The sequence below is a fragment of the Dermacentor albipictus genome, chromosome 3 (assembly GCF_038994185.2).
Source record: "Dermacentor albipictus isolate Rhodes 1998 colony chromosome 3, USDA_Dalb.pri_finalv2, whole genome shotgun sequence".
Lineage (NCBI taxonomy): Eukaryota > Metazoa > Arthropoda > Arachnida > Ixodida > Ixodidae > Dermacentor > Dermacentor albipictus.
In genome coordinates this window covers 118,051,676-118,181,419 of record NC_091823.1, presented here as the reverse complement: position 1 = coordinate 118,181,419, position 129,744 = coordinate 118,051,676, and the positions used below count along the sequence as shown (strand labels likewise).

Here is a 129,744-nt window from a genome sequence, read left to right as displayed (position 1 = left end):
TCACCTAGTGCTGCCGTAATGAAACCAAACTTCTGTTAACGGATTCTCTGTGACGCTTACTGGCCAATAAAGTGAAAGGTCTCAAAAATGATTTCACTCGCATACAGCTTCACGTAGATATTAAACGCCATGTGACAACGTGCACCTTGCTTATCCTCGCTGTTTAATTTTGTTGCTGTCTTGTTCTCACACTTGATAGACGGTACTTCGTGTAAGTATAGTTTCCTCGTTATCCGCGTCCTAATCCACAGTAGGGCTCCACAGAGCCATGTTGCCCGATGTTGCAGATCACCTCGCGTTGTGTGTAGGCCACAAAATTATCCGAATGCGAGGGAAACAGACCATAACTCGTAGTAATTAATAAGAAAAAAAATTCCTCAATAGATTCTGCATTCGGTGAGTCGCACATACGTCATTGAGGCCCTTCAGCGCAGGATTTCATAGTTATTTAAGAAAATTTATATTTGATTATGGCAGCATGATTAGGAAAGTATGAAAAATGAATTTTTTCATTTGCTGAAAGATATGCGAATCTCATTCTTTTTACTATTACCTGACCGTATATCGTAACTGGAAACAATTTGGAATAAAATTTCGCGTATCCTTAAGTCCCATGCGTTCTCCTGTGCTGTCGAGTAGATTACGTCGTCTTCGCTGCGGATTTCGCACGACTCTTGCGGCAGATTCCGTCCATGCTCCGTCAGCGATGTTTTAACGCGATAGCGTTAAGGAGCTCGTGTCGCAGAAAAGCCGGTGTCGTCGGCGTCGGTGTCGGCATCCGCGGCGTTGACCGTGAGAGATAAATCACGGCAGGCACTCCATAAATAAAAAGCAACTTCCAAGATGCGCTGGGTGGGAATCGAACCAGGGTCTCCGGAGTGTGAGACGGAGACGCTACCACTCAGCCACGAGTTCGATGCTTCTAAGAGGTGCAAACGCGCCTCTAGCGAATGCGGTGTTGCCTTCGAAACGAGCCGTGGAAAGTTATACTGTGGTGTATATCGGTAATTATGAACATGTAACTTACAGAAGTCGCAATTACACGAGTAGCGAAGTGCGTTTCGCTGCATTTCTTCTGCGCTTTCCGCACACACAGAGCCATCTTGCGGCAAACACAGAAGACCCCCTCCTCTCCATGTACGGCGCTGCCCCGACAGATGGCGCGCCACGCGCGCATTGGAGCTGTCGCGGCTCGGACTCTCTCCCCTGACAACGCCTTGCACCCTCTGCAGAATCAAGCGTCCTTCCTTTCTTTAGATCACTCTCTGTCTATCTCTCTGCCCGTGCCGATCACGACGTTTGGCTGGCGTGCATCATTTCCCCCTCCGGGATACCAAGTTCTTTGGTTCGCTCCGCTTGCTCAGGCGCACGTTTCGTTTTGAGTGGTGTTTTGCATAGCTGCAAACAAAAGAAAGCGCGTTCTCACAGCAGCTCCTATGTTCAAATTCGGCACTCAAGTATACAATGATTGCAAGTTCGTGTGGCCTTTTTTGAATTCTAGGACTATCTCGTAAGCGTAACTTCATACAGAAATGACACGCATAGCTTTTACACTCTTAGAACATGTTGCATACTCCCATGTAGCTTCTCATTTATGACCACAGCAAAATAACCATCTAGTGCTCACGTTGGCGTATGGTGCTTAACATTTCACAATTTAAGTTCATGTGTATATCTGCAAAGTGTACTCCCTCAATTCACTGGTCCTCTCATGTATAGATACTTACAGCTGCTAGGGCGTTCCAATACCGAACAAACTCACCTGAGCTGACGATATCTTGGCGCTAGCGGCTGACTGTTCCAAATCGCTCCGTTTAATTAAAAGGTCCTAATCAATGTCACCTGCTCCTATTCGCAAGCTTGCGCATGAAACTTTCATCTGCACTCAACTTGAATGTGGAACACATATTCGGAGTCTCCACCAGACTTACTTGATTAAGGCATTAGAATTGGTACAGAATCTGACTGCGTGATTTATAACTTCAAAAGACGATTGGCACACGAGTAACAGTTGAATTTTATGTGCTCTCAAATCCCCGGCCTTGTCAACGTACTCGCCGCAAGATTGAGAATTCTGTGTCTGTCTTCTTTTTTCACAATCTCTACTACAGTTTTCCCCAGCTGCGGAACACACTTTTTTTCCCTCCTCAGCGCATTTACCGCCAACGTTTTAACAGCTCAAGCGTACAGCGTCTTCATCGAATCACCACCGCAATTCATAAATCTTTCCTGCCCATCACAATAAAACACTGGTACGAGCAGCCACAATCAATAGTTAATCAGCGCGATGGCCCAAAATTTAGTAAATTCCTGACAGGCCATTTTCAAACCTAATCACCTTACTCACACTTCTGTCGCGTCTTGTTTTTTTCTACTTTTTTATATTTTTATTCTTTTATTTAATTTTATAGCTTTTAACCTTCATAGCCCTTTCGTACTCTCGAATACTCTGAATTGCTGCTTTTGCTCCCCCCCTTATGTAATAGCCCTAAAGGCGCCTTTAAGGGTTAATAAACTATAACGATGATGATTAGAATTGACAAGAGCAGTACGAGGCACCACAAATGCTGAAACGCTTCTCATAATATACATAATACAGACACCTTCATCGCCACCCGCCGTGGTTGCTCAGTGGCTATGGTGTTGGGCTGCTGAGCACGAGGTCGCGGGATCGAATCCCGGCCACGGCGGCCGCATTTCGATGGGGGCGAAATGCGAAAACACCCGTGTACTTAGATTTAGGTGCACGTTAAAGAACCCCAGGTGGTCAAAATTTCCGGAGTCCCCCACTACGGCGTGCCTCATAATCAGAAAGTGGTTTTGGCACGTAAAACCCCATATATTATTATTATTACCTTCATCGCCATAACTGCACGCTGCTTTAATTTTTAAAAATTCTGTTAAAGGGCACTGAGTGAGCAAACTGTTTGGTCTTTTCCTAAAAGTAGCCGTTATTTTGTATCTACTTAGTGAACTTCCTTTACTCCGGGAGCCGCGTTTCACTCAAATATCTTTTCCTGACTCTCGATGATTTTGACCACATTGGTCTGTGTGCCGGAGCTGCATTAAAGGGGTGGAGACATCAAAATTTTCGTTCATGCGTTTGTTGATTCAAACGTTGTGTCATGCTTCAGGGAGCACGATACACACAGCGGGATTCATATATATCCGATAAATAATTTAATAATAGCATTATTATACCGAGCAATTTCGGTTTCGGTTTCTGGGCTCCGGGGAATGCTATGACGTCACAGAGGAGGAAACGCAACATGGCTTGGTCACGTGGGCCACAAAAAATAGTGACGTAAAACTATGCTGCGTCGTCTGCTCGCGCATACGCGTGCTCTGCCAGCAGAGGTCAACTGGCGATTCGAAGTGCATGTCGCGATTATTATAATTATTGCGAAGAGCGACAACAACGGTAAGAAAATATTGCGGCAAGTGAGAGTCGGTGATTCATTCCGAAGCGCCGTAAGCTTTAGCTTCGAAGTGAACCGGAAAAGGCCTAGCCACGATATCGGCGGCGCCGAACGATCAGAGGCGGTGAAGCTGCCGTCGGTGCACAGAGTGACCACTCCTCGGACGCTGATTGGCCGCTTCGCCGTACGGCTGCCGCACAAATGGGTCCCGGGCCCGTGCTCTCTACGGCTAGGAAATCTCGCCGTTCGCGAGCAAAACAGCCGTCGCACGGGGGCCCGCGAACGGCAAACGGCGTGCGGCGAGTTTCCGTGCCGGTAACGTGGACGGGCCTTCACATTGAGAAAGGCCAAGCGAAGGAGAGACCGCTCCGAGCTGCCGAACTATGCGACTATGCGAGGAGAGAAGCGGACAACACGAACGCCGCATATCCTGGTCCCTTTCGGAGTCTGCCGGCTACTGTTTTACACTCAAACGTGCAAAGGGCACGGCAACTCGCCGCACGCAGTTTGCCATTCGCGGGCCGCCGTGCGGCGTTCGTGTTGTACACTTCTCTCCTCCTGTGGTGCCCGTGTCTGCACGCCTTAACCCTTCTTTGCATTAAGAAAGGATTTCTACATGCCTGTAGCTCGGTCATAGTGTAGGCTATGCTCGGTCGCTCGGCTCAGCAGGCTCCGTAATCGGCATTTCATCGCTACTCTGGCTACTCATCATACGTCACGTTTTTATGCTGGTGTGCTATGACGTCAATATTTTCGTTCCTCCTCTGTGACGTAGTAGCTGCCGCGCTAGCGATGGGTCTCGACTACGAGAAGGAGTTTTTAATGACTTTTTGGAGCTGAATTAAAATTATTTTGAAATGTTTACAGCGTCCGATACCTCGTTCTGGGTGTCCTTGGATACGGAAGCAGCCTACAAGATGCTTTTTATAGCCTCAAAATTTGGTGTCCCAACCCCTTTAAGCCTTCGAATACTTTAAGTAAAAATCGAATCCGATTGAAATATCTCGGAAACAACACTACAATTGGTAATTTCAATAAATACAAAAATTTTTCTCAACTCTAAGGGAACATGAAATACGGCTGTATGCAAATACGTTTGATAAAACTTGAAATCAGGCTTATACATGCATAAACACATGCACACAATACCGTTTACAATTAGATTTCCGAACAACCGATTGAGGAGCTTGTAAATGAAAAACTACTGTTTGTATTTTTTGAGACGCCAGGGAAACGACAACGGTGTAGCAATGAAGCAGCACGTTTCTAGTACTGTGTTTGCTGACAGAGGGAATCGTGATTCACGGGAACCGCAGATTGTTCTAAAATGATTCCGGCACGATGAGACTGCACAAATAATAAATGGGACCATATATGTATATGGGCTGCCTAAAAGCAAGGCATTCTTACTATACGACGAGAAATTATTTAGCAAAGGTTATCTGTTCCACGCGTTCGCTCAGCACTTAGTGCCTCTGAAAAAGAACTGCAGTTTCATGGAGTAGAATCATTAGAAATAGTCTCTTCCAGTGTTCTGCTTCCCTGAAGACTCCAATAAATGTTCTTATCGGTTGCATATTCAAAAGAAACGAATATTTGACATCAAATAATAACTTATCGCATCGACTACGAATTGCCACTTCTAGTTCGTACAACAAAGCAGAAAGCGTGGAAGGCATGATGAATGCACTCGCTGGAATGGCTCACATACGCTCTGTGTCACACAGGCTTAAGAAATTAGAAAGCTGATTAGAAGAAAGCATAGCATTTCTTCGGTAGTGGTAAGTCAATTGAGAAAGACATGCACAGCCGTGCATAGAAAGAAAGAACAGCGCAACAGAAGAGCTTGGAAGGGCTACGTAACGCATACTAACAGGTTTGCTGTATAGGTCGTGTCCGAGTAGTCAATAAAATTCATTATATATCTAGTTATTATTACGTAGGAGAGACGAGTTGTTGCCTTAAGACATAATGAAATCGACATGGACGATTGTTAAGTGATGAAACGCCGTCTATCCACTAGTTCCAATGTCGCACTTGCAACAGAACCCCGAATTTAAATATAATGACAGTAAATCTAGGCAAAAAAAATAGGAAGTGCGTGTTCTTGTCCAGGCGACCGATGTTGGTTTCACGTAGCAATCGCGGCAACACTGGCCTAATGGAATCTTTTATTCCTGATAAGAAATGTCACCGTTCCGGCTGAAAGTTAAAGCACCTATTGCGATAGCAGTTTATTAGACTGATATACCAAGTTAGTATAGTACTTCTATCAGCCATGTAAACTTCTAAAGATTGGATTACTAACTCAATTAATAAGCATGGTGTCCAGCACACACAGGCTAACATGAACAGATGTCACTATATGAACGTGAACACTCGTCGTTAAACCGCTTGCGCAAACAAAAACGGCTGCAGCTGCGATAGAATTGCCCGTCGTGCAGAGTCTCGCTTCAACGCTAAATTAGCGGCGAGCACGCAGCGCACAGGAAGCCACCATCCCTCGGCGCGCCGGAACTCTGCATCCGCCACACATCGCTTTGTAGATAGGGCTAAAGTAGCCGAGCTCAGGCAGGCCATGCGCAGCCGCCGCCGGTTTAAGCCGAGCCACACGGACGCGCGCAAGCTTGCGGACGCGCTGATGGATGCGCAGAGAGTCATCATCATCATCATCATCATCATCATCATCATCAGCCAGGTTACGCCCACTGCAGGACAAAGGCCTCTCCCATACTTCTCCAACAGCCCCGGTCATGTACTAATTGTGGCCATGACGTCCCTGCAAACTTCTTAATATCATCCGCCCACCTAACTTTCTGCCGCCCCCTGCTGCGCTTCCCTTCCCTTGGAATCCAGTCCGTAACCCTTAATGAGCATCGGTTATTTTCCCTTCTCATTACATGTCCTGCCCTGAGGTAGAACACCCGCCTCGCGTGCAAGAGGTCCGTGGTTCGAATCCAGGTGCCGCGCAATTTTCCACCGGACTAAAAAAAAAATCCGCGTGTGGATAAAATTGCATAAACAGGCTTGGAGTGTGGCCTGATCCCTGTTACCAGAACCGGTAACGCACTCCCTCACCAGAGCAGGATTGGCGCAGAGAGTGCAACACGGCTAATACGCGTCGACACTCTGCGCGATGTCACTGAACAGCTCCGCTCTGTTATCACGCACTTTGGGCTGCCCCGCTTCGGCGCACCTGGCTACGTAGCTACGGCGCGGTACATTCCACTCTCAGTGAAGCAAGATTTATGTCGTGCAAGAAGGGGCTTAATATTTCCTGATTGCGCTGGTCTATCAGCTCTACAATATAACAATTACGCTTATGGATGTCGAAGCATTTTGAAACGCTGTCAACAACAAAGTATAGAGTGGCGTCTTCCAAGGCGTCTATCAGTGAGCCCAGTGAGCGCCCGCACTGGCTCTCTCTGCGACGCCTTTTTGTGGATGCAAACCGCCATTCCTTGCGAGGCGTGGCACGCGCCCTGCGCGTAGACGCGAGCTTGCGCGCGTCCGCATGCGTGCGTGTGGTCTTGGCTTTGGAACGCCCCTGCCCTGCTGCGTTGCGCGCGATGGATGACAGCGCGCTTCTACCCTCGTGGGCGTCAGATCGAGCCACCCTGCTTCTCGGTTCACGTGGCCACGATGGTATGGCACTTGAACTATACACTAAACATCAAGGCGATGCTGACGGCAGTAATTTGCCTCGAGGGTCCATATAATTGCTATTGTAAATAAAAAAAAAACGCTTTCTACGGTATATATCAATATCAATGGTGATTCTACACACGTCCGTGACTCATTACCCGTGCTCGATCAAGAAATATAATGAGAGCCAACGTTTTCACAAAGACATTTGTCTTCGTCATGGCAGAGACTCTGCTTCCTTAGCGAATATTTACGCGTAACTGGCTCTTCCCCGCTCACTCTCCTCCACAATGAGAAAGCCGAAGGAGAATGAGCTGGTGCGCACAGAAGTGTGGGTGAAAGTTAAGAGTTAGAATAAAAGAGGGGAAGAAGGAAAGACAGCGGAAGGGGATATTTAGACGTTAAAGACAGACAACAGCCAGGGCACTTCTTTTAACTCGCGCAAGAAGTAGGTGCGAAAAAAAAGGCAGACGAATCTACACGTGCACGTTGGCGCTCGCATAAGCGAGCGCAGTCTTTCCGCAAAACAAGCGGTAAGAAATTGTACATTTGGACACATGCAAAACGACCCATGAAGGGACAGCAAAGAAACCAAAGCGGACAGCAAAATAATCTGAGTTGTAATCAGACGTTTTCGGAAGTAAAAATAGCCGAAAGACTAGAGATTGTAGAAAACCGAAGGACAGAAAAACGGGTATGACCACACATAAAATAAGCATAGATAAGATTAAATAAACAAGATAACATAGTAAGCTTGTAAACCACTACCTGTGAGCAGAAACAATTCAATGCGCGGATAAACAAAATTCCTCTGCCGTTTGCCCTCTCTAATAGCGTGCGATATTCGTAACAGCCGTAGCCTTGCAGGATACTGCTGTTATGCGTGCTATGTGGGAACAGGGAAAAATGGCGGCTCCCGCTCAAGCACTACCGGAGAAGGAACTACTTTCTGCCTTGTGTAGGTATATACCAACATTATCACTGCAACTACTCAAAAAGAAGGCGTTATTGTTACTGTAAAACGAATACAACATGACGGAAGTCGTCCTATGGTCCTACCGAGGAAAGTGTTCTATATTGGTGCAAACACGCGTCAGTATCTTAGGCAATATTTACGAGAAATACGCCGAAATCCCTTTTCTGGAGAAGTAATGCTATAAATATTAATGAAGATGTCAGATAAGGAGACACCTCTTTCATGACATTGACTACATGCTTAAAAGAAGTATCCCCACTGTTAGTCAGGGAACTATTACGTTTGGGTATCAACAGGAAAGGTCTCAGCAACTCATAGTTCGCAACTGAAATTATTCTGCTCATCAATGCTGGAGAATACTTGCAACAAATGAAAGATGAGTGAGAGCCCTAACGAAACTTGTCTCAGGCCTAATGTAAAGAAACCTAAGTAGATTTCACTCTATTCTAATACCGGGATAACTAAGCAAATACACGAATGAATCTCCAATAGCCTCATAAATTGGCTAGAATTCTGGCTTGGAAGTCCTTCTCTACAAGCTTCGGAAGAGTCTATTTATGCACGCCAAGGAGTCATAGGTTGCTCTTAACGTGCGAAAGAAATTGTATGGCTATATATACAGGTCGTAGTGCAGGCGCTACGAAACGTTGACTGGCAGTTTAATGTTTTCTTAAAAATGTGTACGTCCATTGCATTCATAGCAATGTCTCTGCCCTTCGTAACATATTCAGCAGAAACTTCGAGTCTAACATTAAAGCTTGAGACCAAGCTAAGTACCGCGCTAAGAGCAATGAAAAGAAGGTAACGGGCATAGCTTTAGGACAAAGTAAGACCGCGATGTGGACTCCAGAGTTAAAGGAGTACTGACACAAAAATTTGAAGTCGAGATAACTTGTGAGATCGATTTAGTGGGTCACACACACATCGTGTGTAAAATGTCAACGGCGAATATCGCTTAGAACATATTTAAAATCAATTTTAAAGTACGTGCGCGCAGCCAACCGTAAAACAGAGCACCTCGCGACATTGACATCACCCGGGTCTGTAAATAGCCAAGAAAACGCTACGTCATGTGGCTACGTCACGAATTTTTGTTGGCTGCCATGCGGCTTTACACGTGCTCGCCGTCCGCCGGCCGCAATATCCGAGTCGCTGCTCTCCAGTGGGTCAAATTGAAAGTGATTGGCCACGTCTAATACGGCGGCGACTCCCACATGCAGGAAATCGTCGCCGCTGGATGACGAAAACGAGGACGACGATGATGGCGAGGACATGGCAAACCACGTGGAGGCGTAGCAGACGACTAGCAACACGAAGCTCGCGTGCCGGCGCGCCGCGCGCTGGCTGCGCGGCAGAGCATACGTCATGGCTTTTTGCGAACGCGTGACCACTTCGTTTACACTCCCGGTGGACCGTTTCGTTGCACTCTGAAACCGAAACTTGGACTGGTCGCTACAAAAAAGACTGGAGATAATTACCTGTCGCGCTCTGAAGTAAATGAGGTCTCGTGCTGTGATTACTGGGTCATTAACTACTTATTAAAGCAGAAAAAACCACATGGATCTTTTTTGTGTCACTACTCCTTTAACAAACCTGTAGGTACTCAAGAGGAGGTAAACAGAAAGACACGTAGTTAGACAGACTATGTGTTGCATACAGCAAATAACAGTTTGTTAGAGTTGTAAAATTCTTTCCAAGAGAACGGACTGTCGACCAGAGCAGAAGACAAGTAGTACACCTGCCAATAAAATCTTGTAGGTATGGAATGGAATCAGGTAAACGAAGGAAGTGGTAAATATGTATGAATATAATAGCAATTTGCTCTATAGGTGACATGAATTTGGACGATACAGCTAGTGAATAAGATACCTATGAGTGTGTTTTAAAATTTATACCACAAGCGAGTACATCCACATTTTGGTTTAAAAAGTGCCGCTCTGCGTATGTAAACAGCTAAATATAACAAAAAAATAGGCATGAGGTTCCTTTAAGAAGAGGGACAAGCTGCGCGAAGAGTCCGAGCATTTGAGGTAACCTTATGAATAAAGCCCGGTAATCTTTATGGATAAATTTTGTGAGTCAAAACAGGACGGTAATTAGTGGTTACAATGTCCTCCTAGTGTAGCGTAAAACCTAAGCAGAGTAATAACTTTTGATAGACAGTAAGGAGGACAAAAGTGCCAAAGTGCTTTTGATTGCTTTGTGAACACAGTGCACGAGAACAGCGCTTTAGGTGTAGGATGTAGAGGTCGTTACCTCAAGCAACATTTGAGGCCTTCGATACAGCTGTAATTCCTGTTCTGTTTTGAAGTCTGTGGGCAACATATCAAACAATATCCTCCAGTGAGTTGACAATTGCGTGTTCCTCCTGCACATTAGTTCACTTATTTATAGGTACAGTAATACCTGTAATATTAACAGGTATTATACAGGGAAAGAAAACATTCAGGCATCTCTTTGAAAAAGCCTTCATTATTTAAAAGACGCATTAGTGTAAGGGTGGCTTTTGCAGCTTCGAGAGGCAGACATGCCTCACATCTCTTCTTTGATCTATAAGAAATATATTTTTTCCACGGAACATATAACCCGAAGTGGTTGGTGCAAATAAAGCGACGTTGTACAGCATTTCCACAAGCAGATTATTGTTTGGAGACAACAATCAGACATGTTGCAAGAACCGGAACTTCTAAAAAACAGTGACATCAACTTCAACACGTGCCGATTGGAAGTTTTGAAATTTCAATTTTTAGGGGAAGGTGATTGTGCAAATATGAATTTGGAAGTTTGGAACAAATAGTAATTAGTTTCGTATTGATCTTGTAGTGAGCAGCTCTGTTTAGCGTAGCATTTCTATAAAACTCCGACACAGCAGCAGTAGTTGAGAAATGTAAAAAAGGAAAAACACTGAGGAGGGGGGTGGAGGGTGCTTATTCACGCATATAGAATCACTTTACTTTAAGTGCCGTTGTTCACATTTCCAATTTGTAAATGTTCAAATACCAGCCGCAGAGAAAACAACTTTGCCGACTTTTATTAAATGTTGCAGCTTAGTCTACTTGAAGTTTCGTTATCCTCGAGAGTGCGGGCAGCGTTCAACAGCCGTCAGCCGGGAAGCCCAATGTGTTTCTACATCGTCGATATGTCACGAAGTGCGCATGTCCCGTGAGACATAGACTACGCGGTGTCTGGAGCTTGGCATGTGTTGCGAATGCTAAACCTTAGGGTTTATGCCCTACAGACAAACTTTACCATTTCCGTCCAGGTGGCACGCAGACCAACTTGGTAGGCAAGCTCAGTGTAGCCGGCCCTTCTATCAGCCTCAGTGGAGCCCATGCGTGTGATGTGAGGACCTATCACTGATCTGTAACGTACTCTGGCAAACTTCTCCTGCTTGCCTGCCGGCGGCCGCAACGCCGGTTAGCAGCAAATTTTCATCGTTGTCGTACTTGCATGTTAGGCCCGAACAGCGCTGCTTAGCACAGTGTACGCGACCGAAACTGCTGTTCAATGGGAATCAAGCGTTGGTCTATTTGCTGCTGCCCTACGGTTCTTGGAATGCCGAGAAATCACTTTGCCAAATAAAGCGAGGGCATGCAGGACTAATTAAATATGTGTCGACTGCCTTCAAGGCGGCCATTTTCTCCGATGTTACGCACGTGCATTACATATTCCAAATTGATTCGGTAAGCTTACGGCGTCCGCAATTTCTCTAGGTGCATTGTGCAATGAGGATATTTGAATAATCGTGAATGCTTAAAAGCGCGGTCAGCCAGTGCATATGAATCCTTGATCTATGATTTTACTTGGGTATATTAGTCGAGTGAATAGCATTGTCAGTCGTGTATCCATACTGTCAATCTGCTGTAGAAAGTGGCCATGCAGTTTCGGCAAGCAAGGCATTAAGTCGGGAATGGATAATTGATATTATATTTGAAAACGAGACAATAGAGCTACAAATTTTCTAAATCATAACATATTGCATTCTTAACCGCTACATCTTTCCTTAGCTTTGCTATAGGAGGGTCCATTAGCTTGATGCTATTGGAACGAAAAAGGGGTAGAACGATAAAAGTTAATCTACATGCTCTATTTCTAATACAGCAACTCCATCACCTTACCTGTACATGCCATGATTATATATTGTATCACCTTTTTTTAGCCATCCTCTCTACAGCATACCACGACAGCATACCAGTGTGACCTTGCAAGAATTATAAGCCAATTTCTAGCGGAGCTGTTGCTTTTTAGCTGTTGCCGTAAGATTTTCAAGTTACCTGTAGTTAAATACCATACTTGAAGACCCCCTACATGGCTGTTTCGTTTAAGACCATGCTCGCATGGAATGCTGTCCAGCACTTGTTAATGCAGTTTTACACAGACAGTAATCCGACGACGTCAACTTCGTCATATTGTTCCCCCTCCAACCATTTTCGATAAAGTTGATGTCAATTGCCGTTAATTTTTGCAATGGCAGTGGTATAAATTCTGTGTTTTTTCGTAGAGTGCATTTATAATGCATTGGTATTATAATATTGTAATACCAATACAGCTTAGTGCAACGTTTCGGGGTGTTAATTCAACGATGGTGCAAGATTTCATGTTTATGTGATGTGAGAGGGCCAGACAAATTAAAGAGCTCTGATTCAATTGAGACATGCCTCAATGTAACTAGTTTGTGTGCTGCCAAATAAACATTTCAGGATTAATTTTTCGTGCACGTAGTGCCTGCCTTGTTATGTAATACAACTATGCGACAAGAACTGTGCTGGGTGCCTTGTATTGCCAAGGGAAAGGACATAAAAGCTTGACAAAAAACGCCACATGCCGTCATGTCATGAAATCAAGCTCTGTAGATGATAATGCTACAGACGGCCTATTGACGCATAGATCACCTGCCCGTTCAATCTCGGATGCTTCCTTGATTTCCCTAGTCAGGTCATTGTGGTGCCTTCGACATAACGTCATTACCCGCGTCCGCTGACGTCACAGACGACGCAAGTCGGCTTCAAGCAATGACGCAGTGCCATTGCTCCTTCATCTGCTCGCTCAACTCGTCGGTGCATCCTTGTCAGCTCTCGTCTTTGACGGCAAACACGCCTTCCTGTGCCGTGACGCCGCCCGCGCTCAGCTACAACCACCATACGACGCTCCCTTCAAAGTTTTAAGGCCCGCAATGAAGCACTTCACCATTTGATCTATGGGCCAGACACGGTATTCATTGATCGTCTTAAACCAGTGCACCGGGACGACTGAAAGAAAACCCACAACCTACGACTCAATATCATAGAGTGCGCTTCTTTGTACAAGACGCCTATTTTAAGCCAACATAACCGCTGAACAACATGCAGCTTCCTCACTAGAAGAAGGGTTTTCTCATCGGACGCCTACCTTTAGGCGCAATGGCATCAGCGAAGACGACGACGATGCCAATGGTGCGTTTAGTGCGTGCATTCACTTAATTGCTATGTTTGGCTGTAACATTCCATCATGCTTTAATGACAGGCGTTTTCGTGAACCGATATATGCACTTCGAAGAACAATTTTATTGATGTATTGTGAGCGAGCGCATCACGCCATTTCTTACAATTATTTAGAGCTGTGTTGGACACTTTACACTTTTCCAGTGCACTGGCATTAGCAGCAGCAACTTACCAGTGTTGCAGGGTATGTGAGATGCATGTCTGTGGTAACCATTACTTGAGGGCTGTGGGCACGGTTTCATTGACAGGCGTGAAGGTGTCGCATGCTGGTGTCTTTACCTATGCTGTAAACTGAAAGGAATTGCTTGGAGCAGCGTCATTCTCAGCAGTCAGCTTCACAGAAATGCATTATTTTCACCGGAATTCGCACGCGTATTACAGATGCAGACGTTTATTTTCTTTTTATATGAGGCACACGAGGTATATTGTCGGAATACATCCTTTCGTTGGCCGCTTATGCTAGAGATAGGGCTGCACTCCTGGAAAGGCTGCAGCCCCGAACTTATCAGCCCCAACTTTCAAGCGGCTGACCAACAGTAAAATTCCGACCAGCTGACCAAGAAAAAAAAATTGCGGCTGGAACCATTTTATAATGAATGTCAACGTTACTGCGATTAACAGTGAAACAACGTAGGGCCACACCATATTGCCAACCTAGAAGCGCGTCGTATATTATGATAGAGTGTGTAAGCTCGACTGATCGAGGACGTAGAAAGAAACAGATGCACAGAGACAGCGTTTCAGTTTCAACGATAGAGTTTGTTTTCGCACGCCCCATGGATATATATATTTATATATACCGTACGAGCGGAAACAAACGTGACAGGAAAAAAACAACATTGAGTGGTCCATATTGATGAACCGTACACCTGTGCACGGCATGGTGAAAACATATACTGCTATGGTTACAAAGATAAACCGAGGAATCGTATCTACTTTTCACACAGCGACACTGATGGATTGGTCACGTACCTTTGTGGTAATTTTGCGATTTCATAGGCTTCCCCAATCTCCCTAGTCATCCTGCTGTGAGCCCTATACAGAATGGAGGTACTTTCAAACACGGGTTTGAAATAACAATCTCGGCAATGAATACCGAAAATGACTCGAGATTACCGTAGTGGCGTTATATCAATGCTCATTTTAATCTCTCATTGATGCATCTACCGGTTTGACCAACATACGTTCTTCCGCACGAACGTTGAATAGTATAGACAACGTTATGAGTGCATGTTACAAATTATTTGTGATGTTGGGTAGAACACGCATGCCTTTTGTTATTCTGTGTATTAACCTATTTGCATAGCTTCTGTAGACGCTCAGGGGCAGAGAAAACCACGCCCACCCACGATTTTGCTGGTATTCTTCTGAGATTATGTGAAATGTAATGAATGTAGGGTACCACAGCAACTTTCTTTGCTCTAGCAGTGGTACTGCTTCCATTTCGTACATATCAGACGTGTATGCAGCCTTTCTAGCGCTTCCCACTGGACATGCTGCATCATACCGCGGCGCCGCCACAAAGTCCACGCTTGGCACTTGTGCGAATGCACATTCAGACAAGATTGTCTGTTTATGTATGATGCTGGTCCGATTGCACTGAGCACCTGATATAGTTCACATGCTCTTGTTTGCCAATGTAGAGCGGCACATACTACGTGGAACATCGTTACCCCAGTTGGTGTCAGAGAAGTTCATTGTGGAGTGGCCCATTACCTAGTGGCACGTACCAAGTGACCCACGGAGGAAGGAAAATATAGGAGGGGGCATTACTTTACGCAGGCAGCCTTGGCAAGGGAGCGTTTCGTGAAGCCACAGTGGTGGCCCAACCCGCGACCTCTTGCGTCTTGATCACGAAGAAAGAATTTAGATTTCTTAAGACGTTTAATTCCCAGTAGCTATGCCAGTAGCTTTTATTCGGTGCGCGCTTGTTCAGCTGCCCTGCCATGACTCTGCCCGTAAAGCGGGAACACTGAAACCAACCTGGCACTTTGACCTGCAATTACATGCTGAGCCGCGACTGGCCCAGCAGAATTCGGTTTCAATCACTTTGCAGTATGCTCTCACCTCATATTTCATTGCTCCATGAAGTGACCCAAGTTTGCGTCAGATCGGTTGATTGAAGAGCAGCGCATAGCTTACGTCACAAACCCAGCGACCCAAGTTGATCCGGTGACTGGTTTCGAATCCGAGCGGGAAGCTTTTCCAAGATGGCGGAAAAACGTTTAGAGACATGGATAGACAGCGGCCGTAAAGTGCGTGAAGTAGCCTGAGAACGCTAATCGCAATGATAAATTTATTTCTAGGGTCTTACATACCGAACCCACAATCTCTCTATAAGGGACGACATAGTCCCATGAGGACTCCGCATTGATTTCGGCACCTAGGGTTCTTCAACTTGCACGACATGCATAGTACATGGGCGTTTCTGCATTTCGCGTCCATCGAAACGCGGTCATCGGCACTGGATTCGAACTCGCGACCTCATGCTTAGCTGCGCAACGCAATACCCGCTAAGCAACCACGATGGGTCCGACAAACAGTTGCATTTCAGGCGCGGCGCAGTGTCCTTCGCCATCGGCACATCCACAAACGGGCAATATCTAAACGGTGCATTGTTGTGCGCTGTATTCGAGATCGCGCTACTGTCTCCGATGGAAAGAAAACACCTAACATCAATTATGTTCATCATAATTCATCAAAAGGCAGAACAGAATGATGAGCAACCAAGCTGTAAGGCTGTATATAAAACATTTTCCTCTTGGCATTGATATTTAGTAATATAAGACATAAAAATGTGGGGTACTCACTGGGGACATTAAAAGAAAAATCTGGACTGTCGAACTAAATTCGGGAAGGTTCGCAACCCTTGTAGCGAGTGCAGTTCCATTCACCGGCCGCCACTCTGGCGCGCCCGAGCATGGTAGTAGACAACAGGAAGCCCTGCTTCCAGTCGTTACTGCGCCTGCGCAAGCATGCTTAGAGGCATGGTCACGCGGGCTTCACTGACGCTCCGCAGAACCCCCGTAGCCACGCGCTTGCACGTTTACCCTAATCCTGCTCATCGCTGTACATTTACTTTGTTCGAGGTACGTCGAACATAGCGCTAGAAATATTTTCGCAAAGTGTATCCATAGTTATATTTTGTGCTTAGGCCCCCTGCATACGTAGCTGATATAAAACATACACCTTTCTTTTTTTGGTCCGGAGGGGGAGGATGCGAGAGCAATGCTTCGTGCTCTATCTTTATTTTTGTACTATCTATGAAAATAGGTAGACTCACCGGAGAAAACAGCTATCCAGAGTATCGCCAGTACAGGAAATGGTCCCATGATAAAACGCTGATACTGCCGTCGTTCAAAGCAGCCGTATGGCTGGCTGCAGGGTTGCAGGCTTATTATTGCGCGTCCTCACCGCTGCTTTCTTCAGTGCTGTGAACTGGAAAGCCGATGCATTGTGAGGCCGCAGTTCCTAGTGGTTGGTCATCAACAAACAGGTCAAAAGGCAGGAGATTGCTGACAGGCGAGTATAGCTGTTTTTTATCACTTTTTTTTGACAGGTTCGCCCTTTTTGACTGGTTCGAATTTCCAGAATGTGTTGCGAGATTCTGGAAGTGCGAACGTTTCAACATCCTTAATTTACTACGGGCAGCAGATATGTAACAAGAATTGCACAATTGTTAGGGCTGTCATGTTTTTAAATCACATGCACTTCACCGATGGCTTGGCCGACAACGCACAATGTTTTCATTTTTTTGGGCACAACAAAGTAGTGTTGTGTGCCCGGAAGGTATGATCAGCCTACTATATTTTGCGTCGTCATTTTCCCATTGCTTCACATCGATGACGCATCGCTATATGTTGCCCAGCTGGCTTGAATTCAAAAACAACTCCATGCAATTCTCTCTCTCTCTTTTTTCATTGCTCATGAAAATTCTGTACAGATAGTTATCTCCACGTATACGTCTTTTTGTTAATGATTGCGTTCAAACTCAAAGAATGATATTATGCGCTTTTCACACTTTGAAAGCATGCAGTTACAATTATTGTCTGCAATGAAGTCATATTTCATTTCACAGCTTTAAATGTTATCAAAAGCACGATTAAAAAGAAGTCACTGCGTACGCAGCTGTACGGCACAAGCCAAGACATCAAACACGTTACCTAGGCCCAAAGGAAGTGACTGTGACATTTGTCACGTCAAAAGAAAAAGAAACAATGAAAGCGGACGAGATTTCTACCGTTATTACAATCAATCAATCAATCAATCAATCAATCAATCAATCAATCAATCAATCAATCAATCAATCAATCAATCAATCAATCAATCAATCAATCAATCAATCTTTATTTTTGACAAAAGAAATACAAGATGGGTATAAGTACACATTCGGAGGTCCCGAAGTAACAACTGTCGGGGGGACCTCCTAACAAAACATGAAAAGGGGATAGTAGGATCGTGGCAAACAGTGAGTCATGTCATATATTATACAGTTTCTAGATCGGAAATAAACGATAAGATAGAAAAAAAATCTGTTAACAATATCACAGGTATATTCACAGAGTTAAAAAGAAAAAATAATTGAAGAAATCTTAAAAATAACATGCAAGAATTAAAACGAGGATAAATGGCACGTAAAACTAACAACGAGGAGAAGTATGAATTAAGGCAAAATTTAGTAACTCGGTAATTGAAAAGTATATTGCGTAATGGTAAAGTGAACAACATACTAATTAATTCTATGTTTGTTAAATTATGCTACGCGTCAGATAAAGTGTTCATGAAATGCTCCTTCGTTCTACGTTTGAATGATAATAATGTAGATGTCTTCATGTCAGATGGTATAGAATTCCAAACAGAAACGCCTGAAAACGCGACGGTAAATTTCCCATAGTTAGTTTTTGCTTTTGGAAGAAGAAGATTGAGTTGAGCTGAAAATCTTGTGTTGTTATAATTGATGAGGCTAGAGCGACTAAAACCTGGAATATTAAACTGGGTATTTATAAGACGAAACATAAGTAGCGACAGCTTATGATTGAATAACATGCGTAAAGGTAAAACATTTAGGGAACGGAATATTGGAGCAGAGGGAGATGTATGCGATTGGAATGCAATTAATCGTAATGCCTGCTTTTGCAAAACTTCTAACTGATGAAGATGTGTGGTATATGTATTACCCCAAGATGACAGGCAGTATGAGAGATGACTGTGTATATACGCGTAATATAAAGACATGAGAATGGTTTGCTGGAAAAAAGAGCGAGATTTTATTATGATGTGAATACCAAATGAGATTTTTTGAATAAGTGATTGAATATGACACTGGAACTTTAGGTTTTCATCTAGTACAACACCAAGAAATTTAGTAGACGTGGATCTTGCAAATACATTATTATTTAGAGACACTACAATAGAATCAATGTGCAAAGATTTTGAAGAATGGAATACCATAAATGTTGTCTTAGATGGGTTAATGGTTAGCTTGTTTTTTACACACCATGAATGAACATTCGTTAGGTCAGCGTTAAGTTTATCCTGCAATGCAAATAAATTTTTATCAGATGCGAAAATGGTAGTGTCATCAGCGTAAAGAAGGCAGTGCGCATGTGTTAATATGTCTGGCAAGTCATTAATGAATATGAGAAATAAAAGTGGCCCAAGTATTGATCCCTGGGGGACACCTGTATTTACAGTTTTTGAAGAGGACAAGACACCATTAAATTCGACTATATATTGTCGGTTAATTAGGTAGTTCCGAATTATTTGTAAAGGCGGTCCAGAAATGCCATATGATTCAAGTTTACTTAAAAGAATACGATGGTTAATTGTATCAAACGCCTTCGTGAAATCAATAAAGAGAGCACCAACTAAGAGGCCTTGATCGATGGCTAATTTGACCCTCTCAGTAAATGTAATAAGCGGGGGCTCTAGCGAAATCACCAAGGAATTATATCTAATGTTGAATTCATGATTTGCACTGTTGATGAATCAATAAGATTTATACGTGACATCACTGGTTGTCCTTATGCAACAATAGCGCTCCCGGTTAACTGCGTAGGGAGGGAACAACGCCGCTGTTATGTCGGGGCCTGTTGTGGCCACGAACATAGCCACAATGAGTATGGACTGCTAATGCTAGAAGACAGCCTCAGTAGTCCTACCATGTTTGCGCTGGTATTCCATTTCTAACAAGGACAAATGTCTATGCGTAAGGTGAAACATTCTTTATGAGCGTACTGTATGCATTCTTTAATTTTCATCTGGGCAGCCATGCATCTCAGACTCTCACGACTCTCAGAGTCCCCGGCACACGCTCGATCACTCTCAGCTATTCTCTGGTGGTACTCTAGCCGTTCCTTCCGTGTTTCTAGTTGGCCCCAATACCACGTGCCGCTCCTAATTCTGCCTCAAACGCTGCTACTAAGGCAGGCGATTGTAGTGCACTATGACAACGCAATAAAAGTCGGATCACTTAAGAAAATTTGAACCGTCATTACACATGCAAATTATTTCTGACATAATGAACACGCTGCTCAAGTCAACACAAATGAGGGTCGCTCTGGCGCGTTAGCTACTTTGGCGTACACACAGTGCGGCGAAAAGCATATAGCCAGAAATTGAAGAATAAATGAAATTCATTGACGTCCTTATTTTGTTGCAGCAGTTACTGTATAAAGTTAGGATGGACTGTCTTACATTACGCGTAGTCAAGTTTATTGTTTGGTCAGGCGACTTTCTAGTTCTCGGACCAAGGCGTAGGAACGAAGGCGCACAAAAGAATAGTGCATTTCATCCGCCATTACATTCAGTAGAAATCACGGCGGATATAGCAGTTGCGTTGTCGCTCTCATCAAGGACGAAAAGAAATGACTACATTACGACCCGCGTCACTATATTGCACGTCTTTCCTTTGATGCTTTCGCCTATAAGTACAAAACTCACCGCAACTAGTGGAATCTTTTGGAATGATTGTGTCGAAATGACAGCTCTGCGGACAATCACAGAAAACAAGTTTGCCTTAGAATGCGACTGTGTTCATGTCGTTAATACTAATGCAGACTGGAAAATCAATACTAAAGATGTCTAAAACAGATTTTAGTGTTTGGCACATATTTTTACCGTGATTTCTTGTGCAGTTTAAATGTTACATGGGTAGCAAGTATACCGTTTAGAATCGCGCTTGCTTATCTCCAGTTTTTAAAATAGCACTGTGTCATAAGTAACATCTGCTTGAAATAGGCCAAAAAAGGTATTCATTAACGTTTCTGTTACATTTTTGTTGCGTGTAGACGTTGTCAACGCCAAAAGAGCACAGTGTGCACATCGAATGTGCCACAATTTTCGTCAGCTAAAATGTGAGACACCGTAACAAAAACTGCTTCTCAGCTTTCGAGCTCAATTCAAGAGAGAAAAAAATTAGAAACGGCCATAGTCACCGTGCATTATAAGCGGAAATAGATTCACACATTTATTTTGCGTTAAGCTTGCGTGGCCAACAACAGTTTCGGCGTCGCTGCGGTGCTTATCCGAAGACGGCTACACAGACTATAGTACGTAGTTCATAGGAGTAGTTCATGGAAGCACATCGCAAGGGCCTTGTCATAGTAACTAAGACGAAAGGCCGGGAGCTATAGGTGGGACCTACCGCTTAATCAAAGAATCAGAAGGGAAGCTTGGGGGGTCAGTGACACCATGACGTTGCTTGTGGTGTGTCTGATCTGCTGTGGTAAAGGAGCGCGCGAGTTGTCCGCATTCGTCACATTCACGAACACATTCTGATGAATCAGGCTGTTAGGGTAGAATTGTATCGATGGTGCAGGAAGGTTCGCGGCTTTACAGTAAGAAAAACGGAGAAAGACGAATGGTGGCTTGAGTGGCAGTATTATAGGGGAACGTGATGAATGGAAGCACGACATCCCATTTGGAATGATCGGAAGCGACGTACATGGCGAGCATGTCGCCAAGATTACGGTTGAAATGCTCCGCCAACCTCTTCGTCTGCGGATGGTATGCGCTAGTGGTCCGGTGGATAATGTGACACTCCTTGAGCAGTGACCTAACGACTTAAAGAAGAGTGCGGCCTTAGTCACTAAAAACTTCGTGAATGGCTCCGTGACGAACCACAAAATGCCGCTGTATTAATGATGCAACGTCTTCGGTAGGTGCCGATGGGAGTGCAGCGGTTTCTTCACAGCCTGTGAGGTGATCCACCGCAATAATAATTCAGTGCTTGCCAGTACCGGCGCAAGGAAGCGGACCGTAAGGTTTCGTGGTGACCTGATCAAAAGGACGGGATGGACAAGGAAGCCGCTCTAAACGTGCGGCAGAGGAAGTCGAACCAAATTTCGGAGATGGTAATCGAGCCAGCAGCGGACGTACTCACGAACAAACTTGCACATGCCAGTCCAGTAATACCGGAGCCGAAGGTGGGTGTAGGTCTTTAACATGCCACCTTACGCACATTCGGGATCAGTTTGAATCGATGCGCATAAATCAGCCCGATGAATATGAGCCATTGCTACACTCAGGGAGATAGTTCGGAGGGTAGAGGAGTTGGATCGTAAATAACAAAGGTGATATGCCTGTGATATGTTCGCCTAGAGATGTCGTCGCCGCAGAGACATCAGATTGCGTGGTCGGTGAAAGAATTCGCTGATCACTTTTCCATTTCATCGAGAGTTCAGCGTATTTCTTTCGTAATACACGGCATAATGATCGAAGTTGAGAGTCCTGTGCGCTAGCATTCGTACCGAGTTTTTTTTAAAAAGAAGGAAGACGATAGCTCAAGTACAATAAGGCACCGTAATGCAGCCGTCCAGTAGTCTATGGGCCTTTTCGGTAGTGGCCTTAGTGAAGAAGGACAGCACCTTGGTCTTTTTAGTTGATGATAGAAGGCTCAGCTTCGTCACGAAGTGGGATTGTTATCCACTCGCTGGCACGTACGACATCTTTGTTAAATTACAAAATGATCACTTCTCCTCTTTGGATAGCAGAAGCAAATGCCTACGGTATTGCGCCGCCACATCGAGGACGGTGAGGAGGCATTTTTCATGTCGCGGACGAGGAAATTGCAGGACAGCAGCAATCATACGTAGGTCTGACTGAATGCCTGCTTTGCTACCAATGTGAACAGCACCTTGATAATCTTGTCGCAAAACCGACATTTATTTGTGTTTAACTGAAAGCTTGCGTTGGTGAGACACCGGGACGCTTCCTCTAGCCGCTCTTAATTTTAATTCTATGGAGACCTCTCCAACACATACAGAAGTCAAGTTGGCCGTGTGGGTGGGAAGTATAAGCATAGTCGGAAAGCTAGCAGCTTCCCCTTCAATAACACCGTTCTCTAGTTTTCCGATCGATTGCCTCGGGACAATGTGGAGGTGTGAAAGGGTGAGGAACTTGGAAAAGCCGACGGAGCGCAGATTCGGGGAGAGTGACAACGACGGATCCACTGGGTCAGCAGGAGATTGGGAACAGCAGGGAGGGAAAGCCTCTCGCTGGAAAGAAGTAAAACTCAAGCATTCGTCTAGTTGGACGACTGTCACTAAAGTGTGACGTATGCCCACGGAGGCCGCAATATTGACACACAGGACGAGGCTGTCGTCATAGTGCGTAATAAGAAGAAACTGGCGAAATGGTGACCTTCGGAGCGTCATGATGTCAATGGGTGTCGGGAGGCGAAGCTGGAATTAATGTGTATGAAAGAGGCTCCATTTGCACATATAGGACTAGTGTCGATGGTGTGCCGGCAATTCATGACAGATGGTAGTCATCAGCGATGTCATGTCATGTTTGATGATCTCGTCACTTCACTTCACTACATTGTGTCCAATTGGTGTCCTGTTGTTGTGACTGGGTCCCACCCCTCCCCTGTCGCTTTAAGGCTGTCCAATCCATAGGGAAATGAATTTTGACTGGTGTCATTGCTCGGACACTTTCATTTACAGTTCATTGCGCGTGAACATCAATGCAAGGACTGCGTCACGTTTTATTTATGCCTGTTAGATTTATTGCTACACACACCTACTCACCCGTTAATGCTCTAGGTCTAATCGGCGTTGCTCACTACGCTCTTGTACGCTAGAAATGCAAACGCGCAATGTTTCTTCTCTGGAAGCTTTCATCTGTAGCGTGAAAAAATCTCCATTAGTCAATGCTGTTACGCCCTCGCAGTTCCCCACAGCTGGTGATATGAACAACAGACGAGGACTCTATCATTAAGAAGATCGGAATGGCGCATTTTGAACTTTATGTAGCGTCGGCGTACACTTGTTACGCCTTCCGAAGACATTATATATTGCAAGAAATGTTGCGGTAAAAAAAGGAGACCAAGATGGGAAAGATGCCTTTTCGGCAACACACTGCACTCGCCTTTGTAAGGTATGCAGGAGCTGCACTGCCAATACATTGCTCAATAGTGCGTCACTTGTGAAAAGACACCAGCACAACATCAAACACGTTTATTGCGTCGCAGCGAAAAGCCGACAGAAACTCTTTTTCCTAGTGAATCTCGCTGCGTTTTAGTGAAACAACACTTGAGGTTGTTGTGGCACGGATAAGATGCATTTCGCCTTTGATCCTGAAGACATTTTCCCAAGCACAATCCTCCCATCAGGGTACATGGTCTTTGTTCTGCGTGATAGAAAATATTCAAAATAAGTTTAAATTGAATACTACAAGGATCACTTTCTGAGATGCGCATGGAAGTCTCGCTAGTCAAGACCATACGTGCAACACCACGCCACGTTCTTTCTATGTTAGGTATGCCACGTATTGCTGCCACTGAGTGCGAAGTAACTGCGGGGTTTCTATGCATGTGTCATAAGGCGTTTGTCGGGTGACGAGCTAATATTGGATGGAAGGTATAGTTTGAAAGAAGTATAAAGACTCCTTCGACAAAGCAACGGCAAACAAAATTTAAAATATACATTATGGGGTTTTACGTGCCAAAACCACGATCTGATTATGATGCACGCCATAGTGGCGGACTACGGAAGTTTTGACCACCTGATGTTCTTTAACGTGCACCTAAGTCTATGTGCATGGGTGTTTCGCCCCCATCGAAATCCGCTCGCCGTAGCAGGGATTCAATCCCATGACCTCGTGATTAGCAGCCCAACACCATAGCCACTAAGCAATCACAATGGATGCTTTTGTAACGACAAGATGTGGCATATGTCACTTGAACAGTGAGCGCAAGCCTATAGAATAAATAGTAAAATACTACGTCATTGTGTTAAATTGGCGCACTGCAGCAGATATTTTGAATCTCTTGTTTATTACGGGCGTGTAAACTAGGCCCACATATTTTATAGAGTAATTAACCACCTAGCAAATGCCAAATTTTCTATTAAGCAGTGGACGAAATATAACCAAGACTACTAATGTTGATGGCGCACTAATTATGCCCGTGTGATAAGTTTATAATAGCTTTCTTCATAGACCGAGAAAGAGACAGTGATCTTGTGAAATGACAATACTTTTCAAGAACTGAATGCTTGATAGCAGGTCACAAGACACAACCAATAATCTATTTTGAACCTTCAATCGCGATCCTGAGTTCCTCTACGTGCAGCAGGGAGCCTCATAATAAAAGACACGGTGAGCACTGCCTTTGACGCACATGTTCGACTTCTGATAACCAGCTTCTTGTGCATCGACAGGAAACTACTGGGGCCTTGGGACCTGAAAAAACACTGAAAGCAAGCAGCTACCGCCATATACCCGCTGCCATCTACCATGAGTCACAAACCCGCTGAAATTTGCTCGGTTCTACCACCACGGCGCCTCATTTGATTGCTGATGTGATCAGGGACCACGGGAGGTGGTCCTCCCAACTTCTAAACAGTTTCAAGTGGCTCGTACGCCTCATGATTTCATAGGTAGTTTCACTGAACAGCAGCAGGCTTTAGCGCCAAATCGATGAAGACGACTCTTCAGAGCCTCACCAGCGCCAACTAGTAGTCACCATATATATATATTTAAATGAATACAGGTTCAGGAAAAAAAAGAATGAAATTAAGTTTCTTGAAGGGAAACCTTCATCTAGGGTTTTAAGTGCGGAATAACTTGAGGTTATGAGAAGGCTGTGATTTTTTTCTCTAAATGTTCTGTTTCTAAGTGTCCTCTTTGAAGATGCGAAAGGGTTTCAAGCAGCTGCAGAGGGACAGCGGGCGTAGGTCATCTACTGGTTCAAATTAACAGAAAGATGTAGCTTTGGTAAGCTCGTTTGTGTATTGGAAATAGCAAAGACCTCGTCGTCTATTAAAGGAAAAAAAAGAGGTACTAAAAGAAACTAAATACTTGTACAAAAGCAGAGAATTACACGATGCCATGAAATCACAAAAATTGCAAATTGCAATTATGTGATGGAGACCGATCGCATTACAAGCATAATTGATGTCGCCAGAAGGGACTTCGTGCTTTAGTGCACATTAAAATATGTTCACAATGATGCTTATGCGAATATTATAGCAACACAGCTTCTAGAATGCTGTCGAAAGCCATTACCAAGTCCTCGCGTTTGAAACTCATGCAACATAGCAAACGCATAGCATAAGCAAAGAATGCATGAAATGTGCACTTTTCTTTACTTTTTTCAGTAAACCTTGTCCATACAATAATTCATGTGAAACGAACACTCGTACGGGTGCGGCATTATGGCAAACAATTTATTTACATGTATAAGTGTACTGAACATTTTTAGGCTATACATGCAAACACAACAAAGTGTGGGAAAAATGGTGGCCAATGAACGAGTGAAATGAAAGTGCGTCACATGAAGCATAAGTTTAAGGAACAATTCTCATAGTAGTACTTGCCGAAATTTAAGAAACGAGGGTGCTTTCATAAATGAACAATAATGAGCAGCAGTGGATTCCTGCACTAATCAAAATCTTCTCAATTGAGGTAATCTTGCTAACTATCGCACTTGGTGAGCTATATTTGTATTTCACGTATGATTCCTATGTGTAAATGATGCGCGGGGCTTTGTGTGAGCAGAGTCACTGCCATTGGCTTAGTCTTTAATCCTTACCATGAACTCTTCGAACTACTCACGTGGATGGTAACATCTGACACTAGTAGACCCCGCCTTTCTTACGTAGTTTGCTGCATTATACTGAGCTCCGTGTTGCTTGGATAAGATCTTTTGCGTTTAGAAAACTCGTACGAGACTCGAAGCCGGTGTCTACGTAGAAATAGATGACAGACTCAGATATACGAGGAATATTCCTGAAGGTACTCCAGTTGCCAGAATATTTAGTCCTATGGAACGCACAGCCCGTTACTTATAACCACACTTTTCAGTTTAAGATGGACATAAGGCTGCCTTGCTCATGACGGAGGCAGCTGATAAAACATTTTCAGTAAAACATTTTCAGGCTTTCTAGAAAAAAAGCGCCTCGCATACCGGCCGATCTTCGTGAACTAAGCAGCGCTTCTATGCAGGGTCGGGTTCACTGACACGTGGCTCAACTGACAGCACAAGCAAACTATGATTCTTGAAAGTAAGTTGGCCACTTGGAGGGGGTTATTTATTTATTATTTCGTTCACTTACTAATGCGTTTCCTAATTTCACAATATGTATATAATTATTCGTCCTAGTCTATCCTCTCTGGAACATCATATTTCTAGGCTGACAGCAACAAAACAATATACTTGTTTTAGCAAATCTTTATCATTAGGGAATTTCATACACAAAAAAGTACGCCTTAACAGCTCTTTCCTAGTATCTATAGCTCATCCCATTGCACCTATAGAAATGAGCGTTTTAGTGTACACACAGACCTGAAAGGTTGTCGAGTTATATTGCGCTCCTTCCCGCAATGAATGTTTTGTCAAAAGTGTACTTTATGCTTCCTCCTTGCAGAGCTATCTGTTATGCTCTACTCTCCCAATCGTTTGCGTGACCGCCACTCGCACCGGTGTCCATTCCAGGAATCCCAAAGCTCTTTGTGAGTTGTCCAACAGATTGGCAGTGGCAAGTATTGCTTTTTAGACATCCCGCCAATGCTGCAGAAGAGGAGAATACTATGAGTACCTTGCTTCCGGGTTTTGTGTTTTTAAGTTTCGGAGAGTAAAAATCTGCTATTATTTTTAAGCAGGAAAGCTCTGAAGAACTCCAAATTTTTTTTTCTCTGGTAGCACAATGTTTTGTAATTCGTTTTGTAAATTTCATGAACAAACAACCCAGGCAATGCATGGTCTCCATCTGGACGCGGACGCTTTATTATCAAAGCGAAGCCACTCAGAGGAACGAATGATGACAAAGAGGGCTGCTGTCATGTTACATGTGGAGCTTATCTGTAGGAATATTTGTTGGCACACAAGAAATATTCTTAAGAAAAGCGCAGATAAACAAAAACAAGAAGGGAAACCTACTCAAAAGATCATTGTTATGTGACTCGTACTTTCTAAAACAGGGAGACTGGGGGACAGCAGACCGATTCCGCGCGCTTTGAGGATAGTCGTGCTGCTGACCGGCGATAAGCAACATAGTTAACTAGCCACGGACCTAAGGTATGAGATGGAAGGTGACGTAAGCGATATTCTGGAGCTCAATAATATAAAAATAAGTGATCAAACGTGAGAGATCGAATAAACACAACCGCAAAAGCCTCGTTGAAGGCATGCGGGTATAACGAACAACAACAACAACAACAAGAAAAAAAGAACAACAACAAGAAGAACAAAAAAAAAGAACATCACAGTTTCGCCAAAAAGACGAAGCACCGATTGCGATAGCAAATTAGTAGATAGTACGAAGTAAGAATAGTAGCTTCATCGGTGGTATCAACTTGTACACATTTGCTTACTAACGAAATTAACAATACTATATATAATGTGTAAGCGCGACTCAACGAGGACGCATAAAGAAAAAGATATACTTGTTTAGGATTTTAAATCACATTCTCTCTTTTTGTAGAGCTAATGACTGTCTATTGACTGGAGTGTTCGAGTGAAAACAATACCTTCTTGGAATAGCGACACACAAAAACAGCGTTGTCTCTGAGTGTCTGTGTCTTTCGGCGCCCTCATTCAGTCGCGCTTATACTTTCTATCATGAATTCAAACCAACTTGCCCGCCAACGTGTTTTAACTAAATTAACCAGCACAGTGTCACGCACGCACAGGTAAAGATGAGCACATCTCGCTCGATGAGCACGGAAACTCGCTGTCAAGATACTGGAGCGAGCAATAGCGGCAGCAGCAACGATAAACCAGCGGTCGTTGCTCAGTGGCTATGGTGTTAGGCTATTGAGCACGAGGTCGCAGGATCGAATCCAGGCCACGGCGGCCGCATTTCGATGGGGGCGAAAAATGCGAAAACACCCGTGTATTTAGATGTAGGTGAACGTTAAAGAACCCCAGGTGGTCGAAATTTCCGGAGTCCTCCATTACGGCGTGCCACATAATCAGAAAGTGGTTTTGGCACGTAAAACCCCATCAGCTAGCAGCGATGGAATTGACCTTCGTGTATGTTTCGTTTCGACGCAAACGAAACGTCGAAATCATCGCGCATACGAAGCTACCGGCATTACGCGCACTCTGCAAACATCGCAGATCTCCTTGAAGATAGGCCCGCGCGGGCGCGCACTATGACCGCGTCGCAGATCGCGTTCAAGGTAAGGAGTCAGAACGACCGCGCCGTAAGCAGCAACCGCCGGAGGAGAAAGCCCGCTCCCCACGTCCCTTGCCTGCCCATGTGCCTCGCGTGTGACAGGGTAGGGTGCACTACCAGCCCGCCTTTCTCGTTCGTGCACGGGAGAATGAGCCACGTTGTTCGGCTTAGCATCACACGTTTCCACTAGCACATACAGCGTACGCACAGCAGCAGCATACAGCAGCTGGTGGCAACGACTTTATTTCCCTTGGACTTTATGCAGAACCTCACGGAAACGCCGACGGCACAAATGCGCCTGGAGTGTCCACATGATTGATATCGCCATAAAAATCTTGCGCGCCGTGCTACACAAAGCCATCCACGTGTGGATTTAGAAATATAAAGGGATAAGAAGAAAGTACGCGAAGAAACGAAAAAAAGAATACACGCGAGGAGAACCACACTAAAATAATATATGAAAAAGTACCCGTGATGTTAAATAATAGAAAAGATGAAACGCAATCCAACGAGTTGAAATCTGTACAGCAAAGCTTTTTGTGAGTGCATAGAGTCCAAGCACGAGTACAGACACGCACGCACAAGAGCGGGGACACAGAAATTGGGATGGGCGAATGAATTTTTATTCTATTAACGATTAATCATTCATCACTTTAGCCTTTAGTCAAATTATCAATTCCGCTGCAGTGTTTTTTATCAAAGAACTTATTAACCGAAATTTTTGATGGACACTATTAAAAAGCTTCAAACACAGTTTACTTTTGTAAGTACATCATGAAGGAAAACCTACATCATGTGATCTAGAGGTCTATATGTGTCTCTAGCAAAATGTAGGCTATCAGTCCCGATTTTTTGGTATTTGTTTCTTAGAACTTATCAGTAGAAATTTGCTCTTTCATTAATTTTAATGGAGTATTTTTCTCCAAGGTGCCCACCGACGTAAAGAAAGATGAAATTGTTACCAATGCTGCAGCACACTGTGCCATTAGCACATCCACCGAGGCTCCTTTGCCGCGGGTACCGACATATATTTGCCGGCACGCACTGAAAGCCTTGAGTTAGACATGGTTTTGCCTGGATATACGCTGAAAAATGCAAAATGAAGAGGCTTGTCAAATGAATGAGCTCATTTAAGTATGTGTGCCTGCATGTGGGTACTCCTCCGCTTATTTGCATCATGTCAATGTAGAGTGTATTTAATGTTTATTATTCGCTTTATTACAGAATGCCGTCGGGAGGTGAACATACTCTTTTGGTACACAAAAGCCGGTCCCCGGATTTAAAGGCGAAGCAATCGGGCCCACCTCCTTTGGTGTTAATTAGGGCGCAGTTAACTAAGGTAGAGTTAATTAAGGCACTCGGACCCATGACCATTGGTGGCAGTCGAATCCACAACCTTGCGTTCTTGCATAATGTCTAAGCATAGCGTGGTGGTCTTAATGCTTTCGAATGACATTAAACAGGCATATGGAACTCCAAATCTCCCTCACGTATGCCTGGTTGTTTATCGGGATTTGTATAATACTTGTCGAAATTACACCAGCTGTAATACTTGTCACACGTTAGCTTAACTCATTCGGGTATTCAAAAGCATCACTAGGATTTGTTTGAAAATAATTTAGAATGGAACCCTACAAGCACAAATATTTGTTCGATTGGGAGGCATTTCTCTATAAGCGCAGTCTGCGATTTTTTTTTCACTTTGACCACAGTACAAAAGTGCGGAAAGCCTCCGTCACATAACAGCACTACACAGGACAGGAAATTTACAAAAATGGTGGATATAAAAAAAAGTAAGGCAAAAAAAATTCTACAGAAAAATAAATGAAGGCACCCTACACTGTGATAGCCACGTAGCAAAATAATGGGCATTCTGCTGGGGCTGCCGCAAACCCAAACCCGTGACTGCACTATCTAAAAGAGCAACCATGCAATGGTTGAATCACACAACCTGGCTCGTTTTTTTTTTACATCGAAGGCTTTCAAAATTTATCTTGCTATGTGCTCACTGTGGCTACACAACATTTGTACTGTGTGGAATAGTGCATGACATATGCAGTCCGGACAGCGCACTGCTAGGTGCAAATCTAGTGCCGTGTTTAGATTACAGAGGTTACTCGAGTTCTGAGTAAAAAGCCTGTAAGCGCGTCTCCCGGTCTGGCCCACTTGGATGTGGCCCCAAGTGAGGGTGAGCTGGTATAGAGGGCAAGTGCATCGCATATACTTGGTACTCAGCATCTTCATGCAAGGCCATCTCCGAAGGCCCTTTCGAAGCGAGGCCCTCTGCAAGGCCCATTCGAAGCGTCTATGAACGCCCGCACGTAGATAGTTGAACTTGTTTATTGCTGTAAAAACTACTTTCGTTCCGTTTTTTTTTCTACCACCTTTTGTTTCTGTGGTGTAAAGCCCCGTAAACATAGGTATCAACTATCTTCCTATTGCGTCTAGAGTTCACTCTGTCAAGCTCATTCTTGTTTCTTCAATGTTTATTATATTTTAAAGATTTTAATATTCCGACAGAGTACGTTTTGTTTCTGCGTGGAATCACACCCTACTCATCTATTTTCAATGATAACGACATCATTTGTGAGTGGAAGAATCAATGAGTGAACGAATGAATGAAGCTTTTGTTTTAGAAATTATGGCTCCAAGGCCTGTATAGGATTTTGGGATGCTGGCCGAGATTATTAGGAGGACGCAATACAGGCACTAAGTTCTAGCAAGTCAATCCGATGCGGCTGATCTCTTTGGCGAATTCGCATACTGATATTAGTATGTGAACCCACTTTCATAGCTGGTGGCACCACATGCTCCGGTAAATATATCTTTTGTATCCTGAGTAGCGGGACAATTCAAAAGAAGGTGTTTGGCTTGGTTTCTTGAGTGTGACATAGTGGGCAGGATATGCTGGGCTTTTCATGTGCGCCTATGCCTTCGTGGACATTTACAGATGTGTTGTTTAGTTTCAAACCCTGCATAGCTTCAATACAGTGAGGGTCAGTGCGAAGGCAGACGTGGCTTTTGTATGAAAAGCTAGCCGGCACTGGGATTGTTTTCCGCTAGGGGCGTTTAGGTAGTTATAAACGCGGTAACCTCAAGGGTCTCGTCTCAGGAAATCCGGCGCTGGTGTCCGACGCTGGCGCCCACGTGAGCGAAAATTTCTGCATATATTCAGGCATATGTATATGTAATGCTTTGCTACAATACATGCGGTATATAAGGGTTATAAAGTAACACCCAATTCTATCGCTTAAGTCGCTCATACCTTGCGTTACATTGTTGACAAAGTTATTCCTGGGAATTTCGAGAATTACTGCCCACAAACAGAACTCATGAAACAAAACACCGACAACAGATGCCTTTTATGGTAACTCTTCTCACACTTATATATAAAATGTGCGAAAAAAAGTTAAAGAAACCCTAAAATTGTGCATTTTTTTGGCGCGGTTGTTCACTGCCTCCGGGATCGGCCCACGCAAGTGGCCGCGTTTATACGAGAAATCTCACTATCGTGCATCGCGTTCGTCGCCAACGTCTCCCGGTAAACATTACGGTTACATTACCTGCAGTGACCGGGAAGCGTGAGAAGCAGTCGGGGTCCTTGAATGCTATCGCGTTCGAATCTTAAAAGCGAAGCTTAAGCGTTTTGCAAATTTGTGTGATCTCTTTGAGCCTTTTCTTGTTTTGGACTTTTAGTTTCCCTCCGTCTTAATTTTTGTCGCTGATACTGCTGCTATTCCTGGTAGCTGCTGCTGGCTGCTGTCTTGGCGATAATACAACAAACGCCCCTAGGTATGTATATGCAGTAGCCCTGTATATATATATATATATATATATATATATATATATATATATATATATATATATATATATATATATATATATATTGCTATGGCATGAGCCGGGCGAGGAGAAGAAGAAGAAGACGTCAGGGTGTGCATGCGTGTGCAGCCTCGGGACGCCATCTTTACTTCACCATCAATCTCGGTCCTTAAATAAAGCCTGTTTAACTTTAACCGTAACAGTTTTGTGGTGGAGGTGCTGGGTACTTCGACCAAGACGACGGAGTTGCTGCAGCAAGTACCACGCCGGAGCCGATGCCTCGCTCGACTGCCCCCAACACCACTTGAGATCCCGATGTCCCACAGCGGCGACCAACAACCTTCTCTGGCAGCTCCAGTGCGAACAACCGGCGCCTGGATGCATCAGATGGAGCCCCGCCCTTTCTCAGGAAAATTAGGTGAGGACGTGGAGGAATGGCTCACCCACTACAAGCGTGTGAGCAAGTACAACGGCTGGAACGCCACGGCTCAGCTCGACAATGTGGTTCTGTTCCTCACAGACACTGCGCTCGTGTGGTTCGAGAACCATGAAGATATCTGCACTACGTGGGACAGCTTCGTTACTCACCCTACCGAGTGCTTCGGCGATTCCACCACTAAAAGGAAGCGGGCGGAGCAGACATTGCTTCAGCGTGCTCAAGTCCCAGGTGAGACCTGTACTACGTACATTGAGGCAATCCTGAAGCTTTGCAGAACGGTCAATCCTCGAATGTCCGAAGAGGACAAGGTTGGACACCTTCTCAAAGGCATAGCCGAGGATGTGTACAATTATTTAATCGGAAAGGAGAGTCTCGCCTCGGTCGCCGACCTCATCAAGCATTGCCGCACATTTGAGGCCTTGAAGCTGCGCCGTATCACGCCTAAGTTCGGCAGGTTGACAAATGTCACAACGGTGGCAAGCGTTGAAGACAATGACAACTACAGTTTTCAATGTGACCTTGCGGCAACTATAAGGCAAATTGTCCGCGAAGAACTTGAAAGACACACCAAACGGGCGGATGTCGAACTGCTTGGCTGGGCTCCCAATCAACCTCAAGAACATGCATCTGCTGTGTCCGCATTGTCTGCCACACCAGGCGTTGCAGAGTGTCGAGTCGATCAACTGCGACAGCACCGACGTACCTTTCCCGACGACGCGATGCACGATCAACGAACTCGTCGAGCTACCACCACGAATCGGAATTCGGAAGATCGCGTTTATTATTCTCAGCGTCCCAGGGTTGACCCCGAGGTTTACAACGTCGGTCGCGCATCGCCTGTGTGTTACAGCTGTGGCGCCTCAGGACACATTGCTCGTTTTTGTCGCCGGCGCCGACAGACAACAAGATATGGCCCACCACCAACTTGGCCTAATTTTGAACGTGACAGTTATGACGACCGTTGGCCGACAGACCCTGATAGTGCAAACGCCACAGGCGCGCCACCCCGCAATACCTTCCATCAGTATAGTAGAAGGAGTGGCTCGCCAGCTTCAGACCGTAGCCTGACGCCCCCAACCAGTCGCCGACGCCGTTCACCGTCACCACGGCGACGTGCTGCGTCACCACAGCCGTCGGGAAACTAGCCGGCGCGGCCGATGGAGGTAAGGTCGCCGGACAGTCTGCGTCGCTGCGAAATACTCCTCTGCCTATTATGATGGTGAAGAACAAAGTGCGTGTGTTAATTGATAGTATACCTGCAACAGCATTAGTGGATACTGGTGCTACCGTTTCCGTCATGAGTGTGACTTTCAAGGAGAGGCTGGGTCGGAAAGTTATGTTCCCGTGGAATGATGGTGTGACGTTTCGTGGTGTCAGTGGAGAGTGCCTAGTTCCCCTTGGTATTTGTGTTGCAAGTGTTTTATTCGGAGGAGAAGATCTTAAAACAGAATTCCTCGTACTACCGCGATGCACTCATGATGTGATTCTCGGGATTGACTTTCTTCAGGATTGTGGTGCATCCGTTAACTGTGGCACAGGCGAAATTACTTTGAATAGCGCGCTTCTCGCCACCCTTGCCGACACATCCTTACCAGTGAAAAACTATTGTGTTGTTTCGAACGATTTGCTGATACCGCCTTGGTCGCTCTCCCGTATCCCTGTCAATTTCGCTGCTGCCGACCTTTCATCGTTTGACGCGCAAGTCCAGCCACTTACGTCGAGCTGCGCAAAGAAAGATGTACTTGTACCACGCTCTGTCGTGACAGTAGTGGATGGCACCTCAAATTTGTGGGCTTTCAATTGTTCTTGTGTCCCTGCCGTTCTCCCGCGTGATATGAAGCTTGCTGAATTTGACAAGATTACTTATAGCTCCATTACAGTTCTAAGCGAGGAGGAGCAGTCTCATACTAGCGATACCCAACGAAACATTTCTGAAGAGCAGATCCTACGAATGATCAACAAGGCACTGCCCTCACATGAGCGCCGCGCTCTCGCACAAGTATTGTGGGCACATCTTTCTGTGTTCGATTTCACACAAGGCGACAAGCAGGCTTCACTCCCGCGTTCTCGTGCTCGCCACAGAATTGACACCGGATCTGCGCACCCCATTCGGCAAAAGCCATACCACGTTTCTTCAACCGAGAGGACAGTTATTGCTGAACAGGTGAAAGACATGCTGCGGAATAATGTCGTTCAAGAGTCTTCTAGTCCGTGGGCAGCACCAGTGATCTTAGTAAAGAAGAAGGATGGATCGTGGCGGTTTTGCGTTGATTACAGGAAACTGAATGCGGTCACCAAAAAGGATGTGTATCCACTTCCTAGAATTGATGTCATCGATTGTTTACATTCCGCTGCCTACTTTTCATCACTGGATTTGCGATCAGGGTATTGGCAGATACCCATGCACCCAGACGATAAGGAGAAAACGGCCTTCGTGACACCAGACGGTCTTTATGAATTTAACGTTATGCCGTTCGGCCTTTGTAACGCGCCAGCAACATTCGAACGAGTCATGGATACTATCCTCCGAGGACTTAAATGGGAAATTTGTTTGTGCTACCTCGACGATGTGGTGATTTTTGGCAGCACATTGAGTGAGCATAGCAGCCGTCTCAGTCTTGTTCTGGATTGTGTCAAACAAGCCGGCTTGATCCTAAATTCCAAGAAATGTCGTTTCGGGGAAACCGAGACGTTAGTACTTGGGCATCTGGTCGACAAAAACGGTGTGAGGCCAGATCCACGGAAGATTGAGGCAGTCAGCTCCTTCGAAGCACCGAAGTCAGTGCGGGAGTTGAGAAGTTTCTTGGGCCTGTGCTCGTATTTTTGTCGCTTCGTCCCAAGATTCGCCGACGTGGTGTACCCCCTCACATGTCTTCTCCAAAAAGCCGTCCCTTTCAACTGGACATAGGCTTGCGACGACGCGTTCCGCCAGCTAAAATTTCTGCTAACGTCAGGGCTCATATTGCGTCACTTCGATGCATCCGCACCTACTGAAGTGCACGCTGATGCCAGTGGCATCGGCATCGGTGCCGTACTTGTGCAACGTCATCAAGGAGCTGAACACATTGTGGCTTATGCTAGTCGCTCTTTGACTAAGGCGGAACGCAATTACACTGTGACCGAGCAAGAATGCTTGGCAGCTGTTTTCGCTGTCCACAAATTTCGGCCCTATATCTATGGACGCCCGTTCACTGTCATTACTGACCACCACGCGTTGTGCTGGTTGGTGAATCTCCGTGACCCGAGTGGACGACTGGCACGTTGGGCTCTTCGACTGCAGGAGTACGACTTCGTTATTTCCTACAAGTCCGGGCGTCGCCACGCAGATGCGGACTGTCTCTCCCGCTTTCCTCTGACGACGACGGAGTGTGACGAAGACAATTGTGATGACTGTTTTGCTCCCATTTCTTCTACATTCCCAGATTCGATGACTTTCAAAGCAGAGCAGGAAAATGATATTAGTTTGGAACCTCTATTTGTAGCCGCATCGCGTCCTGGAGCCACCGGTCGATTTTGTGTCCGTGACGGCCTGCTTTACAAGACCAATTATGCGGTTAAAGGAGCACGCTTCCTTCTGGTGGTGCCGCAAAGTCTGCGAACGGACATACTGAGAGCTATGCACAACGATGTAACCTCTGGCCATCTAGGATTCGTAAGAACTTTGAACCGGACACAGGAGCGTTTTTACTGGCCCAAAATGCGGGCCACAGTCAAGCACTACGTCGCCAGTTGCGAACAATGTCAACGCTACAAGCGCCCTACGACCGCTCCGCCAGGTCTTCTGCAACCTCTGCCGCCACCTTGCCTGCCATTTGAACAAGTGGGTATCGATCTTCTGGGCCCATTTCCCCGATCATCTAACGACAACCGATGGGTGATCGTATGTGTCGACCATCTGACCCGTTACGCGGAAACGGCGGCCGTACCATCTTCAACAGCTGCGTCCGTTGCAACGTTTTTGCTTCGATTCATTATTCTTCGACATGGTCCCCCCCGTGTCATCATTAGCGATCGCGGTCGTCAGTTCGTTGCGGACGCCGTAGGAGAACTGCTTCGTGTCTGCAGTTCGCAGTTCCGTCATTCAACGCCTTATCACCCTCAGACAAATGGGCTCGTGGAACGTACGAACAGAACTCTAACTAACATGCTGGCCATGTACGTATCTTCCGATCACAAGGACTGGGATGACGTACTCCCCTTCATCACCTATGCTTATAATACTGCAAAGCATGAGACTACCGATTACAGTCCTTTTTATCTCCTTTACGCACGTTCACCGCTAAGCTGCATTGACACTATACTACCGTTTGACTTTCACAGCGAGTACTCTGTTGCCAAGACGCTTTGTCTTGCCGAAGAAGCCAGGCGTATCGCTCGTCTTCGCACTGTGGCATCGCAAGACCGATCGAAAGAGCGCTATGACAGCCGACACCAGTCTGTCTCGTACGCCAAAGGAGACTTTGTGTGGTTGTGGACTCTGCAACGTAAACGTGGCTTATGCGAAAAGTTTTTACCCCAGTACACGGGCCCATTCGTCATTGTAGATCGCTTGAGTGACTTGACGTACGTGGTGGCACGCTTGACGTCGGCTGGTCGTCGGTCTAGCCGGACCCAGTTAGTACATGTTGCCCGTCTTAAGCGGTTTCACCCTACGCTTTCCGAGTGATTTGGACTTGCCCAGCGGGCTTCGTCTGGCAACCGGGGATTGCTACGGCATGAGCCGGGCGAGGAGAAGAAGAAGAAGACGTCAGGGTGTGCATGCGTGCGCAGCCTCGGGACGCCATCTTTACTTCACCATCAATCTCGGTCCTTAAATGAAGCCTGTTTAACTTTAACCGTAACAATATATATATATATATATATATATATATATATATATATATATATATATATCCTGCATCTGGTCCATTGAATATGTACCCAAATAGACCCTTTGGGTCACAAAGTACATGCAACTGGGCGTGTGCCACTAGGTATATGCCCGAACAGACCACTTGGGCTGTTGGGTTTGTGCATCTGTACCACTGGGTATTTCCACCCAAAAATTCAAGGGGCACTTACGTATCCCTGTGTGGATGAATGGGAAAGCATTGCGGCCGCGTCAGCAGAAATGCGGTGACGTCCGGTAACGTTGGGTCACGTGACTTGCAGTGGACTCACGTGACTGGCGGAGTCACGTGTCTTGAGCGACCGTGTCAGGAGAAGCGTCGTGACGCGACCAACGGCGTTAGTGCCAAGCTACGCACAGTGGAAGGTCGTGGTTTCGGCTAAGCCGTAATTAGCTCTACTTTATTTAACTGCGTCTTAATTACTTTCGCCTTAAATATCACCAATGGTCGTGGGTTCGGCTCGCACCAGAGTTCGAGGGTTCGACTCCCACCCAAGGTCGTGGGTTCGAGTGCCCTAATTAACTCAATCATATTTAGCTGTGCCCAGCTAATGAACTTCACGTTTATTCACATCAAAGGTCGAGCGTTCGTAGTCTTTGAACAGCCACGAAAAGACTGAAGAGGACGACACAGTAAAAATTAGACACACAGGAACACCCCCTACGAGCGCTAACGTTTAAGGAATTTTTTTCCTATACAACAGTTCCATACGCCAGAGCACATATCACTTAGACAATCGCTATCAGCGTCTCAGAAATGCTAGCTCGTTATCGCAGAGGAAAATAGGTGTGGTTACACACGTGTGTCCAGTTCTGCTTATCTTTTCGGCTTCAATGATCTCTCAAGTTACCCTCCTTTTGCTTATTCGTATGACAACACATTTATCGAGGAAAGGCTTGCACCTTTTCATTCGCAGGAAAGGATGTGATCAGCAAGTGTTCCCCCTTGCCCGTATCTGATATTGCGAGCATGTTCCATACGGCGCCCGTTTACGCTACCGGTCTGTCCGGTATAGTGGTTTCCGCATGGCAAGGGAATCTGGTACACGACACCTTCATTGCAAGTGATGTAAGGTTTCTAATGTCTGACCATTCATCCTCGTGCTTCGTTGTTGTAAGCCTTTCCTATCTTAAATGTAGCCTTCAGCTTCGTCACTGCTTCCTAGCTGCCTGTGTAGACAGTGAGGAAAAAGCCGTGGTGGTGCAGGCTCATGATTGCTCCTATCACCTCACGTATGGCTCGAGTTGTAAATGGCAAGAGCGTTTCTGTAAGTTGTGTGTACGTACTATCGGGGACAAAGTCAATGGACCGTCCCGCACGGTCGCAGAGTGGCTGGCAGTGCTTCTTTGCGCGCTCTCGCGGTGACGCGCCTGGTCACGAGACCGGCTCAAGGCGAGCTCGCGTCCCTCATTACGTGCAAGCATGTCAATTTTACCGCGGCGAGCTGCCGCTAATCGGTCGCCGGGGCGCGCCGCTAGTCGTCGTTGCAGCACTGCCACTCTGCTTACTCCTCGTCGCATCGTCGTTCACAGGCGCCTCACGCTCGCTTGCCCTGGGACTTGCGCACGACCGTGACAACGCTCGTAGCTCGCCTTTGCCATTCTTTTGAGCGCAGCGTATCGAAAAACCACTGTAAAGAAATAAAGAATGTGGCAAAGAACAGATTGCTATGATGAGCGCCAATCTCGCGCTCATTCATTTTTTACATTCGAAGGGTCACACAACGCGGCGTAAGGTTGAACGAGCGCTGACGACTGCCTATATGTTTTGGGGATGTGCGAATTTTAAGTTCTCGAATATCAATATTCTTGCATTTGATTTTGTAAAAGATGGTTTGGTTTGTTTTAGTTTTATGGGGCTTAACGTTCCAAAAACACTCAGGCTACGAAGGACGCTGTAGTGGAAGCTCAGAATAATTTTGACGACTTGGGGTTCTTTAACGTGCAATGACAACACACAGTAGACTGTCGCCTTGAGTTCGGCTCCGTCGAAACGCGGCCGCCACGGTCGGTACCACTGAACTGCAGCGGGGGAAGGGGAACTTGATAAACTAATCAGATAGTGAATGTTGAAAATTTATTTGAAACAAAAGAAATTTCTTCTGATGTTCTCGAGTACTTTCCGATTAACTGTCGCAAAATTCTGCTACGATGTTGACCAGTTTATTGATGAATTAAAAAACAAAGAAACAAACAAACAAAAGGATCACCCACTTCGATTCCGCACAAGGCGCTTCCGAAGTACTTTAAAGCTATTGCTTATGGCGCAAAGTGATAGTAGGGAAAATGTACACACCCGAACAAATTTGATATGTTTTACTAATTGCGGCACGTGAACAACAATTAGGGTCCGTAAAATATTATGAAGGCCGTGTTAAACGGTACTATAATGTGGGGTATATTGATAGCCTGTAATCATTCTCAACCCTCACATTTGTCCTGGCGTGCCTGGTTATGCTCGAAAGAGCTAGCTGCACAACTAGACTTTGCACTACACGCCGAGAAGCTCTTCAGCGCTTAATTTCTTGCCAAATAACTTGTATCTTTTGTTGTTAGTCTCCCTAGTAATATTTAGAACTTTCTCATTACCATTAAAGAATGCTTCCTACTCACTGTCGGCACCCGGTTGGCACTTTGTAGTCACTTGAATCGAATGACATATTGGCAGTTTGTGTGGCGAAGAAACTATATGCCAAATGCATTGGAATCTAGTGAACAGCCCACAACTATGGTGTAGCCATAGTGATGCATGCCAAGTTACACCCGTCGCATATGCGAATTGCTTGGAAGTCGAGGTACCATCGCTTTTTCTTCTCACCACACACGTCTTCCATGAGCAGGCGTGAGGCGTGTTGTGGCCCCACTCGTATGCCTGAATCCCCCACGCACGTTTTACACAGCGTATGGCAGACAGTCGCGCTTGTTTCTCTTTTCCCTTTCTTGAACCGTGACTGTTAGTTATGGTGATCCAGACTGAGACAACGAAACGGTAAATTTCCCTAAAAGGGAAATTTACCGGTGCACCAAAAGAGCAAGAGGAACTGTGAACAGAATAATCAGAGCCTACACAGATGAGGAAGGCAGGCTGGGCTCGGTGACGCTCAGCGCAGCGGCCGACCACGGGCAACGACTGAGGAAGTGGACAGACTGCGGTAGTTGCTGACCCATTCCTCAACGCAAAAGAACTGAACGACATATCCAGCTTTTCTGGACACGTACGAACTAGCGTCCCAAGCGGCCCCGGCACGAAGCTAGCGCGCTTTCAAGGCAACGAGTGGGTTTTTCGCGAATAATTAAAGGTGCAGGTAGCTTATTGAAAAAAGCAGAAGACAGACATGTTCTAGAAGGCAATCCAACCGAGACAACCGCAGTGATCAGTGAACTGATCGCTGTGGAAATTTAGAATTTTGGTCACAGAGCGGCTAAAGATTCAGCAGTGAAAGCCTATGGAAGCAACAAAAATTTGTGGTAAATTTTTGCAACAATATGTGTAGATCTGATAAAACCACAGCCGTTATCGTAACATCCGCTGAAGCGTATGTAGCTTTGACACTCAGCTTTCGATTGATGCCTGTGTTGACTCTCTACACATGGTGTAACACTGTTTCCAAAAGCTATCTTTAAAACACAGTCGTGCTAATTCAAGTCGTATGAATAAAAACCCGAGCGTTTAATCGCTCGCACCTATAGTTCTGCATCATGTTGGCAACAGTTCGATGCCGTGCTGCGCGACATTTTTTTCGACGGCATGTAGGACTGAGTTCGACAGCCTCCAACCAGATGGCCGAAACACAAAACTCGATATTTCGATGGGGGCGAAATGCGAAAACATCCGTGTGCTTAGATTTAGGTGCACGTTAAAGAACCCCAGGTGGTCGAAATTTTCAGAGTCCTCCACTACGGCGTGCCTCATAATCAGTAAGTGGTTTTGGCACGTAAAATCCCATAGTTTAATTTAATTAATTTTAAAAGTCAAGATATGGTTTCGGTTTCCGTTTTTTCAGGAGTGCTCTTCAAATATTATATTTTCTATTTTTACTGCCTAAAACGTAGCAACAGGTTGCTCATTTGTTAAGTCATCGCTTTTATTATCGGATTTCATTCCTTGGACGATATGACAACAAGCATGCGCTTGTCTATGTGTTAAATTAAAAAAGAAACCATCGTGCCTTGTAGCATGGACATATCAGCAACTCTGGACATTGCACCTTCACCATACTGTGGAACTTCACGGCAATGAAAACGTGTACCTGAATGGGCAAGTTTTAGAAAATTTTCTTTTAATATATCAGCCGAGTACCAACAAGTTTCAACTGGCTGCGCCAAGAAGCTAGATCCCTTTTAACAGCATATACATTTATGACACTTAGTCGGAACATTGGCGGTGCGGTAAAGCACTGTTTTGGTCAGGGATGGGCGGTTACATCACACGGCAGGAGCAAATGGTTTTGCACCCTCTCGGCAGAGGCCGCAAATTTAAACCGTAAAGGGTTTTATTACAGCTGCCGTTCGAACGGTAATTGTAGAGCGAATGTCATTCAGTCTGTTTGTACGCGCATGTGTTTGTGAGGCAGCAGTGTCAGTACATACCCAGTGGCCCCAGCTCGTGAGAAGTTCGACCATCAGGGTGGCATAGAAGGCTTACAATAAAGTTACTTGCTGCTTGTGAAGGCAATTTTTATGAGAAAAGGAAGCAGCCCTGTTGTTCAAACACAACCAGTTCGTGCGCTCGCAATAGCCAAGTATACTTCAGAATTAGTGATTGCTGAGGAATTCTGCAAAATTATGACTAGAACCAGCGTATCTACTATTTGTGATGAGTTTCAATATTCATTTGAAGTGGCAAAGCAAAAAACAGTTCTTGAGTGTTTTCAGTTACAGCATGTACAATGAGACTATGAATTCTCTATGATTGAGCTAAAACGTGCGCTTGCGTCTTATCAGACAAAGACTGCTGCAGGTCCAAATTTCATTACATGCAGTATTATTACAAAATAAGGGACCTAATAGTCTATTGGCACTCTTGGAGTTACTCAATGACTTGTGCAAAAAGGAGCGTGTCCCTGGCTCTTGGAAAACAACACGTGGGATGTCTATAATGAAGCCTGGTAGAGCTCCTCTTTATCATCAGTCTTTTCTTCGTTTGCGCCTGACGAGGTGTTAATGGAAAGTCATGGAGAAAATGATTGACACTAGGCTGCAGTGGTGGCGTGAGCAAATAAAGCACTTCCCGATCACATGACGAGAATTCGAAGGCTGCGATGCACTCGTCGAGAGATCGGTTTTCCGGAATTCATTATATAGCTGCCAGCGTGCACGGCATCGCTGTGGCAAATGACACTAATTCACCCGCAATGAGCTGGAGATTATCTTCCTCTTGTGTTCATTTATATTCGCCAAGCAGCGGGCAATAAACGTTAGGTGAAGGCGAGTGGTTCGTCATTTGTGTCCTTACTTAATTGTTCTGTCATTCGCGCTTTTTTTACTTCGATATAGGATGTTTTGGGAGGCAAGAATGACCAGCAGAAATAATTTATACAAAATAGAATCGTAACCGAGGAAAGAAGAATGCATTCGAAAGTCGACTAAGCAATTACAAGAGGAGGACAGCTGGAGACTTCTCGAAGTGTCGGTTGTCCAATAACAAACACAAAATGTGATGATCACGTTGATGTAATTGGAACGATGGTAATGATTTTCTCGATTAACAGGGTCATGACACCAAACCGTAGAGATTTTATAATGCACTGCATGTTAAACCATGCGCATTCCACAGCTAGCTAACAAAATTCGAGCGCTATCGGTTGGGTAGAAAATCACTGATCTCTCGGGGTTTTGAAAGCTGATATCGAAGGCCATCTTCTTGCGTCTTACCAGTCATTTGATGTCATACCAAAAACATACCCGTCGAGAACTGCTTGGATATGTACTAAATCGCACAAAGTGTTCGCCGTGTATTTGAGCAGTACATGCGCTGTTAGAGTGAGTGTATGACATTTTAGGTGTGGCTGAGCAAGCAAATGCGGTGCGCGTTTTTTGCGGTGTTTCTGTTGCTCCAAGATATCTGGAATATGTGCTTGCTAATCGAACGTTTCCCTATGAGGTCGGAAAGGGGCTGGCGAAGTAACTAAAGCCACGGTCACGTATATTGGGCTTCGTTATTACATTTTGCTGCGTTCTAAAGATTCTTAGTGGTTTCCTGAGGCTCTCGGTAACGAGGTTATCACGACTTATTACCGCTTTTTAATGCTAATCAGTGTTAACAGTAACTGTTGAAGGCAGTAACGAAAACAGAACAGAATGTGCTTTGGCAATTCAGAAATGAGCACCATGGTATTCAGGAGTTTGGCTTCCTAAATAAATTTTATAGGAGTGAACACGCACATGACATTGGTAAATGCATTCAGTGGATCTAAACTGGATTGGAATAATAGTTTTCTTTATATATTACGTCGTTTTTTCACGTCCAAATAATAACGATGATAGATGGCACATACCTGGTAGGAGCGCTATGATGAATATCGCGAATAGAAGTGGCCACATGGGAGAACTAGGTTCTGCTTTAAGCTATGGTTTCTTTAGGCTGGCCGTGAGGTTCTAGCTCTATATTGGCTATTCTAAATGCGCATTTCTCATACTTTTGTTAGATGAGAACAATGAGATGCTCGATCATCGTCAAACTGTACAAACAGTGGAAATTGCCAGTTTCTTTCAATAGATAAGTGTGAACACAGGTAACATCGCATCAGCAATTTTCTCCACTGCCCATGCTATGTTGTTTTGCCATCACACGATCACTTCCCTGGTTTCCACATCTATTCCTGCAATTTTGAGTTCCCAGCTGGAATACAACGTTCCCAGCTGAACACAAAAAAACATGAGCTATTATTGTGTTTATCGAAATGCTCTGTTGCAACATCCCGGAACGTCACTTGCAAGCTTCTCTGTTGGTGCAGAAGACAAGACATTGTGTGTCTTGATGGACTGTTCGGTTTAAGGACTATAACGGTCGTGGTTCGGAGACTATGCCGTGCGTCCACTGCATTTTGGCGTACTTACCTACTGACCGGTCCGCAGTTCTGACAAATGAGTACTTTGATTTTATTACCATTTTTATTACATACGCGAAGTGAGTAGTGAAATTTACGTATTACCATGGAGCAACAACTTTTCACAAACATAATAGAAGTCAGACTTTCTGGCAACCGTCCGTTTCCAGCAGAGTTCATAATAGTTATGTCCAGCAATCGGGGCGCACCTAGTGCAATGTCACTCAGGGTCTCTTGAAGTAGCAGCAATTAAAACATTCAAAGCACACGTACACCCTGTATGGCAGAAGCTTCAAGTTTATTTTTTTCGCCACTCCAAAACACACCAAATTGGTATATAAGCGACAAGGATAGTCGGGAAAAAGCTTCATTGCGGCAGCGTGACTGCAACCACCACCCTATAAAGCATGAAGGCCGCAACTACGGTGCTGGAGATTGCAAGTAACATCTTGCAAAGAATACAAAACTACAAATTTTGCAAATGTGTTTTAAGGACTTTAATATCTCTACAATATGAAAGAACGTTACTAAGCTGTACAGTCAACCTAGTATTTTTATCATCGCCTTTCCTCATGGAGCGAGTGAAGTTTCGTGCGTCCATGTAAACCTGTTTAGTACACTGTGTAGCGAATGATGTTGCACTTGTACCAGTGGTTAGTGTAATTTGATAGACGAGAATTTTCGTTTGAAATTTGCTGAGCTTAGCATGTGCATGCGTTCTTGAATACCTGCATATCTAAAAGCTTTTAAAGCTTGGTACATATAGAACTAGACAATGCTTACTACATTTTAGTTTCTCAATCAAGTCGGACCTGTGAATTATACTGCAAACTAGCAACGGAACGCAAGTACTTCTTTTGTAAAGTTTCTGATATATCCATAATTTGTATGTTAAGTATACGTGAGAATAACCGAAATGGATGGCATCAGGAGCGGAATTTACTAATGGTAAAGCCTTGCACACCCTGTCTCTAGTACATAGACGTTCTTCGCATAAGCGTAAGCACGAGAATGCAAATAACAGAGAGCGACAGACTTAGGATAGTTGGCGAGAGAGCACCATCATTGTGTCTTTTTCACAATCCATATGAGAAACCGAAGCATTCACCCATTTGTCCATAAAATATGCTGATGCTTCTGTGTGCTCTTCGCTTGACAGCATAGTTCATTTGCTGATACTATAGTGCGTTCTTGTACGCCTACAACACCTTTTGTAGCACTAAGAACTGGCAAAGCTTAACCAGATTCCGACCATATCCATAAAGAAAAACTGATCATAATTAAAAGAAAATGAAGTGAAATGTAAAACAGAATTCAAGAAAGTCGTGATTGATTTAATTTTCCTTCACTGATGCACTTCTAGTACAACCTCATTAGAAATTTCTTTCGAAAAGAACTTGGTAAAAGGTCACCAATGAGTATATAGCAATGTGCCAGCACTGGGAATAATAAATTATGCCTTTTGTGCCAGAGAAAAGTAGCAAGAAGCATCCCTATGCAAAACCAATTTACTGCCTATAGATGTAATATGTTTCAAATGTTTTATGCGCGTAAAACAGCTCAGCGATAACACAGTGAATAGTGCGCCCACTATTTATGTTTATAGTTGACACTGGCATCTGTTGCGAAGCTATCATTGGCATTAACATGGGTATTAAGATGCTTTAATAAAAAAGTTGAACTGTTCAGGAAAATAACTATCACAAACCCTGACAAGCAAGCGGCTCCGAACATATGGAGCACGTAGTAAGAGTGCTTCAGCTCGGCACCTCTAAAAGCAAAAAAAGGGATTTTGCCTAATGGCTGCTAGGAAATACAAGATTATGCTGCCTGATGCTTGATGAGGATTAACTATATAAAATAAAATGTCTCGAGCTTTTGAACGTCTCGTTCGCACATATTAAGATGAAAACCCCATAAAATTTATATGCTCTGTAACATATGCAATTAGACATTAAAAATACAAATCAACATGGTCGTGTTTACCCGCAGATCATATCAAAGGACAAGGTTTTGTAGTGTTAGTACTCATCATATTACGTATGTCAAGATCTTACAATTACCAGTAAAACATTGCGCATATATCCTTGCCTAACAAAGAAAGAAGCAGCTTCAAAAATATTCAGCCGCCAGTGCTGAAGAAAGACTAGAAGAATGTAACAGGTGTTGACACATCAACCCATACAGTGAGTTTCTTGACAAAATTTCACATGTACGCAATAAATAAAAGTTGCGGACTATTCAGGCGATACACTCCTTAGAGAGTCATAGTCTTTTAAAGAGCACACACAAATATAGATGTGCCTTGTAACAACCCATGAGTATGCCTTGAATCTCATCCTTCATGTAGTTATTGGGCTTCCTCCACAAAAACCTATTTCAACTCAAGTCGTGATGTTTCCTATTGGTCAGTAGTCGCATCTTACTCCTTCCATTATTTGTGTAACAGGCTTCGGCACTTGTACAGGCTGATGCACCCTTGAATAAAACTTGTTTGCATTGGTGCTTCTGGTATCAGATTAGCCACATTGAATTGGATGTTAAGGCAGAAAACAACTAAGAATATTATGAAGCTAATGATTAAAATATCCTCTGTAAGCAGACAATATCGCAAGCTGTAGTTTACACGCTCTTGGCTTTATAGTGGCGAGTAGTGAAGTTGACAATGGTCACAAAAAATACAAATAACATGAATTAACACGGCAAGCTGGGCGAGTTGGTGATTGAACATGTTCCTATGGGTGGGCAGCGCAATCCAGACGAAGGACGAGAGGAAGTACACTGCACTCGTACTGTGTACTTCCTCTCGTCCTTCGTCCGGGTTGCGCTGCCCATCCATAGGAACAAATAATATGACAATAGTTGCGCGTGTTTACTTTTAGTGCCTTTCGTTGAACAGAGAAAAAACTGTGCCAGGTTCAGTATTGAATTTGCATAGTTCGTTTCGATTGTCTGCAATTTAATGTCAGAAAATAGTCGAGGGCACATGTTTCACTATTGGCTCCTTAGTATTTTGGCTAGCTGGACAAGTAGACAACCAAAGCGCACCTGGCTAAAGCACAGCGAGACACAGTTTTATGTCTGCAGCACTCATGTTGTCGCATAATACCGACTTAAAGAGGATAGAAGAGCGACCGACCGCACCTACTGTGACCAGCTGTGACCAGCTGTACGTAGGGCAAACGGGGCGGTGTATCAATCAGAGGTTAATGGAACATAAAAGGTCGTTAACCTGTGGATCGTCTTCTAATCTTTCCCTACATTGCCAAGATTGTAACTGCACGCCAGAGTTAGATGAATGCGCGATATTGTACAGGCACAAGAATGAAGGTACGCGCCCTATGGTAGAGGCATGGCATATATATAATGGTGGAAGTGCGTGCCTGAGTCAGCCTTCGATTACTTTACATAAGGAAGAGATTAAGTGCCTTAACAGCTATCTCGCACGTAGACCGGCACATGTACCCGACTGACACGTGGTGAAACCATTGCGCAGATGAGTTTTGTGTGTTATTTCTTCTTTTCGCCTCAGTGCTGCCTTCAGCGGATTCTCGGCGATCGTGTTGTGCAGTTCTCTTCTCTTGTGTCCTGTCTGGCAATTAGACAAACTTCTTTAGAGAAATTTTGCACAGAGATATTTAATGAAGATTGCAATTCTCTCCTTTCCGAACAAAACACAAAAATTAATAACGAATATTTATACACAAATTTTGCTCAATATATAAACGTCACTTTTATTTGAAATATAAAACGGACACCCAGGATAGCAAGGAACTCGTGAATTTTCTCGCATATGCACTGGGGCATATAAATAAAAAATGAGCTCTACCGTTTTTTGATTGTCTCTAGGGACATGGACGCTTTGGAGAAGTCGGGAAAGTACAGAAGTAAGCTTAACAGTGATATACATAAAGCTAGAGCACAAGATTATCAGAAATATTTCGACTCGTCTAACAAGCGGCCTGACTGACTACAGAAGAAATTCACTTCAGCTGATGAAGGCGACTCTAGCAAAAAGCCAGTAGTGTGGATTGTGCTTAATGTCTCTGGGTATGTGGGTGAGGATCTAGGCAATGAATGTAAAAAAACTTTTTTACTCGAGGTATCTGGGGAAGAAGAAGAGGTGCCGAGCAGTGCAGACGTATCCACGTCGGCTCCCGCGTTCTTAAATATTTTTGGGCGTCTTTCCAAGAAGAAGCTTGGATATATATACCTCACCGGAACCGCCAAGTTTCAAGGAATCCACCGATGCCAGAGTTTTATCGGTGGGTGGACTTTTCGCCATATTCTGAGGCTTTCGCTCTACGATCACGCCGACGAGGGAGCTAGCCCTAACGGGCACAGCCTGCTCTCGGCGCGGCGGTGCAGGCAGGCCTGCCTGTAGAGGCAGTCCCACGCTCGCGTTTTCCCGTCTCTGTGCGCGACTGAAGCGACGACACGTGCGTTCATCGAAAGCGACGCAATGCCCGAAGTCGTAACTGTGGAAGGCATGGACGTAACCCAAGCAGATCTCAACGGTGCGGGGTGGATCACTGCCCTCAGCAACCGTAAAAAGCAGGAGACGAAGAGGCCGCCATTACGAGATGGCCAACGTGGTACCGTGAACAAGACGGCTGGCTACCGCACTGCCAAGGGACCGGCTAAAAGTCTGTTGTCGCAAGTAACGGCAGCTTCGCGACTTCCGAAGCTCCCGAAGGAACAGATCAAGGTTATCGTGCGCCCCAAGGGAGGCCTCGACGTATCAAAAGCCGACGTAGTACTGCTCGCTCAAGCCCTGGCCATGGCGGCGGCCCTACCTGAACATCAAACGAAGGAAGACACCGTGTGCCCAAACAAGGTACAGAATATTTTAATCATCGCCACTCCGCACGCCTCTAATGCGAGGGCCTATGCGAGACTACATAAAATCCATACCAAGTATGGCGCCTACGAAGTCTCGGCGTACGTCGCCGCCCCCGAAGATACGTGCAAAGGCGTAATAAGGCACATCGACCCCTGTCACGATGAAGCCACGCTCAGAAACATGATTGTGAATGAAAGAAATCCCACGGCACTAGAAGCCAGACGAATCAAGGACTCACACGTAGTCGTGATTTTATTCAGAGGCATGCGCGTGCCCAACCACGTGATCTGCGGCACAGCCTTGTTGCCATGTTCTTTATACCGACGCCAAGTCGACGTTTGCCATGCTTGCGGCCACGTAGGCCACCGTGCCGACGTTTGCATCAGCAGCGAGGAAGAGAGAGGTAAATGTCGCGGTTGCGGAAAAGCAAAATCGGACAACGAAGAAGAACATCAATGCACCCCCAAGTGCGAGGCGTGCGGTGGGCCCCACGTCACCGGAGACCGAACGTGCAAAAAGCGCTATCAAATCCCGTACATCGTACGATGCCGACGCCGAAGACGCCGACAAAGAGCAAGGAAGGCACAACTGGACGAAGAATCTGACGTCACCGAGGTAATTGGCGACATCTCGTCGGTTGCACCAGCTGCGCGGAGCGATTCCATCCTAGGTACCCGATCTCTATCCGGAGGGCGCTCACGCTCGAGAAGGAGAGAACCCAAACCGAGGCAAGGCTCCTCCAGATCGGGATCCCGGTCTCGCTCCCAGTCCGTCAAGCGGGCCACTTGGGCTGACAAGGTCAAGGGAGCGACACAGCCGTCTGGGAAGAAGAACGCATCAAGCAAAGGAACGACAGGTGAGGCACAGCCAGAGCATAGGATCGATCCCCGTATCCAAGCGCTCGAAGCAGAAAATAGGGAACTTAGACGCGAGCTCGCAGAGCTTAAGGAATCTCTTAACAGCATGAAAGGAAAACTTATAAACCGGCATGAGGTTAGCAACAGTAACCCAGGCCCGTTAGCCGGGCAGTCGAAACGCAAGGCGCCCAACCCGGAACCTTTTAGCGACACAGAGGAGGAAGAAGAAGGTGACATAACCGAGGTCAACGAGTCCCCGTCCGCCACCTCGGCTTCCCCCGTCAAAACCGAGGGTAAACTGGAAAAGACCCTGAGTAGGATTATGGAAATGCTCTCCGCCATAGAGTCGAGAGTAACGCTATTAGAAAGACCTAGGGCTCAACCCAAAAGTAGACAAACAACACCTACTGAACCGCTCCCGACTGGATCAAATCCCGACGGGGGCGCCATAGGCTTCTAAAATTTCATAGTAAACAGGATGGCTATCACAAATAACAATACCGTTAAAATTTGGCAGTGGAACTGCGCTATCTTCCAGAGGCGCAAGGCTCCGTTAGGTCAGCTCGTCAGATCGGTGACAGACAAGCCACAAGTCATTTTACTGCAGGAGACGCTCGCGGAAAGGGAGATTACTCTGTCGGGGTATCGTGCAGTAGCGTACAAAGGCGAAACAGGGAGAGGCATCGCCGCCTTAGTTAAAAAGAGCGTTTCTTTTGTGGAGCACACCGTTCCAAAATATCGTAGCGGACTAGAAGCACAACTGATCGAGCTCGTGCCCAGTAGATCGAGCAACGCGAATGTCTTTATTCTTAACGTCTACAGTTCGCCTGCAGATAAGAACAGGGACTTTAATGCACTATTCCATTCCGCAATCAGGGCAGCCAGAGACGCGCCCCTCTTAATTGCGGGGGACTTCAACGCTCCGAACACGGAATGGGGATACGGGTTTAACACCAAGAAGGGCACAAACTTAGCCGGATGTGCAGCCGATTTTAACCTCACGCTTGTTACAGATCCTAGGTTTCCCACTAGAAGGGGTAATTCGGTCAGTCGAGACACAACGCCCGACCTCACATTCTTCCGAAATATCGAGGGCACGTGGGATAATCTCCAAGAGGACTTGGGTAGTGACCACTACGTTCTCGATATTGCGGTGCGGGTCAAACCCAAACCTCCGGTCAAATACGAATACGTCGATTGGGATCTTTTCCGGAAAATTCGAGCCGAAACCGCCCCCTCAAGCGAATCCTACAAAGAACTAATTACCAATCTTAAACAGGCCGTCAAAAACGCGACCAAAGAAATCAGCACAGAACTGGAGGTCCCCAAAATGGACTCGCGGCTAGCGCATATCCTGGAGGCTAAACACGCTCTTAGAGAGAGGTGGAAAACACAGAAATTAAATCGCCGACTGCGAGCGAAACTAACATCACTAAACAAGGAAATAGAGTGCTATTCCAAGAAACTGGCCCTGCAACAGTGGGACGAAACGTGCAACGAAACGGACGGTCGCATGAGAAGAGGTAGTAAGTGGAATCTGCTTAAAAGCCTCCTAAACGATAAACAGTCCCGAAATGCGCTAAATCTCGCCGTCGATAGGGTCATACATAAACAGGTCACCTCGGGCCTCACAAACGATGCAATTGTCGACGACCTGGCGCGAACTTACCTACCCGTCAAGGAAGGAGATTCGCAAGGCGTAAGCGTAAGAGCGGCTTACACGGGGCTAGACAGGCCAGAATTAGACGAACCTTTCACGATTTCAGAAATCAGAGACGTACTCTTCAACCTAAATGGAAGATCGGCCCCGGGGCCAGACGGGGTTACCAACAAGCTCCTCCGGAACCTGGACGACAAGGCCATCGAAATCCTAACGGCAGAGATAAACGAGGTGTGGAGCTCGGGGCAGGTACCGTCGGAATGGCGCACCGCCAAGGTGGTGCTCATCCCCAAACCAGGGAAACCTCCGCACATAAGTAACCTGCGTCCCATCTCTCTAACATCGTGCATTTGCAAAGTGGCAGAACATGCAGTGCACAATCGAATCGTCGAACACGTAGAAAACCAAGAACTATTTAGGCATAATCTAATAGGTTTTAGAAAGGGACTCTCCACACAGGACGCAATGCTCCTCCTGAAAAGATCTATATTCGATAACGAAACGCGGGACGTACGAGCTATCATTGCACTCGACCTCACTAAGGCCTTTGATAGGGTGGCTCATGAACACATCTTGACCGAAATTTCCAATCTGAACCTAGGGCGGAAATTCTTTAATTTCACTCTCTCGTTCCTATCGGAAAGGACAGCGTTCCTTCGACTGGGCACGATCTCGGGCGGTCCTTACGAACTGGGCAACTGCGGAACCCCTCAGGGCTCGGTCCTATCCCCGCTGCTATTTAATATCGCCATGCATAAACTGTCCGAGAGGCTGGCCGCACTCCCAAAAATCGGCCACGCAATCTATGCAGACGATATTACAATCTGGTCCCCGGGGGGATCTCTGGCCGATCTAGAGCAATCTCTCCAGGCGGCCATAGATGTAACGGAAGAATTTCTTACAAGCACGGGTCTCAAGCTGTCACCGACCAAATCCGAACTCCTCCTCTACAGACAGTCGAGGCAGGGCGTTAGGAACCTCGAGCCTCTGGAAACGCTGCCAGTCAAAATTACAACACGAGAAGGGCACCCCATTCCGAGGGTGAACTCCATCAAAATTTTAGGACTTCTAATCAACGCCAAAGGCTGTAATGCAGAAGCTCTAAACAAGCTGGGTGCGCAGGCGAAAAACATATTAAGACTCATAACTAGAATCGCAAACAAAAGGGGGGGACTCAAGGAGGATAACCTACTCAGGGTCTTCCAAGCTTTCTTCATCAGTCACATTACTTACACGGCACCGTACCTCAAATGGAGCAAAATTGAAAGGAACAAACTCGACACGCTCATCAGGTCCGGCATCAAAAGAATACTCGGTATCCCACAATCCGCTAGCACAGTAAAACTACTTCAACTCGGAATTCACAATACCACAGACGAATTAATTGAAGCGCAGTTTATTGCACAGATCTCCAGGCTTTCGTCAACTAAGCCGGGAATCAAAATTCTCGATGAAGCTGGTCAGCTCCCTATACAGGCACCGCTCGACAGACACCCCCTGTCTAAATTAGCCCGTGAAGGTATAAAGGTTGAGCCCGTGCCGAGGAACATCCACCCAATATATAACGAAGGTCGCAGAAGAGCGCGGGCTAGAACCATCCTTCGACGAATCGATCCTTACGGGGCAGACGCATTCTTCGTCGACGCCGCCAAATATGGCAGCAGAGACAGGTTTGCAATCACGGTCGTTGACGCGCGCGGTACACTTATCAGCGCCGCATCAATTTACGCTACACACGCGAATGAGGCGGAGGAAACCGCGATAGCTTTGGCTCTTCAAGCCGCAAAAGGCCCAGCGACGATTTTCTCCGACTCGCGCACGGCGGTTAGGGCTTTCTCGTCCGCTCTAGTCTGTAAATACGCAGCCGACATCGTCAACAGATCCTTTCGTATTACTACGCGAGAACACATTGGAGGTCATACATTAGCGTGGTTCCCGGTGCACATGAACGATGTAACTAACCAAGCGGGTTGCAACCCTAACGAGCGGGCCAACTGCCTGGCGCGTAAATTCACGAACCGCGCCCGAGATAACGGTCCGGCTCTCCCGCAGGATTGCTCCTTCAAAGATAATCTTACGACCTTTCATGAAATTACATCACATTACAGACTAAGCAGAAGAAAATTCCCTCCCCCCAGCCCGAAACTCAACAGGGCTCAGGCTGTTACTTTCAGACTTTTACAGACGAGATCCTACCTCACCCCTAGAGCGCTGAGTTGGATAGACCCGAACTTCCCGCAATCGTGCTCCAAATGCGGTCACGCGTGCTGCTCCTTCGACCACATGCTCTGGCTGTGCCCGTACAACGCGGGCTCCGACTTTCATAACAAGTCCAAGTGGGACGCCTTGTTGAAGAGCTCGGATTTCACAAACCAACTACAGGCCGTCCAGAGGGCCCGCGACGTCGCGGAGAGTCACCAGCTCCCTGTCCCGTTGTGGGCGGAGCCACCAACTTGATCGGGGAGCCTTCGGTCCCCCCAATCGAGTTCCTCAGGACACTCTAAATAAAGTTCTTGTCACTGTCACTCGAGGTATCTGCCACTGCGGAGACGTAACCAGTATTCACATTGATAAATGTTTGTTCACTCTCTTTCTCAAGTGAGTTTGCGAAAACAGAGCTATTGCAACGTTGTCTCTGTTATATAAAAGTACGTCCTGTGACGCTAACGATCTACACATAAAACCAATTAAACATGTCATGGGCATTGCTGCCTACCGCGTGAGCGCATATATAACCTTGTTTTGTCCTATTCCAATTTTTCCTTCTCACTTATTTTATCCTCGGTCCATTTTCCTACTGCATCATCAGTCTTTCTCACGTTAGAATTTCGAATATCCCTCACCTTTTCCCTGTTGATGAGTTTTGAAAGTTACGCGAATCCAATTTGTTCTCTTGAGTTGGACACTTTCTTTCTTTGTCTTTTCTTTATTAGGTCCTACCTTAACTGGGAGAGCTCACCTACTGATTGCCTTGTGCTTTACCTCCCACTTAAATTGCTGCTTCTGCAGCCAGCCTAGTTACGCTTTCAGTCATAACCACGATGCCATCTTCATCTCTCTGTTCTAATGCTGAATAGTAGTTTGCAACCACCAGCCTGAATTGGTCTGCGTTTACCTTTACTGCGTCTTAGTTGGGCTGTTTCTTCTTGATTAGTTTTACTCTTTTTCTATTCATATTCAAGTAAATCTTGGACCTAACTAACATATGATCACTGCACTTTACCCTACCTAAGACGTCTACATTCTGCACTATGCTGGAATCTCATTTCTTGTTTCTCCATTAGGGCTTTTCGAGGTCCACTTTCTATTGCTACGCTTCCTGGAGGAGGTATCCATTCTTCGGGGCTTATTTCTTTCCGTGAATTCTACCGACATCACTCGTGTAGTGTTCTTAGAATCAATGCTATAGTTTGATATTGCTTGTTCATCAGCCTGCTTTGTCCCCAATTTTGCATTGGACTCGCCCGTAACTATAGTATACTTAGTTTGCACTTTTCTCATCGCTAATTCAACATCTTCTCAAAACTGTTCTATTTTTTCATCATCATAACTGGAGGTTGGAGCGTAGGCTTGTACTACCTTTATTCTGTACCTCCTATTTAGCTTCATTACGACTATGACTACACACTGAATAATGCTATAGACTTCGTGAATTTTGTCGGTTATGTCCTTATGAATTAGATGTACTACTCTTAATCCTTCTTATCTGGGAATCCTCTATAGAAGAGGACGTCGCCAAGTTAGCACGGTATAAGTGTTACCAGTTGTAACGTCACTAAGGCCAGTAATGTCCCACACAGTGCCTGATAGTTCCTCAAAAACTTATGCTAAGCTAGCCTCACTCAAGAGAGTTCATTTGCTGGACATTGTGAGGCATAGTTTCCAGTGGCAGTATTTACGGGTCCAGAGATTCTTAGCACAATCTGCTGCGTTGCATGTCTGACCGCCACTTTGGTCATGTGCTCTGCTGCGGCTGAAGACTTAGGGCAATCGGTTGATTGAATGAATCATGAGGGAGGTAGTAGTCAAATACTGCACCATGGAGGCCAATTCCTTTTCTGGTGAAGGAGCGCCTTTTGCTGAAGCTAAGTGGACCTTGCTAGTTAGATTGCACTTGCACTAGTATAGCCCCACTGGCTCTCGACATTTCTTGCCGGTGTCAGACGGCACTCCAAGCCTGGAAACGGGTATGCTGGAGAACTCGAACTTACCACCTTTAGATTAGAAGGCAAAATTGTACAAAAAACGAGAAAGAAACAACTCAAGGATATCAAGTTCTGACCAGAGGAATCGAGCAACCGAGATAGCTCAGTCGGACACCCCAGCAGGTGGTGAGGCCATCTCATGGCAGAGAAGACCAACCCAGAGGATCCTACATGTCTAAAAACTCAAAGCAGTGCTACGATAACGGAACGCGACTTAACGCGATAGGTATGTCTTTATTATTTCTACCCATTTCTCTGTCTCTGGCCGCGTCGACAGAAACGAGAGATTTTTTTTAATAAAAAGAGAAAGAAGGACTGGGGATAAAAGATTTGCGAATATTTCTAACACTAAACTTTTGGGCCGCGCGTTAGCAGGCGACATTGAAAGCGGCTACCCATTTCTTCAAGTTTGACCAGCGCATGAACGACAAAAAAAAAGGAAGAAATGGCGGAGCGGGCTGGCTGGCTCACCCGAAAGAACACGAGACATGTATGCATGGTGATACGTTAAACTCCTTACTGGCGCTGCAAGCTGCCACAGACATGCGAGAAATCTTTTCAGACCCAGTCGCTAGCGAATCAGGAATGTTATGCCTCCTTCAAGGTACAGCAAACGCGCTTGCGATCAATCCGACATGGTTTGTACTACATTTCGCGCAGGTTGGGACAACCGTGCAATGAATGATCACCAGAACTAGGTTTAAGCCACGTCTAGGTCCGAGCCAACGGGCAAGACCAATGGGAATTGGAAGGACAAAGCTGTAATTAAGTTATGCTAGGAAGCAGTGCTTCGATAACGGAGCGCGGCTTATCGCGTTAGGTAGTTTGATATTATTATTTATAGGCTATTTATTGCTCGTTATTTGTGCGCTGTTTTTACTATGAAGATGAACCCACTCGCCCAGTTTTGCACTCTATCCACTATGATTAGTTGGCCTATTGGGAAGTGAAGAATGAGGGAACAGCCACGATCACGAAACCCGGCGAGGTCCTCAAGGAAAAGCTACGCATTTAAAGAAGCCAGACGGCAACTCATTAGAAGAATTTGGAACTCGAGAATTATCAGTAGCGTGCTCGTCAAGACCCCATATAAAGCATCGGTCGGCTTGAAATTAGCTGCTGAAGATCATGATGGGCCTGCACAATCAGTCGTTCCAGTGCCGAAAACTGGAATTTCTGCTTGCTGATCACACACCTAATCTCGATGCACTGCCACCCCGCTTCGTGTTGTGAACCATTCTGCCTGCTATCCGGCCACATTCCCCTTTCCGCATACTAGTTATTACGTGTGGAACAGATCGAGCAGTAAGGGAGAATGACAGATCACTCTCCGCACACGCGGAAGCGGCTCCGTGGTCGCGGCGGTTCTGGAGTCCACGCTTAAAGGGACTCCCGGCACACAATTTGCGGCAGTCATACTTGGCAATTCCTTGTTTAGCTAGTTCATTCGTTTTTTTTTACTACTTCAGGGGCTGGTAAAAAATTTTAAAATGTGTTCCGAAAATATTTTATTGCTAAGCGCTTATACGGACACTCCAGGCGCATTTCCGCCATCGGTGTCACCGTCATGTTCTATATAATGCGTAAGTGCTACAACATCATCGCTGCAGGCCGTATGCTGTGGGTGCGAGGAAAAGCATGTGAGGGTGAGCCGCGCATGGTGGCTTCATCTAGCGCGCGCAAGGGAGGAACGTGAGGAAGAAGCGCGCCGTCTTCCATGGTGCGCAAGGCAGCGGGACTGGGAGGGCGACGGGGGCGTTTTCCGATGGCGGCCGCTGCCTATGGCGGGCTTGAGCGCGGCCGCGCGGCCCATATCTTGAAAGCGGTGCGCGATGAGTACAGAGTGTAGGCTCGTCGGTGGGTGATAGCTTTGTGTGCGCTGTGTTTTCGCCGCATAGTTCGTGTTGAAGCAAGGTGCCGCACAAAGGTCTATTGCTCGTTTTTGCTGCTGATATTCCGCACGCCAGCGTTTTGACGCCGAGTGTCTGCGGCGATCGAACGAGATGTGTTTATGTTTGTCTCTGCGCGTGAGAGACCATGGCTGTTAATTTGGCTACTAAACGAATGCTTACAAGTTTTTGCGGCCTATAAACTACTATCATTAGCTCGTATAGGTGTCTAATAATTTGCTGCCGCAATCGATGCCTTTCAGCTGAACTGCGAGAGATCTTATTACACATCTTGATAGCAATGCGCTTGAAGATTGAAGATATATATGACATGGGGCAGTATCTTTACAACTTCTGCCTGAAAACATACAAATGTAAAAAAGATCAGACACTCAATTTAACTTCGTTCACAGCCGTGTTGGATCTAAACTATCGTCGTACTCGGCAACATCAGAGTCACTAGCACCGGAAACCTCACCAACACTGTCACTGCTTTCATGTCGAAGAAAATCATATTCGGAGCTAGACAACTTAATATGATGAAAGCCACCATTTCACCAAGGGCACGGCAGCAGACTAGATGCTGGCAGCCACCATTTCTAAGATATCTTCCAGGCGAACGTAGACAGAGTCTGTAGGCAGCCAGGCGGCCAAAGAGGGTACTCGATAGAACGTCAAAATGAATTGGACCAGCCCGGCCCATGAACGGCTCTGAGAAAGAGCGTCCATAGACGTGGATGAGACGTCTTTGTCCTTGGCATTTACTTTAAAAATATGTAACCGAGTAAGATTGATCCTCAGCGCCTAAAGCATTAGCAAAGGGAAAACAAGCAAAAAGGTAGAGCACACAGGGCTTGTAGTTGCGGTGAACAAATCACGGTAAATAGTACAAACCTACGTCTAAGATTATTATGAAATTGACAACGGGCACTTCATACGCCAACACCAAGGGTGAAAAGACTTCAGCGAACCTGGTGAAGGCTTCCGAAGACATTCATTAAGTTACTAAATTTATTTATTCAGAACAATGAAAAAATCCCCGAAAAGTTTAAACATGACTACATCAGTGCGTTTCAAGTGTTCTTCAAGAACTTAGCCAGTGCTAGGAGGCTATAAGTCACTTAAGGAGAGAGCAATGCAGGACCCGGTATTTATGGCATTTCATGTAAAATACTTCAATCCCAATTCGCGTAAGTTGAGTTCTCATAAAATTAAGAAAGTTGCTTTATAAAGGGCGAGAAATGAGTGAATCGTGTTATGGTTCTACACATGCGGCATGCTCTTACTTTATGCACTCTGTTGTTATTTGAGCTTACTCGCTTTCTCTCTTACTAGCCAATGAATACAGCTGTTATGCATTGCGGCCTGAAAAACTCTTTCTTTAGCGTCTAATTTCTTGTCCCTGTGTTATTCTCATTCTCTTCTTCTAAACCACATGCTTGTTCTCCATGCTCGCCTTTTAACCTAGCTTCTTCTAAGTTGATCCACTTCTTTTTGGGAACATTGCAACATTTTTTGAAGAATGAGGAACAGCCGTACTCCTCACTAACATTTGGTAACTGTTGTTTACAACTTGCACAACTGGGATGCATCTCGCACTCGGCTAGGATATATAATAGGAAACAAAAGTATATATACAAGTTCTTGCGAAATTCCAATCACCGTATTTTCGGAGGAAGCGAATCGCTATTTCTAGCAACATTTATCAAAAATTCTCCACCTGTATACGTTTCGTAATCATAAGATTGGTGCTATATTTTCCAGTTCTCAGTTCATCTTACTATGTTCTGCCCCTTTAGCTTTAATTACGTCCGTAACCAGTCTGACTTTTGTCCTGTCTGACTGCCCATTCAACTTTCTTATTGAGTTTTCTTATTTCTTATTCATACTACCTAAGCACTGAGGAAAAAATTTGTACCACATTTAATTTGCACTTCTTGTGTAGCAGTTGTACTGGCTTATCAACCCCTTTTCTAATAGAGTTCAATCATCGATGTTCCAAGTTCGCTTTTTTGTGTCAAGAATCCTCACTCGTAAGCGTCTTGTCAGTAAAAGATGTAACCATTAGTCGGCACTATAATGATGCCTCCGCTCTTCTTATTCGGTTATGCTTTAAAACAGCCCATGTACCGCAGGGACTACGAACATGAATAAAGTTAATATTTTATTGGGTACGTACGTTCTCTATGTATATTTTAGTGTTTTTCCTGAAGTATATCATGAAGTACAACCTACATCATGAAATCTAGTGGTCTACATGGGTCTCTAGCAAATGTAGTCTATAGATTGGGATAATTTAGTATCTATTTCTTGGAACATCTCAAGCGAAATTGGTTCCTTCATTGGTTCTAATGGGGTATTTTCTATTACGGGTATTTTTCTATAAGCTACCCCCGACATAGAAAAAAAAAGAAACGATGACATATTGTTACCATTGCTACAGCACACGCTGCTGGTAGCGCATCCACCGAGGCTCCTTTGTCGGAATCGCGGACATTTATTTCGGAGTTCGCGCTGAAAGCCTTGAGTAGTGCATGGTTTTTCCTGGATATGCGTTGAAAACCGCACAACAAACAAGCTTGTAGAAACAATCAGCTCACTCAAGCATTTGTTCCCGCATGTGTCTAAAAGTCGTCACCCTTTAATTTACTTCATGTCAGTGAAGAGCATATTGAGATTTATTACTTCCTTTATGACACAACGCCGTGGGTCAGTGAACATGCACTTTTAATTCATGTGTCAGCTGATGGATATAAAACTGACTGTCCTTTATATCGGTTAACATATTAGATAGACTGGTTCTCCATAATAGTGGTCCATTATAGCGAGGTTTTAAAACACCCTGAGCATGTTGTTCAATTCAGTAGTGACAGGCTTGATTGTATCCGTGTAATGAGAAAGCCTTTCCTCATATCAGAAGAATACTAGTCTTCCAATAAATGCGCATGCTGTATGGGCGACCTGCTCAAGGCAAAAGCAAGCTTGCGTGCTCGACAGTGAGCGTGAAGCGTTTGCCAATGCCAAAGGCGTTAAGTCGGCAGCCAGCTAGCGCCCGTTATCTACTAAATGAGGCGTGTTAGATTTGTTTCCATCTTTTAAAAATATTTCAAGAGTTCCGCGGTGAGATTGGCGTGTGATTTTTCTATTTGCTTCGCATAGACGGTACACTGAAAGCAAAGCGCTTCATCTGGCCTTCCCTTCGATTGCCACTGTAAAAGAGTCATAATCTTTTCGTAGCCAAAATGAGTCTTTTTTCCCGAAACGTCTACTCAGGAAAATACTAATAGAATACATAAAGAGAACCGGGCATGACAAGCGCAAACAACGAAGATATATTATGGTGAAAAAACATGACCTTGAGCACATAAATGTGGCTGCGTATGTCTACCTATCGCGTAAGTTTTCAGTGCACGGCACAAAAATATCGATGCACATCTATGCGGGCATTCCCCTTGATATTGCACTTTCAGACTCGCGCATAGCTAGAGGTGGCCAGACAGCGAAATTGCGACAGGCGAACGTAGGCGTGAGAACTTTCCCCCTATTAAAGTCGGCGACAACCTAAAGATATAATGTAAAATACAATTGCCCCACCTAATGAAAGTTTATACAAATGCGGCAACAAATCGCATTCGTTCATTTTCGTGACATCAAGGAGCCGGTTAATTTCTTAAAGCATGGCGCCGGGCTTCCACTACACTAGTTCGTGACCTACAGATAGCACAGAGAACCAAAAGTGGTGCGATAATTTTTGCGTTCAATTACCGCGTTACGCTCTTGTGCACCCTGCCAACCTATTGCCTGTTGCGCACTTTGGCGATACTCGCGGACAACTTTCTGTGGCAACAATTAGAGATCTGGCAATGGAACTGCCGATCCTTCGCTAGAAAGGCGGCAGCCCTCGTGCAATTTATTAAATGCTCTCAGGTAGCTCCGGACATAATATGCCTTCAGGAGGTTGGGCTCAAACCGGCCCGACTACAGGGCTATTATGTTCTGAGTGACTCCCAAAATCCTAAAGTCGCCACTCTGGCGAGCAAGACAAGGACGTTTCAAGTACATTTCTGATTTTGTCAACATTTTCTATGTATGACTCCAGAATAAATGGCTGCACTAGTAAGCCAGCCACCTGTGCACATTACAACAAACCCTTTGCTGAAGCGAGTGAACTCACAGTGACTAAGAAACTTCCGTCTTTGTTCACTCGGAAAAACCTACTTTCTGTTTCGCTAGCCCAACGATTACCGAGGCTGCACCATTTGGGTTTACTTTCCAAAACGTTTTCATTTCCTCAATCGGTCGGAATACCACAAGAATTCCCTCGAACCTCATTTTTTTACATATGTCGTAAGAGTGAAAGAATCTGCCTCCTCATAATTTCAATGCCTTCTTCGCTAAGGGTCGATGTTTTCTCATTCATGTGGACAATCTTATCTCCAACTGTCACCTTGTTCGCACAGCTTGCTTCGTCCGACATGCTCTCAGTTTTCCTCGTCGCTTCCTAGACGAGTGTAGGCGGTGGAATGTAGGCTAGCTCTCAGGCTCGTCGGTTCCGAAGCCATGCTGCGGCAATGGCGGCCCTTGCCACGTTTGCACATCCCCGTTACTTTCTTGCCCCTATCATGGCTACTGATGTTGTCCTCGATTCCGTAAAAGGTTTCCACATTAACCGCTCTTGCGCCTGATTAGCCTCGGCAGCTGAATTTTTTTCCTTTGCAAACTAGAAAAATATCTAAACATTTAAAGAAACGCGATATTGAGGAAATTTCCCTTTGCCTTACATTGAAACAGAAAACTGGATATGACACAACAGTACAAGCTTTAACTCAGATAGCGTATTGATAACATTTATTCAATGCAATGTTAAGAACGCTCAACATGGTTTATTAAAGCAGGATATCTAATCGCGAAAAAATAACGGAAGAGGTTACGTTGTCTGAGCTCATAGCTAATTCGCGTCATCAGAGCTGTGTATACCGGCGGCTGATGTAAACAAGAGCCGAGCACTCGGTCTCCAAGCTGCTGCTGCTTCGCGCAGCGTGATGATGCATCTGAATGTCTATTCGTTTTGCGCATTTCCCTTTGACATTTATTAGCGAAGTGTTTTGGCACTTGGATCTGCTGTTGATAGAACGCGGTCGGGTGGATGGTGGCGCCTACATAGCAGCACCCGTTTTTCCGTTGTGCTTCCAGCCGGAGATTTTGTGAGCAGTTATATGCTAAATTTGCACTCTTCTCAAGCAGAATCAATGCGACAATCGATCTAAGCGAGAACATGCTTTTCGCGGCATAAACATGTCAAAACAAGTAAACGTGGGGCTCGCCGACGCCCAAAGCGTATTTTAGATGCGGGAGAATGAATCGTTTCTTCTTGCATCGTTGGGACATTTGATAGGCGCTGCTGCAAGTGAAAGCAAGCAACATCCACTACCACTTCCCGACATTCAACTTTCCGATCACAGTTGTAGCCCGTCTTCATAGCCGATGAGTGCGCGATTCGTTTTAGACATGAATTTGCCCGCTGATGCAAGTACACAACGGTATCAGAATTACCAAAGAGCTCATTAATAGGTACAGCCAGCTTTCTTATCTGTTTTGACAGGCCGCACTAGTACCGAACCTTTCACTTCTTTACATACATGCGACGCGCTTTCTTCGTTAGGAAAAATTCTTGTCTACTGTTGTGAAAAGCAGTGATTTAGACGCTTGTCGCAAAACTATTTCCTTTGTGTGCGAAAATTTTCATGCCATTTATGTGAACAGAAGAAGTCGCGGCATAAGAGTACGAGCTTCGCTTTTGGCTTGAAAGCAGTACACCCATTGAAAGTGCCATCCGGGCGCTTATATGAACATGCAATAGCCTTTGAGTGTGATTGCATTGATCCTTGGCAGCACAGTAAAGTTGAGTTATTATTATTCTTTGGACGATGGCACAAGTCCTTGTTTTTACGCGAACCGGTTTCATGTGGCAAGACGACAGGCATCGAGGACTCACGTTTGACAGTTCGCCGCCACAGCTAGTGCTCAAGTTGCGGCTTGATAAGAACACGTAGAGATGAAGCAGCGGTGAGGGCGAATATACGCGCACTAATCAAGCCAACAGAGCCAACAGCCTAGTGACACCACTTGTTTGAATACAGCTCAGAGCCAGCGTCTTTGTAGGCACACTAGACGACGATAGTCGCCGAAACGGTCGCTACTGCTTTTTTCCTAGGCCATGGTTTGCTCTAGAGGGAACAAGTACCATTTGGGCAAGCAGGAGGCTAAATGTAACATACGTGCCTCTGCAGTAGGCAACATAATGACTCAGGAAGTCAGTCGCTCAAGTCCTGAAGTTTACCTCTAATTGCTACTGCCACACAAAATTTTATAGAATAGTCTTGCGCTTGTAAAGGTGACCGCGGTGTGCGTCCAATATTCAATATTGGAACCGCTGAGAGAGTGTACCTTGTTGAAAACTAGTGGCGGGGTTCGGCTACATATGAAATAAATATTGCTGCTAGAATGGGAATTGCTGGCTTAGCTTGACAACAGGCCAAATGAATTTCATATTCATAGACGGGTGGAGATTTGATCGAGTTGGATTTTTGAGGCTTATCTTTCTTGTGCGGATAATCAGACACCGGGCGCCAGGCAACTCGGTCGTGTTTTCTGTGCATTACGGTGTATATTATTGCAACCCATGACCACCAAAAAGAACACGAAAGTGTGCTTTTTGGTGTATTCAGTAATGTGGGCCTTGGGCATTCGGCTATGTAGATTGAGAACCGTTTCCAGTGTGACCAACAGCCTAATAGTCTGTCATGTTTCTATTTATTTACATTTAGGTAACGTAAATAACTTCTCTTAAATATAGTGTTTTTTTGTTTTTCATCTGGTGGTGCGATAATTTTTCGGCGAACAGGGCCGGTATTTTGTAGCGATGCCTTTTCCGATTCTATGCCTTTTCAGGCTTTTTGCGCTTGGCTACTGGTCAGAGCGACGGTCGGCCCACATTATCAACGCGATCAGGCGGCCGTGTGTGGCGGATGATAAGAATAGCATAGAATAAGGCATAAGGCATCGCTACAAAATAGCGGCCCAGGGGCGCTATAACGTAAAACTATTCCAAACTTTTCTATTCCAATTCTGCTATCAGCCCTCCACGATTGGGCAAAAACATTTTTCGACCACCCCACTTCACCTGTCTGTCACGCGACGTCATGAAAACCGCGATAGCTCCCCATCTGATATGATGTGTACACACTGATTATGCATGATTTGACAGAAAAAAGAAAAACAGTTATTTCTGATTCGACGCCTTTCCGCCATTAGCCCTCGGCTATTGGTAAGAAGTTTTCGGGCTGCAGCCACTTCACCTGCCTTTCACGCGACGTCACAAAACCGCACAAACTCACTGCGTCAAAGTCACGTGTACGCGATAAAGATGCATTATTATGCCGAACAAAACTGATTTTTTTTTTGGAATAGCCTCAGGCTGCCCCGTTCCGAAAGGAATGAAAGATGGCTGCCGCCGATCGCTGAGACGCTGGCTACTCGCACCTGCCGGAGAGCATGGGTGTATTTGCATATAATAAACTTCTTGCGTGGCCGTGTAACGTTTTCGAGCACTTTCAGCACGTTTACCACCTCATTCTGCCAACTCTTCTTTGCTGAGGGTCAGTTTTAGCGTCATTCTTAGGCTTCCGTTGCATGCCGCCGCGATTTTCGACCAGCCACCACAAGTTAAGTAAGGGAAAGCAGACCAATCGCAGACGCCGGCACCACCCTCTTCATCCGGTTATCGATTTTCAGTGCACTGGCTCTGCCACAGCGGATCCCTCTCCACTTGAGCGTTCTCCTCGCCTCTTGACAGCCAATTAGATACGACAAACCGCTCAGTGTAGGTAATGTTATTCGTTTTTCAAGCAAAGAAAAGTGACCTCCTATGAACGAGGAGAGTGTTTGATTGGTCTGTACAGACAACCCTGTGGGTGACCGCCCGGTGCTTGCGTCGGTGGTTACGTAAATTTGACGTCAGGAGATTGGAATAGAAACATATTGGAATAGTTTTACGTTATAGGGCCCAGGTTTCAAACCCCTGTTATTATTCTCACAATGCTAACAGCATTACTATCAGAATATTATGATCATTGAGGTCAACAAATAAAGCAAGCTTGTGCGCCGATACTAAGGTGGAAACTGTTGTCGGGAAATAAATGAACAGAGTGAAGGCAAAAGGAGTAAAATAATGACCGCAGGAAGCGTTTAAGGGTCGCTTAATACGGGCGGAAAATATATAAAGTTGTAAGAAAAATTAAGAAAGCTATTTTCAACCAATAAGAGCAAGCGAACGCTTTATGAAGCTATTGGCTTTATTAAAGAAATGATGCGCTGGAAGGCACATATTTGTGTCAGTGAGGACATTTAGATAGCGATTCTTGGTTCATTATGTATTTCCGTAGAGACAAGAACCGTGAACTAGCACACATGTAGTGTAGCAGTGCCGGAGCACTTTCCTGCAGCCCCCACAGGGTGATAGGGCGGCGGAGAAGAGGATGACACTCATTTTCCTGCGAAATTTCACGTGCTCCAATGCCCTCGCACGACAGCGCACCAGCACGTCCCGGCAGGCCTGGTTGTTCGCTAATACGCTCAATATCTTATGGAGGCAGGTCTTTGAATAAGGAGTTCTACCTTCGCATTGTTTCACATTGCCTTTCTTCACAATTTCCGGAATAGCACTGGCTGTTTAAAGAAGTTTGACGAAATATTTATTTTACTTTTGGAAACGCCATGTCTATAGCTTATCAGGTTGAGAAGTACGTTAGCACTGAGGGTTTTTGATGTCATATGTTTGCGACGAACACGACACGCAGCTCACTTGTAACAAGAACACGCGCGCTTTGTACATGCGGGTAAAGTTCCATCTCCAACCCCTTTCACAACCCCCGCCCTCCCCCCACATTTTCCTTGCCCTGCTTCCGTTGCAGCCCGATAGGTAGAAGCTGTAGACGCTCTGGATGCTCACCTGCAGCTCCGACAGCAAAGAAAGCTTGTTCTGCAAGCGCTTATGCAGGAAGGCCATAACTGCCTCCCTCCTGGGCTTCCAAGCCATGAACGCGTGGCACTCAGCCGTGTAGGCCTCGGCATGGCAGTCACGCCTACGTTCAGAGCCCGATACCTTGCTAAGACCTGTGCAGCTTGCGACACGCGTGAACCAGACATAGCGCATGATCGGCTCAGGCGTTTCATGGCCTGTTCTCACTGCGAAAAATCTGCCATGCTGAGCTACCGAGCTCTGTCCTTGCACATTTATGGCAGCTTGATGCTCTATTTATTAAGGAGCTAAACAATTACCCAATCTAGGCACCTCGCCGAAGAAGCCACGGGGGTTGACTTTTAATACATGCGCATATTTTTTTTTCAGGTATTAAACGTCTCTTTCTCTCTCTCAAATATGTCGGCGTCTTCTTATTCAGAAACTTATTAGAAACTATCTAAAACTAATTAGAACTTATTATTCATCGCTTTTCGTTACATCTTCTTGAACGTCCTAGAACACGGCGAGCAGGTCATTGCTGTCTCACACTTTTGTTACACTCACCGGCGTCGAACTTCATGGTACATGAGCTTTCCTTCTTATTAAATATATACTTCCCTTTGTAGCTGTTCTCTCCTTTCAATTTTTCATTGCGGTTTCCTTCCTCTCTTCCTGTTATTCCTGTTTAGTTTTCGAAAGGTCATTGCTGTGCTTTTGTTCACGTTTCATCGCGTTCTCATCGAGCCTCTCACCAAGTGTTTCATGGGGGAGCAGTTATAACGCTTAGGTTAGTGTCTAACTCACCCCAGTCTTGTGGCGGAAAGCTTCTCTCCGCATCTAAGAAATTCAGATAGTCCAGACGTTCTCTCCCACTCACTGCTGCTAATAGAGGAGGGCTCTGCATGCCGTTTACACGCCGGCTGACACACGGCCTTGTCACCGGCCTTGTGCACAGCACTCCTTTATTCTGAATTCTACGCCCTCGCTGCTAACACTTCTTCGCTCGTTGCCGTACCCACCCGCCTTACCTCCGCTCCCCTTTAGAAGAACCCCACCTATATATGCTGTGCCGAGGAAAGCATATGTCGCCTTGATAAAGACGAGTCCACTTGTCGAAACGTTGGCTCCCGCTTTTACCGTGTTCTGTTTTGCTCAACCTACCGTGGTGGAATACACACATAAAAAAGCCTTATGTCGTCTTGGTAGTACTTGGGAAACCTTTAAAACGCGGGAAATAGAAATACTGCTCTAGCGCACTGACTAAAGGAGACCTTCTGGGTGTCAAAACACAGACGAAAGGCTGATATGTCGAATTTTGATGATGAGTGAAAACAGCCACGAATTCTCCACTTTGGAGAAAGCGAGTAGAAGCAGTTGATAAATAAAATATATCTTGCTGGGCAAAAAGATAATATTCAAGGGAGTCTATCACCACGATCTCTAAGGGCTACTATAGTCGGTGGCAACCCAAGAATTACAAACGAGCTCCACCCAAGTAAACGCCGTGCTCTTGGCCTTCACTAAAGAGAGACAAGCCGATTGGAGGTTACTCCCAATTATATAATAGACATATGCAACCAATTTGGTTTACTCACTTCCCTGACGTCACGCGGTACTGAATGTCTGAAACAACATTTTTCCCTTGAGATTTTTCTGTCAATGGTTTTAGGATGAGATAGCAATGCCTACCGCAAATCTTGTTGGTGATTCTGATATGACTGCTCAGCCAAAGATAGTATTTTAGCTGGAAACAACGACTTTTTATTTTTGAATTCACTTGCCTTACAAGAGCAATGTTTCTAAGCTGTGAATGGACTTCATCTGTCTCCGCTCTCTTTCAGACATAAAGGGCAGGTGCGCTGCATTTTTGTAGGTGGAGCTCACTTGTAATTTTTAGGTTGTCACCGATCATAGCGCAGGGAAAACAACAGCGACAACAGCACAAATATAGCGACCAGTAAGAGCCTTTGGAAACTTCTGCGCAGACTTCAACATTATCAGCACATTGACCTCGATAGACCTTTACGGTATACTGCATAATAATGATCTGTGGAAGCAAAGGGTCAGTGCAGCAAAATTTTGTACGTATACACGTCTGACTGACATAATGGTATATAGAGCCACCATTCTAGCTATATTAAGCCTTAACAAACTGCGAATATCAGCTCACTCACTTGGGAAAAAGCATTATCATGAACGGGACTAGAAGAACAAAGGACCTCATGTCTCAGCGTAGCACAATTTGCTGTAATACAAGCGCAGTGTGTGTCCGGACGCGGCAGCTTGGTCCTTTTAGTGTGGTAGCGAGTGCGAACTGTCTGTCATATTCTTGCCAGTTGCGCAGAGTGGGCCCTTATGAAGTGTTTATCCATGGTATTTCGCGCAAGATACACAATGTGATTGCAGATGGACTAGTATTCCTTTGTTCGTGCAGCATGACTTGGTTTGATGGCCTGTCATTGGACTCTTCTCAGCACTAATGCGGCAATTGTAACTTTAGTGTATTCTCTGAGCCCGAAAGGACAAGATGGAATAATGCTTATATCTGTACTCACCTCACTGCTTCATTTATGTGTTTTGCGTGACTTGGACCATACTAGCAGCAGACCTCCATTACACGTTTTACCCTGGGACAATAAAGTATTGCGTAACAAAGTAATATTATCGTATTAGAATGTACTGTGTTTACTGTCACTTTACTATTACCCCATGCCAACGGCAACAATTTCTCTGTCGCTGTATTTTTGGCAAGTTTTCGCGGTCTCCGTATTGTATTGTGTTAAAGCGTTGGTATTCTAGGGCTACTTCGTAAATACATCCACCTGTCTGTCTGTAGTGCATGACACGATGCGCTTCATAGGCTGTACAGGGTGTCCCAACTATAACACACCAAGATTTTGAAAAAATATGCACATGCCCCGTAGATGAACAGAACTAAGGTAATCTTGTTTTCCGTCGCTTGGAGATATTCACATTGTTTTTGCATTCCGCTTAATTACATATTTCCTCATCATCATCATCGTCATCAGCCTGGTTACGCCCACTGCAGGGCAAAGGCTTCGTACTGCTCGAACTATCCTGGTCATGCACTAATTGTGGCCATGTTGTCTCTGGAAACTTCTTCATCTCATCCGCCCACCTAACTTTATGCCGCCCGCTGCTACGCTTCCCTTCGCCTGGAATCCAGTCTACAGCCCTTAATGACCATCGGTTATCTTCCCTCTTCATTACACGTCCTGCCCATGCCCATTTCTTTTCCTTGATTTTAACTAAGATGTCATTACCTCGCGTTTGTTCCCTCACCCAATCTGCTCTTTTCTTCTCCCTTAAAGTTACACCCGTCATTCTTCTTTCCATAGCTCGTTGCGTCGTCCTCAATTTAAGTAGAACACTTTTCGTAAGCCTCCAGGTTCCTGCCCCGTACGTGAGTACTGGTAACACACAGCTGTTATATACTTTTCTCTTGAGGGATAGCGGCAACCTGTTGTTCATGATCTGAGAATGCCTGCGAAACGCACCTCAGCCCATTCTTATTCTTCTGGTTATTTCCGTCTCATGATCCGGATCCGCAGTCACTACCTGTCCTAAGTAGATGTATTCCCTTACCACTTCCAGCGTCTCGCTAGCTATTGTAAACTGCTGCTCCCTTCCGAGACTGTTAAACATTACTTTAGTTTTCCGCAGATTAACTTTTACACCCACCCTTTTGCTTTACCTCTCCAGGTCAGTGAGCATGCATTGCAATTGGTCCCCTGAGTTAATAAGCAAGGCAATATCATCAGCGAATCGCAAGTTACTAAGATAGTCTCCATTAACTCTTCTCCCCAATTATTCCCAATCCAGGTCTCTGAATGCCTCCTCCTGCCTGGCGCCTTTCTTTATCCGGATTTGGTTGCTTTCTTTATGGAGGACTACGGTAGCTGTGGAGCCGCTATAGATATCTTTCAATATTTTTACACACGGTTTGTCTACACCCTGATTCCGTAATGCCTCCATGACTGCTGAGGTTTCGTTCCAATGCACTCATCTTCGCAAACTCAGAGCAACATCAAAAACTCCCCCGATGCAGCTGTCTGTTGCTCAGCATGTGCTACATAAAACTGTTTTCCCGAGCGTCAAAGAGGCCCGCGAATACACACAATGTGCTTCGACCGACAGGACACGCGCCAAGTTTCGGCAACTTCAAGAATACGGCGCAAGAACCACATATTTCATATTTGAGATGCATTTCTTTTGTAATCCTGCGCCGTCCCATCCATCAACGCCTCTTAAACTTCTTTCGCAAACAGAATTCCTTTTTTTTTCTGAAACATGACGCAACATTCGTGAAATTGTAGAACGAGCCCAAACTCGTGAACGTTACAGAATGTTCGGGAGAGTTGACAGGTACGCTAACGGCGATATGATCCAGGCTAACGGCATGCTAAGATGTTGGCCCTGCGATAACGTCAGATCTGAAAATAAAAAGCTGCTTTGTTTTATATCAGCCTCATAGAGAGCCCCTAACGACGTCGAAGGCCTCAGTGTCACTTTCTTCGAATAACTTTCACTTGCACTTACTCTGAGTAGGCCGCAGTGAGAACACCTATTGGTCGAGGTATAAGAGCCAAGCGAACACGCGCAAATAATGCGGTCTTGACGTATATTTCAACGAATACGTTCAGTGATCATGCTCTTCTTCTATGCGTTCCCAACAAGGTATCCTTCGTATTAAACCTTTGTTGTTGTAACGTACCTGACGACAACAATGGTCCTTGTGGTGCAAATCTTTGAGACCAAATTTTCGATGTATTATGTGGTTGTGCTTTCATTTTCGCATCACTTCACTGTACAAGGCTGAACTACAGGCGGAGAACCCTTAAAAATTCGGGCGCGTATTCGGAAAACGTTCTTACGCTAAAAGTGGTCGTGCTAGTTATAGCGTGACCAATTACAGGATAATTATTAGCGAAGGCCATCAGCCAATGAAAAACAGCATTTACTAACAAAATGATTTGTAAGTACGACCCCTGATTTCGGTGAGCATGGGCGCCACCTGCGACATGTTGTCAGCCCTGGCGTAAATTACATTTTTTACCAATAAATGGATATTTGTCATCTCATGTCTCGCGATGGAAGTTAACGTTGTCAAGCAAATATGAAGGGTACTGATTTTCCCACGTGACGTTTACTCAAATATTTACTCTTAGCGGAACACGCTCATTGTGCGATTTATGGATGGATGGATACAACTTTATTGTACGTCCGGCAAGGTCTAACGCGACGCAGGCTCGTGTCTCCCACGGGGGAACGTCAAGGCCCTGCCTCAACGCTGCTGCATTGTGCGATGGAGGGTTCGAAAATATTATTACAATGCGTGTGGTGCAGAAAGATCGCATGATGAAGGATGAATATTGTTGTGTAGCCTTGACCAATCTGGCGCTTGCCATATTAACCTTCGTATATTGGGCGTGAGGACAACCACTGGAGATGCGGGAACTGCAATCATTTTCACGTGCAAAGTTGGATCACCTGATCGCACGTTGCCCCGACGAAGGGAAGCGGGTGGTTGGAACGCCATCTTAACCATGATTTCCTAGTGGTCCTGTATTTACTTATTCTTTTTGTTTGCTGAAAGAAGAAAAAGATCTACACGTGGCGCATGATATGTGCTTCGTGTGCTTACAGCTGTGCATGATACGCATCTTGAACAGAAAGACGCAGGACTGCTGCCGTTCGCCGTTCAGTCGCCGTTCACCGTTCAATAAATCAGGACTCTTTTGCCGCCATCCCGCCGGCGTATCCTGTCGATGCACCTCTCACGTTGAATGTCGAAGCTAATGTGATTAGCCTTGAAGCAATGTAGTGGAACACCATACAACCAAATGTTTCACTTCTTTGGAGCATACTTCTTAAATTTTTCTTTTACCGAAATCTTGGTGACGTACGTGAGGTGATGTACGTGAGGTGATGTACGTGAGAGCAGACGTGAACTCCAACGACAACGTGCAGTCCTGGTGGTTTCCTTTCCTTCTGCCATTGCGATCATTCTTTGATTGTGGTGTCGTCATCGTATTTTCGCTGTTATTGCTCTGTAGCTGTCACGGCGTTGCCATATCGTCGCCATGATGCCGTCTATCATCAAGTCGTCATCGTCATACCATTGTGGCCGCCACAAAGTCGTCGTCATTTCGTCGTAAAGATCGCACTGTCGTTAACTCACAGTCATTATACCTTCGCCATCTCGCTGTCTTGTCATTGCACGCCCGCCACCTCTCGTCGTTATGTCATCGTCAGCAGGCCATCGTAGTTATAGTTGTAGTATTGCCATTGTCGTCATGGCGTAGTCCTCGTACAACTGTAATCATTTTAATATAATCATTCCATCGGTATCACTCCGTCATACGCATTGGCACCTACCCTCAAGGGGACAATCCAAGAATGAGGAAAGCTTTAGGTATGTGTTGAGGGAATGAATTGTGATGAATAAGTTAAGCGTTTCCATTACCTGTAGCTGACCGCGATTTTCTGTTTCCCACTTCTTCACTTCTTCCTTCTTGTTCTGGTTCTCTCTCTGACCACCTACACTGTGGCACGTACCAATTCTAGAGGAATGCCTAAGAATGATTACATACCTCGTGTCACATGCCCAAGACGCACATACCGAATGGCCCATGGCGGGAAAGATGTTAGAAAGGGAAATCACATCGAAAAGTGCTTGAAGTTTTCTAAGAGTGCTAATCGCATTAAAGATATGTGGTTTCGCGTGCCACAGATACGTTATTATTAAGGGACCCGCCGTAGTGGGGGCCTCTGGTTGTTTACGTGCACCTAAATTTGCATATACACGAGCGTTCTGGCATTTTTAGCCCCTATCAAAGAGCCGCCGCCGCGGCCGGGATATAGCACCACAATCTCGTGCGGAAAAGCTCAACGCCATAGCAGCTGCGCTACCGCGGCCGCCAGGTTTAGAACGATAAGGGTCAGCGAGGGGGAAATTTACCGGAGAGATAAGAGGGCGATCCGCGCGTGTTCGCGAGCCTACATGAGCTCCGATGCAAGCAGACTGGCGAAGTCAAGATCGAGCGCTAGCCTGAGCGCGTGTACAGCAAGAGTTACATTTTGTATTGTTATGTGAGCTGTTTGTCCTGCGGGCGCAACCAAGACAAGATACGTGGAGGCGTAACCTGGTCGTAGAGAAGAGGGGAAGGAGGAGCGTCGGAGTTGGCGTTGCGAGAGGTCTGGCCTGCGCCCATGCTGACTCCGACCCGCGGCCACTGCGCTGGATGAGCATGCACAAGCTCACTAGTGGTAATGCGGGGTCGTATCTTTTCAGGCATATTTTACGTATTATTTATTGTAGCTCTGCACCCGGCATCGCAACGGAAAGTCGAATTCTTATTGTTTCGGACAATGACATGCACTCACTCCTAAATCCTGCATGAGCACATCGCCGTAGAGCGCTGTTTCTTTTTGTTTTCTTGTTGTTCAGTGCTTCTAAAAATACTTGTTATTCTCAGTATCGTATAGAGCTGCCGTGTTGAGCCTAGGGCCTGCAGTAATGTAGCATGTTTCAGCGTCTACAAAATTAAGGAGTGAGGTGTATACCAAAAAAGAAAAAGAAATGGGGAGTTTGGAGCGATAAACTACCCGCGAAAATAAGACAAAAAGCTAAGAAGTTTGTTTTGAACAGATTCACCCGAATAAATAAAATAAAATAAAAAATGAAAACAAATTGTGGAGCGGTAATGAAAACCGGTAAAATACGCCGAATTTGGCGAAAATAAAGATCAACGACGCTGAACCTCAATTAGAGTTACGGATCTATGCCTCGCATCTTTCTGTTTTTTTAGTCTATTGCACTGTGTAATGAACATTAGCGATGTAAAGTATCTCGCAGCCATACTCACATGCAGTAGTCTTACCAATCTGTTGTTTTTAATGCTACAGCTCTACGGTAAACAGCGCGAAAACAGTAAGCAGGGGCTGCCAGCAGCGCGAAAATAGGCTTGAACCGCTGGGCTGGTCCCAGAGTGCTTGTTTTTGCTACGCGCGTAGAAAGCAAGCACTGCCTGCCTTTGAGAAACGCGATAGCCGCTAATGAGGCGAAACACACAAGAATGATCGAGTGCGGCAGCTCCGTATGCTGTTTCTAGAAAAGGTGCGTTCGTGTGACTCAGACTTTGTTTTCACTTGAGCTGCTCTTGTTCTTTGAGCCAGCTTCCGTCGTTATAAAGTGGCTTATACGATGACTCTTGACCTATTCTCGATATCAAAACATGTTTTCGCTAATGTGTGCAAAAACGCTTCTGGTCTGCTTACTTGAAGTCCTATTTTAAGCATTCATAATTGCAGTTATCATTTTCACTTACTGTTCGGACCGCGCATTCTACACGGCGTATGACAGCGGAGCGCTTCTTTGCACCACCGTTCACAGTATACTCAAGAAAGTGTGACGCGTTCTCAAAGAAAACATTCAGGAAAAGGAAACTCCATCGGAGGTGCTTTCCTGCTACGCAGCAGCGCCATACAGATTTTTTTTCAAACCGTAAGTACGCTTTCCGGTATACGTATGTGATTATTGTTCCATATCTAATTGTATGGCATACTGCAAAAAATACTATTTTCAGCTCTAAAAACAAGAAAAGGGGCTGACAGATAGAATAGCACACTGTGGTATAAAATTTTGTAAACAGGGATGAAGTGCCTCAGACAGGCTGGCCAACGTTTCGGTAGGTGGACCTATCTTCGTCAAAGGTGGCCTCGTCATCCTCGGCGTGTTAGTTTTAAAGGGTTAGTGCAGTGACGTCACGTGCGGGTGTTGTCGCTGGCGGCTGGTTTTAAAGAGAGAGATTACAAGAGGGAACAGGCGCTGTCGTCCGACGTCTGTGAGCCGAGGGGACAAGAGCGTGAGAGTGGGCACGCGGGGAGGAAAGAAAAGAAATAGAAGCAGAAAAAAAGGGAAAAAAAGGAAAAGAAGGAGGGGGAGCCAGGGCCGCACCAAGACACAACAAGGGGGGGGGGTGAAAGAAAAAGAAAGAGAAAAATGAAATCTTTAAGAAATACGGGGGCTTGGGAGCGTGTTGGGGATGCGAAAGGTTAGGAGGTATTCAGGGGGAGTCGTTGGCGGCATGTTTTTGAGGCAATAGAACGGCCGGTCAAGCGGTCTGTGCGCGAGTAACACAAGAGACAAAAAAGAAGGAGAAAACCCAGCTCTGTTAGTTTGTCGCTTTCGTTACATTTTACACCTATATCGAGACCTAAATGCAACAACATTCAAATTTGTGAACCTTATCTTTATGCGTCGCCACACGACCTTTGTTAATGTGACATCTATTTATATCACTTTCATAATTAAGTCCTTGAATGCCACTCGTAAGTCGCTGGGGTATCGTTGGTCCAGCGACCCGGATCTTGGCCAAGTCGATCAGCTGATGGGGCATGGCCAAAGAAGGGGCAGCGTAGGACGAAACGCAAAACGTTTAATTACTTCGTTGCATAAGAAACTGCGTTGCGTAAACAACGGTCTGCTCAACAAGCTGCTCATGAAATACAGGCAAACGTTGTCCCTACGAGGAGGCGTGACACCTTATATACTGTCCCTGTGAAACGACGGTTACTACCTCGAGTACTCTCGCCAAGAGGAGCAGGACGTAAGCGCAGCCGTAGCAATCGCCGGGCGTCATCTGCGCACATGAAGGGTCATCGCACACAGGCTGGCATCACCCTGCGTCGAACGTCGCTCACTCTGCCATACGCAGCGAGAAAAGAAAAGAGAAACGTTCCCCGTCAGAGCAGAACCCTCACACACAGACGCCGATGCGCATCGCAGCTCAGCTCATGTGGTTTCCGCCACATTCAATTGCGCGAAAGGTCTTCATAATGCAAAGAAGGGGCAAGGCGTGCAGGCACGGACACAAGAGCAGGGAAGTGGACAACACGGAAAGGTGTTCGTTGTGCGAGTGATGTTTTCAAGAAGTTGGCGTTAACGTTTTGGCATCGTTACAACACTCTGCAGCGGAGCCGCCAGAAAGTGCCTCGAGTAAACAGTAGCGCGGCAATTTCGCGTGCATTCGCGTACTTCTTTGTCGTTCGAAAAAAAAAAAGCAACACTTTTATGCAGCACATATTGAGCAAGAGAAAGCTGTATGGGGAGTTTTTCAAGTTGCTCTAGAATTTTTTCAATTACACTTTAATCGTAATCTTAATATTTGAGAGGTTGATTAATTGTTTAATACTAATTATGTAATTAATAATAATAATAATATTTGGGGTTTTACGTGCCAAAACCACTTTCTGATTATGAGGCACGCCGTAGTGGAGGACTCCGGAAATTTTGACCACCTGGGGTTCTTTAACGTGCACCTAAATCTAAGCACACGGGTGTTTTCGCATTTCGCCCCCATCGAAATGCGGCCGCCGTGGCCGGGATTCGATCCCGCGACCTCGTGCTCAGCAGCCCAACACCATAGCCACTGAGCAACCACGGCGGGTAATTATGTAATTAGGTGAAATGCAAAAAAAGTAATCTGAGTTTCTCCAAGCGATGCCAAACAACATTATTATTATATGCAAAAAATAGTCTGAGTATCTCCAGGCGATGCCAAACAACATTACTTTGGTCCTGTCTATGTGGCAGTTGTGGCAGTTGTGGCAGCTATGTGGCAGTTGCATAATTCTTTTAAATCTTGGTCCGTTATAGTTGGGACACTCTGTATATTAGTGCACATGTCAACGCGAACAGTGCATTACTGGCAAAAGACTAAGTGCACCGGTCGGGATGGCCACAACTAAAAAAGCCAGTGTTCTTTCTGAATGCACGCCGTGAACAGAAAGCTATTCATTACCAACAAAAAAGCTTACATCCTAAGCACATTGACTAGGGATGTTCACATAGGGCTGTGGTTGCATTACAGAATCTCTTGTCTGGATTATGTGAACCTTCCCGCAAACTTGCATATTATTCGACAGTGACAGCGAAAAAATAATTCAACAACGCACGAAAAAAAGGAAACAAGCTGAAGACGCTGACACAGGAATTTGGCTGTCGTGCATAGCATAAGAGTTTTCGCTGTATTATAGGGAGTTTCCCTCAAACATATTATTCGAGAGCGACCACTAATTCACAGTTTGTCGTGTTGCCTTAAGCACTGCAGTTCAAGTTACAGCTGCTAATGCGTTAGCACAGCTTCGGCGGCTACTTAGTTGAGCACAGGACAGGCATGGACAGATGCAGGTGCAAGTACACAGTCTGGTCACTTCCAGCCGCGACAAGATAGCTAATATTAACCACAATATGACATTTTTGAACGTTAGCGCTCGCACCATTGTTCTTTTCCATATTGCACGCGCCACCTCATATTTATTGTAGTGTCAAAGTAATCTACGATTCATTATTGCTGCATTCCGCTTCCCCTTTATTTTCAGTATATCTTGGAGGGTGTTTAAGTATTTCCTCCGTTTATGTAAATGCCGAGGTATCTGTGTTGCTTGACCATGGGACATTACTTTTCTTGAATTGACCCCATGTAATTACTCGTCCCGTCATCAAAGATCACAATTCCCTATTTGTGCTAAACATAGGGCCTAAATTTGTCGCAGCGCTGCCACACATATTCGCAAGTGTCTGAAAAATATTTTTTAGCACTATGTTGCCCACATACATCAGTCCGGGCGCCTTCTGTTGCTCCATTTGTGCAATACGCGCGCATGATAAATCAAACATTAATTCAATGTTTTGCTGTCGTCTCTCTACGCCATTAACTTAAAGCCTGAGCAATGGAGACAGAGGAGATCCTTGCTTGAGTCGTTGGGGAATTTCCACTAATTCATGAGATTTTCGGTCTTCCGATACGATTTGTATGGTGTCAGCTGTCGCGACGCCGTATAGCGGTGGCGTTCTTATGGATCACCTACGACGAAGCGCTAGAAACGCCGTTGCCCGTAGACGCCAGCTGGGTTAGATCGCAAGGCACTTCCATCAAATGAAATTTTGGCATTGCCCTTTCGGCAAATAGTCGTACTTCCCCGCAACACACCATCGCAACTCAATCGGAAGATCAATAGATTTAACTAGTTTCCACAGCATTTCGTTAGCAATGTCGAGAGGGGCTACTTCCCTTCAATAACATGCGTATTTATGACACTAAGTCGGCACTCACCCCGGTATTCATAAATGCTTGTTAACATGATCGAAACCTATCTATGACTTTATCTAAATAACGGCTACTGTGGAGGTACGGAAAAAGAAATGAAGCGAAAAAAGAAGTTCAATGACAGTTCTGGCCATGTGCCCGCCAGGCGTCGTTTAGGTGAAGTCAAGCATAGATTTCTTGTTAACATGCATTTCTGAATTCGGGGGGTAGTGGCGTAAATGCACGTATTAATAGAAGAAAGCGCTCTGTCAACGTTCCTGTTTAAAACTCGTTAGAACTCGGCCAAACCAGCCGCCCTGGTTGTTCAGTAGCTATGGTGTTGGGCTGCCGAGCACGAGGTCGCGGGATCGAATCCCGGGCATGGTGGCCGCATTTCGATGGGGGCGAAATGCGAAAACATCCGTGTACTTAGATTTAGGTGCATGTTAAAGAACCCCAGGTGGTCGAAATTTCCGGAGTCCTCCACTACGGCGTGATTCATACTCAGAAAGTGGTTTTAGCACGTAAAACCCCATAATTTTGAACTCGGCCAATCGCAGGAAATGTATATGAACTTTTTTGGAAATATAGCCCATCGAAATTTGCGGTGAAGTCCAGCATATTGCGTAATGGGCAATGTCCGAATTCCGACCCATGCTAACACTACCACGCTTAAGAACCTCGCGGGTGTCCAGCCAGTGAGGCATAGCTCCTAAGACTTACTTAGTGATTAAAGAAACTAGACCCATATATTTTTATGTAAGAAACATCCGTGATCAATAGCGCAATTTCTTTAAAAAAATCATACCTTTCTTAAGTTTCCTTACCGCTTAGTAGACAAAAAAAAAAATAAGTGTGTCTGCAGCGGCCGCAGATTCACGGGATGCGAAATGCAAAATAGCCGTGTGCCACGCATTGGGTGCATATTAAAGAACCCCAGGTGGCCAGAAATTAATCTCCCAATGCGGCGTGCCTCATAATCAGATCTTGTTTTGGCACGTAAAACATAAGAATTTATTTCAATTTTTATTATAATATGCCGCTGTGACGCCGCATGTTCTACATCACTTTACGCTAACGTTAATAACGTATGCCCCCTCGCTCGTAAAGCATGGTGCCCGGCTACCAGTGCCCGAGTGAATAACCAAACAAAATAATTGCTCCGTAGCTCACCACGCCTCCAAATATTTTGTCGTTCGAATTGCTTAACGTCCTCGAGCGACGGCACTGTCGAAGCTCACGTCAACATCGATGACGCTCTTTTCGAGTGCGGCCGTTCCGCTGGTAGCACTGTGTTTCGTCTACGAAGACGGACGTACGCCAGTGCAACGCTTCCGGCGAAGGAAGCCGCAACCTTGGGCGGCGGGACTACCGCGCCCTTGCACGGGGCCCCACGGTCGACGCCCCCTTCGCTTCCCGCGTTTCCGCAACCCGAGCTCTCCCCACGCGGAGCGCGACTACACACTGCATTCTTTTGCAAGCATTTACACGGGGCTTTCGCTTCCGCCCAGTGCTGTTGAGTCTGCACGGAGAACGCCCCTCTCTAGTCGGCTATAGATATATCCTGCGTCAGCGAAGAATTTTCGCGGATAATTATGGCAAGACTTCCGGCCTACTCCCGTGTTACCTGCTCAGGTATTTGAAACTTTGCACGTTTAGCGCATGCCTCATGAGTAGCAGATAGGTATGGGCTTAATTCTTTCATCGAGCGAATATTTCAACCTCTTTGGCAGAGTTCCAAGAAGGCGTCAGCAGGCCTTGCTTATGGGTGCCTTTACTAAGCAGTTCCTTACATTTTGGTCTTGTGGGCTTGTAAGCAGTTCCTTACATTTTGGTCTATCCTTTCGGCCTTTGGAAACTAGGGAAAGCTTTAAACAGTATGACCGAGTCATTTTTGGTAACTTGTTAGGCCGGATGTAAACATCCACGTAGGTGCGGCCCCTGAACGCATATACTTTCTCGAAGGAAGAAAACGGTGTAAAGTAGGTTATCTAGGTGAGCGGTTTTTACTCTATAGCACCGTACTTGCTTTATTCTGCGTTTTCTGGTTAGCTATATTCAGTTAATAGCATCGCTTACTTGTAAAACATACAAAACGTTCTGACGGTTTAACTGCAGTGTAGCCTTGCTTATACTATGTGTGAGAGGGTAGGGCCGTGTATGCGTTAGCTACATGCAGCACAGTTTCAGTCCCTGGGCACATGCTACGCGTTGTGTTTAAATTTCGAGCCATGTAATGTTACTTGCAAATAGGCAATAAATGGACGAACGCAAACTGACCACGATAAGTTTGCATCGAAGAAGCACCAAGAGTTATTTCTGCGCGATAAACATCCGCCAATTTTCTTCTATGCGTGATTGCTGGTATACACATTGTGTAACCACTTTTTTCCAAGTGTTTGGTGGACAATATATTTCAATTTCATTGTATATATATATATATATATATATATATATATATATATATATCTGTGTATGCGCAAGGTGTCCCCGCTAACTTTAGCCCGAGATTAAAAATGTGCGCATGACACTTAGCTGGACAGTACCAAGGTAATGTTGTAAATTTACCAATTAGTACGCATCTGCCAGTGTTCCGCATGGACTGAGATATGCGTCCGCTCACACCCACTGTGAAAATCGGCCTAGGCAAAGAATTGTTTGGTTTCGTGTGCACGCTAAGCTTATCGCTATTTATCGCTTTACTATCGTTAATGAGCGTCTCAAAGCACTAACTACTACTAAGAGCTGCAATGGTGAGAGTTATAAACGAGGCACTATCATACGTGTTGAAACATTTATAAGTAAGTGTCAATGACAGTGCCAATTTCTTTAAAAATGCCAGTTTGCAATAGGGAAGAAAGGGGATAATATATATACATATACCATTTTTCAGGCTCTTTGTCAAGTTTCTGTAAAATAAATAGAACACGCAATGCCTTCCTCACGCATCTATCCATAGATCCATACTGAATGTGTGCTGGATGTAACGAGAAGAACCCCAGGGCGATGAGAAATGTTGCCGGAGGATTACTACTGGCCCTGTCTTTGTGTGCCACTGTGGTTCCTGGCGCTGCCCTGCCCTCCACCTGCCGTCCGGAGTACCGGTATCTACCGGGTGGCCTGATGCACACGGCCTGCAAGCCTCCCAACCCAAACTGCATCTTCGTCTCGACGGGACTCAGCGCGGCTGAGAAAGCGGAAGTGCTCAAGGCCCACAACGACTACCGATCGCAGGTGGCACAAGGACGACTACCCGGGTTTCCTGCGGCTACGAACATGTACCGACTGGTAACGAATCTGCCAGTGCTAAGCATGGAGAGATGCTTCCGCTCACACCCACCGTGAGAATCGGCCTAAGCGAAGCAGTGTTTGGTTCCGCGTGCACGCTAAGCTTATTGATATTTATCGCTTTACTATCGTTAATGAGCGCCTCAAACCTCGAACTGCTACGAAGAACTGCAGTGGTGAGAGTTACTAACCGGGCGCTTTCATACGCGTTGACAGATTTACACGCGTTAATGACAGTGCCATTTTTTCAAAAGAAATGCCACTTTGTAACAGGGAAGAAAAGGAATAATGATGATAATTATTATACATTCGTTAAAATATTTCGCGGAGTCTTGTAGTTTCTTTTGTTTGCAGCACGAGCTGCCGCACACAACTGTAGCCTCGTTGTTTTATGGAAGCGCTTCTAGACGCGATCGCTCGTTCCTAAAGTGTTGGTACTCTAGTACCCTTCTAAAGAATAATCAAAGCCACCATCAGCAGGAGCCAGAAGGTGCAATTGCGAATGAAGCGCTTCATGCCGCGTTTGGAGGGGGGCAGAAGGCAACCAGGGGACTGGCGTCGGTGCGCGGCGCCGCGGGCTGTGTACAGCCAAAACCTCCAAATTCGTTCTTTCTTTTGCCGGTGACTGCAGTCTCCATATTGTTGGCTTCTCTGCCGCACAGTGCCAACGGCAAATTGTCTACGGACGGTAGTAAAACTTCTAGCACTGCAAAAGACGAAAGTGGTGTTTCGTGTTTCTATTTTTTTTTGCTGTGCTCTACGTTTCGTTACTGTGTAATGCTGTTTTGTTACTGCAGTCGCGATGATATGTCTTGAAGCACTCTTTCCGCATTTGTACGCAAATTTGTAGTCTGACGAAGAATTCCGCGGGCACAATAAGGGACAACAAAGAATTCCCAAACAAGCGCAAACTGTACTTGTAAGCCTTGTAGAGCTTTGCCGAAGGAGCGACAATACTAGTCCAAAACACCGAGACGTGCATTCAATTGAAGCGACAAGCACATCCACAGCGCATCGTTCCCTCGAAACTTAATGCAAGCCGCCCCTCGGTGATAACGAAGTATGTCTAAGTTGGGCATCCGGAATATTAAAAGAAAGAAACGAAGTGAAACGGTAATTGTTGTGCGATATCGACGAACAAAGAAAATTCAACATAGAAGGAAATCTCGCCAGACACATAGATACATTGATTCACAAGATTACACCTGGAAGTGGAATATAGAAATAGATTTTTTGTACAGAATACGCTCCTTTCGCCATAATATTCAGAGCGTTTGCCACATTCTTCTTGATTGTTTTACGTACACCATAGAAAGAGGAACGTTAGCGAAGAAACGAAGTCCGGATAAGCGCCCTTTTACTAATAAAAATTATTTAGAATACGACAAGAGGTAAATGTATCTTTAAAATACTTTCTAGAGGACACAGATTTAAAAAGCGTTTTTCATACTTAGTGCTGTTCAGATGTATGCTGTAGATAGAACTGGTGCTGAGGCGCGCGTTTGGACCTACCATCCATTTAGTGCATGAAGGACTCTTGAACTAATATATTAGAAGATCAAAGTGAATATATTATCATGGTAGTGGCATGGGCCGACGTCAGTGAACTCTCCATTGGGAAGTTGTCTTTATTTGTTGCATTCAATTCTTACATATTCATTTATTTTAGCATCGTCATTTACTCCTTTATTTTTTTGCTGCACAGGATAGAAAAACAGTGAAGCCGAGGTACACTCCACCTCAATCTCTAGATAGCTGTTTATGTATAATGGAACAGAACAGAAATAATGTCAAAACATAGCAAGACACTCAGATCAGCGCATGCAGGCACCGCGGTATATGACTCTCAGACACGTTTGTTTGAGCAATCGCCCATCTTCGGAATAGACTAACGGAAGACCACGTAGAATGCACTGTTCTGGAATATATCTTTATTCCTACTATTTTCTTGCTTGCCATTCAAGTGTTTAATGAAGTTGACTTAGGTTAAAATTTGACACATGTGATGCCTAATTTCGAGAATGGGTATTTTTTTTTCTATAGCGAATGCCGTTCTCACTTGACATTGTTGCCAGCTGAACGAGGCGGTTGGTTACGTATTTGTATTGAAGGGGCAACCACTTTTTATCCGTTCCAGAAAAGAGGCAAATTCAATAATTTATAAGCACAATAATACATACAGCCATACATACGCACGTGCTTTGTCTGATTTTGTTTCGGAAAATTCCGGTCAGCGCTACTGGTAGCCGTCCATATGGTGGACGAAATGACCTTCACAAACAGGAACATACTCACGTTGATGTGCCCCATGTTTCCTCTTTTCGATTCTTTTGTGCGCACTGTGTCGAGTCCAGAAGGAATCATTTGAAATCCTTATGGTTGAAACTTAACGTTAAACGAAGCTTTCTTAGTATTAATGGCTTAACCTTCCGGTCAGCTCCGCCGGAGCAGACATACGAACTTGGCGGCTGTGCTAGGCCTCACATCGGCTAAACGCGATCGACATGCGATCAAACTGCGTGCCGCTGGTGAGGGCTGAAGTTAGGAGATTTCAAACTTGGAGGCATGGTTCGCTTCATTAACAGCTGAACTATGAAAATATGAAAACAAGCACAGGCGTTCTGGTAATCGTGATACCTCTGCCATGTTTTAGGTGGTCATCACCGATCGCATTGTCTGCTGAAAACTATGGTCAACGGGCTTGCTTCTTGGCGTCGTTTCCCGTCAGCTGGCCAGGAAGCTGCTTGTCACTGCCGCATTTCGAAGGGTTTGACAACAAATCATCATCATCATCATCATCATCATCATCGTCGACGCTTAAGTGTCCTGGCACGTTGCGAAGCGTCACCTTCTCTGCTACTGACGCCAGTACACGATTTTGGTGCGTAGGCGGATGCCAGCGCGTGCCGACAGATGTGTGCAGATGAACGTTGACTTTCGATACGTGTTTATCGTACCAAAGCCGTAGGTGCTAGTTCGCACGAGCAAAGGGTGCTTATATGGCGCTCTTTGGCCAGGCCTGGCCCTTGCGCCATTAAACACACCCCATCATCATCATCATCATCGCTACTTGACAAAATGCCGGCGAGCCACCGAGTTATTCATGCGAAACCCTGTGGAGCTTGGCAAATGAAGTCTCGCATTCAAGATCACTGTATCATAACGCGGAGCGGCCGATCTCATCGTAAGCGCTTTGAAGGTGTCTATCAGAGAACTGTTAAGACACACTGCATCTATGGGACCCTCCCATAGCCACTACTTGGGAACTTGAGACACGTCGTCTGCAGCCAGTACGAGTCACCGAAAAGTATACTAAAGGAGATTCTCGCGGTCGATATGTCGTAAGGGCATTCAAGGTCATGGTTAGCAGGATATACATAAAATATCTTCAGGGCAAGCAACGCAGTTCACAGTTAGATTATAATATGTTTGCTCACATTATTCTTGTACAGCAGAAATTCCCTGTAGGTGGCCACTTCACTTTCTCTTTTTCTGACCATTGCATCACATGTTCATATCAATGTAAACTTTTTCATCGCTTGCGCGATGCCTTTACAACGCAGCTATTTGGATTGAGCAGACGAGTTTCCATCAATAGAGTATAGTACTTTGTCCCAATAATGTGCATGTATAGATAACCCTATATTACACTCGGTAGTTTAAAGTGGCGTCGACGAAAGGAACACGATTGGGTTCATCGCCACTTACAGTGTTGTATTTTTAGTGCTTGGAATTTGCGTAAGCTTTCGTGAAATCATTTTAATTGCGCCCTCCCCCCTCCCACATAGACAAACTCGCAAATACACATATCCATATTAGCAGAATGGGTGTAAGTAGCTTTGCACCATTTGGTCGCATCAAAATTGGTAAAACTGTTTTCTGTGCAGAAATGGGACGACGAGCTTGCACAGGTCGCCCAAGCTTTCGCCAACTTGTGCGACGACAGGCACGATAAGGAAGCGCAGCGAAGAACATGTAAGTTGCAAGAATGTGAGGTTACTTCGAGCGACCATAGAGTAACAAGGGTGCAAACAGAAGCTTTTTGTAGACGTTAATCACCATTTTGAATCAGTTCTTCGAGAGCACCGAACAGTTAGGGCTGCATCACAACGCACAGTTAATGAACTGACATTGAAGAAAGCTGAATTCTGATAAGATTAGATAGATAGATAGATAGATAGATAGATAGATAGATAGATAGATAGATAGATAGATAGATAGATAGATAGATAGATAGATAGATAGATAGATAGATAGATAGATAGATAGATAGATAGATAGATAATTATAGCTGTAGACGCACAGAGGCAAAAAGGGTGCGTTTGTTTTCCAACATTTTGGCTTTGGTCCCGCCTTCGCCAGTGAATAGATGTTATGGTATTGCGTGTTCTTGAAGTAATGTACATGGTATAGGGAACCTCCATATATGCGTTTATCCACTAATAAGACATATCAGAAAATAGATACCAACACAAGCAACATTTCTGCTGCAAGAGGCTTGCATGCATGACAACTGAGCGACACACATGTCAAATGGGGTAAAGCACAGAATCATGCACCGCAGGACATTCGTGACAAGAACAGATTCGTTATAAAAGGTAACAAGCACAAGAAAGCCAAAAATGACAGACAAGAAGTACAGAAAAAAAGGCTTAACAATGAAGTTCTGCACACTGGTATAAAAAAATATGCGACAACCGTTGTTTGTGAGTCTCACACGTCCTAGATTAACGAAACTAAAACGCAGCATCAGCAGCCCAGAAAGTGGGTGGGAAAATGGCGCCGTGGTAGCTTAATTTGTAAAAGAATTGCGTGCGTAATGCGAAGACGTGGGTTCGTATCTCCACCGGCGGACGTTTTTTTTTTTCATACACTTACATTTCTCATTTATTCTTTATTTCTGTCATTCAATAAGGAACTACAAGTAATTTCCTCTATGCTGTTGCTTGTTGGCTTGTTATGATGTGACTAATAAAAATCGAGCACCTCGGTTTCTTTTCTTCTCGTTCATTACATAGCGAGGGACTGGAATCCAGCAGCTTTGATTCCTTCAGGTAGCAGGTGTGTTTTTGCCTTCACCAAAAGCGTTGACATAAACAAGACGTCTGAGGCAGAAAGGATATTCCACATCCGCCGCCAAGACCGGGAGTGGTGGCGCTAGCTGACACTCCCAGGGTTGGTTCTAGTAGATAAACAACGGTGCCCCAGCAAATGGAAGGTAAAAATGGCGCCGCGGTAGCTCAATTGGTAAGAGCATCATATGCGCAATGCGTAGACCTGGCTTCGTATCGCACAAGCAGCCAGTTGTCTTTTCCTTCACTTTCATTTTCCACTTATCATTTCTTTCATTCAATTAGTAGCTACAAGTAATTTCCGCTAGGCTGTCTTTGGTATCATTGTTTGTTGGCTTCGTATAGAGCAGTACAAATTAGGGTGGTCGGTTTCCTTCTTGCACACACACACACACACACACACACACACACACACACACACACACACACACACACACACACACACACACACACACACACACACACACACATATATATATATATATATATATATATATATATATATATATATATATATATATATATATATATATATATATATATAAACGAGAAGAAAAGGGCTTAACCAAGCGACTGCATTTTATTAGTCATATCATAAGAAGCTAACAAACACTGACACCAAGGACAACATAGGGGAAGTTACTTGTGCTTAGTAAACGAAATAAAGAAACGATAAATTAATAGAAATTAAAGTGGATGAAAAACCAACATCCCGCCAGTGGCAAGTTGTTTTTTTCATCCACTTTAATTTCCAGTAACTTATCTTTTATTTATTTCATTTACTAAGCACAAGTAATTTCCCCTATGTTGTCCTTGGTGTCAGTGTTTGTTGGCTTCTTATAATATATATATATATATATATATATATATATATATATATATATATATATATATATATATATATATATTGTTACGGTGAAGTGAAGGAAGACGTTGAGTTGGACTAGAGAAAGACGAAGTCTGGCGGTTGCCTGAACGCCATATCCATCATTTGTAAATATAAGTTATTTTACACTCGTGGGCCTGCTTTCTTCCCGCAACATTTTGGTGGAAGGTGCGGGGTACCACCACGGAACTTCGCAGCGGACGTCATCTACCTGCTGCCACAATGGCAAATCAACCGACACAAGCGACAACACCTCGGCAGCCCGTGCCCACGGTCATCCTCACTCACCCACGGGACCCGGGAACATTTTGTGGCACGGACAACGTCGACGTCGAGGACTGGCTTACGATGTACGAGCGAGTGTGCGACAACAACAGGTGGGATCCTACAATGATGCTTGCAAACGTAATATTTTATCTGAAGGGAACTGCGAAGCAATGGTATGACACACATGAAGCTGACCTAACGAGCTGGGATGTTTGCAAAGAAAAAATGCGAGACCTGTTCGGCAGACCTGTCGGTCGTCAGCTGGCAGCTAAAAAAGAACTTGCGTGCCGCGCTCAGACGTCCACAGAATCCTATGTCGTGTACATACAGGATGTGCTGGCCCTCTGTCGCAAGGCTGATGACAACATGACCGAGGCAGACAAGATTGGCCATATATTGAAAGGTATTGCAGACGATGCCTTCAATCTCTTGATGTGTAAGGATTGTGCCACTGTGGATGCAATTATTAAGGAGTGCCGGCGCTTCGAACAAGCGAAGGGCCGCCGCGTCACTCAAACTTTCGACCGGTTGCCCAATACCGCCGCGACATCTTCTTGCGAAGACCCGCCGCGGTTCGTTCAGCCCGCAGGACCGGAAGAAATAACGCGCATCGTTCGCCGTGAGCTTGAGGCCATGGCCCCGGCTCCCGTTCGTTCAGACTGTCGGGAAAGCGTACCCGCTATCTCCCTTATACAAGCGGTCGTTCGGGAGGAAATAGCAAGTTTGGGCATTCCATCTCTCTGCTCAGTCCGCCATACCAACACCTACCAAATTTCTCCGACCGCTCGCTCCCGGACGCAAAGCTTTCCACCACTCCGTCGCAACCCGGCTGAATGGCGCACAGCGGATGATAAACCCATCTGTTTTAATTGTTCCGGTATTGGACACATCGCCCGTCATTGCCGCAACCACTGGTCGTCGCCTCCTCGGTGGTCGTCTCCGAGTCACTACAGCCAAGTACCCGACAATCGCACTTTCTCGCCCTATACGCCGACTAGGAACATCAACGCCGACAGTGCTCCACCAAGATCCAGCCGATCCCCGTCTCCGCAAGGTCGTAGGTCCCGTTCGCCTCTCGTTCACCGCTCTTCGTCCCCTTCTGCAACCGGTCGCTTCGCTTCGGGAAACTAGGCGGTGCAGCTCCCGGAGGTGAAGCTGCAACTCCGACCCGGCCCACAAATCCTCTATTGACCCTGCCTACATGTGGAAACCTGCTGGACATTGAAGTCGATGGCGTTCCTGTTAGATCTCTCGTTGATACAGGAGCGCAGCTTTCAGTTATGAGCGCTGCTCTCCGCCGCCGGCTCAAAAAGGTTCTGACCCCCGCCGTACCGTGCACCGTGCGAGTCGCCGATGGGAGTACGTCACCTGTCCTTGGAATGTGCACAGCACGTGTGACCATTGGGGGCCATTATACCGTTGTTCTATTTATCGTCCTTGAACACTGCCCACACGACCTAATTCTCGGCCTCGACTTCCTTTCGAAACACTCTGCCCAAATTGACTGCTCCGCAGGTGTTGTACAGTTGGACCTGCCGCTTCCTGCCGACGCAACCACTTGTGCTCCACACCGCTTATGTGCTGCTGAATTTGCAAGGCTGTCTCCACAGGCTGCTACAAATGTCCTGCTGACGCCCTGTCCTCCCGTACCTGATGGCGAGTACGTCCTGTCGCCGCTTACTGACGTGGTTTTGTCGCGTAATATTGCCCTACCGAGCACCTTAATTCGGATCCGCGAAAACTGCGCTCGCGTGCCCATCCTCAATTTTGGGTTCTCGTCACATGTTTTGCCACACGGTATCGCCATAGCGCATATCACTCCTTTGGAAGAATTTCAGATTTCTTTTTTGACCTCTGAATCCTTCCTCAGTACGAACGGACCTTTGTCATCCACTCCTTCGTACTCGACGCCTGCGGACGATGTTTCTAAGATGATCGCCCCCGACCTTCCTTCCGAGCAAACAGCAGCTCTTCGTCACCTCCTGTCATCTTATCGGGACATCTTTGATTTGGACGACCGTCCACTTGGCCAGACATCTGTTGTCACGCATCGCATCAACACCGGTGACGCCAGCCCCATTCATAGGCGGCCATATCGTGTCTCGGCAACAGAAAGGGCCATCATACAGAAAGAAGTAGACAGGATGATGGACAAGGACATCATTGAACCCTCCAGTAGCCCGTGGGCATCACCGGTTGTCTTAGTAAAGAAAAAAGATAACTCGTGGCGCTTCTGCGTTGACTACCGTCACCTCAACCGGATAACAAAGAAGGATGTTTATCCCTTGCCTCGCATTGATGACGCTCTTGACTGCCTTCACGGATCCCAATACTTTTCATCAATTGACCTCCGCTCCGGCTATTGGCAGATTAGCGTCGATGAGATGGACCGCGAGAAAACCGCCTTTGTCACACCGGACGGTCTGTACCAATTTAAAGTCATGCCCTTTGGATTATGCAATGCGCCAGCTACATTCGAGCGCATGATGGACTCTCTCTTGCGCGGCTTGAAGTGGTCTACATGCCTGTGTTACCTCGACGATGTGATTGTGTTTTCGCCGACCTTTGAGAGCCACCTGCGGCGCCTCACAACCATACTCTCCGTGTTTCGCAGGGCTGGCCTTCAGCTAAACTCCTCCAAGTGCCATTTCGGTCGCCGTGAAATTAACATGCTTGGTCATCTCGTCAACGCCGCCGGAATCCAACCTGATCCACAGAAAGTTCACGCCGTGCGAAATTTTCCTGTACCTTGTTCAACGAACGATGTCCGTAGTTTTCTGGGCTTATGCTCTTATTTTCGGCGATTTGTGAAAAATTTTGCGGACATCGCTCACCCTCTCACTGACCTTCTTAAGAAAGACGCCTCTTTCTCTTGGGGACCGCTACAGGAGAAAGCCTTCTCTACCCTGATTGAGCGGCTTACCACTTCCCCGATTCTCTCCCACTTTGACCCTTCTGCGCCCACTGAAGTACGAACTGACGCGAGTGGTCATGGCATCGGCGCTGTCCTCGCTCAGCGTCAACAGGGCCAAGACCGTGTCATCGCTTACGCTAGCCGCCGCCTTTCCACGCCCGAGCGAAATTACTCCATTACTGAGAGAGAATGTCTCGCGCTCGTATGGGCGGTCGCGAAATTTCGCCCGTACCTTTTCGGTCGGAGCTTCTGCGTTGTCACCGACCATCACGCCCTCTGCTGGCTCTCCTCTTTGAAGGACCCAACTGGACGACTTGCACGTTGGGCATTGCGCCTACAAGAATATACATTTTCTATTATATATAAGTCAGGACGCCTGCATAAAGACGCTGACTGCCTGTCCCGCAATCCCGTGGATCAACCGGACGATACCGATGCAGACTCGGACATCAGTATTCTGTCCCTCTCCGGCTTCCTCCACATTGGCGACGAGCAGCGCAAGGATCCTGTTCTTCGAACACTTATGGACCGCCTAAGCTCCTCGCCCAATGACCCGTCCCTTCGGATGTTCACCTTGCGCGATGGAACTTTATACCGTCGTAGCGTTCGTCCTGACGGCCCGGAGCTCCTCCTAGTCGTCCCCAAGCACCTTCGACTCACCGTGCTCCAGCAACTTCATGACGCTCCTACTGCTGGACATCTGGGCGTCACTCGTACTTACGACCACCTGCGGCGCCGCTTCTTCTGGCCTGGCATTTATCGCTCTGTGCGCCGTTATGTCGCTTCTTGCGACCTGTGTCAGCGCCGGAAGACGCCTGCTATGCCTCCCGCTGGTTTGCTTCAACCCATTGATATACCTACAGAGCCCTTCTTCCGTGTGGGCCTCGACCTCCTTGGTCCGTTTCCAATTTCCATCAAAGGAAACAAATGGATTGCTGTAGCAACCGATTATGCCACTAGATATGCCATCGCACGAGCCCTGCCAACCAGCTGCGCTACAGATGTCGCCGACTTCTTACTAAAAGACGTCATCCTGCACCACGGCGCCCCTCGCCAGTTGCTGACGGATCGCGGCCGCTACTTTCTATCGAAGGTCGTTGATGATCTGCTCCGCTCCTGTTCTACAGAACATCGGATTGCTACCGCGTACCACCCTCAAACGAACGGCCTCACCGAGCGACTCAACCGCACACTCACTGAAATGCTCGCCATGTACGTCTCCAACGATCACCGCGACTGGGACGTCGCTTTACCATACGTCACTTTCGCATACAACTCGTCCCGTCACGACACTGCCGGATTTTCACCATTTTTCCTTTTGTACGGCCGCGACCCCACCTTGCCTTTTGACACGTTGCTACCTTCCGCAGTACAGTCACCCAGCACTGCTTACGCTCGCGAGGCTATTGACTTAGCCGCCCAGGCCCGAGATGTCGCCCGTCATCGCCTCACAGTCTCGCAAGCTTCTCAAAAGCGACGCTACGACCTTCGGCACCGAGACCACCATTTTTCACCTGGTTCCCTTGTCCTTCTCTGGACGCCTTCACGTCGTGTCGGCTTGTCGGAAAAATTACTGTCCCGTTTTTCTGGTCCGTACCAGATCTTACGCCAACTGTCCGACGTGACCTACGAGATCGCCCCACTCGGTCAGCCTTCCGTGCCTCCCAACTTAACCAGTGATGTTGTTCACGTCACCAGGCTCAAGCCCTATGTCCCCCCAATAAGTGAGGCTGTTTAACTTGCACCGGGACGGAGCTCCCCCACCGGGAGGGTGATGTTACGGTGAAGTGAAGGAAGACGTTGAGTTGGACTAGAGAAAGACGAAGTCTGGCGGTTGCCTGAACGCCATATCCATCATTTGTAAATATAAGTTATTTTACACTCGTGGGCCTGCTTTCTTCCCGCAACAATATATATATATATATATATATAATATAACAATCATGATGTAAAGCCCACAGGCAACAAAGCCGCAAAAAGCATGGGGTTAGGAAAACTGTGCTTGAAATAAAAATGTCGAACATAATGAGAAATAAAAGCAATTGAAAGGGGACGAAAAGGCGGACTCTTGTCAGTGGGAGCTGAACCCACAGCCGCCGCCTTACGTATGCGTTGCACTACCGACTGTGCTACGGCGACGTCCACAAACCCGTGGGCTGTCTTGAGTATTTATGTGTTCTAGATATCGCCCTGGCAGGTGTCAGCCAGTGCCACTCAGGCTCATGGCGGGTGTATGTGGAGCTTTTTAGGTCCCACCAACGGTGAATAAACCTTGTGACATTCTTCTGTACAAGCACAACTACTGTATGTGCTATTTCTAATATGCGCAAAGAAATACAGATTTCAATTCGAATCCATGTTTGCCATATGGTGTGACGTAACATATGAACTAATGTTCAGGAACGGGGATGAAAAACCTTCGTATACTACCCAGCAGCTGCAAAGCTGCCAAATTGGATGCCGTCGCTGGGAATGAATGAGAAGAAGGAAACCGAGGGGCTCTATTTATGAAATAACTAGCATATAAAGTGGAACCAACAGGAAATGAAGTCAAGAAAGGTATAAGGCTTGTTAGCTGTTGTTCAAATTGAAATGTAGAAAATAATCAGTAAAACGCAGAGTGAAAGGGAACGAAAGTTTAGACAGATAACTTGCCACTGGGGAGATCCGAACCCACAAACTCCCCATTACGCGTGGGTTGCATTACCAATTGCGCTGCGGCGACAGCCACCAATCTGCCTACTATCTTCGGTACTTATGTGTACTAGATATAGCCCTTGGAGTGTTAGCCAGTGCCATTCAAGGGCGATAGCGAGATGATGGGGAACATCTTTCTTTGCTTGATGGTACCATGTGACACGTGAGCTTTGAATGAACGTAACACGCAGCTTTGATGTCATTAGATAGAAGGATCGAAATTTGGACGAGTTGGTGGTGGTTGAACATCCTGAAGGGGCAGCGCAATAAGACGAAGACAGAAGGCAGGCACTGTCAGCGCTGTCCTGTGTGTTCCTGCCTTCTGTCTTCGTCTTATTGCGCTGCCCCTTCAAGATGTTCATTAGGTAGCATGCGAGGGTTTTTATCAACGTGGCTGCTCCTGAAGCCACGTGTTACGTGACTTCATCGGGAAGAGAATGATTCCACATACGCCAACCATAGCCTTAAGAAATAGTATGCATAAATACTCAAGGTATTGAACGGATTGATGCCGCACAATTGGTAGAGCAACATACGCGGCGCTTAGGGGTTCAAATCGGACCAGCCACACGTTAACAATAAATGTTCTAAATATTTCATTATTAAGGAGGAGAAATATTAGTATTGCTAAGCATGAATGATGTAGTGCGAAGTTGTCGCATACCGAGCTACTAAGATTTTTGATGTTCCTTTGACTGTCACACACACTCAGATTTCGTGATCTTCATTGTGTTACGCCGGTTGTTCTGTATTCTTCCGCATTCTGGTGTCAAGTGGCGTCACATGATTTGTAAAATATTGCTTTCCCGTATCCCGTTTTTTCACAGCGCGATATTCACGACAGCTTGTCGGGCTTTCGTCTTTTACTGATAAGCAAAGTGGCAGACCTTTTTCTTTGGACTCAGTTCGATAGCATCTTGCCGATGTTGCCTTGACAGCGCTCCTGTAGTCGGCATCTTCGCCCTTTGTTACTTGCACTAGAACACCGGGTGGTTGGGCAAATGGTGCTGTCGTAGCGGTAAGCGCGCTGTGCCTGTAGTGCCTACAAATTTGTGGAGGACGATGATGAATCAAATGACAACTAGGCGCTCGAAAGAGCATTTACTATTAAATAATGCTAAATTGACTTACCGGCTTTGTTATTGCAAGTCGAATCCTTAAACTGCAAATGTTGCTAGAATAAATATTTTGAAATGCCCCTGCACTGCCCGAAAATGACACCTACGTCAGCCTAATAATGCAAACATGCAAAATTATTTGATAAAGTTGATTACACGTTCTTGTGAGGTAGCGACTCCTTAAGAATGATGCTGAATATATTCTTAACACCTTGCTTTTTCATCTTTGTAATAGGTTATTTATTCAAGTTTGGATTTGCACTTCCGTTACCCCTAACAATAAGTATGTCCTTCAAACTAACCTGTTAAAGGTTCCAGCCCTTCCTTTTGCGCGCTGTTACTGTGGTTGTGCGCTTTCTTTTTTTCGAGGTACCTAACTCCAACATTCTATCCGCCAAAAACGCAGCGAAGTTTCCCAAAGTGGGTCAGAACATCGCCTGGAATTACGAGCCGAGGGAGACTCAAGTCGTCGACAGCGCAGGCCGCGTGAAAGATTGGTTCGACGAGTACAAAGACTTCAAAGCGGGCAACGTCGATCCTTTTCGTGTTGACTCTGGGCCTGTGGTCACGCATTTTACGCAGGTAGGTTATCCTTTCCTGTTCCGCAATGGCAGTGCGGTCAAACTGATAGAAGATATCAAAAGCGCGGCATCTGGCTTCATGATCAACGTTTCCCGCTGTAGGTAGTTCAATGGCCAGATCATTGTGTGAACCCTGCGGTTCCATTCCGCGAGCAGATGGAACTGTAGTGCGAAAGGTCGCGAAGGAAAAAATATGTACCTTATCAACTGAATTAAGGATATGAAGAAGACAGAAATTGTATTGTTTTTGTCTAACAGAGTTGAAAGGCATAAATTATGTCGCGCAGAGATCTCAAGGGCGCATGTACTGATTTCTTTAGGATAGAAGGTAAGCTATGATGTTCTTACAAGAAAATAAATTTAAGGGAGGTTGTGTGTTTACGTGAACGCTTCTGACACAGAATATCGAGAGGAATGTAAGGTTATTGCAGGCAAAAAATATATAAAATATACAGTGTTTCATCAGTATCAGCGCATGTGATACGCGACCTTTATTGACAATCCGCGGCCTCGTTAAAGCTGAAATTTCGCACAGAGGTAGCACTTTGCCGGGAGTTCATTATAATACCACGCTGGTGGACGATACTCACCAGCTGCGTGAATAACGAATCTTACGGAATGCCCTCTGCGGGGACGCCACTCAAAAGATGTCGATCCCACTGCATTTCAATGGTAGCGCCATCTGTCACTTGTGCGGTGAACACCGCATGAAGTGTGTTTCGCCGTAGCAGTGACATATGGAGCTGCGCGCAGTGCATTCAGCAGGAAATTTACAATGTAATGTGAAACAAAGCGCAAACATTCTTTGCTCTCACTCTCGCAACGTCGTCACGCAGTGTCATCGGAAGCAGCTGGCTCACCAGTGCCTATTGGCTGGTTTAATGACCGGGAGAGCACCCTCAGTAATACGCATTTGCTAATTTTAGTAAACTGTAGGAATCTATATATGTCTGCAATGTCGACAAGACAGAACAATCACTTCATCTTTTGACTTCACGCATCTGCGTCTGGTGCGCATGGCTTCCAAGAGGCAGCGTCACGCTGCCCTCTGGGAGGCGCGCTGCGTAGATAGTCTATAGACTAAGAAAAGTTTACACCCTTCGGAGTGTGTAATTACAAGACAAAACTAATCGTCATCTGTCTTGCCCGCATTTCGTTTCTTGAAAGCGCTGCGCACGTTACATTCCTGTCGGGAATGCTATGTCATGCTGATAACGCGCATGCCGTTCGTTACTGGAAAGTACCGGGCTCGCCGCGTTAAAGAAGGGAAATTCGCACAAGATTGATGACCATTATCGTTGCGTGGCAAATATACACCCCAAAGGGTGCAACTGTTTTTAGAGCATACCGCGGCCGTTTGCTCCGCGGTGTAGCTTCCAGCGCGCTGGCGCTGACGACAGGAGAGGGAAAGCTGGGTATTGGTGCGATAACTTCACTTATAAATTGAATGATTAAAAAAAAAAACTGCACCATGACATTCGTGAGACGACGTCCTATAACAGTGAGACTATTTTGTGATTACAGTTAGAAATGTATTTATCGTCACTTCAATTGAATACGTGGATTTAAATACTTTTTGTCGCCGTTGCAAATTGGCTAAACAATTGTCGGGAATAGCGTTGCCAATATTACTGAAATGCGGAGACCGGTGATGAACTGCGGAGCGCAGTGGAAGAGAATAAATTTGCCATTTATGGCGGGCTTGATGAAAATGCGCTACCTAAATTGCTTTGTTGGCTAGTGAATTCGGCTATGCAGTGGCATTTCGATTTGTAATAAACGTCCCCTATCGCCTTCACTCTTCTCTACTGCATATCCGAAAAATGAATTGGCTATATTTCTTACTTCTTTTTTAGGTAGCCTGGGCGGAAACACGGTACTTGGGCTGTGGTTACACGCACTACAAGCTTCGCGATGACGATGATCCCAGGCTTCCCTTTAAAAAGCTTTTCGTCTGCCACTATGCACCAGGGTGAGTTGGTAACCCCTCTTGCATATTTATGTATACGGGGCTGTGCCATCTATTATGCGCCAAGTTAAAAAAAGAAAAGCTGGTCTTCAATCCATGCTGTGAAGGCGGTTGGACAGAAGCTGTAAACTAAAGCAAGAGCGATTACCCATCGCGACGTAGCTTGAAATTATTCACATGGCGACGTTCACATGAACTTTACTTTATTATTTGCTTAAGACGTTTCAACGGCCTGTGACTTGGCTTTCGCCGCTACTTCGTGCACCTACAGAGAGTGCACCAGCGCGAAGAGAACTGCACTAATCCACACTTTTGCCGTGCGTCGTATGTATGCTGCTTTTCAGGACTCCTCAACATACGGGGCCTTCCCATAGCACTGTCACAACACAACACATCAGTTGCTAGGTGGTTTATTCTTTTGCATACGAAAGTGTTACGTCACTGCCTGTTTCGTGTGCGGCAGTTGTCGCTTCCCGGAAATTGCAGCTAGCGTAACCCTAACATTTAGCGGCAAACGCTGTGGGTGAAGTTGAGCTTTCTGGTTCTTTTTTGTGTGCCCCCCCCCCCCCCCCTCGATCCGCGTGGCGCGCGCCTCCTGAGTTATTTGCCTACGGACACGACAGACCCCAATGTTAGGTAGAGATATACAGATTCGCTCTAAAAACTGGAACCTCCTGTGCGGCTGAAACCAATCACATATCGTTAACAGTAACCTAAAAGGCATCTCGTATTTTTGAGCTCTTCCTAATTAATCATTTTGTAATGCATAATGAACTAGCACTTAAATTACTACATTTACGGCAACTTTGTCAACGTCAGGCGTTAGAGTGACATCGAAAACATCAATTACGTTTGTTCGCGACACGTCACATTTTTCGCGTGTTGAAGAAAGCCCACAAAATACAGAAATAACAAACGTTACTACGCATCCGCGTGCGGTGACGACGGCGCCCTTTACTGAGTTCAGCGGGAAAGTAAACATTTCGTCTCCAGCGCCTCAAATCGTGAAGATCGTCGCGTTTCCGCTGGTTCACGAGCGTTGGGCGCGCAGTGATGACGCTTCATGAAAACATCGCACACACGCACGCGCTTGCGCGGCAATGGCAAAGGGATAACAAGCGTGCACAAGCAAGCAAGTTGGCTAAAAGCATTTAATACAGCGAAGCTGTACACCTCTACCCACCAATGCACTTGCCGTGCACGTGGGTGACGACTCAACCAATCACAGCGGAAAGCGCGCGCCACGTGATCCGCTGGTTCCTTGCAGCACCACCAGACGGCGGTCGCCTCCGCGCGTCCGCGGCAATGGCGGCGCCGTCCATACGGTGTAAAAAAACTTACCGAAAAGCTGCTCTTCGCGCATAGCGTTCGCCGCAAGCGTTTCTCGCTAAAGATTACGGTTGGATCCAAGACGGTGCATGCGTATTCCCATTTTCGCGTAATGAGTGATTTGCATGCATGAAGTTTATTTTCTGGGGGCACTTGTTTTAGTTTATGGTTTTGGCACGTAAAACCCCCAAATTTATTTTTTTTGTTTTAGTTTATGACGAAGAATACAGAGCTTGCGAGATGATGCAGCACATATATTTGAGACATGAGAATTCCAACTTAGGTTTTAGTTATTGTTACACCCAAATATTCATGTTCATTTACTTCAACGAGAGGATGTGTAGGAGGACTATAGGGAACCTCCCACCTGCGTCTTCTTTTGGTTATCTGCATATATACTGTTTTTTTCTTCATTCAGCTTCATGTCCCATTATTTACACCCTGAATAAATGTTATGGAGGTTAGCATTCAAAAGTCGCTGATCCTTTTGGCAAACGATCTCATGAAACAAAATGCAGTCCTCTGGTAACAAACGTATTTCTACTGGTTCAGTAATAGTGCTAACAATATCATTAATAAAGTACAAATAATAATGGTCCCAGTATGCTACCTTCTGGTACCCTGGAAGTAACTAGCAAACGACGGCAGTGGTGGCCATTAACATAAACCGTCTGTGCGCGGTTTGCTAAGTAGGCGGAAATCCAATTTATTATGGAAAAAGGGAGGCCAGCGTATTTTAGCTTGAAGGTTAACTTTTTATGTGAAACAAGGTCAAACGTTCTTTCCAAAGGCCAAAAAATAGACGTCAGTTGGACCATAGTGGTCGATAATGCTTGCAAAATTGTGAATTACTGTGGTTAGTTGTGTGACCATAGAAAAGCCCTCACTAAAACCATGTTCAAAATAGGAGAGAACGTTGTTACCTATTAAAAACTAGCTTATGCAATTAGCGACGATATGTTCAAGCGTCTTACAGCTTGAAGAAGTCAGAGATAGAGGTCAATAATTTGAAATGTCGAAACCTCAGCAGTCATGGAGGCATTACGGAATCAGGGTGTAGACGAGCCGTATGTAAAAATATTGAAAGATATCTATAGCGGCTCCACAGCCACCGTAGTTCTTCATGAAGCAAGCAACAAAATCCCAATAAAGAAAGGTGTCAGACAGGGAGATACGATCTCTCCAATGCTATTCAGAGCATGTTTACAGGAGGTATTCAGAGACCTGGATTGTGAAGAATTGGGCATAAAAGTTAATGGAGAATACCTTAGTAACTTGCGATTCGCTGATGATATTGCTTTGCTTAGTAACTCAGGGGACCAATTGCAATGCATGCTCACTGACCTGGAGAGGCAAAGCAGAAAAGTGGGTCTAAAAATTAATCTGCGGAAAACTAAAGTAATGCTTAACAGTCTCGGAAGAGAACAGCAATTTACAATAGGTAGCGAGGCACTGGAAGTCGTAAGGGAATACACCTACTTGGGGCAGGTAGTGGCGGCGGATCCGGATCATGAGAGGGAAATAATCAGAAGAATAAGAATGGGCTGGGGTGCGTTTGGCAGGCATTCTCAGATCATGAACAGCAGGTTGCCATTATCCCTCAAGAGAAAAGTATATAATAGCTGTGTCTTACCAGTACTCACCTACGGGGCAGAAACCTGGAGGCTTACGAAAAGAGTTCTACTCAAATTGAGGACGACGCAACGAGCTATGGAAAGAAGAATGATAGGTGTAACGTTAAGGGATAAGAAAAGAGCAGATTGGGTGAGGGAACAAACGCGAGTTAATGACATCTTAGTTGAAATCAAGAAAAAGAAATGGCCATGGGCAGGAAATGTAATGAGGAGGGAAGATAACCGATGGTCATTAAGGGTTACGGACTGGATACCAAGGGAAGAGAAGCGTAGCAGGGGGCGGCAGAAAGTTAGGTGGGCGGATGAGATTAAGAAGTTTGCAGGGACAGCATGGCCACAATTAGTGTATGACCGGGGTTGTTGGAGAAATATGGGAAAGGCCTTTGCCCTGCAGTGGGCGTAACCAGGCTGATGATGATGATGATGAATTTGAAATCAGCGATGTGTCACCTTTTTTGTGTATGGGCACCACACGCGTCGTTCACCATCCGACCGGTTCCTCTTGGGGATCGCTAAATCTAAAATTCTTCCAGAGATGTTTTCTTGCAAGTTCCAGCGGGGCAGTTAGGGTATAGGCGCATGCATGTCACAATGAAGAACTGTTGGTCTTTTCGAAAATGTGGGTGAATTCGTAGCAACGAATTTCCCCAGGCAATGACAGTATGATTTGATATATCCAGAAGACATGTCAACCAGATGCGACCCGGTATGACAGGGTTCGCATTAAATTCTAGTTTCTTCGCAACGTAGCTAAGTTCCACTGCGATTGTTGGTTTCTCTTGCGCACGCCGCTTCTCTGCTTTTGCTTGTTTCTTTGCAGTGGCAATGTCATTCGTAGATACATGTACAAGAGAGGTTCAGCCTGCAGTGCGTGTCCAGAAGGAACAACGTGTGACGCGGCCACCGGCCTATGCGTAAGTCGAACTCGATTGACCGTCTAATATTTTAGGTGAACTTCTTAAAACTTTTATTAAGAGCTTACTGAGTTCCGCTGATACGCAAAATGAGGTTGTATACTAAGAATGTAAACAAAAGGCTTGGATTGCACTTCAATAACAGTAACATCTGGCAGTTACATTGCAATTTCGGGCATTATCTAACATATGTCTTCATCACGAGACATTGCTGAATGTATCTGTTGGTTTATTTTGGAAGTAATGAGACAAAGGTGGTTATTTACGGAATCATTTCAAGTGGAAAGTCATTCGCGTGGTAAAGTATGATAAATGAATAAAACATTTATGTCAAGGAAGGGGCCGGCTTCCGCCGCTATTTGGGATAATGTGGGAACGCGTCTGGGTTAGGGGATTGTTGGGCACTTCGTAACTTCGTAAATTGTTGGGCACTTCGTAAAACCTAAGCGTAAACGCTTAGGTTGTGTGATGGTTTACGCAGTTGGTTAGGTTTCTGTAACACTAACAATTATTTTATTATTTTCACTCCATCTTGTGTCTCATTTTCCTCCGCTGTCAATAACCGCTGAACGTCAGCATTTATGAGACAGAAGAATACATGGATGTTTATGTTTTAAAGTGCGTGAAGCCATACTGTTAGATGAATTCGAGTAACATGCTGCATCGGTTCGTACGTTGAGTGCTATTATAGCCCGGAATGGCGCAGAATGTAGGCATCAAGTCCGCATTACAGCCGGTGCTCACAATATCATACCAGAATTAGTAAGCATGGACACCGAAACGAAAGTCATGCATTTAGGTAATGCTATCAAAATCGCTTATGTGGGGTGGCCCGCTGCCAATGTAACAGATATGCACACATGAGTGTAAGCGCCAAGTTGGGACTGATCACGGTGTTAAATAGTGTAAATCTTATAGTATCTGTGTAAATAACCGCGTCCTATTATGTTTGGTGCCACAACCCCAATGACGCCTCCATTTGATGCATTAACACGCTCCTAAACGAAATAGCCCTCAGAAGACACGCACCGGAATGGCGCGCTCCATCGTAAGTGATGTTTGTGCTTTTGTTACCAGAGATGCACATCGCCATAGACGAGACTTCAGCTGCTATTGCTTTGACCGTCAAGTTGTGCTCATGTCCGCAATCTCGGTGCATATTGACACCTGTATGCCGCCCCTCGGCAGCAACCTAGGAATTACTGCTCTAAGCTAAACTAGCCGGAGCTCTCAGCAAACCCGAGTTCTCGCTCTTAGGTAGTCTGGATGAGCTTGAGCACGTCTTGCAGTACCTGGAAAGGAGTGGTCTTGGCTCTCAGCTTCTCTTGTCTCCCTGCGCCTGGCAGAAGTTGCAATGAAGGCACATTGTGGTGGCATGGCTAGAAGAAAGATTGAAGAAACACTCTTTATTGTGAAGAAAAAACATGATATGCCTCAGCGTGCCATTTGCATAGCTAAAAAATGCTGAAATTTCATTTGTGAAGAAGGTGCTGTGGCCTTTATTTTTGCACTGGCTTTTGCGAACATTGGTGAATTCAATTTTATCATATACACTGTCATTACTTCCGGGTGCGTCCATGTGTACATTCCCCAAACAAGACACAAGTTAATTCGCCTTCCCTTCGTCCGTCAGTGTATTCTTTTTTTCCATGGGGAATATGGCTCAATAAAAACTAATTGATGGCAACAAAGTGGTATCTTCATGCAGTTGTTGAATATTGTTTTGAAACTTATACAGAATCAACTCATGCATAACTATATACAATGCCTTACGATGCGACTGTCGTTCATATGAGATGTTGAATTTCCGCTATGGAGACAGTAGAGCGTTTAAGCGGATCTCAGATGTCTTATAAAGCTTTTAAAACAGACGCATTGATAGGTTGTTGTGGTAGCCGTGTTTCATTGCATTCTTGGCACTCAATGTATTGCTCAACAATGCGTATCTGCCTTTCAGTAAAAACTATACTGGCGATTCTGTGTTAGGCTGACATACCAAAGGTATCAGTTGCATCAACAATGACTCTTTGCCGAAACGCTACCCATTGAAAGCGCCAGGCCTGTCACAGAAAAAAAAGATCATACAATAAATTTTCGAAGGGAGCTCTCCAGACTGAAGCAGTGCACTTCATTCCAAGAACAGCAGAACCCCTTTTAGTAGGCGATTTCTAAAATCTACGAATCAAAACAGCAGGCCTGGAGAATTCACTATATTGACTGACACCTTAAGCAAGCGCAGATCGCAATATTAATGAGCAGCTCCCTGTCCACATTTAGTCATTTAGGCCTACTTCTTCCAACGGACCTCGCTCGTGAACGCATCGAGTGAGGTCGATGTGCGATAGTGTGCACATATAGGACCATACTATACTTTTAGAGCGCGGGACCATCAGCACTAATTAATGCGCTCCAAGCCGTAAAGCTATTCGCGCTTGATGAAAAGTGTTTTAGAATTCTGGTGCACAAACGAACATCTCACAATGCGATGATCCCATTCAGCTCCTATATCAATTTACATGCGCCACGTAAGACTTGCACATGGCAGCTTCTCTGCAGTTACAAAGTTCTGTTTTTTCATGGACAGTTTTGTGAGATGAAGTCCGGTGGCAAACTCAGTCCCGTTCTATGTTTCTACATACCTCGTATTTGTCGAAGCCTTTCGTAAGAGCACTGGCATCGGACATAGACGTATGTTTGCCCTTAAATGCTCCTAGGATGTAAAGTTGGAAGATACACCTATACTTTTTATCCTTAAGGAATCGCACCTTTTTGTACGATTAAGCATCTGTAACATGTATAACATTACAGTCGGAGGAAAACATCCGCTACAAGCAAACACAAGAGCAACCTCCATACGAAAATATAACCACGATGGAACCTATGACTACGGTATGTTGAAAAAAAAAAAAACATTGTGGATTCTATGACAGGTTTTTTGAAACACGTTATAGTACAATTTCTGGACCTTCTCCGCAAGACCGCAATAAGTAGAACGTGTTTGCGCGTTATGATATTATTGACCGTACATACCTTTTTTGAGTGGTAAAAATATTATATATCGTTATTATTATATATCATAAATATTATTTAGCAGCTCAATGGATTTTGCGTTTCATAATAGAAAGAAAATATGCATTTACTGTAGCGTTGCAAGATGTCAAATAGAAGCACCTGATAGTGTTTTCACCAACAATACCGTCAATGCAAATTCCACCTGACAGGAACCAAGCGCCCTTCCTTTGCTGTTGCGTTTGATCATTGTAGTAAAGGAAACGTTAACAGCTTCAGAAATCCATTCGAGTGATGTATCTACCAGAATGGGCACGACAGCGGTCATCTAAGCTTTTAGATGTTTTTTTTTAGATTTTTTCTCTCATAAAGCTTTTAGAACAGATGTCTTCATAGGTTGTTGTAGTAGTCGAGATTTAGTGCATTCATGACACTCAATGTATTGCGCAACGATATGTCTTAGTCCATCAGTAAAGTATGGAGCCCAGGCACGTACCCAAGGGGGGTGCCCGGGGGGGCCCGAGCCCCTCCCGAAATTAAGCGGCATATGCTCCCCCCCCCTCTCACCACCGCTCTCCCCCTCCGCCACCACACCTCACACACATTCCTAAAGCTCCGCCCAATCAATCTTGAGACTCGAGAGCTATTCGGTGGTTAATATTTTGATGCCTTCTTTTGCTCCTTTTAGATGGCGGTAGTTATGCGCATTTCCTGGGGTGTAAGGGCCAATTATCTCATCGATTCTGTGCCCACGCGATCAAACTCGAGATGCGTTCAGTTGTCACCATCTATTGGAACAGTCACGCGCATCGGTCTTGCTTCTTTACTTCAACTTTCTTTGTTTAGACTGATCCAGGGACAAGGAAAGTGATTCAGTTCATTGTGAGCTGGTCTGTATGCTCGTGGAAATAGTTGCGGCCGGAGGAAACGCCAGTTGCGTTTAACTTTTCCTTTTGCTTCATTATTTCCTGGAGTGACGGCTCGCTGCGATGCTGGCAGATCCTCAGAACCATGTACCCGCGATATGGGTTAGATAAGTTTGAAAGTTTATTTAACATAATGAACGTATGCAATTGCAAAGTACACACTTTTGGGACCCAACAAATTTGTTGGGTCCCAAAATATTTCTATTTCTATTTTCTATTGCGATTTCTATTTTCCACCATTAGAGCAAATAAAGTTTTTCCTCCTCCTCCTCCTCCACCTTATAAGGTGGAAAATAAAGTCATGCGAAACAGCGTCCATCATGAAACCCTGCGATAACCGTTACACCCATTAGCAATATCAATGTCGCCCATTACCTCGTCTCGTTTTTCCCTAACTGTAGAGAAGTTTTCATGTAAGATTGGCAACTGGAAACAAGAGTCCGAAGGAGTTGAGAAATTAAGCGATCTACTAAGGGAAAGAGCCGAGGCAACAGCCAAACAGGAAGGAAAATCGAAATTAACAAATTTAGTCATTCTTTGTCAAAAAATGTATGGATCAAGATATTTTTATTTTAAAAGGAAGTATAGAAAACGCCTGCCGGAAGTGGAGAATGATTCTGTGTGTCTTGAATGACGTTTCTACATTCATCAGCTGAGCCACGTGACGTAGCCGCTTCTTTGCTGTGCTTATGTGGGTGTTTTTCTAACCTTTCGCGGTGGGCGCAGTGCGTCTACAAACGCAACGTCCTGCGCTCTACGCGGATGTACGGGACTCTCGGTTACGCATCGTTATGCAACTTGCTAAGTAACAATAGTAGTCTGTTTTCGTACTTGGTAGAGCTGCAAACGAGGGTTGCAAAAGAACTGTGATTATTCCGCAAATATATATTTCTCTGCAATTCTTCAACAGTTCATTTAATAAGCGCTACTAGAAATCGTTATTTTACACTTTCGGTTGTTTACTTGTTTCGGCAGTGTTATTCCTGCGCTTCTTTCCGACGCGAGTTCATTTGATGTGGTTCCTTGTTTGTCTAGGCTTGCCACACAGGGGTACCTGTGAGATACAAATTACTTCATTGCACTGTGGTGGGTTTACGGGTCTTTATGCTGAATAGTGGGCATTATTCGCATTTGTACTAGTAAAGGTACCCCCCCCCCTCCTCATTTGCATAGGTAAGTTACTAGGGGTTGCCCCCCTCCCCCCCCCCGCCCCCCACGAAAAAAAATTCTGGCTACGTGCCTGATTCAGTCGATTACGTGTTTGGCTGACATACCAAAGTTATCACTTGCATCAGCAGCTACTCTTTGCTGAAACGCTATCCACTGAAAGCGCCAGAGTAAGCCTGTCAGAGAAACAAATCTATTCAATACATTTTGGGAAGGAGCTCTCCTGACGAAAGCAGTGCACTTCATTCCAAGGACCACAGAATCCCTTCTTGCGGGTGATTTCTAAAATCTACGAATCAGAACAACAGGCCTGGAGAATTCACTATATTGCCTGACACCTTAAACATGCGACGATCGCAATAATAATCAGCAGCTGTCCGGCCACATTTAGTCATTTAGGCCTGCTTGTTGGAACGGACCGCACTCGTGGACGCATCGAGTGAGGTTGATTTGGGGCAGTGTGCACACATTGGACCATGCTAAACTTTTCGAGCCTGGGATCATGAGGACTAACTAATGCGCCCCAAGCCGCAAAGCTATTCGCGCTTGATAAAACCTTGTTTAGAATTATGGTGCCCAGACGAACATCTCACAATTCACTGTTCCCGTTCAGCTCACATTTCAATTTACATGTGGCGCGTAGAACTTGCTCATGGCAGCTTCTCTGCCGCTACAACTTTCTTTTTTTTTTGGACAGTGTTGCGAGATGAAGGCCAGGGGCCAACTCAGACCCGTTATATGTTTCTAAAAACCTGGTATTGGTCAAAGCCTTTCGTAAAAGCAATTCCTTTTGTCGAAACACTGGCACCAGAAATATACGTATGTTTGCCCTTCACCGCTTCTAGGATGTAAAGCTAGAAGATACACCTATACGTTTATCGTTAAAGACTCTTGCTCTTTTTGTACGATTAAGCATATGTAACATGAATAACATTACAGTCGGAGGAAAACGTCCGCTACAAGCAAACACAAGAGCAACCTCCATACGAAAATATAACCACGATGGAACCTATGACTACGGTATGTTGAAAAAAAAAATTGTACGTTCCATGACAGATTTCTTGAAACACCTTATAGTATTGTTTATGGACTTTCTCCGCAAGACCGCAATAAGTAGAACTTTATTAAAGACGAAAAAGAAACCTTATTATCCTTAATGCAAAATTTGATCGCAGCTCCATACGCGTTTTCGTTTCGCGTGTTAATATTTTGTATAATGACTGTGTAGGTACACGGTTTACATTAGGAAGAGAACGCTGTGAGTAGCATAGCTGGCGCGGAGAATCTATCTCCAGCGGCACATTGCAAATGGAGCGAAGTGTGGCACTACTGCCTCCCTAATCGGGAGATAGCGAGATGCATCGTATGGGGGACGCGTGTACGCGATTCACGGCGGCCTCCGCAGGCAGAGCTTTGCTTACGCAGCGCTTTGTTTCCATACAGACGACGTGCGCTACTCTGGCGCTATATTGTAGCCATCGTGGCCGCACAGCCCGTCTTGCGTGGCACTACGATTTTCTTTACCCACTCTGGTTCCACCAACGATGGGAGCGGTCCTTCGTCGTGGGGAAATCGTGACACCAGTGTCAGCGGCGGCAATACTCAAGGGAGCGTCACATCGAGGCTTACTGGTAGCCGCTCGCCATCGTCCCTCGTAGGAGCAGTGATCCCTGTCACACACGCTGGGTCCGCGGACGGCCTTGAGCCGCTGACGCCGCGGACGACTGTATCCCCCCCCCCTTACCTCACACCAGCCTGCCCCCCCCCCCCCCCCCCCCTCCGGAAAAGCATATATGAGATCGCCCACGCAGCTGCCGATCACGACCTACTGAACTCCACACCAGCACAGATCTCCGTGCTCCAGCACGCCTGGTCTAGTTCACCGCTTTTGCCGCTGGGGACAGAGCGGACGAGTAGAGTGGCGCTAGTTATAACTTGTTCGCTGTCGCCTGCTTCTGCGATCTGTTCAGCGCTCGTGCTGCCATTTCGGCAGGCACAAAGCGCTTGTAAATGAATAAATTCACAAATATGCAAAGAAAACAGAAATTTGCGAATTCTTTGCGTTTGGATAGGGAAACTAGAGGAGGAGGAGGAGCGCTGCAAGAAATGTAAACAACGAGCATAGCTGGCAGCTGCATAGCTAGATCGACGGCATAAATTTCGCTTTCCTAGCCTCTGTAAGAGATTGGGAAAATTGTTTTAAAAGATTTATAGGATAATCTAGATTTTTTGAGTCGATTACAGATACCCCAATGTCGTAGATGACATTATGATTTACTGCTGTGTGCCGTAGTGAAAGGCAGATGATCTGGTAAAAGTATTCACGAGTAAGCCCTCCGCCCGATATGTACAAGAGGTTGATCGATTCTGTTTTAAGGAAAGGTGACAATATCTTCTTTTTAACGTCGTTGGATGTCTAGCTCAGTAGAAAGCTTGCAAAAGCGATTCCAGTGCTTTAAAATGTGCTGCACTGCAGGCCCTAAATTGTGTGACGGAACTCTTATCAAACTGTAAAGCAAGCTATTCTGCGTGGTCCGGCGGCAGCACAACGGCGGTGCGAAAGATACGTACGCAGTGAAACTGTGTGCGTAATTCACTTTTTGAACTCACGACGCATTCACGGACAACTTGTAAGAGTAAAATGAGTGGTAATCGTTCTGTCGTTGAACATTACGGTGGTTTCAAGTTTCTAAAGAGTGCAGAAGTGAATTTTACAACGTATACAATGAAACTGTTGTGTGCTTTGCGAACTCTATAAACAATGTGATTTATAATACTTTGCGAGATCTGTGTGGTTTGCTACTACCTGAAAAAGGCCATTGGAGCGGCTATTTAACTCTATTTTAGAGAGCCGCGGATTACACGGTCGGGCAATCTTTAGGTTTGGGCCGTCAACTTTTGGAGCCAAGTGACCGATCAAAGCCTTGTGACATCACTGTGTTCGCAAAAATCATCAACTAGCCAAGCAGTTCGTCATAACACCACAGCCGCCGTACTAAGTACAGCGCCGCACCAGTCAACCGTAGACAAGCAGACGAATAGGTTATGAAAGCGACACCAACGGCCAATGGTTGAACGAGAGTGCGCGCAAGTGGCTCCCATAGAAACCTGAGATCTGTGCAGAACTTGAGTTCCAGTAGGTCGTGCTGCGAATACCGTGGCTGCCGGCAATTATACGCATGCGCAGGCCGCCTCCCCTCCACCCTTCCTCCGTTTTCCGCCTCAGGATTTTGCTGTAGCGTCCTCCTCAGCTTTCCTTCTCGCGCTTTCTTGGCTCTCGCCCCCGAGAGAACGAAGAGAGCTCTCGCAGTGGCGGGGGATCTCTTTTACAGCAGATCAGTTTATGCAGACCCTGTGACGTCGTTGTCGGACTTCGTGAAAGAAGGGGCCACGTGACCAAGCGACAAAGGAAAGGGAGAGTTGAACAGGGAGAAAGGGGTTGGAGTGACCCATTTCCCCCTTGTGAGAATGCTATCTTATACGCGAAACTTATACGGTTGTCACATGGTGCATTTTCGGCCATCGAGCCAGATCGCCATTGAATTGATCGACAATTGATGCCACCCTGCTGTGTAAGAAACAAATGTTGTGATGGTGGTTTGCGGCCAACGAACAGTGCCCAACGATTGAAATACAGTACTAGGAGCGCCTGGCTGCCGGCACTTCTTGCGCTAGCAAGTGCCGGTCAAACCAATCAAACCAATCGTCAAAGCGATTGCCGCGCGCGCATTTCGAGTGGTGGGTTTTCTGCCCAAAATACGGAGCTTTGGAATATTGGTTCACCCCATTCCAAAGAAGCCACAACTGTGGCCAGACCACGAGTAGTGCGTACTACCTGGGGAATAAGCTACCTACAGCAAAAGCGAAAATGACGTGAAAGAATGACGAAACAAAATATTTACAATATAGACTGCTCGCGGTGTTTGACTTGCATGGTGTAACACTCGGTGTAACTAACACAGCGTCGCTACTCGACCATCTTTACCGACTGGAAAGGGCAGTGATTTTTTTCGTTCCCCGCTGCACTCCGCGTTCGCTGTTTCATCATTCGCTCTGCTAGTTCACTCGCTTACATCGAAGCCGCCGAGGTACGCCGACGCCAACACTCGACGCAGGAACGGGCGCTTATGAGTTGCGCTCTAAAAGCGAGAGACAAAAAGGACCGCCTTCGTTGTGCAGAATTGATTGAGAAAAGTAATATATTACGTCCCCAGTTGCGGTATGACCCGTACTATCTGAATTGTAAATACCATATTTGCTTTTCTTCTTTTTTAGGTCACCAAAGTGGTGAGTACGTAAAACTTCGTAGCCTGAACCTCTATGTTTTAGTTCGTGCGTTTGTGCTCTCTGTTGTTTTATTTAGCTCTTCGACGACATTTTATTCTAGTGATGGCTAGAAGCCAATGTTGTCTTTTGCGCTGAGGCCATAGAAACACAGTACTTTCAAATATATGGTGCTTTCCATTGATATCGTGGTGCATCAATTGTTTCCTCTTTGTCGTCTTTGCAATTATTGATTATATTATTCATATGCCAAGAATGCCCCAATGCACCGTCCATAAATAGGTTAGGTATGAACCGGCACAAATAGAAGGCTGGAACCCACCAGTCATTACCCAGTTGACGCTGAACTTGCGTCCTCTAAATGGGTGTTACTTATATAGCTACATAAGGTTTCATAATTACAGATTGCTGCTAATATCGTCAAGAAGTTCAAAACTACAGCTTGAGACGTATTTTCACATGTAATCCCACATATCACTGCCAATCAGTGCTTTGCCTATTCTTTAGCTTTCTATTATGTCGCGTCACAAACTTGACCTATTGCTCATCGCAAATTCTTGAGGGTGCAGTGCCGAAATAAAGAACTTGTGCATTTCTTTCTGCAGTACACGCCCGGAGACTCGGACGGCTTGAGCGGGTCGGACAGTGGTGGCGGTGGCGGTTCACTGGGGGGGATACTGGCGTTCTTCCTCCTGGGCATATTTGCCACTGCAGCAGTTGCATTTGGATTGCTTTACCTGCGCTGGGCAACTGCTGCGTCAGCCAACTCTGCTCGAGAGCCCTCCGCAGTTTAGCGAGTAATGACACAAATGAAAACCACACCAGGCACCTGACGCTCCTAGAGTTAGGCGTATTCACTTTGGTGCTGCTTTTTCTGAACTGTATTCAAATCATGGAAAAATATTTAAATATTGCTCGGCGCTCTGCAATACGGTGTGTACGAGATTCCAAGCATGGTTCAACACTGCGATTCTGCTCAGGAAGAGACCAGAAACTACCATCTGCCCAAGGACTTGATTATATGACTGGCGCTAAAGATCAACGCCTATGACATTGACAGCTTCATTCAATAGGCGCAATCACTGCATGATTGACTAACCCACATCCTTCACTGAATAAAGACTTCGCCTCAACCACGCGACGGCATATTTCTTGTAGGTCTCACGAAATCCGATCAGGTGAAGTACCAAGTGATCGACTGACTGGTATATCAGTTAGTCAACGTAAAAACCTTGTCCGTCGGGTAACGTTGTTCAAAAAGCTGTATCGCATGCTTGTGTCACGTGGTTCTTATCAAAAATGTTATGCCGAGTATTAAAATAATGCTCGCCTTACATTTTGGGACTAACAAAATCACTACCGGTCCAAGATTCCTTATTGTACTCGCAGTAGTCATGACAGAAAGGTACCTAGCAGACTGCCTACAAGAAACAAGCAGAACATATTGTGCGGAATCTGGTGTAAACACAGCAAATGAAGATACAGGTTGTGCAGCTACTGTTTCATTATGTTCTATTCATGTGTCTTTGAAATGAATGTGATCACAATTATACAGTGCTCCTTGTTAATTTTCGCATATATGTACTCTTAGCTTACAGTCTTAAACAGTATTCGTAAATTAAACGCACAGCTTCATATCGAAGATACACAATGCATTTTCTACTTCCTCTTTTGCACTACCGGGCATGCGAACGAATCACTGAAGATAACTGGGTGGCGCTCACTCGGGACAGATCCTTTCCATTGATTTGGAGCTCAAGTCTTTTCACCACACATTTGTTACAGGGAACAAAACACCCGAAGTTCGAGGCCGCAAGTTGGTAGTGACACACTTATTTCATTCGAAACGGTTGCCTTGTCACTCGCTGATAGTCTAAAATATGGCTAGATTCAGAAGCAGAAGGGATATTCTTGCAAAGAAAAATTTTCTTGCAAAGAAAAAACCAGGGATGTTTGCGGGGCAGGCTATAACAGTTCAAACAAAATACAGAAACCGAGTTCTAAATGCAACGGTGTTCATTAGTCCTTATAATAACATGCACATACTGGGACAGCGCATGCCTAGTGGTAATCATGTTGCAATTAAACAATATACAACTTATACCTGATGCCCAGTGCTCCTAGATCCAGGTCGAGATCTATTTTCCTAACATATTCGCTCCATTAACGTCCTCACGCAGTGCTCCTTTAATCTCACTATCCACTTGCCTGAATTATTATTTGCTGGCATTGAAGTGCTTGTGTATCGTTGGAGAGCGTTGAAAGATGGGGAAACAGACGTGCAGGTAACATAGTGTCACGTTGTCGTGATGGCGTGGGATAAGACAATATCAAAAGCATGATTTCATAATGTTATCTCCTTATCGGGCGAACCTGTGCCGAGAAAAACAAAGTGACCCTCAAAGGACACCGATAGCGACGAGCACAGTCAACGATAATCGAAATTTCATCTGCGTGTCAACCACGTCGGCTTTTATACATGACTCGTCGAAGGGTTTAGCACAATCACTGGGGCTCGCATATCTTCCAATATGTCCAACACTATTCGGGTCACGCATAGAGTCTGATTATACACGGTTTAGCGAGAACAGGCACCACAGATAGAATCAACGGTAGCATTTGAGTAAGTTCCAAAGCATGCATTCGCGCCTTGCACCAAGAGATAGCATGAAGTTGCTAGCGCGTGACATACGGTCCCGGGAAAGGGACCAAGAAGTGCGTGTGCCAAGATCTCCAAGCTAATTGCAGGCACATCATTATAATATAATATATTGGGTTTTACGTGCCAAAACCACTTTCTGATTATGAGGCACGCCGTAGTGGGGGACTCCGGAAATTTTGACCACCTGGGGTTCTTTAACGTGCACCTAAATCTAAGTACACGGGTGTTTTCGCATTTCGCCCCCATAGAAATGCGGCCGCCGTGGCTGGGATTCGATCCCGCGACCTCGTGCTCAGCAGCCTAACACCATAGCCACTGAGCAACCACGGCGGGTAGGCACATCATTAGACGAGTCTTATAATTTCGAGTTGTTCTACAGGGGGCAGAAAATGTGGTCCTGCAAACTACGGCAGTTTTAAAAACAAGCTTACGTAGTAAATTTGGTCCCCCTGTTGATCACATATATTAAGGAAAGAAGACGAGGTAAAAAATGGGAGGGTGAAGGACATGGCAGCAAGAAATAAATTCAGGGATGACACTGACGGGAATCTGGGCAGATTTAGATTAAACCTGACAGTTAGTCAAATTCTTGGAGTGCACCGAAACTGAGAGAGGTTTGCGGCATGATGGCGGTCGGAAATGGTCGAAAGTGGTGATACAAGGAATGTCGCTTGAGCCAAGGTTTCGGCAAAGAGAATGGCCTTCCATGTGGCACTTACCGCTTTAGTTGGCAGCGTTTATGCAGGCGCAGCTCAGCCTTCGCAACGTCCAATCAGGGATGATGATAATCGGGTGGTACAAGCAGTGTGGGGGGAATCGAAGGGATAGAAAAAATGTTGCTAAGGTTGGGTTTAGTAGTAATAGAGAGGCAACGAATAGGAGTCTAGACGTCAGGAATAACATTCCTTTTTTAGGTGCTAAAACGTACGTGGGGACAGACAATGCTTCGTATTAATTAGGAAGGACAATTAGGAAAAGTGGGGTTGTTAGAAATGCCGCTTGCACAAGACTAGCTTTGCTCTGCCGATCGTGCTGTTGATCCGTTTTCGCGAACACGAATGTGGTATTCAAACATAAATATCAGCTTAACACATTTGTAATGAAAAATAAAAGCTATGTCAGCCAAACTCCAATTGGATTATATGTGAAAGGAACTATCGCTCTGCCGAAGATAAGTGAACTGTGACAAAGGCGGCAAGAAATCTTCGCCCTAACCAAAGCAGACAACTAAGGTGTGCGTGCGTGCGCGCGCGCGCGCCTGTGTGTGCGTGTGCGTGTGCGTGTGCGTGTGCGTGTGCGTGTGCGTGTGAGTGTGAGTGTGAGTGTGCGCGCGCGCGCGCGCGCGCAAAAAAGAAAGTGCTGAAAGTTGGGCGACTTACATTCCATCGGTAGTTGTCCGCATGTGCAAGATGATTGTCCAGTCTTGTCATACTTGCCACTCAACTGCGAAAATGGTACGAGTGGAGTAAAATCAATTTTTTATTCGAGAGAAGGAGTGAATAAGTTTCCAATAAAATGTGCGTCTTTTCTGCTATTAAAATACCTCGTTTGTCGCGCGCTCCTGAACTGCATAAAAATAACCAAGAAAAGAAGCCTTCAGTTAAGCCGCCAAAAAATAGAAGCCAACTTGAAGTTCCTTCCGCAAAATAAGTGCGTGCAACATTTTAATATGATGTGGGATTGCTGAACTGGTGTATTTCTACGAAAGAAAAACATTAGTTCAAGTGTATAAGAACGAAGCTTGCCATTGAAACGTAGTCTTTTGCTTAGTATATTCCGCGTTATTTTGTGCTGTAAGTGTTTATTTGGCCAACCAGCTCCCATAAATTTGCAAGTACTACCATTGAATGTACAGCGTAGTTCCGGTTTGTGTATTTATGCAAAAAGAATGGGGAGGGGCAATGGGGATGTGTATTTAATGGTTTTCGCATGCTCAGTGTTTGCAGAAAGTAGGGTTCTAAACATACTTCCTCCTATGGATAGCGTTCCCCTTGTCACGTCTTCTCGGTTTCTAATGTCTGTAACATGTTTATTATTAACATGTGGCCATATCAATTGTATATAAGAACCAAGATTTCACATCGGTCGCTGATCAATTGGTTGTTGTTGGCGCTGCTCTAGATCATATTGTAAAATGTAAACAGCAAGGAGAGAGACGACGGTAGCCTTGGGCGCTTGTTTTTATTCCGCAGAGTACACACAAGTGTTGCGGCACCTGCGAAAGACAATAGCCAAAAGAGAAAAAAAAACGCCAAGAAAGATTGAACATGGTAGCGTTGTTTACTGCGCTTCAGGGAGGCTTTCTGGGCATGAAAACAGAATTTTTTTTCAATGGAGCTGTTTCTGGGATCGCTTTGTCATAGCATCTTCTGTATTTAGGACGTAGCAAATTCGACGACTCGCGATCAGTTTTTAAAACAGAAACATCTACTGACACATGTTCACAAAAATGCTTATGGCAGGCTTTCTGGTAGACATTTTTCAAGCAGTATAACTTATTTTTCAGATTAGTGTCTAGAAAACGCATTGTTCAGTACACCTGGAACGGGGATGCTCATTTGCACTACCACTTACGCTATACTAAAGAAAGCGTTGCACGTCCTAACAGGAAATCGCTGAAAAACAAAAGAACGGCATCGTAGATTTTTCCACAGCGCAGCGCCACCCCTCAAAAAAAAAAGAGCCTTCATCGAAAATGTAATTAAAGTTTTCTACGTAAGCGGTTAACATTTCCTACCTTACCATTCAGCCTACAACAATAATCTTTTTCTGTAAAAGAAAAGATTTATTTTCTTGAAAGAAAGAAAATTTTACCGGTGATTATGTTACTCCCTGTTACGAACTTCCAACCGGTGCCACCAGTGTTACGAACTTGCACCGCTGCACCACGATTACGGCTTTGTGGTCCCGTAGCGCTCTTCACCCGTTTCGTGACAGAGCGTTGGTAGCGAAGACTCCGAGCCTGGCGTCGATGAGAATAACAAAAGGGACTTTATACATTATATACAGGTTATCATACAGGACATAAACGGATCGGCACTGGGGCCGAGAGCTCACACAAACGCGACTGTTCTCGCACGACGGCGTCCGGCGAAAACGCGTGACACATCTCACCCCAGTCGGGAGCGACCCTCTCTCCAGGTGGGGTCGGCGGATCCTGTTTTCGAGCGGCGTGTCGCTGCTTTTATAATCCCCGAGGCCCATTGTCACTCAAACGGCCCAATACAAAGTCAGCACACGACGGTCGTCCGAGGGGTCCAACCAGCGACCGCGCTGGCCACTCGGTTCAAAGTTCGCGCGCGCGGTGACCTCCAGGCAAGGGAGGTGCGGCGCCGGGCCGTCGGGCACACGCGGACACGTCAAAACACGCTGCTCCGCCGAGGCTTCTCCCGCACGAAGGCGCAGCATCTTGACTTGTGAAGGGAGAATTATGGCGCTCGCAGGATAGATTCTGCATCTTGCAGAATCGGGATCCGGGCTTGTGGTAATGGCACAACAGCATCCCCGCCCTCAGATAAGGCGCCGGGAAGACGAGCTGCCTCCACGTGGCTCGGATGCCAGGCGCGCACGTTCGTCAGGCTCGTCCAAGTTCACGTCCAGTGTCGGGACGCCAGGTAACCTCACGTGCCCAGGTCCGACTCGCCAGGACAGGAGCTCTGCTCACCACGTCGTCGCCAAGGCACCTTGACCAGCTCCGCTCGGGTCGTTCCTAAGACCTTGCTTCTCGCCACTGGTCCCGCTTGGTCGTTCTGCAGCTTGCAAAACCGACCGGCAAAAGGCAACACCCAACACGAACAAGTGCCCTCTGTCTCCCGTCAAACACCAGACAAGGCCATAATTCAAATCAACCTAACTAAATTGCTATCCCTCTTTTTGCTCCCGCTGCAACAAGAGGCAGGTGTACGATCTAGCACACAAGGCTCAAACAATCAGTTTTCAAATCAACAACTCAACAAAATAGAAACAATTATTAATCAGCAATAATAATTACAAATAGAATGGTCCCCTTGAAATCACTTGGACCGAAAACATACTTCTGAGGAAGCAAATGAGGTCATTCATTTTTCCCGGCGATATTTTCGCGGAATCCGACGCTGCTTATATTTGCGACCCTGCTTATCCGTGTAGCGGCGGTACAATAAGCCAGATTCCTTGCCAAATGAAACCTCCTTTTTTTTCACTCCCCGTTTGACGCTCTTCCTCAGATCGGCTAGTGAACAATCTTCCTGTTGTTCGCGAATCCGAGTTTCCCTTTCAACTGCAGCCTGCTCCTGCCAGCTGGCGGAAACCGGAGCGAGTGTGGAGCCCGCGTCGCCTAATTGCGGCGTCGCGTCTCTATCGCGGCTAGCACTGCACGCGTCACTCCCACTCACCTCCAGGACCCGCTCGCCTAGGCCAGCCTCCGAGCTCTGCCTCTCCCGTGACTGCTCGCCACTCAAGTTACCGTGATCGGTCCGTGTGCCGCACCGCCTTTCGCTCACCGACGCTAAGTCAAGTTCCCTCGACAGCGGGCGCGCTTTGGATCGCGTGGGGGCCATGTACGCCACGTCGGCAAAGAATGATTTGCCCTGATCCCTCAGCAGCTGCTCCGAGCTATTTGAGAAGAGGTAGGAAAATTGCTCCGGGAGGGCGGCTGACACAGCGGCTTCGGTGTTAAGTTTTCCAAACTCTCCTTCAATGATAACCGTTGCGATCGGTAAACAGACACTCTCCTTCTCGGCCACTTGCCGTATCCTAACGCACTCTCCCGTAAAATCACTAGAGGAGACGAAAGACGGGTGAACAACGTCCATAGTTGCTGCAGAGTCCCGCAGTGCTCGGCACTTCTTGCCGTTTACCTTAATTTCCTGCACATAGGGCTCCAATAGACGTATGTTCTTGTGAGTTTCCTGTATCGTTGCAAAAGCAATTCTCTCTGGGCAGCTTGCAGCGATGTGCCCTTGCTTTTTGCAATTGTAGCAGGTTAACGGTTTTCGCTTTTCAAAAGAACGCGTCATTTCGTTTCGCTGTTTCGGACCATCGTCATCATTCTGAGATGTATTCTGCCCTTCCCTTACAGTTTCTTTGGTAAGGGATTCGTCGTCCCGAAACTCGCGACGCGTGATTTGCTTCCGTTCGTCGGGCTTCCCGGAAAACCAATCTCTCCTATCAGCTTTTTCTACGCGCACTGCCTTGCTGTGCAAGCTGCGGCGTGTGTAATACTCTTCCGCTAACTCTGCTGCCTTGTTTAGCTTAACATCCTTTAGCCTATCTTGCAGCCAGAGCCGGACATCCTCATCAATGCAACGGTAGAACTGCTCCAACGCGATGCATTCGACAATTTTGTCGCGGTCGTCGAAAACCTCTTCGCCCTTCAGCCATTCCACCAGGTCGGCTTTTAGACGAAACGCGAAGTCAACATTCGACTCCTTACCCTTTTTTGCATACCGGAACCTCTGCCGGAAAGCTTCGGGCGACAATTTGTACTTCCGCAGTAGCGCTTCCTTCACATCACTGTAGCTCTCAAACGCCTCTTTCGATAAGCAAGTTATTACGTCTGATGCCTCCCCAGGAAGCAACGCTAACAGATTCTGTGCCCAAAGGGATCGCTCAATGCTATTCCGTTCGCACACGTGCTCAAATTTCACGAGGTATTTGGCCATATCCTCTCCGACGACAAAGGGTGGAAGTTGATCGCGTATTCTTGGAACATTAGAAGTGAGACTAGGCGCTGGCGAGCTATTTCGGGTCTCCAACTCTTTCATTTTAAGCTCGTGCTCACGAATCTCTCTCCTTTCCTCCTTTTCCTCCTCGCGACGTTGCTGTTCTCTCCTTTCCTCTTCGCGACGTTCCTGTTCTCTCCTTTCCTCCCTTTCCCGACGTTCATTTTCTCTCCTTTCCTGCTCGCAACGTTCCTTCTCCTCCCTTTCCCGACGTTCATTGATACCCGCCCAGGCCTCAGCGGCTTCCTCAGCCGTTACGTCCCCGGTCCTCATGACCTCAAGGATCGCATTCTTTCTTTTGGTTGAGCCCAACTCAATGCCCAACTCCTCACAAATTTCGAGAAGTTCCTTCACCTTGTACTTCTCCATCGTTCACACTGTCCTCCTGCTGTTTACCCTTTTTGAATATACCTGCCGTACGCTACTATAACACTACTAGTAAGACATATGCAAGTATTTCACACACTGCCCTGTTTACCCCCTTAGCATCCCCTGGTTTTCAAAACACTCTTACTAGGCTTGAAACACACAAGGTTATCACAATGCAACACCAAATCCTTCCCTAAGCTACTATAACCTGTGTCAAAGAAAGTCTGGTGTTTGAGGTAAACTTCAGGCACTCACCGCGCCGAGGTAGCTGATGCCGGTCAATCCCGTAGCTGCCATCCAGTGTTACGAACTTCCAACCGGTGCCACCAGTGTTACGAACTTGCACCGCTGCACCACGATTACGGCTTTGTGGTCCCGTAGCGCTCTTCACCCGTTTCGTGACAGAGCGTTGGTAGCGAAGACTCCGAGCCTGGCGTCGATGAGAATAACAAAAGGGACTTTATACATTATATACAGGTTATCATACAGGACATAAACGGATCGGCACTGGGGCCGAGAGCTCACACAAACGCGACTGTTCTCGCACGACGGCGTCCGGCGAAAACGCGTGACACATCTCACCCCAGTCGGGAGCGACCCTCTCTCCAGGTGGGGTCGGCGGATCCTGTTTTCGAGCGGCGTGTCGCTGCTTTTATAATCCCCGAGGCCCATTGTCACTCAAACGGCCCAATACAAAGTCAGCACACGACGGTCGTCCGAGGGGTCCAACCAGCGACCGCGCTGGCCACTCGGTTCAAAGTTCGCGCGCGCGGTGACCTCCAGGCAAGGGAGGTGCGGCGCCGGGCCGTCGGGCACACGCGGACACGTCAAAACACGCTGCTCCGCCGAGGCTTCTCCCGCACGAAGGCGCAGCATCTTGACTTGTGAAGGGAGAATTATGGCGCTCGCAGGATAGATTCTGCATCTTGCAGAATCGGGATCCGGGCTTGTGGTAATGGCACAACATCCCTAACTCGAATTTTTAGCGCAGCTGTTCAGGTGTCTTGAATTGGCGACACATTGTTGCAAATCATTTGCTTCTAATCGACGTTTGCTGCACAGCGGCGGCGCGGAACCTTTGCTCTATAAGCTCGTTTAGCATGCAACGGCGGACGAAGCACGAGGGAATGACGAAAAAGGGCGAGAACGAAAGCGGAGTGCCAGCTGTGCCGGAAACGACCAGGCATGTGGCCGGCGCGTAAACAGAGCGCTGTCGTGGGCTTCGGACCCACTGCGCATGCGCGACATAGCCTGCGGCGCTGCCGCCGCTACAGAATGCGCTGCGCGCGAGTGACGCACGCCCGTGTTCACCCTTTTTTTAATACACTGTACACTCTTAGAAATATTTACACCCTTTGGGGCGTGTCTTGTCCCACAACGATAATCGTCATCTGTCTTGCCCGCGTTTTCTTTCTTTAACGCTGCGAGCCCGGTACTTCCCAGTCACGAACGGCATTCGCGTTATCAGTGTGACGCAGCTTCTCGAAAGGAAAGTAGCGAGCGCCGAGCTTTCAAGAAAGGAAACTCGGGCAAGACAGATGACGATTATCGTTGTGGGACAAAATAAGCCCCAAAGGGTGTAAATATTTCTACACTCTAAAAACAATTGCACCCTTTGGGGTGTATATTTGTCCCACAACAATAATCGTCATCTGTCTTGCCCGCGTTTCCTTTCTTTAACGCTGCGAGCCCGGTACTTCCCAGTCACGAACGGCATGCACGTTATCAGTGTGACGCAGCATTCTCGACAGGAAAGTAGCGAACGCCTAGTTTTCAAGAAAGGAAACGCAAGCAAGGCAGATGACGATAATCGTTGTGGGACAAAAAGTTTACACTCCAAAGGGTGTAAACTTTTCTTATGAGAAAAGTTTACACCCTTTGGAGTGTATATTTGCCACACAACGATAATCGTCATCTGTCTTGGCCGCATTTCCTTTCTTGAAAATGTTGCGCTCGTTACTTTCCTGTCGGGAATGCTATGTCATGCTGATAACGCGCATGCCGTTCGTTACTGGAAATTACCGGGATCGCCGCGTTAAAGGAAGAAAATGCGGACAAGACGGATGACGATTATCGTTGTGTGGAAAATATACACCCCAAAGGGTGTAACTGTTTTTAGAGTGTAGAGAAAGGATTCAACGAGACCAAACACTCCCATTGAGCGCAGCGGCCGAATTGATTGCAGCGCACCAAGCCGCCGGCGTTAATACCTGAACCACATTCCAGATTTAGGTTTCGAGCTGGTACGCAAGCTGGTACGCGTTACACCGGCTGCACTGATGGACGAGTTTTTTCTCTTTGCTTGCACAGCTCAGCCGCGCGTGGCTTTCGTGCGAAATTGTTTTATAAGTATGTAAAAATGGCTGCGAACGATCTTAACAAGCCTCCATCGAATATGTGCCACGTGAAATTTCATGAAGACGCAAGCCGCCTTGTGAAATGAGGAAATGTTTATTTTATTCTATATAAGTGCTCGTTGTGGGCTTTTTGTGCATTCATCCAACGTTGTAGCACCAGGTAAGTAGCAGTAGTTCCCGTACGAAGCTCCGCCGGACGACGTCAGCTGAAAAAATTAAATTACAAGCATGTGTCATTTTGGTATTAACACATACGAGTAATGCGTGTAGAGGCCAAACGTGCGAAAGTGGCGGATGGACGGCATTGCAAACGAAATCAGTTCGATTTTACATACATGGCGTAGAAAATACCCGACTCATCGCAAACAATACCGTACATACCACAAGAACATCGTATTTCCAAGCAATCCGCTCTTCCCGGACTTATTTCCTGCACTTTAAGAGCGCGAATACACGGCCTACCGCGCGTTTCCAAAAGAACTTGGCTAAAATTGACGCGATAGTACGCTACGAATACACAGAGGTGGCTACAACACAGGCCCTTAACCAGGCAACGCTGGACGCTCGCAAAATTCCTCCTATTCGCACTCAAGACAAATGCTGGGTGCGCAGCCTGTCTTCAGTCGTTCAGTACACAGAATTTCCGAGTTAAAGGTTCCTGGTGTTTCAGCTGTTTGGCATTTTAACGCGATAGCGTTAAGGAGCTCGTGTCGCAGAAAAGCCGGTGTCGTCGGCGTCGGTGTCGGTGTCGGGTGTCGGCGTCGGGTGTCGGCGTCGGTGTCAGCGTTTTGCGGCGTTGACCGTGAGCGATAAATCACGGCAGGCACTCCATAAATATTCTTTTCCGCGTGCTGCCGGTGCAAGCAACTCACTCCCGTGTTATCACTGTTGGCGATTGCTCATCGCCTTTTCGAGAAGCGTAAGTACCGAAAGAAGGTTTGAGTTATGTGCGGGGTAATAAACATTGTCACAAACTTGTCGCAGTAAGACTCGGTACTAAACTAATTTTCTCACCATGGCCGAGCTGCTTTTCGCTGCGTCACGACATGCGCCGCGAGTGTGCCTCAAAATTATCGGAAAATGCAACAAAATTAATTTCATAATCATGTTGGGGGTGGGAGAAATCGTCACGAACTTGTCCTAGTAAGATTTAGTACACTCGAGAATGCGCCACACCACCGAGCTGCTTTTACTAAGTGCGCCACAAGGCCAGGCGTGGCGAGCGTGCCTCTCAAGTAACAAAAGAAGTACCAAAAATAAGTTTCAACAATGTTGGGCGCCAGAGAAAGCGCCACGAACTTGTCAGTGCATTAAAGCGCGAAACTTAACTGTGTACTAGGGCTGAGGTGCTTTTCACTAACCACGTCACAATGCCAGACGTGGCCACTGCGCTTGAAAAGTACGCCAAAAAGTAACGAAATTAGCTACAATAATGTTGGGGGTTACAGAAAGCGCCACATCTTGTCCCAGTAAGATTCAGTGCACGCGAAACTGAATTACAGTGCCCTGTGCGACCAGCGTGCCCCAAAAAACTACCGAAATAAGTTAAAATAATGTTGGGCTCATAGAAAGCGTCGCACACATGTCTCTTTACGAGTAAATTAATTCAACTTAACTGTGCCACGACGGCCGAGATGTGTTTGGCTAACTCCGTTGCAAGCCTAGGTTCCGTGCCGTAAGCCTAATTGCTTGAAATGCGTCGCAGACTGTCAAACAAAATTTCTCAGCTTGCCATAGTCCAATAGTGCAGTGGTGCCATGTGGAAGTTCAGAAGAAACGCAAGAATTCGCCTGGAGCGCACCAAACCAGACTGAATCCAAAGATAGAAAAACAGGTCGACAGATCACCGAACAGGCCAAAGCTAAGATGCGCACCCTGTCTCGCTCGCTTCGGCGGTGTGTCTGACGAATGACGCGTGCATCTGGCTCGTCATTCACCGATTCGCCTGTCGCTAGGCAACGGAAGTAAGCCGCAAAGTTTAATTTATACGCAGATATTTTTACATTCGCCGGGAAAGACTAAAAAGATGAAAAAAAAATTCTGTTAACCTAATTTCACATTCTCTCTCTTTCTTTTTCGATGCTCGCGGCAGCAAACGATCGTCGGTAATGCTAGCGTGGCGTATTTCCTGTTGCCAGTTTTCGCCGAGCGTGCCCTCTTGTTGAATTATTTTTTTCTGAACTCTGAGCTATGAAACCGGTGAAAATGCTTCGTCTGCCGCTGCTGCTAAATGAGCTGCCGAGAGCAATTTGTCCTTCAGAATCAAATTTTTTGCCGAAATATATCTAAATCAAAACGCCTCAACACCTACGCTCGAAATTCACGTTAGCGTGTATCGTAATCTTCGGCGATTTTTTTTTCTTTTTAATACATGGGAGGATGATCATCAGCGTAACAAGAAAAAGTGTTACAGGAATTTAACAGCGGATATTTTCAACACGTATATGAAAGGAACCCACTATACTGACGTGCAAGCCCTAGCCAACAGTTCTAATAGTCACGGCCTAGATAGGACCTATAAATCTCACTAGGCACACCACGCATCACATAAAAACTATATACACGCAATTATGAAGTAAAAAAAAAAGTGGCATACGACATGGAATATATCAAGAGCGGATACCAGTCAGTTTGTAACTCCGTTAAGTTATACATGTCTTTCAAGTGACCAATCAGTTCAGCGTACTGAAATTTCGATGAAACACTGGGTCCAGTGTTTCCGTCCAATAGGCGTGTCTTTCATAATCTATGCAGTGTAATTAGGAAAAGCATATGAAATAGCACGTCTTCTCTGGAGGGTGCAATGAAGCATCGGATAGTATGCTGCTTAAAAATTAGGGCTTCTTTAAGTGTCATTTGAAGCACATCCCAGGATAATATTGCATCTTTGCAAATTATGAGCAAGGCTCTACAGTTAGTGGTACATTGCAAGGTCGACAATTCCCCGCGCTGGAGGTACAAAAACGGCTATGTTGTGCAACCAAGTTTTCAAAGGTAGCGTTTCACTTCGTAATTCAAAGAAAAATGTGGCCTTCTACGTATGAGCCTATGAGGCGAGATAATATTTTTAGGCCCTCATGTGCTGGTGGTCTTTGTCTCGTGCGTCTCTATGTGCGACAGATTGCTTGTCGTTTCTTCTTTTTTCGGGATATGGCACTCCCGACACTGCGATCATTTGCACAAATTAACGTGTTCAGCACTTTACTCAACCCATGGTTGTTTAATCCCAACATTCTGATCTATTTCGTCCGCAGGGTTTTATGCATGACGTGTACTTCGCTGCGGAATTACACTTGCTTCTGTTTCGTACTAAGTATATCTATGCAGTGTCCAGAAAACAAATGTGTAAAGATTTGATATCAATTATTTTCCTACCTGCCCTTTACCGTTCCACGATTTTTCTCTAGCCTTCCAGGACACGACGTACATCAGCGAGTCCGCCCAGATGCCTTTGTCCCCACATGTGCCGAAAATTCACTAGCAGTGTGCCGCTCTTACTTAAGCTCTCACCAACTTTGGTGAGTGAGTCCGTGCCACTACATCTGCGACAAGCAAGGGAAAAAATTCCGAGCGTTCGCAGGCACCAGCGCGCCACGCTTCATTTCTAGGAGGTTACTCGAACACTTCTCGGCACCGCCTTTAGATGGCGTAGCTTTTCCAGAACGAAGCGCGAGAGTGGAGCGTAGTTGTTGCTGGACATATTTCTAATCGTTGGCACGTATGGCGCGCCATGGATTTCGGAGGCCACACGCAGGCTTCGCTAGATCTCGCCAGTTATTAGGCATGCGAAAAGGAGGAGTCATACACAGGCCTCATGTATAACTTGCTTCAACGGTGGCAATACGTTGAGTCGCTATATTTATAAAATGCTAAACGCATTGCCGTCAACAGTCACTGCAAGATAGGTTTTACCGATTTTTTTTTTACTCGCCTTAGGTCAAAGAAGTGTTCTAACGGTTAATTCTAGCGACATACATCTTCGATGGTGATCCAGTCGCTAGTTCTTAAGTGATCCGCGCGTTCGTTTAAAATCTGTAAAAAAATGGCAGAAACGATTTAGGGGCCATTTAACGAAATCGTTAGACTAAAGATCACACTGCCTTCAGCAATTCGTCAAATGTTCGCTGACGCATAGTTTCATTCGGAGAAAGAGCGAGAGATCGCCTCAAAGAAAGTGACGAGTGATGATGATGAGTATATACAAGTGACAAACACTGGGCAAACACGGCGGTCACATGGTGTCATTATTGGCCGGAATATCCTCTCAGGAACAGTTATGTCGTAATGATGTCCTTTTTTTTAATATGGGCCTTGAAGTACCAATTAATCGTGTTTACTGCATTACACCCAAAGCCTTTTGATCGGTGAAAGTTATTTTCAGTCACAGGAGGCCATGGTAAGGAAAATAAAAATAAACGATTAACTCTGTAGTAAACTTGCGTAACAGCAGCATATTTTAAGCCCGGCTTTTCTTCTCGTAGGTACAAGTAAACACGAGGTGCGCCTCAAGGTGTGGTTCTCTCTCTAGTTTTACATAATGTCATACTTTTCAGAGCCTTACGACACTAGTGTGTTAGTAACCACGTTTACGCTGATTTAAATGGCTTTGGTGACTCGCCGCATTACACATACTCACGCTACCAAATTTTTTTGTCATACATATGTAATCTAGAACGTTAAAAAAATTAAAATATGGGGTTTAACGTGCCAAAACCACTTCCCGATTATGAGGCACGCCGTAGTGGAGGACTCCGGAAATTTTTACCACCTGAGGTTCTTTAACGTGCACCTAAATCTAAGTACACGGGTGTTTTCGCATTTCGCCCCCATCAAAATGCGGCTGCCGTGGCCGGGTTTATCTAGAACCTTGGTTGGATATTTTACATATGACCCTCAATCGCAATAAGCGTGCAGTTCTAAATTTTCTTGTGTCAGACGCAGTGCATATATCACTCATATATCACGGTAGTGTTACAGCCCAAGTAGAATCAATTAGGTACTTGGTGTAATTTATGACGGAGCTCTTATTAACACCCACACGTTGAGTACATGGCTGCAAGATCGGCATGCGATCAAAATACTGCGAAAATGGGGAACCATAGATTAGGCATGCTTAAAACGGCAAAGGGGCCCAGACGCTTTGTTTGAACGAATCATAGAATTGTCTCAATATTAAAGTAGGTCGCCTCACGAATCTTCTGGCCGCAAAAGCGTTTCGAATGCTTCAAGAATTAGCGGAGTTAAATGTAGTAATCGCGCCAACAAGCAGGTTTATGTCATATTCTGTCTTCACAAGCGCGCTGGAAGCTAAACAGGAGAGGCGGCAAGAGGGCAAAGCTCCGCCCAAAAGTTGAGCATGTCATAAATTAGAGGGCTCGCAGCGGCATGCCATGGCGGCCGGGGCCGCTCTACCTTACGGAGGAAGCCGCTCCTATCTCGGATGCCATGCAGCTACACAAAACTCGTATATAAATCAACAGTGCATATATATAGACTAAATGCATTTGTCTGTCTTTTTTGAGATCGCAGATATGTATTCGTCATTAGCTCACTTCCACATTAGCAATAGTAGTATTACTGTAAATGCTCTCGCGAGAACGAAATCAGCTAATTGCTCTTGGTGGGCTGTGCTGCTTGCGATGACGGCACTGCGAAGGCGAGAGCAAGTGACCTTTCAGTTTTTGACACGAGACTGTAAATTCGTGCTGCATGTAGTGCAAAAATATTTGACATACGTGTTCACAGGATCCTCTTTTATAGATCGGCATCGTTTTCGTACTATGTTAAAACAGTGTTTCAGGGCAACATTAATGGTACATTAAACGTACCTCCACCGTGCCCTGGAGTTCGGCTGTGGTTTATTTTCTGGGCCTTCTGCGTACTATCTTCGACCACTGATTCTCTTGGAGCAAGAAGCGTTGCGCTTGTGCTTGTGCCCACCATAATTTGTGACAAACACTGTCTTCTACCCTGAAACGAGAATTCCGCCCCTTTAGTGCGTATGAATTCCTGAGAGTGCGTATGAGCCATCATGTGAGACAAGAAGAAGTGCGCAGCAAATGCTTGGAGAGGTAAGGAAGGCGAGAGCTTTCTTGGAAATCAGTTTTTTGCAACGTCAGAAAACTAAGACTGCACCGTCTGTAATATAACATCATAGTAATACTGGACATCCCAATTAAAAAAGAGAACAGTGACTTTTTCTGTACGCTCAGAAGAGCAGGATTCCCAAGGTCCACTTTGGGATTCAGCCACAGAGATGTTTGCTTCGCTGTCCAAGCATTCCTTGCAGAATCTAAACGAATACCATCCCAAGTTCTTTTTTTTCACTTTAAATGAATTATTACTCATTCCATATAACCTTCCAGGTTTTATTTTAACAGGTAATTCTACGCTATTCAACGCTAATTATTTAGATATAAGGAATTTATGCTCCATATTATTTTGAAATAATCCACCCATTTCTTGGCCAATACCCCATTGTTGTTAGAAGCCACACTTGTGACAGGCTACAACAACAACAACAAAGCAGAATTGGCCAATCCCTCGTAGTGGGTAAGCGCCACAAGAAAGAAGCAAGCAAGCAAGCAAGCAATCGAGTGCCTGACGAGTGAGTGCAATCTGTTCCATTCGTTGTTTATTACCTTTGCTCTAAATTCTTGGAGTAGTGCG

At 45.7% G+C, this 129,744-nt stretch overlaps 2 protein-coding genes and 1 long non-coding RNA gene across 4 annotated transcripts in view; 2 read left to right on the top strand and 1 right to left on the bottom strand.

Moving 5' to 3' along the window:
• Positions 1-23,981: 23,981 nt before the first annotated feature.
• On the bottom strand, positions 23,982-44,898 carry LOC135915598 (uncharacterized). Its single transcript, XR_011512875.1, has 3 exons — positions 44,790-44,898; positions 30,106-30,228; positions 23,982-24,152 (listed from the first exon to the last, which is right to left on the bottom strand). It is a non-coding gene; the product is annotated as an uncharacterized lncRNA (long non-coding RNA).
• Positions 27,481-113,490, top strand: LOC135915608 (scoloptoxin SSD43-like). 2 transcript variants are annotated; one of them, XM_070535968.1, is made up of 7 exons: positions 27,481-27,502; positions 82,890-83,218; positions 87,106-87,193; positions 96,579-96,758; positions 98,614-98,725; positions 102,506-102,599; positions 112,591-113,490. In XM_070535968.1, the coding sequence occupies exons 2-7, from the start codon at positions 82,901-82,903 to the stop codon at positions 112,777-112,779; spliced, it is 981 nt and encodes a 326-aa protein (XP_070392069.1). In that variant the 5' UTR covers positions 27,481-27,502; positions 82,890-82,900; the 3' UTR covers positions 112,780-113,490. The 2 variants fall into 2 exon arrangements, with proteins under 2 accessions (XP_070392069.1, XP_070392067.1); XM_070535966.1 differs by lacking the exon at positions 27,481-27,502 and adding an exon at positions 81,387-81,565.
• A 16,139-nt stretch (positions 113,491-129,629) lies between these two features.
• The window catches only part of LOC135915610 (scoloptoxin SSD43-like), a 19,887-nt gene continuing 19,772 nt past the window's right edge, over positions 129,630-129,744 (top strand). The window contains exon 1 of the mRNA XM_070536685.1: positions 129,630-129,682. The gene's annotated coding sequence lies outside the window, so the exon portion shown is untranslated. The remainder of the gene's footprint in view (positions 129,683-129,744) is intronic.

Coding starts and splice junctions, on each gene's coding strand:
- LOC135915608 (XM_070535968.1), top strand. CDS start 82,901: ATGTGTGCTGGATGTAACGAGAAGAACCCCAGGGCGATGAGAAATGTT. Junction 87,194..96,578: donor GGAAGCGCAGCGAAGAACAT/GTAAGTTGCAAG, acceptor CCAAAAACGCAG/CGAAGTTTCCCAAAGTGGGT. Junction 96,759..98,613: donor CACGCATTTTACGCAGGTAG/GTTATCCTTTCC, acceptor TTTTTTAGGTAG/CCTGGGCGGAAACACGGTAC.